The sequence below is a fragment of the Oncorhynchus clarkii genome, chromosome 30 (assembly GCF_045791955.1).
Source record: "Oncorhynchus clarkii lewisi isolate Uvic-CL-2024 chromosome 30, UVic_Ocla_1.0, whole genome shotgun sequence".
NCBI classification, from domain to species: Eukaryota; Metazoa; Chordata; class Actinopteri; order Salmoniformes; family Salmonidae; genus Oncorhynchus; species Oncorhynchus clarkii.
The window spans coordinates 30,512,354-30,656,532 of NC_092176.1; the positions used below are offsets into that span (position 1 = coordinate 30,512,354).

Here is a 144,179-nt window from a genome sequence, read left to right on the forward strand (position 1 = left end):
ACAGTATTAGTCAGTATCATATTGTGTTTGACTGGTAGTGTACTTTAACCATGCCACAGTATTAGTCAGTATCACATTGTGTTTGACTGGTAGTGTAGTTTAACTATGCCACAGTATTAGTCAGTATCATATTGTGTTTGACTGGTAGTGTACTTTAACCATGCCACAGTATTAGTCAGTATCATATTGTGTTTGACTGGTAGTGTACTTTAACCATGCCACAGTATTAGTCAGTATCACATTGTGGTTCACAGTATTAGTCAGTATCCTTTTTCGTTTGTCTGTTGGTTTTGTCTTATTGTGGTTCACAGTATTAGTCAGTATCACATTGTGGTTCACAGTATTAGTCAGTATCACATTGTGGTTCACAGTATTAGTCAGTATCACATTGTGGTTCACAGTATTAGTCAGTATCACATTGTGGTTCACAGTATTAGTCAGTATCACATTGTGGTTCACAGTATTAGTCAGTATCACATTGTGGTTCACAGTATTAGTCAGTATCACATTGTGGTTCACAGTATTAGTCAGTATCACATTGTGGTTCACAGTATTAGTCAGTATCACATTGTGGTTCACAGTATTAGTCAGTATCACATTGTGGTTCACAGTATTAGTCAGTATCATATTGTGGTTCACAGTATTAGTCAGTATCACATTGTGGTTCACAGTATTAGTCAGTATCACATTGTGGTTCACAGTATTAGTCAGTGTCGCATTGTGGTTCACAGTATTAGTCAGTATCACATTGTGGTTCACAGTATTAGTCAGTATCGCATTGTGGTTCACAGTATTAGTCAGTATCACATTGTGGTTCACAGTATTAGTCAGTATCACATTGTGGTTCACAGTATTAGTCAGTATCACATTGTGGTTCACAGTATTAGTCAGTATCACATTGTGGTTCACAGTATTAGTCAGTATCACATTGTGGTTCACAGTATTAGTCAGTATCACATTGTGGTTCACAGTATTAGTCAGTATCACATTGTGGTTCACAGTATTAGTCAGTATCACATTGTGGTTCACAGTATTAGTCAGTATCACATTGTGGTTCACAGTATTAGTCAGTATCACATTGTGGTTCACAGTATTAGTCAGTATCACATTGTGGTTCACAGTATTAGTCAGTATCACATTGTGGTTCACAGTATTAGTCAGTATCACATTGTGGTTCACAGTATTAGTCAGTATCACATTGTGGTTCACAGTATTAGTCAGTATCACAGTGTGGTTCACAGTATTAGTCAGTATCACATTGTGGTTCACAGTATTAGTCAGTATAGAGGTGTGTGCTGTTTTGATGCCAAGGCTTAGTTCTCAGTGATCTGTTATGATGAAACACCGCTGGCCTTGATTAGATTGATCAGTTCCATGTAAACATTCTCTCACAAACCGCTTTGAACAAGGCCAGGAAACCACTATACCGTTGAATCTGTAGTCATGACGCAAGCTGTGGCTTATCTCTATGGTTACCTCACTTAACAGGTAACTTCAGGTTGTGAGTTGCGCCAACACAATAGAGAAAGGGAAAGGGAAGGGAGGTACCTAGTCAGTTGTCCAACTGAATGTTCTCAACTGAAATGTGTCTTCTGCATTTAACCCGACCCCTCTGAATCAGAGACTGTTGAACTGTCAGTGGATACTAAGGTGCTGCTGGACAGTATAAAGTTAGCCTGGAGTTGACTGGCTTTTTAACACACTGATAATGGATTAAATTCTTTGCAGAGCTCCTTTCTGGCCAGGACATCGGACAGAGAGTCCAAAGTGAAGAGAAGGGACTTGGTAGTAAACTGTTGATTGGTCTTGATTCATGACGCTTGTTGTTTCCTTGGTTACTTTCTGTATTAGTTTATAGTGGCTTCTATGATGGTTACCGATGTAGGATCTTTAATTGAGCCAGTTTGCTATTGCAGCAAAATAATCCTGCAGCAACAGGAAATGTGACATTGTATCAACACTTATTTGAACATGTGCATCCTTTCAGAGTCTCTACAGTAATGTAATGTGTTTATCGTGTGAAGTGTGTATAAAGCAGTGTATGTTCTGTGTCCTAGGCGGTGCTGGGTCCCCTCATCGCCAGTATGTGTGTGTTGTGTGAAGTGTGTATAAAGCAGTGTGTGTTCTGTGTCCCAGGCGGTGCTGGGTCCCCTCATCGCCAGTATGTGTGTATTGTGTGAAGTGTGTATAAAGCAGTGTGTGTTCTGTGTCCCAGGCGGTGCTGGGTCCCCTCATCGCCAGTATGTGCGTATTGTGTGAAGTGTGTATAAAGCAGTGTGTGTTCTGTGTCCCAGGCGGTGCTGGTTCCCCTCATCACCAGTATGTGTGTATTGTGTGAAGTGTGTATAAAGCAGTGTGTGTTCTGTGTCCCAGGCGGTGCTGGGTCCCCTCATCGCCAGTATGTGTGTATTGTGTGAAGTGTGTATAAAGCAGTGTGTGTTCTGTGTCCTAGGCGGTGCTGGGTCCCCTCATCGCCAGTATGTGTGTATTGTGTGAAGTGTGTATAAAGCAGTGTGTGTTCTGTGTCCCAGGCGGTGCTGGGTCCCCTCATCGCCATCGCCCTGAAGATCTCTGACATCCACGAGAGGACAGGACACCGCGGCCCCACTGTCATCACCTGAGCTCTGCTCCACTGCACACACACACACACACACACGCACGCACGCACGCACACACACACACACACACACATACCACCTGAGTGCTCCCCCCACAAACACGCACACACACACACACACACACACACACACACACACACACACCACCTGAGTGTTCCCCCCACAAACACACACAAACATCTATGGCCAAGTCCCTAAGGCCACACCGTCCTGCTTGTTGCCACACCTGGGGCCAATAGTAAGCAAGAGCTACATGTATTCTCTCTCTCTCTCTCTCTCTCTCTCTCTCTCTCTCTCTCTCTCTCTCTCTCTCTCTCTCCCTCTCTCTCTCTCTCTCTCTCTCTCTCTCTCTCTCTCTCTCTCTCTCCCTCTCTCTCTCTCTCTCTCCCTCTCTCTCTCCCTCTCTCCCTCTCTCCCTCTCTCTCTCTCTCTCTCTCTCTCTCTCTCTCTCTCTCTCTCCCTCTCTCTCTCTCTCTCTCTCTCTCTCTCTCTCTCTCTCTCTCTCTCTCTCTCTCTCTCTCTCTCTCTGTCTCTCTCTCCCTCTCTCTCTCTCTCTCTCTCTCTCTCTCTCTCTCTCTCTCTCTCTCTCTCTCTCTCTCTCTCTCTCTCTCTCTCTCTCTCTCTCTCTCTCTCTCTCTCTCTCCCTCTCTCTCTCTCCCTCTCTCTCTCTCTCTCTCTCTCTCTCTCTCTCTCTGTCTCTCTCTCCCTCTCTCTCTCCCTCTCTCCCTCTCTCCCTCTCTCTCTCTCTCTCTCCCTCTCTCTCTCCCTCTCTCCCTCTCTCTCTCTCTCTCTCTCTCTCTCTCTCTCTCTCTCTCTCTCTCTCCCTCTCTCTCTCTCTCTCTCTCTCTCTCTCTCCCTCTCTCTCTCTCTCTCTCTCTCTCTCTCTCTCTCTCTCTCTCTCTCTCTCTCTCTCAAAATGTAAGATATTATGTAGTCTGCAAAGAAAAGAAGCAAACTGTTTCTTTCAGCTGTTGATAAACAACATTTGTTCATATAAGGTTTCTGTTATGAAAGTTGTATTTTCTGGATGTGTGTGTGTGTGTGTGTGTGTGTGTGTGTGTGTGTGTGTGTGTGTGTGTGTGTGTGTGTGTGTGTGTGTGTGTGTGTGTGTGTGTGTGTGTGTGTGATCATTATAAAGTTGACAGACTGAATTAAAAGGGAGAAGTCCATTTTTCATACACCATACATGCCCCGAATACAACAGATGTAGACCTTACCGTGAAATGCTTACTTACAAGCCCTTAACCAACAATGCAGTTCAATAAATATATATATTTTTAAGTAACACAATAAAAGAACAATATCGAGGCTATAACCAGGGGTACCGGTACAGAGTTAATGTGCTGGGCTACAGGTGAGTCGAGGTGGTATCTGTTAACAACTTCATGTTCCAAAGGGGCTACCACCACGTTTAGTTGTTCTGCTCTTCATTAGACAGACTGTTTTTGCCATAGATGTATTTCATTTGTTTTAGTTTTTTATCCAAATAAATGTGTATCTTTTGTGTGTAATGTCTTTTTACTGAGTCCCTTCTGTTACTGGGAATATTAGTAGGTAGTGTTATTCACCTCCATTTAGTATCCTTCTCATCCTGCTGAGCCGAACTGTACTGTGTTATGCAGCTTCTTAGTCGCTGGAACCTTGATGCTGGAAAGGATGTGAAGAGAAAATATCTGAGCCATCAGTATGGTTCGGGTAGACAGGATAGTGTGAAAAGGGTTGTCCAAAGACAGACTGGCTTGTGGCTACAATATGGTTATTTTCCTTCATCTTTAGTGGGCTTAGGACTGTTCATGTGTGTTCCAACTGTCATATGGAATTGTGTAATACATGTGTATTGTGTGTATCCTTACTTGTGTCTAGAGAAATATCCACCCACCTGTATCACTTTCAGACTTATTTATTCAGGTTTAATTTATTCAGATTATGACATGTGTTCTCCTGACCCAGACCAGATCAGCTGTATTTACAACTGTGTGACCTTCAAATTATAATGTTCTATCTGCAAAAATAGTATTCTTAAATAATTGGCTTTAAAGGTGCTAATTCTCATTGGTCTGAATAACGTAACATGAATCTAGGTATTTAGAGTGCTTTAAAGGTAGAGAACATTGAACAGAACAAGGCTGATGGCAATAACTGCATTAGAACAAGGCTGATGTCAATAACTGCATTAGAACAAGGCTGATATCAATAACTGCATTAGAACAAGGCTGATGTCAATAACTGCATTAGAACAAGGCTGATGTCAATAACTGCATTAGAACAAGGCTGATGTCAATAACTACATTAGAACAAGGCTGATGTCAATAACTGCATTAGAACAAGGCTGATGTCAATAACTGCATTAGAACAAGGCTGATGTCAATAACTACATTAGAATAAGGCTGATGTCAATAACTGCATTAGAACAAGGCTGATGTCAATAACTACATTAGAACAAGGCTGATGTCAATAACTACATTAGAACAAGGTGATGTCAATAACTCTTTCTCTGTAACCATTCTGGATTCCTGCTCTGTAACCATTCTGGATTCCTGCTCTGTAACCGTTCTGGATTCCTGCTCTGTAACCGTTCTGGATTCCTGCTCTGTAACCATTCTGGATTCCTGCTCTGTATCCATCCTGGATTCTTGCTCTGTAAACATTCTGGATTCCTGCTCTGTAACCATTCTGGATTCCTGTTGTGTAACCATTCTGGGTTCCTACTCTGTAACCATTCTGGATTCCTTCTCTGTAACCATTCTGGATTCCTTCTCTGTAACCATTCTGGATTCCTGCTCTGTAACCATTCTGGATTCCTGCTCTGTATCCATTCTGCATTTTTGCTCTAACCATTCTGGATTCCTGCTCTGTAACCATTCTGGATTCCTGTTGTGTAACCATTCTGGGTTCCTGCTCTGTAACCATTCTGGATTCCTGCTCTGTGACCATTCTGGATTCCTGCTCTGTAACCGTTCTGAATTCCTGCTCTGTAACCATTCTGAATTCCTGCTCTGTAACCATTCTGGATTCCTTCTCTGTAACCATTCTGGATTCCTGCTCTGTAACCATTCTGGATTCCTGCTCTGTAACCATTCTGGATTCCTTCTCTGTAACCATTCTGGATTCCTGCTCTGTAACCATTCTGGATTCCTTCTCTGTAACCATTCTGGATTCCTGCTCTGTAACCATTCTGGATTCCTGCTCTGTAACCATTCTGGATTCTTGTTGTGTAACCATTCTGGATTCCTGCTCTGTATCCGTTCTGGATTCCTGCTCTGTAACCATTCTGGATTCCTGCTCTGTAACCATTCTGGATTCCTGCTCTGTACAAGACTGTCATAACCAACATCAGTAGTTATCTACCTCAGGCTACATCTTTATATGGTTAGTGTATTGGCTTCCTCATGCCCTGTTCAAATGCTCCTTGTTTGTGACAAGGTCAATTGTGAAGTTATTGTGGTGAATATCTTGAGTGTGTGTGTGCCATACAGTCTCAGAAAAAAAGACTAGACTTTGATTGCATAATGGCTTTTATTGCAGTCGTAAAATGTGAGTACATGACATTGTTTCCTTTCGGATACAGACAGACGTAAGATTGTAAAAGGCTGATTCCCTTTCATGAACTCTGGACACTTTATCTGTCTGTGGCCAGGTACCTAACTTAGCAGGGTTAAAAGACACTGGTGGCCAGTAAACAGCAGCCATTACGCTTTGAGCTCAGGAATTAGACCAACCTTAACCCCAGATGTGTGTATGTGTTCACAACAGTGTGTTCAACAACCTTTATGTTACCAAGTGGCCTGAGGATGACTGAAGGAGTCTCATTACAACAACAACAACGACAATGTTGGAATAAGTTGCAAAGGTTTAAATGAGCCGACTAGAGGCTGGGTGTGTTGCAGTGGAGAGCAGAGGGTCTGAATGAGCCGACTAGAGGCTGCGTGTGTTGCAGTGGAGAGCAGAGGGTCTGAATGAGCCGACTAGAGGCTGGGTGTGTTGCAGAGGGTTTGAATGAGCCGACTAGAGGCTGCGTGTGTTGCAGTGGAGAGCAGAGGGTTTGAATGAGCCGACTAGAGGCTGCGTGTGTTGCAGTGGAGGGCAGAGGGTTTGAATGAGCCGACTAGAGGCTGCGTGTGTGTGTGTTTATCAAGTTACGTAATCTGAGCCTTAAATCTTCAGCCCCTCTTTTATTGATGAGTTTGATTGTTGTGAAAAGTACATGAATGTGGAAAAAGTTTCAACTGGGCAGATGTAACAGATTCACAGAGAATCACAGTCGGCGTTCCAATTCATCCCTAAGGTGATCAGTGGGGTTGAGGTTAGGGCTCTGTGGAGGCCAGTCAAGTTCCGCCACAACGAACCTCGACAAACCATTTCTGTATGGACCTCGTTTGTGCACGGGGGCATTGTCATACTGAAACAGGAAAGGGCCTTACCCAAACTGTTGCCACAAAGATGGAAGCACAGAATCGTCTAGAATGTCATTGTATGCTAGGAACCCTGAAAACAGCCCCAGACCATTATTCCTCCTCCACCAAACTTTACAGTTGGCACTGTGCTTCGGGGCAGGTAGCGTTCTCCTGGCATCCACCAAACCCAGATTCGTCCGTTGGACTACCAGACGGTTAAGTGTGATTCATCACTCCAGAGAACGCGTTTCCACTGCTCCAGAGTCCAAAGGCGGCGAGCTTTACACCACTCCAGCCGTCGCTTGGCATTGCGCATGGTGATCTTAGGCTGTTACGGATGATGCGAATTCTCGCAGCTTTTCGCAACTTTTTAAAAAAAATCGCGCAACATTTCAAAGTCCTGCTACTCATGCCAGGAATATAGTATATGCATATGATAAGTATGTGTATAGAAAACACTCTGAAGTTTCTAAAACTGGTTAAATCATGTCTGTGGCTATAACAGAACGTGTTCAGGAGTAAAAATCCCAGGGAAAACTGTTCACCAAAAACACAAAAAAAATATTCATCCGCCAGTCTTTGAATTGTCTAAGGCGATAGAAAATAGATGAGGTTCCGTTTACAACACATACAGCTTCCACACGATGTTGCCAGTACTGGCATTTCATTGCAAGTTTATCCTTGGTGGGATGACGTATAGGCACTTCCTGTCTTGGGGTGCACCCAGGAAATTATGAAAGTTAAAAAAATGGACGATGATTTCAAGACTTGCTGCTATCGAATACAGATCGCCCTGTGATCAATTTGATAGATTATTAACGTTTATTAATACCTAAAGTTGGTTTACAAAAGTAGTTTGAAGTGATTTGTAAAAGTTTATAGGCAACTTTTTTAATTTTAAAAAGTGACGTTGCGTCTTGTAAAGGTGAATTTTCCTTGGATCAGACGGCCTTCATAAATGGACATTTTGGGCATACTTTGACGGATTTAATCGGGAAAAAGACCCAATTGTGATGTTTATGGGACATATAGGAGTGCCAACAAAGAAGCTCGTCAAATGTAATGAATGTTTTATATTTTATTTCTGCGTTTTGTTTAGCGCCGGCTACCGCTAAATCTTTTGTTTAGGTCTCGTTCAGGTATTTCGGGGGGTGCATGCTATCAGATAATAGCTTCTCATGCTTTCGCCGAAAAGCATTTTACAAATCTGACATGTTGGCTAGATTCACAACGAGTGTAGCTTTAATTGAGTACCTTGCATGTGTGTTTTAATGAAAGTTTGAGTTTTATCGAGTTCTACAGGTGGCGCTCTGAAATTTCCGCTGATTTTGGTTCCTGTACAGGAACAACAATACGTAAGAGGCTAGCAGGGAAGACATTTGAGCAGCTGACTTGTTGGAAAGGTGACATCCTATCCACCTGTCAGAAACGAGTGTGGCTGAAATAGCCAAATCCACTAACATGAAGGGGTGTCCACATACTTTTGTATATATAGTGTTCCAATACTGCACTCAGAGTCACATCCAACAACGAGCAAAAACAAGCAGGTCTTTGTTTTTTAAAGTGCATCAGATTTATAGAGACATCCATACCTAGACTGTCATCCTTCACTAGCATTCTGTAGACATTTGTCTTGATCAACCTGTAGCTCACTGTACGACCTGTTGCTATTGGTTACTACCGTTCAGCCACATGTGAAACAGCAAAGATGTTTTCAGTCACATAGTATCTCAGGTCTCAGCAAAAGCTCAAGACAGTCTCATTCCTAGCTATCACTCCCACCTGTCTCCGTTCTCCAGAAAACCATGATGCCAGGAGCAGCAGGCTTTGCTGCCATACCTCTCTCTGAGCAGAAAGGGCCATGTAGTTTACATCTCCTGAAAGATCAGAGGTCAAAGGTCAGGAAGGGAGACACTCGTTTTAAACAGTACACAAAGGTGACGTCATCACCTTCCAGAGTCCACCACCTATCGACCGTCCAGCTCAGAACATGGAACTCTGTCCAAACCGGAATGTTCTGGTTGCTGTGGAAGCCCCTGTGGCTCACTGTGCAGCTGCATGGCCATCTCAGAGTAAGCAGGTGGTTCTTCATGGTTGAAGGTGTCGTCTGGGGCCTCAGAGATGTCCTGGGTGTACAGAGGGGGGGCCAGATTGAACCTCAGGCCGTCTTCAGAGAGCCCCGGCACAGAGTAAGCTGCAGCTGCAGTAGCAGAGGTGTGGTTGTGCTGAGACTCCTCATATGAAGGAAGGTGGAAGCTGGGTCTGGAGAGAACAACAGACACATTCCAGGTGTGTTGTTGAAAGGAATGAGGCGTACAGTACATTATACAACAAATATCATATGTAAGTGTTAAGAAACCCTATTATGAGTTCAGTTTATAAACATTTTGACAGCTATCCGGCAATGCACTAACCCATAGTCTTGTGTACATAATAGGAATATATAGATGCAATGCACCTGACTGTTGATAATTCAATGTACTACCACTGCACCAGTCTCTGTAAAAGTCTCAAATTAATTATTCAATAAATGGAAAATATGAATGATATACAATGAGAAAAAATATAAACACATCATGTAAAGTGTTGGTCCAATGTTTCATGAGCTGAAATAAAAGATCCAAGGTATTGTTCTGAGGCACATTGTGAGGCCACTTTTTTTTTAGGTATCTGTTTCCCAACAGATGCATATCTTTATTCCCAGTTGTGAAATCCATAGATTAGGGACTAATTAATGTGTTTCAATTGACTGATTTCCTCATATGAACTGTTACTCGGTACAAACTTTGAAATTGTTGCATGTTGCATTTCTATCTTTTTTGTTGAGTATATAAGTAATTCAAGCATTAATTGAATCTGTCCCCAGGTGAGTGAGAGAGCAGAGGCTTACCTGTCAACGGTGTAGACATGGATGTGTGCAGCGATGTGGTGGCTCCTGCTCCTCTGCCTCTTCCTCTTCATGCCATGGCAGATGGTCCAGAAGACCCCGCTGAGGAGGCAACTCAAGCCAAAGGCAATGAGGACGTAGGCCAGGATGTAACACAGGGAGCTGTTGTAGACATTGTGGAGGGACATCAGGTAGGCCCCCACACAGATGAGGACAAAGCCCAGGGCAGGCAGCAACATACGGGCCAGGGAACACAGGTGCTTCCTTGTATCCATGATAACTGCCTTCTCTCCCTTTCTTAAGGTGATTTCTTTTTCTCTCTCTCTGCAGGTGGAAGGAGAGGTGATGGGAACTGAAGGTTGGTTGGCAGGTTTAGTAGATGGTAGGGTGCTATCAGTACACCTACAGAAGCAGAATGGTGCAGAAGAAACCAAGCGTTTCCTGTCGTTCTACTACAGTATGCCTGCTAGAAGGAGGAAGGTTCTGTTGTCACGTTGTCCCACTATGGTGATGCAGGTACATTGTGGTTCCTTCTCTCTTTATGCTGTAAGACAAAGGGGAAGGGGTGGAGACTTAAGGAGATGACTGTGTAAAATCAGGATGACTCAGTTTACAGTCTGTTTACCGGGTATTTATGAGGTTACATGGTAAAAGTGATTATGTCTGACTTAGTGAATAGAGAAATACCTAATGAAACAGCACGGTAACATTTTTAAGCAATATTTATTTACAAAAATAAAACTATTTAAAAAAAATATTGCGAAAATTACAGACTAATGTATTTGGATGAATAATAATAAAATATCAGATACAAATTATTTTGCTGTCAAATATGGTATTATGTGATTTCTTTCTAAAGATATTAAAAAAAGTTATATTGTCCAGATACAATTGTTGTTATTTTGGCTCTGTACTCCAGCACTTTGGAATTTAAATGATACAATGACTATGAGGTTAAAGTGCAGACTGTCAGCTTTAATTTGAGGGTATTTTCATCCATACTGAGTGAACCGTTTTGAAATTACACCACTTCTTGTACATACAGTTGAAGTCAGAAGTTTACATACACCTTAGCCAAATACATTTAAACGCAGTTTCACAATTCCTGACTTTTAATCCTAGTAAAAATTCCCTGTCTTATGTCAGTTAGGATCACCACTTTATTTTAAGTGTCAGAATTTGAAAAGTCAGAATAATAGTAGAGAAAATGATTTATTTCAGCTTTTATTTATTTCATCACATTCCCAGTGGGTCTGTAAAGGTTTTCCTCCTCTTCCTCTGAAGAGGTGTTGCAAGGATCGGACCAAGATGCAGCATGGTAAGTGTCCATGGTTGTTTATTTAAAAACATAAACTGAACACTCAATGAATACAAAACAATAAACGTGAACAACACCGAAACAGTACCGTGTGGCGAACAAACACAGACACGGAAACAATCACCCACAAAACAACAGTGAAACCCAGGCTACCTAAGTATGATTCTCAATCAGAGACAACTAATGACACCTTTCTCTGATTGAGAACCATACTTGGCTGAACACAGAAAACCAACCTAGAAACACTAAACATAGAATGCCCACCCAACTCACGTCCTGACCAACTAAAACAAACAAATAACAAACTTTTGTTATTGACCAAATACTTATTTTCCACCATAATTTGCAAATAAATTCAGTAAAAATCCTACAATGTGATTTTCTGGATTTTTTTCTCATTTTGTCTGTCATAGTTGAAGTGTACCTATGATGAAAATTACAGGCCTCTCTCATCTTTTTAAGTGGGAGAACTTGCACAATTGGTGGCTGACTAAATACTTTTTTGCCCCACTGTATCCACCTAATTTTCCCTCATAATAATGCCATCTATTTTGTGAAATGCACCAGTCCCTCCTGCAGCAAAGCACTCCCACAACATGATGCTGCCACCCCCATGCTTCACGGTTGGGATGGTGTTCTTCGGCTTGCAAGCATCCCCCTTTTTCCTCCAAACATAACGATGGTCATTATGGCCAAACCGTTCTATTTTTGTTTCATCAGACCAGAGGACATTTCTCCAAAAGGTACTTTATCCCCATGTCCAGTTGCAAACCGTAGTCTGGCTTTTTATGGCAGTTTTGGAGCAGTGGGTTCTTCCTTGCTGAGCGGCCTTTCAGGTTATGTCGATATAGGACTCATTTTACTGTGGATATAGATACTTTTGTACCGGTTTCCTCCAGCATCTTCACAAGGTCCTTTGCTGTTGTTATGGGATTGATTTGCACTTTTCGCACCAAAGTACATTAATCTCTAGAAGACAGAATGCATCTCTTTCCTGACCGGTATGACGGCTGCGTGGTCCCATGGTGTTTATACTTGCATACTATTGTTTGTACAGATGAACGTGGTACCTTCAGGCATTTGCTCCCAAGGATGTACCACACTTGTGAAGGTCTACACTTTTTTTTCTGATGTCTTGGCTGATTTATTTAGATTTTCTCATGATATCAAGCAAAGAGGCACTGAATTTGAAGGTTGGCCTTGAAATACATCCACAGGTACACCTCCAATTGACTCAAATGATGTCAATTAGCCTATCAGAAGCTTCTAAGGCCATGACATCATTTTCTGGAATTTTCCAAGCTGTCAGCTTAGTGTATGTAAACTTCTGACCCACTGGAATTGTGATACAGTGAATTATAAGTGAAATAATCTGTCTGTTAACAATTGTTTGAAAAATTACTTGCGTCATGCTCAACGTAGATGTCCTCACTGACTTGCCAAAACTATAGTTTGTTAACAAGAAATTTGTGGAGTGGTTGAAAAACAAGTTTTAATGACTCCAAGTGTATGTAAACTTATGACTTCAACTGTAGTCCCCCATTTTGTGGGCCCAAAAGTATTCATTTATATGTGTATTAAGGTGGTCGAAAGTTTCTTATTTGGTCCCATATTCCTAGAACACAATGACTACATCTAGCTTGTGATTCTACAAACTTGGAGGCATTTGCTGTTTGCCCAATAGAATTGAATGGTAAATTATGTATTGTGTCATTTTGGAGTCACTTATTGTAGATAAGAATAGAATGTTATATTATAAACATTTATATGTTAATGTGAAGGCTACTATGATTACAGATAATCCTGAATTAATCAGGAATAATGATGAGTGAAAAAGTTGAAGGCACAAATATCATACCCCCAAAACATGCTAACCTCTCACCATGCAGTGACTGTAATGAACACAAGGGGAGACAGAGAGCTGGTTTCAAGCGCACGGTGCAACAGGTGTTTATTGCAAAGGACCACAAGAGGAGGCAGGTAGCTGGGTCCAGGGGTAGGCAGTAGGTCATACACAGGGGTCCAAAAGGGCAACAGCACAGACAGGGAAAGGCTAGTAACATAGTCCGGAAGATCAGGTAGATAACAGGAAATCCAATATGCTAAAGTACAAGGCAGGGAATAGGCAAAAACTATCATACACGGGATAAGTAAATTATGGGGAAACGCAAAGCTCTGAGCGGCACGTGTCCCAAAACAAACAATGCCTTACAGTGATGGGGTGCAAAGAACTGGACTAAATAGTGTGTGATAATGACATACAGGTGTGTGAACAGGTGATTAGAATTCAGGTGATTGTGATCTGGAAAGTGAGCTGCGTTCAGGGGATCTATGTGTTTGAGAGTGTGAGCTGGAAGCAGAGGTTACAGTAACAATAACAGGGCTGGTTAGCATTTGGGGGGTGGGGGGGTATGATATTTATTCCTCTGTAATTGTATCATTTCAAATCCAAAGTGCTGGAGTACAGAGTCAAAACAAGAAAACATGTATCAGTGTCCCAATGTTTTTGGAGCTCACTGTAATTCCCATGTAGGTAGATAAACTCAGAGATTGCTCAGAATTCTGAATGTGATGGATCATGCACTATCCCTGATACACGAGCTGGATCATGTACTTCACTGGAACTAAAACAGGGTGGGAACGGAGATAAGTGCATCATATCATACCTTGTACCGCTGCACATTGATCTGGTACTGGTTGGTACGGTGACATACGACACCTCCTGGCGACCATGTTGGAAGACCACCACATCAACTCTTCTGACAACAACAGTTGAAAAGCTACCCCAAGCTACATGATAACAGTGCCTAAAACTACTTGATTCATCACCATGGTACATTTCTGTGCCATATTTGGCTGATCAAACAAGGCAGGAAAGACAACGGAATTTTTGAGTTTTAATGTCACATGAATAAGTACAGTGAAATGCTTTTCTGGCTAACTCTAAACGCAACAATGCAATAATCAAAAGCAAAGTATTACTAGGAAAAGGCACAAGAGAAATATGAAAAATGAAATACACAATAAAGTATGTAAGTAAGCATACAATATACAGGAATTATTTACAAAGTCCAATACCATATTTACATGTGCAGGGACACTGGAGTGATGGAGGTAGATATGTACAGTATAGGGGTAAGGTGATTAGGCAACAGGATATAAGATAAACAGAGTAGCAGCAGCTTGTATGTGAGTATAAATGTATGTGAGTGAGCAAAGTGAGCAGATGATGGAGTACCAGTCAAAAGTTTGGACACACCGGTGCACTACCGGTCAAAAACAACTACTCATTCAAGGGTTTTTCTTTATTTTAGCTATTTTCTACATTGTGGAATAATAGTGAAGACATCAAAACTATGAAATAACACATGGAATCACATAGTAACCAAAAAATTGTTAAACAAATCAAAATATATGTTATATTTGAGATTCTTCAAAGTAGCCACCCTTTGCCTTGATGACAGCTTCAAAGAGTTCCCACATATGCTGAGCACTTGTTGGCTGCTTTTCTTTCACACTGTGGTCCATCTCATCCGAAACCATCTCAATTGGGTTAAGGTTGGGTGATTGTGGAGGCCAGGTCATCTGATGCAGCACTCCATCACTCTCATTGGTCAAATAGCCCTTACAAAGCCTGGAGGTGTGTTTTAGGTCATCAACCTGTTGAAAAACAAATTATAGTCCCACTAAGCGCAAACCAGATTGGATGGTGTATCGCTGCAGAGTTCTGTGGTAGCCATGCTGTTTAAGTGTACCTTGAATTTGAATAAATCACAGTTTCACCAGCAAAGCACCCCCACACCATCACACCTCATACTCCATGCTTCATGGTGGCAACCACACTTGCGCAGATCATCTGTTTACCTACTCTGTGTCTCACAAAGCAAGTCTCTTCTTCTTATTGGTGTCCTTCAGTAGTGGTTTCTTTGCAGTAATTCAACCATGAAGGCCTGATTCATGCAGTCTCCTCTGAACAGTTGATGTTGAGATGTGTATGTTACTTGAACTCTGTGAAGCATTTATTTGGGCTGCAATTTCTGAGGCTGGTGACTCTAATGAACGTATCCTCTGCAGCAGAGGTAACTCTGGGTCTTCCTTTTCTGTGGCGGTCCTCATGAGAGCCAGTTTCATAAAAGCGCTTGATTGTTTTTGCGACTGCGCTTGAAGAAACTTTCAAACTTGAAATGTTCCGTATTGACTGACCTTCATGTCTTAAAGTAATGATGGACTGTTGTTTCTCTTTGCTTATTTGAGCTGTTCTTGCCATAATATGGACTTGGTCTTTTACCAAATAGGGTTATCTTCTGTATGCCACCCCTACCTTGTCACAACACAACTAATTGGCTCAAACGCTTTAAGAAGGAAAGAAATTCCACAAATGAACTTTTAAGAAGGCACACCTGTTAATTGAAATGCATTCCAGGTGACTACCTCATGAAGCTGCTTGAGAGAATGCCAAGAGTGCAAAGCAGTCATCAAGGGAAAGGGTGGCTACTTTAAAGAATCTCAAATATAAAATATATTTTGATTTGTTTAACACTTTTTTGGTTACTCCATGTGTGTTATTTCATAGTTTTGATGTTTCAATTATTATTCTACAATGGAGAAAATAGTAAAAAATAAAGAAAAACCCTTCAATGAGAAGGTGTTGTCATGTCTGCTCCTGCTCTTCACCCCCTGGCGCCAGGCTTCCCTGCATCACGCACTCCTGCCTACCCTCGTCACACGCATCAGCGATATTGGACTCACCTGGACTCACTCATCACCTGTTATTACCTCCCCTATATTTGTCAGTTCCCTTGTTCTGTTCCCCGCTTCTGCATTAATAGTTTTTTTGTTTGTGTTACCTGTTTGCTGACGCTGTTCCTGTCTCGTTCCATGTCCGTTCTTTATTAAATGTTTGACTCCCCGTACCGCCGTCGTCTCGTCATTCCATGTGACCGGAGTCCAAACTTTGACTGGTACTGTATGTATTTAATGTTTTACTCTGCATCGTTGGAAAGGGCTCGTAAGCAAGTGTTTCATGACAAAATGTGATTTAATGTGTTACTCAATAGTGTCATCAAAACATATTACTGAATCAGCCATTGAGGGTGTGTTCCAGCTATGTCACACTTCTGAACTGAATCAGCCATTGAGGGTGTGTTCCAGCTATGCCACACTTCTGAACTGAATCAGCCATTGAGGGTGTGTTCCAGCTATGTCACACATTGTGTGCAAAAGGCACGAGGTAGGCGAATAATTACAATATAGCAGATTAACACTGGCGTGATAAATGATCAGATGGTCATGTGCAGGTAGAGATACTGGTGTGCAAAAGAGCAGAAAAGTAAATAAATAACAGTATGGGGATGAGGTAGGTAAATTGGGTGGGCTATTTACCGATGGACTATGTACAGCTGCAGCGATCGGTTAGCTGCTCAGATAGCAGATGTTTAAAGTTGGAGAGAGAGATAAGTCTCCAACTTCAACGATTTTTGCAATTAGTTCATGGATTTATCGGTGGTGACCGTGTTACCTAGCCTCAGTGCAGTGGGCAGCTGGGAGGAGGTGCTCTTGTTCTCCATGGACTTCACAGTATCCCAGAACTTTTTGGAGTTAGAGCTACAGGGTGCTAATTTCTGCTTGAAAATGCTGGCCTTTGCTTTCCTGACTGACTGCGTGTATTGGTTCCTGACTTCCCTGAACAGTTGCATATCGCGGGGACTATTCGATGCTATTGCAATCCGCCACAGAATGTTTTTGTGCTGGTCGAGGGCAGTCAGGTCTGGAGTGAACCAGGGGCTATATCTGTTCTTTGTTCTGCATTTTTTGAACGGAGCATGCTTATCTAAGATGGTGAGGAAGTTACTTTTAAAGAATGACCAGGCATCCTCAACTGACAGGATGAGGTCAATATCCTTCCAGGATACCCGGGCAAGGTCGGTTAGAAAGGCCTGCTCGCAGAAGTGTTTTAGGGAGCGTTTGACAGTGATTAGGGGTGGTCGTTTGACTAGGGACCCGTAGCAGATACAGGCAATGAGGCAGTGATCACTGAGGTCCTGATTGAAGACAGCAGAGGTGTATTTGGAGGGCCAGTTGGTCAGGATAATGTCTATGAGGGTGCCCTTGTTTACAGATTTAGGGTTGTACCTGGTGGGTTCCTTGATGATTTGTGTGAGATCGAGGGCATCTAGCTTTGATTGTAGGACTGCCGGGGTGTTAAGCATATCCCAGTTTAGGTCACCTAACAGAACAAACTCTGAAGCTAGATGGGGGGGCGATCAATTCACAAATAGTGTCCAGGGCACAGCTGGGAGCTGAGGGTGAAGATGAAGATCAGAAGTAGTGGTCCAGGGATTACGGCAGGAATCCGGTGTTGTTGTGGAGAGACAGTCCGATATTGGTAGACAAGCGATATTGGTAGACAGGCGAGTATTATCCAGGCTAAAAACAGGGCTGGTATCTGTGCAGAAGGTAAAAGCCGCTAACAATGACTAAATAGCTTGTAGCCAATTAGCTGGTTAGCTTCTGGAGATTCTTGAATGTGTTCTAAATTGAAAATAATAGCGATTCCGTATCACATTGGGTGAGGCAGGATACCGGAAGGTATAATCGAATATAAAATCGAGAAGAGATTAAAAATACATTTAAATATATATATATATATATATATATATATATATATATATATATATATATATATATACAAAAGTACACGAGGACAAAACAAACACGTCTTCACTGCTACGCCATCTTGAATAATGAATTAATATGTTGAAGGCACCTGAAGTGTAGGCTTGGTAGAACTTTACTCAATGATTATAATAAGATAACGTGTGACAGGACAGTATAAAATGGGGCATCAATTGAATATTCTGCACTCAGATAAAAAAAAATGCTACAAGACCTAAAATGATTCTTCGGCAGTCCCCATAGGAGAATCTTCTTTTGCTTCCAGTTAGAACCATTTTGGGTTCCATGTAGAACCACAGAGGGTTATATATGGAACGCAAAAGGGCTCTACGTGGAACCAAAAATGGTTATCCTATTGGGACAGCCGAAGAACCCTTTTGGAACCGTTTTGTTCTGAGTGTAGCAATGAATGTAAGGTGTGGAGACTGATAGATAAGGCTAATGAGGGCATTATAAAAGAAACAGTAAACTGGAAATACACTGTTGGATATTACTGGACCTGCTGGAAGAAAATGGCATGATTACGGAATAAAATTCAATGACCTATGTTTGTTGCTGATTAGAACAGCAAAGCCCTGAGGCCTAGTATTCAACAAGCAATGTTGTCCTGTACCTCAAATGCTGTAGTCTCAACCAGAGACATATCAACCACGGTTTAGCTCTAAACTAATAAACATCGATAGGCTGCAGTCTATCGTTTTGACTTCAGCCTATCGGTTGAAGAGACAGTTTTGACCTGTAGCTAGTCATTAGTGGTCAATAAAAATAACTGATAATGAGGGTCTTTATCAGTGGAGCAGACTGTTTATAATGAGCTGTTCTAAACGCTAAATGACTGTTTGAGACAGTAGCATGAAGATTCTCCCAACTTGTGTTTTGCACAAACTGACAGAAATACGCAATACAGTTACACTACTCTGGCCTGTTCCCTAGTTTGACTAAACGTAGCCTCAACTCTAACCTGAACCCTAACCCTGTTCCCTGGTTTGACTAAATGTAGCCTCAACTCTAACCTGAACCCTAACCCTGTTCCCTGGTTTGACTAAACGTAGCCTCAACTCTAACCTGAACCCTAACCCTGTTCCCTGGTTTGACTAAACGTAGCTTCAACTCTAACCTGAAGCCTAACCCTGTTCCCTGGTTTGACTAAATGTAGCCTCAACTCTAACCTGAACCCTAACCCTGTTCCCTGGTTTGACTAAACGTAGCCTCAACTCTAACCTGAACCCTAACCCTGTTCCCTGGTTTGACTAAACGTAGCCTCAACTCTAACCTGAACCCTAACCCTGTTTCTTGGTTTGACTAACCCTGTTCCCTGTTTGACTAATCCTAACCCTGGTTTGACTAAATGTAGCATCAACTCTAACCCTAACCCTGTTCACTGGTTTGACTAAATGTAGCCAAAACCCTAGCCGTAACCTTAACCCTATGTCCACACCCCGGTTCAACCTTTACCCTAGCCATATCTCGAACCCCTCCAAATAGAGCTCCCCTACCTCCAAATCAATTCAACCCCTGATTACAACCAGGATGAAAATTACAACAACTTAAACAAACATCCAGACACACAATCACTACACAACATTGGTGTGAGCTCAGCGCCAGTCTTCAGAAGATGTTGGGCTGATTATTGAGTTATAATTATAGATGTATGGAGATCCATCAGGCAGCCAGTCCAATTAGTGTTGGGGACAGGGACAGAGCTGAAGGACTGTTCATTAATCAGCTGGACCATGATGATGACCTGCCCTTCCTCCATCCCTCCCAATGTCATTAATACACATGCCAGTCACTCATGCACACAGCCATATATATATATATATATATATATATATATATATATATATATATATAATTATACTAATCTGTTATGCTGTCATACACATCATAACATGGCACGACAACACCAGAGACACAGAGGCACGGCACAGAGACACATAGACACAGCACAAAGACACATAGACACGGAGACACAGCATAGAGACTGTTGTGGGAACACAGACAGACCAGACATATCCAGTGCTAGACAGTACTGTAGTACAGTATACATGGATGTCACGTAGAGGCAGTCACATACTGTACACACAACGTACACACACACACACACACACACACACACACACACATACATACACACACACACACACACACACACACACACACACACAATGAGTGGAGAAGAGCCTACGTCAGGTTCTTGCAACACCTGTAGAGATCAGTAGGGGGCAATATCTGACAACCTTGTGACTTCTATTGCAAGGCCCGTTTGGTCAGGGGGGTGTGCAATATATATGTGTGATCAACTAGAACCATTGTGCACTAGAATATTCCAAAAATGACATGAGCCAGAATCAAGCATTCATGGTCCGCTGGAAGCAGTGGAAGCAGTGTCACGATTGTGTTGCATCCATACAAAAGTAGCCTACTGTCTCTTATCAACTAAATTACAAGCAAACCAAAAGATGATCTTCATAACTTTCAATGTAATGACACCTTAAGTTCTATGGGACAAATCAGAACCATTCGAGAGCATGTGGTGGACGCTGTCAATCTGGTTTTAATAGCTTGCTAATGTCCAACACGGAATTGTGGTTCAGTTTACAGCCCCCCTGGGTTCCAGCTTCCAGATAATGTCTGTCAGAAACTATGCACTTGGTTTACAGCCATGTGATTCTTTATTATTATGGAGAAATGTCTTATCACTCAACCATGAACATGGGAGGCGAGGATGATGTCATTATGCAACTGATTTAAGGTCATGTACGTGATGGGTCTATCTGGCTTATATGATTAGGATGGTCATAATGCTTCTTGACAGTTTGTGTGGCAGATTTGTAGTATAGGTGAATATTCATTCAACAATAAGATATCAACACTGGATACATTTGCATTATCCCTGTCACAAGCAACTTGAAATAATGTCGCGGTCATGTCACACTCTCAAACACTGAGGCGCTGTGTCCACACAATGCACTTTTTCTATTAGGCTACCCCTCATGTGCCTGTGGAGAGGTTGTGTTTGCCAGATGTGTCATATGTATAGGTGCATATGGGGAATATTGTATACATACAGTACAATGTGTGTGTGTGTGAAGACAGGAGTGTGAAGGGTGTGTAGGGTGTTGAATGAGGAGCATGGTGTTGTGTGTTGATGTTGAATGGGAACCATGTTGTTGTGTAGGGTGTTGAATGGGTACCAGGTTGTTGTGTGTAGGGTGTTGAATGGGGACCATGGTTGTTGTGTGTAAGGTGTTAAATGGGGACCATGGTGTAGGGTGTTGAATGGGGACCAGGTTGTTGTGTGTAGGGTGTAGAATGGGGACCAGGTTGTTGTGTGTAAGGTGTTAAATGGGGACCAGGTTGTTGTGTGTAGGGTGTTGAATGGGGACTAGGTTGTTGTGTGTAGGGTGTTGAATGGGGACCAGGTTGTTGTGTGTGTAGGGTGTTAAATAGGGACCAGGTTGTGTGTAGGGTGTTGAATGGGGACCAGGTTGTTGTGTGTAGGGTGTTAAATAGGGACCAGGTTGTTGTGTGTAGGGTGTTAAATAGGGACCAGGTTGTTGTGTGTAGGGTGTTGAATGGGGACCTGGTTGTTGTGTGTAGGGTGTTAAATATGGACCAGGTTGTTGTGTGTAGGGTGTTGAATGGGGACCTGGTTTACAAGCATTTCGCTACACTTGCATTAACATCTGCTAACCATGTGTATGTGACCAATACAATTAGATTTGATGTTGATTGGGGACAAGGTTGTTGTGTGAGTGTGTGTGATGAATGGGGACAATGTTGTGTGTGTGTGTGTGTGTGTGTGTGTGTGTGTTGGGTGTTGAATGGGGACCAGGTTGTTGTGTGTTTGTAGGGTGTTGAATGGGGACCAGTTTGTTGTGTGTGTGTGTGTGTTTAGGGTGTGTGTAGGGTGTTGAATTGGTACCATGTTGTGTGTGGGGTGTTGAATGTAGAGAACCAGGTTGTTGTGTGTAGGGTGTTGAATGTGGAGGACCAGGTTGTTGTGTGTAGGGTGCTGAATGGGGACCAGTTTGTTGTGTGTAGGGTGTTGAATGGGGACCAGGTTGTTGTGTGTTGATGTTGAATGGGGACCATGGTATTGTGTGTTGGGTGTTGAATGGGGGCCATGGTGTTGTGTGTAGGGTGTTGAATGGGGACCATGGTATTGTGTGTAGGGTGTTGAATGGGGACCATGGAGTTGTGTGTAGGGTGTTGAATGGGGACCATGGTATTGTGTGTAGGGTGTTGAATGGGGACCATGTTTTTTTGTGTAGGGTGTTGAATGGGGACCATGGTTTTTTTGTGTAGGGTGTTGAATGGGCACCATGGTGTTGTGTGTAGGGTGTTGAATGGGGACCATGGTGTTGTGTGTAGGGTGTTGAATGGGCACCATGGTGTTGTGTGTAGGGTGTTGAATGGGCACCATGGTGTTGTGTGTAGGGTGTTGAATGGGGACCATGGTATTGTGTGTAGGGTGTTGAATGGGGACCATGGTGTTGTGTGTAGGGTGTTGAATGGGGACCATGGTGTTGTGTGTAGGGTGTTGAATGGGGACCATGGTGTTGTGTGTAGGGTGTTGAATGGGGACCATGGTGTTGTGTGTAGGGTGTTGAATGGGGACCATGGTATTGTGGAACGTTGCTTCCCCCTCTAGTAGTGGAGGATATCCAGGCTTTTAGTTATCTAGACCAGGTATTCCTAAACTGAGTTATGAGCAATGCCTTCGGGGGTATGGCAAATAAAATTGTCATTCACATTTAAAAAATATATATTGTTATATTTTTTTACAACAAAAAATCTCCACATTTTCAAACAGTCCATTTATATAATCCAACGGGGCTATACATTTGGGTGAGGTTTTTTTCTTGCCTGAGTAGCCTCATTTCACTGCCAACAATAAAATTAAACCATCTAGTGTCAAATACAGGTAGCCTAGTCAAATAATTAACATCCAATCACATGAACCATTACTCTCTCGCGGGAAATCCACTTACATATGTAGCCAAACGTAGCTGCTGCTCATTCCCTTTACTCACAAAATGATAAATGGGTTTTAAAAAGTAAGGCCATAGAGACACATACCATCTCTACTGGTAGTACTGTACTACACCTGCACTTGTCGACGACACAAGTTGTTCTGCTTCCACGAGCACATCCAATGCTTGCATCAGTAATTCTACATTTGTTGTTAGTCCAGCTAGCATCGACACTGACAGTTGTGAATCTGATGCAGCCGAAGAGCTGCACCCTTACCTGGGAAAGCACTGAACAACAGACAGGGACGTTGGACCATCGAAGAGGTGCAAATATGATGAGAACTATATTGATTTGGTGTTTATTTACAGTATATTGGGAATAGTGCCTTTCCTCAGCCACAGTGTGTTGTAGTACTTTTGCACATATCTCACAACTCAGTGAAACCTTCACTCTTGCGCAGACATTTAGAAACAAAACATGACAATTTGAAAAATAAGCCACATTAGTTTTTTTTTAGGGAGAACCACTGATCTAGACGCTCCCTGTTAGGTGGAGGCAGGAGCAGTAGAGAATCAATGTGGAGATCGATGGAATCCCAGAGAGTCCTAATAGTCCTGCTACTACTCTCCAGCTGGTCCATACACAAACATGCACACATACACACACACACACCGACACACATACACACTCAGCAGGGGGCTCAGCAGACAGATGTCACACACTGGGTTCTCTATTGACACTTTTCATGACACCCTGCAACATTCTATACCACAGTGGTTTACATTAACATGTGCATTTGTAAGGGTAGGTTATTAAAGTCTAACTGTTTGTCGCCAATGCTTTAAGTCTGTTGCTTCTTACTCAGCTACGTATCTCAAAAAAGTATCCTTGGATGTTCTCTGATCAGTCATACATACCATTGAGGTGAAGAGATGTATAGTTACTACACCTGGGCTGCTTCCTAAATGGCACCCTATTCCCTGTACAGTGCACTATTTAGAGAATATGGTGCCATCTGAGAGACAGACCTGGCAAGGGCTGAGTCTGAAGCTAAGGCTGAGGCTGGGGGGTGGCTGGGGCTGAGGCTGAAGCTAAGGCTGAGGCTGGGGGATGGCTGGGGCTGAGGCTGGGGGATGGCTGAGGCTTGTGCTGAAGGGATGGCTGAGGCTGGAGTGATGGCTGGAGCTGAGGCTGGGGCTAGGGGGATGGCTGAGGCGGATGGCTGAGGCTGGGGCTGGGGGGATGGCTGAGGCGGATGGCTCAGGCTGGGGCTGGGGGGATGGCTGAGGCGGATGGCTCAGGCGGATGGCTGAGGCTGGGGCTGGGGGGATGGCTGAGGCAGATGGCTTAGGCTGAGGGGGATGGCTGAGGCTGAGGGGGATGGCTATGGCTGAGAGGGATGGCTGAGACTGATGGCCGAGGCGGATGGCTGAGGCGGATGGCTTAGGCTGAGGGGGATGGCTGAGGCTGAGGCTGGGGCTAGAGGGGGTGGCTTAGGCTAGGGCTGGGGAAGGTAATAATCATATTGTATAACTCAGGTTAATGAACACAGGACCAGTTGATCAACCATAAAGAATGATAGGGAGTCACTAGGAACCAGCTCATGAATTTGATCTACTTTGGCAGGACTCCATGTAGCATAAATCTGTAGTGACTCAAGTTCAGGCTGAGAGACAGTGAGAGCGAGTGAGTGAGTGATTTTCTCAGTTGATGAGTACATGCCATCATAGAATTGGAATTTAGACAGAGAATTAGGATTAAATCTAGTGCATTTGGCTAGGTATTATCAGTATTTCCACTAGGATAAAAACAGTACACTTTATTCCTCTACAGGGTAACACACACACGGAAGCACACACACACACACACACACATGTAACTCCATTGTTCTCCTATTGAGTGGCTATTCTCTCTTCCCCTCTCTCTCTGTTCATCGGTATGCAGGCAGGGTCTTGCTGTAGCAGTGAGGGCAGTGGGGGCAGACTTGGCTGTTCTGTACCCTCTACATGTCTGCTAAATGACAGTAATTCTTTTCCTGGGCTGCAGACGACTCGTGCATGTTTTATTCCCACCTCCACCATCTGCCTGGCCACAGAACACTGTAGTGAATTCAAAAACAGACCAGTTCTCCTGTCCACATCTCTCCCTATTGGGATTCTCTATCCCCCCAGTCATTCACTGAGGGGGCCCAGTCTTTATTACCAGTAACACTGGGATGTATGGAGAAATAGACAGATGATGAGATATCTCACTGTGGTCCATTGCGATAGCTAAAAATGGCTCACTCATGGCTCACTCACACGTGATGCGGAGAACGTTCTGGCACTAAATGGCTGTCGTGCATCCTCCAGGTGGGTGCTACACATCACCAATGTAAAGCACTTTCAGGTCTGGGTTCTTGCACAAAATGGCTGCTGTTTGTGATGCTTCACCAGACCAGGATTCTATCTAACACATCAATGGTGGGCGGGTGAGTTATTCACCCTCCTCACACAATGCAAGTCCATGTCAAAGCAAAAGGAAAGGTTCTGGATAAATACCATACATTAAAACTAGGGGATATTGGGTGGCATCTCTTTTCCAGCCATCCAAAGACAGGCTGTGCAGGCTTTTGTTCTAGCCCAGCCATAACAAACCAGATTCAACTAGTCAACGAATCATCAAGCCCTTGATTAGCTGAATTTCCCCAGGACCAGGCATGATTGAAGGTCATTGTTCTTCTGTGAATGGTTTTACTGTATTGCCCAGTGTTTCCTTTGGGTTTTGTGTGTGAAGCGGGGACAGTCGAGCCCATACACCGCAACATGCAGGGCAGCCAGAACTGACATTTCAATAGTCAAAGAAAGGTCATTGAGGGGATTGAAATCAATATGATCTGAAATATAATACCATCAATTCAATAGTTTTAAGTTTGGATCGTTGAGTTGCATGAACACACACACACACACATACCTCTGCAACTCATCCTTGTTATTGCTCTCTAACACTCATTCATCAGTGGAGGTGTCAGGGACACCATGGCAACAGTATAATGGGGTTACCCTAATCCAATCCCAGGGGCAAGTGCGGCCCTGACGGAGAATGGTTCTGGGCCTGAGTCCTATTCAAGTCAAGACTAATGTGTCAGAGAGCACAGACACTGGAGAAAGCCGACGCTGTCTTGATTGCTCTGTTTACTCTGCCCCTCTCGCCTCTATTCAATGCCCCACCTTATGTTCTCCTCCTCTCTCCTCTATTCAATACCCCACTTTATGTTCTCCTCCTCTCTCCTCTATTCAATATCCCACTTTATGTTGTCCTGCTCTCTCTCCTCTATTAAATACCCCACTTTATGTTCTCCTCCTCTCTCTCCTCTATTCAATACCCCACTTTATGTTCTCCTGCTCTCTCGCCTCTATTCAATACCCCACTTTATGTTATCCTGCTCTCTCTCCTCTATTAAATACCCCACTTTATGTTCTCCTCCTCTCTCTCCTCTATTCAATACCCCACTTTATGTTCTCTTCCTCTCTCCTCTATTCAATACCCCACTTTATGTTCTCCTCCTCTCTCCTCTATTCAATACCCCACTTTATGTTCTCCTCCTCTCTCCTCTATTCAATACCCCACTTTATGTTCTCCTCCTCTCTCCTCTATTCAATACCCCACTTTATGTTCTCCTCCTCTCTCCTCTATGAAATACCCCACTTTATGTTCTCCTCCTCTCTCTCCTCTATTCAATACCCCACTTTATGTTCTCCTCCTCTCTCCTCTATCCAATACCCCACTTTATGTTCTCCTCCGCTCTCTCCTCTATTATATACCCCACTTTATGTTCTCCTCCTCTCTCTCCTCTATTCAATACCCCACTTTATGTTCTCCTGCTCTCTCGCCTCTATTCAATACCCCACTTTATGTTCTCCTCCTCTATTCAAACCCACTTTGTTCTCGTCCTCTATTCAATTCCCCACTTTATGTTCTCCTCCTCTCTCCTCTATTCAATACCCCACTTTATGTTCTCCTCCTCTCTCCTCTATTCAATACCCCACTTTATGTTCTCCTCCTCTATTCAATACCCCACTTGATGTTCTCCTGCTCTCTGCTCTATTCAATACCCCACTTTATGTTCTCCTCCTCTCTCGCCTCTATTCAATACCCCACTTTATGTTCTCCTCCTCTCTCTCCTCTATTCAATACCCCACTTTATGTTCTCCTGCTCTCTCCTCTATTCAATACCCCACTTTATGTTCTCCTCCTCTCTCTCCTCTATTCAATACCCCACTTTATGTTCTCCTGCTCTCTCCTCTATTCAATACCCCACTTTATGTTATCCTCCTCTCTCTCCTCTATTCAATACCCCACTTTATGTTATCCTCCTCTCTCTCCTCTATTCAATACCCCACTTTATGTTCTCCTGCTCTCTCCTCTATTCAATACCCCACTTTATGTTCTCCTGCTCTCTCCTCTATTCAATACCCCACTTTATGTTCTCCTGCTCTCTCTCCTCTATTCAATACCCCACTTTATCTTCTCCTGCTCTCTCGCCTCTATTCAATACCCCACTTTATGTTCTCCTGCTCTCTCCTCTATTCAATACCCCACTTTATGTTCTCCTGCTCTCTCTCCTCTATTCAATACCCCACTTTATGTTCTCCTCCTCTCTCTCCTCTATTAAATACCCCACTTTATGTTCTCCTGCTCTCTCGCCTCTATTCAATACCCCACTTTATGTTCTCCTCCTCTCTCTCCTCTATTCAATACCCCACTTTATGTTCTCCTCCTCTCTCTCCTCTATTCAATACCCCACTTTATGTTCTCCTGCTCTCTCCTCTATTCAATACCCCACTTTATGTTCTCCTCCTCTCTCTCCTCTATTCAATACCCCACTTTATGTTCTCCTCCTCTATTCAAACCCACTTTGTTCTCGTCCTCTATTCAATACCCCACTTTATGTTCTCCTCCTCTCTCCTCTATTCAATACCCCACTTTATGTTCTCCTCCTCTCTCTCCTCTATTCAATACCCCACTTTATGTTCTCCTCCTCTCGCCTCTATTCAATACCCCACTTTATGTTCTCCTCCTCTCTCCTCTATTCAATACCCCACTTTATGTTCTCCTGCTCTCTCTCCTCTATTCAATACCCCACTTTATGTTCTCCTCCTCTCTCCTCTATTCAATACCCCACTTTATGTTCTCCTCCTCTCTCTCCTCTATTCAATACCCCACTTTATGTTCTCCTCCTCTCGCCTCTATTCAATACCCCACTTTATGTTCTCCTCCTCTCTCCTCTATTCAATACCCCACTTTATGTTCTCCTCCTCTCTCCTCTATTCAATACCCCACTTTATGTTCTCCTCCTCTCTCTCCTCTATTCAATACCCCACTTTATGTTCTCCTGCTCTCTCCTCTATTCAATACCCCACTTTATGTTCTCCTCCTCTCTCTCCTCTATTCAATACCCCACTTTATGTTCTCCTCCTCTCTCCTCTATTCAATACCCCACTTTATGTTCTCCTCCTCTCTCCTCTATTCAATACCCCACTTTATGTTCTCCTCCTCTCTCCTCTATTCAATACCCCACTTTATGTTCTCCTCCTCTCTCCTCTATTCAATACCCCACTTTATGTTCTCCTCCTCTCTCTCCTCTATTCAATACCCCACTTTATGTTCTCCTCCTCTCTCTCCTCTATTCAATACCCCACTTTATGTTCTCCTGCTCTCTCGCCTCTATTCAATACCCCACTTTATGTTCTCCTCCTCTATTCAAACCCACTTTGTTCTCCTCCTCTATTCAATACCCCACTTTATGTTCTCCTCCTCTCTCCTCTATTCAATGCCCCACTTTATGTTCTCCTCCTCTCTCCTCTATTCAATACCCCACTTTATGTTCTCCTCCTCTATTCAATACCCCACTTGATGTTCTCCTGCTCTCTGCTCTATTCAATACCCCACTTTATGTTCTCCTCCTCTCTCGCCTCTATTCAATACCCCACTTTATGTTCTCCTCCTCTCTCTCCTCTATTCAATACCCAACTTTATGTTCTCCTGCTCTCTCCTCTATTCAATACCCCACTTTATGTTCTCCTCCTCTCTCTCCTCTATTCAATACCCCACTTTATGTTCTCCTCCTCTCTCTCCTCTATTCAATACCCCACTTTATGTTCTCCTGCTCTCTCCTCTATTCAATACCCCACTTTATGTTCTCCTGCTCTCTCTCCTCTATTCAATACCCCACTTTATGTTCTCCTCCTCTCTCTGCTCTATTCAATACCCCACTTTATGTTCTCCTGCTCTCTCTCCTCTATTCAATACCCCACTTTATGTTCTCCTGCTCTCTCCTCTATTCAATACCCCACCTTATGTTCTCCTCCTCTCTCCTCTATTCAATACCCCACTTTATGTTCTCCTGCTCTCTCCTCTATTCAATACCCCACTTTATGTTATCCTGCTCTCTCCTCTATTCAATACCCCACTTTATGTTGTCCTGCTCTCTCCTCTATTCAATACCCCACTTTATCTTCTCCTGCTCTCTCGCCTCTATTCAATACCCCACTTTATGTTCTCCTGCTCTCTCCTCTATTCAATACCCCACTTTATGTTCTCCTGCTCTCTCTCCTCTATTCAATACCCCACTTTATGTTCTCCTCCTCTATTCAATACCCCACTTTATGTTCTCTTCCTCTCTCTCCTCTATTAAATACCCCACTTTATGTTCTCCTGCTCTCTCGCCTCTATTCAATACCCCACTTTATGTTCTCCTCCTCTCTCTCCTCTATTCAATACCCCACTTTATGTTCTCTTCCTCTCTCCTCTATTCAATACCCCACTTTATGTTCTCCTCCTCTCTCCTCTATTCAATACCCCACTTTATGTTCTCCTCCTCTCTCCTCTATTCAATACCCCACTTTATGTTCTCCTCCTCTCTCCTCTATTCAATACCCCACTTTATGTTCTCCTCCTCTCTCCTCTATGAAATACCCCACTTTATGTTCTCCTCCTCTCTCTCCTCTATTCAATACCCCACTTTATGTTCTCCTCCTCTCTCCTCTATCCAATACCCCACTTTATGTTCTCCTCCGCTCTCTCCTCTATTATATACCCCACTTTATGTTCTCCTCCTCTCTCTCCTCTATTCAATACCCCACTTTATGTTCTCCTGCTCTCTCGCCTCTATTCAATACCCCACTTTATGTTCTCCTCCTCTATTCAAACCCACTTTGTTCTCGTCCTCTATTCAATACCCCACTTTATGTTCTCCTCCTCTCTCCTCTATTCAATACCCCACTTTATGTTCTCCTCCTCTCTCCTCTATTCAATACCCCACTTTATGTTCTCCTCCTCTATTCAATACCCCACTTGATGTTCTCCTGCTCTCTGCTCTATTCAATACCCCACTTTATGTTCTCCTCCTCTCTCGCCTCTATTCAATACCCCACTTTATGTTCTCCTCCTCTCTCTCCTCTATTCAATACCCCACTTTATGTTCTCCTGCTCTCTCCTCTATTCAATACCCCACTTTATGTTCTCCTCCTCTCTCTCCTCTATTCAATACCCCACTTTATGTTCTCCTGCTCTCTCCTCTATTCAATACCCCACTTTATGTTATCCTCCTCTCTCTCCTCTATTCAATACCCCACTTTATGTTATCCTCCTCTCTCTCCTCTATTCAATACCCCACTTTATGTTCTCCTGCTCTCTCCTCTATTCAATACCCCACTTTATGTTCTCCTGCTCTCTCCTCTATTCAATACCCCACTTTATGTTCTCCTGCTCTCTCTCCTCTATTCAATACCCCACTTTATCTTCTCCTGCTCTCTCGCCTCTATTCAATACCCCACTTTATGTTCTCCTGCTCTCTCCTCTATTCAATACCCCACTTTATGTTCTCCTGCTCTCTCTCCTCTATTCAATACCCCACTTTATGTTCTCCTCCTCTCTCTCCTCTATTAAATACCCCACTTTATGTTCTCCTGCTCTCTCGCCTCTATTCAATACCCCACTTTATGTTCTCCTCCTCTCTCTCCTCTATTCAATACCCCACTTTATGTTCTCCTCCTCTCTCTCCTCTATTCAATACCCCACTTTATGTTCTCCTGCTCTCTCCTCTATTCAATACCCCACTTTATGTTCTCCTCCTCTCTCTCCTCTATTCAATACCCCACTTTATGTTCTCCTCCTCTATTCAAACCCACTTTGTTCTCGTCCTCTATTCAATACCCCACTTTATGTTCTCCTCCTCTCTCCTCTATTCAATACCCCACTTTATGTTCTCCTCCTCTCTCTCCTCTATTCAATACCCCACTTTATGTTCTCCTCCTCTCGCCTCTATTCAATACCCCACTTTATGTTCTCCTCCTCTCTCCTCTATTCAATACCCCACTTTATGTTCTCCTGCTCTCTCTCCTCTATTCAATACCCCACTTTATGTTCTCCTCCTCTCTCCTCTATTCAATACCCCACTTTATGTTCTCCTCCTCTCTCTCCTCTATTCAATACCCCACTTTATGTTCTCCTCCTCTCGCCTCTATTCAATACCCCACTTTATGTTCTCCTCCTCTCTCCTCTATTCAATACCCCACTTTATGTTCTCCTCCTCTCTCCTCTATTCAATACCCCACTTTATGTTCTCCTCCTCTCTCTCCTCTATTCAATACCCCACTTTATGTTCTCCTGCTCTCTCCTCTATTCAATACCCCACTTTATGTTCTCCTCCTCTCTCTCCTCTATTCAATACCCCACTTTATGTTCTCCTCCTCTCTCCTCTATTCAATACCCCACTTTATGTTCTCCTCCTCTCTCCTCTATTCAATACCCCACTTTATGTTCTCCTCCTCTCTCCTCTATTCAATACCCCACTTTATGTTCTCCTCCTCTCTCCTCTATTCAATACCCCACTTTATGTTCTCCTCCTCTCTCTCCTCTATTCAATACCCCACTTTATGTTCTCCTCCTCTCTCTCCTCTATTCAATACCCCACTTTATGTTCTCCTGCTCTCTCGCCTCTATTCAATACCCCACTTTATGTTCTCCTCCTCTATTCAAACCCACTTTGTTCTCCTCCTCTATTCAATACCCCACTTTATGTTCTCCTCCTCTCTCCTCTATTCAATGCCCCACTTTATGTTCTCCTCCTCTCTCCTCTATTCAATACCCCACTTTATGTTCTCCTCCTCTATTCAATACCCCACTTGATGTTCTCCTGCTCTCTGCTCTATTCAATACCCCACTTTATGTTCTCCTCCTCTCTCGCCTCTATTCAATACCCCACTTTATGTTCTCCTCCTCTCTCTCCTCTATTCAATACCCAACTTTATGTTCTCCTGCTCTCTCCTCTATTCAATACCCCACTTTATGTTCTCCTCCTCTCTCTCCTCTATTCAATACCCCACTTTATGTTCTCCTCCTCTCTCTCCTCTATTCAATACCCCACTTTATGTTCTCCTGCTCTCTCCTCTATTCAATACCCCACTTTATGTTCTCCTGCTCTCTCTCCTCTATTCAATACCCCACTTTATGTTCTCCTCCTCTCTCTGCTCTATTCAATACCCCACTTTATGTTCTCCTGCTCTCTCTCCTCTATTCAATACCCCACTTTATGTTCTCCTGCTCTCTCCTCTATTCAATACCCCACCTTATGTTCTCCTCCTCTCTCCTCTATTCAATACCCCACTTTATGTTCTCCTGCTCTCTCCTCTATTCAATACCCCACTTTATGTTATCCTGCTCTCTCCTCTATTCAATACCCCACTTTATGTTGTCCTGCTCTCTCCTCTATTCAATACCCCACTTTATCTTCTCCTGCTCTCTCGCCTCTATTCAATACCCCACTTTATGTTCTCCTGCTCTCTCCTCTATTCAATACCCCACTTTATGTTCTCCTGCTCTCTCTCCTCTATTCAATACCCCACTTTATGTTCTCCTCCTCTATTCAATACCCCACTTTATGTTCTCTTCCTCTCTCTCCTCTATTAAATACCCCACTTTATGTTCTCCTGCTCTCTCGCCTCTATTCAATACCCCACTTTATGTTCTCCTCCTCTCTCCTCTATTCAATACCCCACTTTATGTTCTCCTGCTCTCTCTCCTCTATTCAATACCCCACTTTATGTTCTCCTGCTCTCTCCTCTATTCAATACCCCACTTTATGTTCTCCTCCTCTATTCAATACCCCACTTTATGTTATCCTGCTCTCTCCTCTATTCAATACCCCACTTTATGTTCTCTTCCTCTCTCTCCTCTATTAAATACCCCACTTTATGTTCTCCTGCTCTCTCGCCTCTATTCAATACCCCACTTTATGTTCTCCTCCTCTCTCGTCTATTCAATACCCCACTTTATGTTCTCCTGCTCTCTCTCCTCTATTCAATACCCCACTTTATGTTCTCCTGCTCTCTCCTCTATTCAATACCCCACTTTATGTTCTCCTCCTCTATTCAATACCCCACTTTATGTTATCCTGCTCTCTCCTCTATTCAATACCCCACTTTATGTTCTCCTCCTCTCTCTCCTCTATTAAATACCCCACTTTATGTTATCCTGCTCTCTCCTCTATTCAATACCCCACTTTATGTTCTCCTCCTCTCTCTCCTCTATTAAATACCCCACGTTATGTTCTCCTGCTCTCTCGCCTCTATTCAATACCCCAGTTTATGTTCTCCTCCTCTCTCTCCTCTATTCAATACCCCACATTATGTTCTCCTGCTCTCTCGCCTCTATTCAATACCCCACTTTATGTTCTCCTCCTCTCTCTCCTCTATTAAATACCCCACTTTATGTTCTCCTCCTCTCTCTCCTCTATTCAATACCCCACTTTATGTTCTCCTGCTCTCTCCTCTATTCAATACCCCACTTTATGTTCTCCTGCTCTCTCGCCTCTATTCAATACCCCACTTTATGTTCTCCTCCTCTCTCTCCTCTATTCAATACCCCACTTTATGTTCTCCTGCTCTCGCCTCTATTCAATACCCCACTTTATGTTCTCCTGCTCTCTCTCCTCTATTCAATACCCCACTTTATGTTCTCCTGCTCTCTCGCCTCTATTCAATACCCCACTTTATGTTCTCCTGCTCTCTCTCCTCTATTCAATACCCCACTTTATGTTCTCCTCCTCTCTCCTCTATTCAATACCCCACTTTATGTTCTCCTCCTCTCTCTCCTCTATTAAATACCCCACTTTATCTCCTCCTGCTATCTCTCCTCTATTAAATACCCCACTTTATCTTCTCCTGCTCTCTCTCCTCTATTCAATACCACACTTTATGTTCTCCTGCTCTATTAAATACCCCACTTTATGTTCTCCTCCTCTCTCTCCTCTATTCAATACCCCACTTTATGTTCTCCTCCTCTCTCTCCTCTATTAAATACCCCACTTTATCTCCTCCTGCTATCTCTCCTCTATTAAATACCCCACTTTATGTTCTCCTCCTCTCTCTCCTCTATTCAATACCTCACTTTATGTTCTCCTCCTCTCTCTCCTCTATTAAATACCCCACTTTATCTCCTCCTGCTATCTCTCCTCTATTAAATACCCCACTTTATCTTCTCCTGCTCTCTCTCCTCTATTCAATACCCCACTTTATGTTCTCCTCCTCTATTCAATACCCCACTTTATGTTCTCCTCCTCTATTCAATACCCCACTTTATGTTCTCCTCCTCTATTCAATACCCCACTTTATCTTATCCTGCTCTCTCTCCTCTATTCAATACCCCACTTTATGTTCTCCTCCTCTATTCTCTCCTTTCTTCCCCCTTCCTTCTCTCATTCTACTTGTCCTTTTCTTTCCCCTTCCCTCTCTCATTCTACTTGTCCTTTCTTCCCCCTTCCCTCTCTCATTCTACTTGTCTTTTCTTTCCCCTTCCCTCTCTCATTCTACTTGTCCTTTTCTTTTCCCTTCCCCCTCTCATTCTACTTGTCCTTTTCTCCCCCCTTCCCTCTCTCATTCTACTTGTCCTTTTCTCCCCCTTCCCTCTCTCATTCTACTTGTCCTTTTCTCCCCCTTCCCTCTCTCATTCTACTTGTCCTTTTCTTTCCCCTTCCCCCTCTCTTTCTACTTGTCCTTTTCTCCCCCCTTCCCTCTCTCATTCTACTTGTCCTTTTCATCCCCCTTCCCTCTCTCATTCTACTTGTCCTTTTCTTTCCCCTTCCCTCTCTCATTCTACTTGTCCTTATCTTTCCCCTTCCCTCTCTCATTCTACTTGTCCTTTTCTCCCCCCTTCCCTCTCTCATTCTACTTGTCCTTTTCCTTCCATCTCCCACCTAGAATTGAATTAGTACGTTTGGATATCTTCTTGTAGAAGACCTGGCCCAGTAAACCTGGAACTGGCATCGGGCGCACTCACACACGTACACTGGCACAAGCTTGCATCGACACACTCATTCACACAAACACATGGTCACCTTATCTCTCAGTGAAAATAAAAGGAGAGGAGAAGAGGATAGGGAAGTTTAAAAATAGGGATGAGTGATAGAGAATCAATGAGAATTAAAGGGAGGAGTAGAAGAAGTGAAATGTAGTATCTACATATAGGGTTTGTTCATAAATTCACTCTGGAGTGCCAGAGAGCGCTCAGAATGCGCTCTGGGCCTTCATAAATTCAGAGCATTGTTCATATATTCAGAGATTTTGCTCTCGGGGCATTCAGAGAGCACACTGGATGCTCTGGCCAAGGAGTAGGGTTGATCAAAGCGTTCTGACCTCACAACGGCAGTCAAGCACCCAAGCTAACTGGCTAAAGTTGGCTAGCTTGCTATCTAGCTACTTCCAGACTCAAATGAGAGAACAAATGAGAGTTACATTCGTATGCTGTGGCTAAATGAAACATTATTCTTTTGTTTCCTCACAGTCAATAAATGTCCATTAATTGAATGACAGGCTGAAAGTACAGGAAATATTCAGCCACCATTAAAAAACATGTTCCCTCATTAAAAGCCTTCTTCAGGGTGCCTGGTCCAATCACAACCCTTCATACTGAGTGAGTGACTTCCAGAGGGACACAGTGGCAGCTTGTTAAGGGGAACAGTTTTTAACAGTGGGGGGAAATGGTGTGTAACTCCTGTCACTGGTTCTGCATAAAAGAGAAGCAAGGGACTAGCCTGGGGCCATCTGCATTTGCGGGTGGGGGAAGGGAATGGGGTAGTGATGAAATTTGCATCCCTTTGACTCCATATCTCTGTACAGCAGAGCAAGAGAAGACAGTGACTGGTAGGGAGGCACAGCATGTCAGCGGTATAGGATATCCAAATTTGGGTTGGTACATAGTGTGAAAAGCGTGTGAACCATGCAAGTTCTAAATTCTTTACTATGTGTCATATCTGTAGAACAGCAACAGACCCATGCATTTCATACAAATACCTATAGTATTCAATCAACTAATTCATTTTATTTACATAGCTAACACTTTTCACATCTTCATTTGCCACAAAGTACTGAGCAGCGTAGGCCAGCACGCTCAAAAGAGCTAGCAACAGGTGACAGTTAAGTCCTACCGGTGGTAATGTCCCTACCACCTAACACCAGTAGTTTTGTCTTTACACAGAAATGCAAAGATGTTCAGTCCCCAGATGATATAGCACAAGGAAATATTGTTAATGACCATGGTTTGTTATTCTGTAGTCTTCATGACTATTCTACATTGTGCGGGAATCTTGCTGACTGAAAATATATGCTCTTGTTTATTTCTCACTCTATCCCTCTCTTTCCTTCCTGTGTTTATGTTAATTGGACACAGAAAGCCTGCTGCAGAGGAGAGAAGGCTGGCTAACCGCAGAGCCGATCTCAGTTTCTTATTTAGTCCTGTTGTCACACATGGAATGTGCTCTTTCCATGACATTGACTGACCAGGTGAAAGCTACGATCCCTTATTGATACCACTTGATAAACCCACTTCAAATCAGTGTAGATGAAGCGGAGGAGACAGGTTAAAGAAGGATTTTTAAGCCTTGAGACAACATTTTTAATTGCCTTTTATTTCACCTTTATTCAACAAGGTAGGCCAGTTGAGAACAAGTTCTCATTTACAACTGTGACCTGGCCAAGATAAAGCAAAGCAGTGCGACACAAACAACAACATAACACATGTAATAAACAAGCGTACAGTCAATAATACAATAGAAAAAAAAGAAAGTCTATATACAGTGTACAAATGGTGTGAGGAGGTAGGCAAAAAATAGGCCATAGTATCGAAGTAATTACAATTTAGCAGATTAACACTGGAGTGATAAATGAGCAGATGATGACGTGCAAGTAGAGATACTGGTGTGCAAAATAGCAAAAAAGTAAATAAAAACAATGATGGGATGAGGTAGGTAGATTGGGTGGGCTATTTACAGATGGACAATGTACAGCTGCAGCGATCGGTTAGCTGCTCAGATAGCTGATGTTTAAAGTTAGTGAGGGAAATATAAGTCTCCAGCTTCAGCGATTTTTGCAATTCGTTCCAGTCACTGGCAGCAGAGAACTGGAAAGAAAGGCGGCCAAATGAGGTGTTGGCTTTGGGGGTGACCAGTGAAATATACCTGCTGGAGCGGTGCTACGGGGGGGTGTTGTTATCTTGACCAGTGAGCTGAGATAAGGTGGGGCTTTACCTAGCAGAGACTTGTAGATGACCTGGAGCCAGTGGGTCTGGCGACGAATATGTAGCGAGGGCCATCCGACTAGAGCATACAGGCCGCAGTGGTGGGTGGTATAAGGGGCTTTGGTAACAAAACGGATGGCACTATGATAGACTGCATCCAGTTTGCTGAGTAGAGTATTGGAAGCTATTTTATCGATGACATCGCCAAGGTCGAGGATCGGTAGGATAGTCAGTTTTACGAGGGTAAGTTTGGCGGCGTGAGTGAAGGAGGCTTTGTTACGAAATAGAAAGCCAATTCCAGATTTGATTTTGGATTGGAGATGTTTAATATGAGTCTGGAAGGAGAGTTTTACAGTCTAGCCAGACCTCTAGGTATTTGTAGTTGTCCACATATTCTAAGTCTGAACCGTCCAGGGTGTTGATGCTAGTCGGGCGGGCGGGTGCGGGCAGCGAACGGTTGAAAAGTTGAAAAGCATGCGTTTGGTTTTACTCGCGTTTAAGAGCAGCTGGAGGCCACAGAAGGAGAGTTGTATGGCATTGAAGCTCGTTTGGAGGTTAGTTAACACAGTGTCCAAAGAAGAGCCAGATGTATACAGAATGGTGTCGTCTGCGTAGAGTTGGATCAGGGAATCCCCCCAGCAAGAGCGACATCATTGATATATACAGAGAAAAGAGTCGGCCCGAGAATTGAACCCTGTGGTACCCCCATAGAGACTGCCAGAGTTCCGGACAACAGGCACACTGAACTCTGTCTGCAAAGTAGTTGGTGAACCATGCGAGGCAGTCATTTGAGAAACAAAGGCTATTGAGTCTGCCGATAAGAATACGGTGATTGAGTCGAATGCCTTGGCCAGGTCGATGAAGACTGCTTGAGCATGGCTGAGGTGCACCCGTGACCAGCTCGGAAACCGGATTGCACAGCGGAGAAGGTACGATAGGATTCGAAATGGTCGGTGATCTGTTTATTAACTTGGCTTTCGAAGACTTTAGAGAGGCAGGGCAGGATGGATATAGGTCTGCAACAGTTTGGGTCTAGAGTGTCACCCCCTTTGTAGAGGGGGATGACCGCGGCAGCTTTCCAATTTTTAGGGATCTTGGACGATACGAAAGAGAGGTTGAACAGACTGGTAATAGGGGTTGCAACAATGACGGCGGAAAGTTTTAGAAAGAGAGGGTCCAGATTGTCTAGCCCAGCTGATTTGTATGGGTCCAGGTTTTGCAGCTCTTTCAGAACATCTGCTATCTGGATTTGGGTGAAGCTGGGGAGTCTCGGGCAAGTAGCTGCGAGGGGGCGGAGCTGTTGGCCGGGGTTGGGGTAGCCAGAAGGAAAGCATGGCCAGCCATAGAGAAAAGATTATTGAAATTTTGATTATCATGGATTTATCGGTGGTGACCGTGTTACCTAGCCTCAGTGCAGTGGGCAGCTGGGAGGAGGTGCTCTTGTTCTCCATGGACTTTAGTGTCCCAAACGTTTTGGAGTTAGAGCTACAGGATGCACATTTCTGCTTGAAAAGGATAGCCTTTGCTTTCCTGACTGACTGCATGTATTGGTTCCTGACTTCCCTGAACAGTTGCATATCGCGGGGACTATTCGATGCTATTGCAGTCCGCCACAGGATGTTTTTGTGCTGGTCAAGGGCAGTCAGGTCTGGAGTGAACCAAGGGCTATATCTGTTCTTAGTTCTACATTTTTTGAAAGGGGCATGTTTATTTAAGATGGTGAGGAAATTACTTTTAAAGAATAACCAGGCATCCTCGACTGACGGGATGAGGTCAATATACTTCCTGGATACCCGGGCCAGGTCAATTAGAAAGGTGTCACAACTCTGACCGAAGGTGGCTCCCCTTCCCGTTCGGGTGGGGCTCGGCGGTCGTCATCACCGGCCTACTAGCTGCCACTGATTCTTTTCTCCCCCTCCTTATGTGTTTATTGAGTACACCTGTTTTGAGTTGGGTATAATTAGTGAGGCTTTATTAGTCAGCCGGCCCGCCTGGTTCTTTGTGCGGGATTGATTATTGTAACCCTGGTGTTTGCATTAGATGTACATGTTTGTGTATTTAGTGCTAGACTGTTTTCGTTTCCCTGTGTCTGGGGCATTTGGTTTGAGCACCCGTAAGTGTGCGTAAGACCGTAGTTCACCGTGTGTGTATTAAAGTAGCACTTTATTGAACTCTGCTTTCCTGCGCCTGATTTCACCCTCACGACACCCAGGACCTTACAAAAGGCCTGCTCACAAGTGTTTTAGGGAGCGTTTGACAGTGATGAGGGGTGGTCGTTTGACCGTGGACCCATAGCGGATACAGGCAATGAGGCAGTGATCGCTGAGATCCTGATTGAAAACAGCAGAGGTGTATTTGGAGGGCAAGTTGGTCAGGATAATAATGTCTATGAGGGTGGCCATGTTTACAGATTTAGGTTTGTACCTGGTGGGTTCCTTGATAATTTGTGTGAGATTGAGGACATCTAGCTTAGATTGTAGGACTGCCAGGGTGTTAATCATATCCCAGTTTAGGTCACCTAACAGAACAAACTCTGAAGATGGATGAGGGGTAATCAATTCACATATGGTGTCCAGGGCACAGCTGGGAGCTGAGGGGGGTCGATAACAGGCGGCAACAGTGAGAGACTTATTTCTGGAGAGATACATTTTTACAATTAGAAGTTCGAACTCTTTGGGCATAGACCTGGAAAGTATGACAGAACTTTGCAGGCTATCTCTGCAATAGATTGCAACTCCTCCCCCGTTGGCAGTTCTATCTTGACGGAAAATGTTGTAGTTGGGTATGGAAATCTCCAAATTTTTGGTGGCATTCCTAAACTAGGATTCATACACAGCAAGGACATCAGGGTTGGTGGAGTGTTCTAAAGCAGAGAGTAAAACAAATTTAGGGAGGAGGCTTATGATGTTAACATGAAACCAAGGCTTTTTCGTTTACAGAAGTCAACTAATGAGAGTGCCTGGGGACACGAGGGGCCTGGGTTAACCTCCACATCACCCGAGGAACAGAGGGTACGGCTAAAGGCTATCGAAACTGGTCGTCTAGTGCATTGGGGACAGAGAATAAAAGGTGCAGATTTCTGGGCGTGGTAGAATATATTCAGGGCATAATATGCAGACAGGGGTATGGTGTGGTGCGGGTACAGTGGGGGTAAGCCCAGGCACTGAGTGACGATAAGAGAGGTTGCATCTCTGGACGTGCTGGTTATACTGGGTGAGACAGATAAACAAAAAAATTAACAAAATGGAGCACAGTGATAAATGAACAGTCCAGCAGGCATCAGCTATGTAGCCAAGTGATCATATGGTCCAGTGAACAGCAATAGATAGAGCAGGGACACCCTAGAGAACTATTTACATTTGAATGCTTAACAGGACAGGAAAATTATCAAATTCACTCACTTATCAACAGAACATCCCTGGTCATCCCTACTGACTCTGATCTGGCGGACTCACTTATTAACACAAATGCTTTGTTTGTAAAGATGTTGGAGTGTTCCCCTGGCTATCCGTATATAAAAGTAAACAAGATAATGTTGCCGTCTGGTTGGCTTAATATAAGGAATTTGAAATGATTTATACTTTTACTTTTGATACTTAAGTATATTTAAAACCAAATCGTTTTAGACTTTTACTCAAGTAATATTTTACTGGGTGACTTTCACTTTTACTTGAGTCATTTTCTATTAAGGTATCTTTACTTTTACTCAAGTATGACAATTGGGTACTTTTTCCACCACTGGGTAGGAGGGTCCAGGCGCACCAGTTTGTGTCAAGAACTGCAACACTGCTGGATTTTTCACGCTCAACAGTTCCCGTGTGTATCTAGAGTGGTCCGACACCAAAAGGACATCCACCACCCAAAGGACACAACTTTGGGAAGCATTGGATTCAACACGGGCCAGCATCTCTGTGGAAAGCTTTCAACACCTTGTAGAGTCCTTGGCCTGACGATTTGAGGCTGTTCTGAGGGCAAATGGAGTGCAACTCAATATTAGGAAGGTGTTGTTCATGTTTGGTATACTCCGTGTCTTTTCCACTGTGTTATTTATCCTGCCTTTGGCCAATCACCATACTACTCAGTGTATTATTCACTGTGTTATTTATCATGCCTTTGGCCAATCACCATACCCTGAATACATGTACAAAGTCTGACTTCTCTTACCTACACTATTACAAAAAAATGGTTCCTAATGGGTTCTTCGGCTGTCCCCATAGAAAACCCTTTTTGGTTCCATATAGAACCCTCTGTGGAAAGGGTTCTACATGGAACCAAAAGGGATTTACCTAGAACCAAAAGGGTTCTTCAAAGGGTTCTCCTATGGGGACAGCCGAAGAACACTTTTAGATATCTAGATATTCTAGATATCACCTCTGCAACTCAGCGTATGTATCACATTGTTTGAAAACACACGTTGTTTGAGAAAGAACACATTTTCTAATGAAAATCCATCTAGTCAATAACTGAACACAGCGTAACTTCTATACATTTTTTTTTTTTTTTTAAACATTCTTTACTGTGGTCCTTTACTGTGAACAGTAGGACTGGTAGGGCCAAGTGGCAGAAAGGCATTGAGAAGAGTGTTTTTACTCTATTTATACTTTTCCATATAACACGATTTCCTCTTGTCAAAATGATCATCCTGGGGATGTTGAAACTGCACTTGGTTGCCCTGTTACTATGCATAACCATTCTGACTAGCTCTAATGGAACAGATTTGACCTTTGTGACCCAATGATTGTGAAAGTATAAAAATAAATGCTACGTGTAACACTGTTCTATCAAGTTTATAGGCCTCTAAATGTTATCCTGGCTTTTTAAAAGGTTTATTTGTCAAATGAATAAAAAGATGAGGCTGTTGTGTTTCCATGGGGTATAACTTATGGACAACTTTCTCAGTGTGTCAGGCGCTTTAACTCTCTGTCCTGGAGGACATATTCATTTGGTACCCTTAAATAAAGTCCTTTATATAAAGCTGGAGTTAAATAATGAGAGCTGCTCCCGCCCTGAAGTCCCCCCTTCGGCTTGAAATTAACTTCTCGCTTTTATTAATGTCCCCTTATCGCTCATCGCGCTCACTGACCCGTCTCGCCCCTTCCCACTCAACCAGAGAGAGCGCTCTAGCAAGTGGTCGCTCTCTGCAAATGTAATTGAGGGCAATTTTCAAATTAAATTTTCAAAACCCTCCTCGATCTCCGTGAGGCAGGTGGCGGGAGGGGAGTGGAGAGTGGGGAGCGGATGTCTTGATCGGGTTTTGTGGGCAGGTACCCCGGGTCGAAGAGGTGGAATGATGAACGAGGGGCATTAATCTCCATGACAGGGAGAGGAGTTAGCGCCAGTGATAGCACGGCTAACGGCTTTAATTAGCATTTAATCAGACGCCCCGGGGCCGTTGGAGGGGAGAGGAGAAGATCAAACTGTAACAGCCATAGAAGAGGAGAAAGAAGACAGTCCCACTGGTGACCAAACTGCTGGCAGCACTGCTCGCTAGCATATCACGAAGAGGCCTATGATCTCTCCTCATGTATGGTGGTTTAGATTAGTACAATGGCTAGGTAACTATTATCTTGTGCCATAAAGATCCAGACCTAATATAAAGGTTTATCAAATTTAAACAGCCAGAGAAGAGGAGGAGATCCCACTGGTGATCAGAACACTACGCACTGCTGCGGAGTAGCCCTAGTGAGCATGCACACTTGCTTTTCATAGGTTGTTGTATGCTGTCCTTGGGTAGGTTCCTGGTTTAAATCTGGCTCAAAGGACCATAAAAAACTGATGCCACCTTGAAACCATCGACACCTCTTTCGGAGTCCCCCGATTAACAGGTCTTCATATATACAGTCATTGTACAAGGGGCCACTCATTTCCAGAGAGGATAGACTCAAAGACATGCACCTTTTCCCATTCTAATGTAGTATCCTTGATTTCACCCTGACACTTGTGACAAGATGCATTAGGTATGTCTGTCTCTGCAAAATGTTTCTAGTGTAGAACTAACGGTTCTCCCCACTAGACATGTTGGATTAGGGTGATATCTGAAAGTGATTTGGCGGATGAGTGAGTGAGTGAGTGAGAGACGTGTGAGTTGATCTGTTCAGGCTGCCATACTGTAGGGACGTCATTAACACCTGTTACTGAACAGGGTCCTATGCTATGGTCAGTACCACATACACACATGGACATAGGCACAGACACAAGAGCACAGCTAACTGACAAGCCATTTTCTCTCAACGCCGTCAATGTTACATGCATCAAGACAACACAACAAATGGACAGGTCTAACTTCTCTTTGATTGATGTTTGTAAAGTGTACACTGGGAGTCGGGAAGCACGTTCAGGGAGTGAATCATTTAACAAACTAACATGGACAAAACAAAAAACACGAGCAATGCACAGACATGAAACACTGAAAAGGAAACAATGCCTGGGGACAGACCTAAAGGGAGTGACATATATAGGGAAGGTAATCAAGGAGTTGGTGGAGTCCAGGTGAGTCTGCTTAGGCGATGGTGCGTGTAACGATGGTGACAGGTGTGCGTAATAATGAGCAGCCTGGTGACCTAGAGCGCCAGGGAGAGAGTATACGTGACAATGTTATTTTCATCAGGAATATATACATTCTGAGTATCCATGTGCACTGCCAACAAATTAACCTAATTACAGTACCAACACACACACACACACACACACACACACACACACAGAGTAGGCCTACATTCGGAAAGTATTCAACTTTTCCACATTGTTACGTTACAACTTTATTCTAAAATCGATTCAATCTACACACAATACCCCATAATGACAAAGCGCAAACAGGTTTTTAGAAATGTACCTTATTTACTTACATAAGTATTCAGACCCTTTGCTATGAGACTCGAAATTGAGTTCAGGTGCATCCTGTTTCCATTGATCATCCTTGAGATGTTTCTACAACTTGATTGGAGTCCATCTGTGTTAAATTCAAATGATAGGACATGATTTGGAAAGGTCCCACAGTTGACAGTACATATCAGAGCAAAAACCAAGCCATGAGTTTGAAGGAATTGTCCGTAGAGCTCCGAGACAGGATGGTGTCGAGACACAGATCTGGGGAAGGGTACCAAAACATTTCTGCAGCATTGAAGGTCCCCAAAAACACAGTGGCCTCCATCATTCTTAAATGGAAGAAGTTTGGAACCACCAAGACTCTTCCTAGAGCTGGCCGCCCGGCCAAACTGAGCAATCAAGGGAGAAGGGCCTTGGTCAGGGAGGTGACCAAGAACCCGATGGTCACTCTGACAGAGCTCCAGAGTTCCTCTGTGGAGATGGGAGAACCTTCCAGAAGGACAACCATCTCTGCAGCAATCAGACCTTTAATCAGACCTTTATGGTAGTGGCCAGACAGAAGCCATTCCTCAGTAAAAGGCACATGACAGCCCGCTTGGAGTTTGCCAAAAAAGGTACCTAAAAGGACTCTCAGACCATGAGAAACAAAATTCTCTGGTCTGATGAAACTAAGATTGCACTCTTTGACCTGAATGCCAAGCGTCACATCTGGAGGAAACCAGGCACCGCTCATCACCTGGCCAATACCATCCCAAGCATGGTGGTGGCAGCATCATTAATTGGGGGTGTTTTTCAGCGGCGGGGACTGGGAGACTAGTCAGGATCAAGGGAAAGGGGAACGGAGCAGAGTACAGAGAGATCCCTGATTAAAACTTGCTCCAGAGCACTCAGGACCTCAGACTGGGGTGAAGGTTCACCTTCCAACAGGACAACGACGCTAAACACACAGCCAAGACACCGAAGGAGTGGCATCGGCCAAAGTCTCTGAATGTCCTTGAGTGGCCCAGCCAGAGCCCAGACATGAACCTTATCAAACATCTCTGTAGAGATCTGAAAATAGTTGTGCAGCGACGCTCCCCATCCAACCTAATAGAACTTGAGAGGATCTGCAGAGAATTGTAGTAACTCCCCAAATACAGGTGTGCCAAGCTTGCAGCATCATACCCAAGAAGACTCAAGGCTGTAATCGCTACTAAAGGTGCTTCAACAACACTGAGTAAAAGGTCTGAATACTTAAACTGTTTTTGCTTTGTCATTATTGATGAGGGGAAAAATGACTTAAACCATTTTAGAATAAGGCTGTATCGTACCAATGTGGAAAAAGTGAAGCGGTCTGAATACTTTCCGAATGCACTGGTTACACACACACACACACACACACACACACACACACACACACACACACACACACACACACACACACACACACACACACACACACACACACACACACACACACACACACACACACACACACACACACACACACACAGCTTGTGCTGCTGTGTTGCTGTACCCACCTTTGTGTGTTTGCGCCTTATTACTGTTCACACACAGACAGTTTCAGTGATTGTGTCAATATTTAATGAGTGACGGGAGTCTGGGGACCCCACGGCTGTCAGGAGTCTGTCTGGAAGTACCACCTGTTCCCAAATCCCCAAACACACACACACTAACTAATAAACCTGTGGGGAATTGGGGATGCTGTGGCAACATTGTCAATGCTACATACAGTACCTGTAAACAGGTGTGTGGTATAGACTGGTCCAAATTTGATTCACAAACTATGGATGTCATTGAATACTATTGTGATAGAGTTGAAAACTGCATACAGAACAACTGGATCCAGTGAGTGATTCTTAGTGATTTTCCTGATTGAGCTGCACTCGCTGGTCTGTTTCTATGCCGACCATCCTTTCGAGCAACCTTGTGTATCAGAATGAGATGTACTGTAACCACACGAATACAAAACCAAGGAGGCCAAAATGTACCTTTAAAAAAACTAACTTTAATTAAAACAAACAAAAAAAAGATTATAAAACAGTGAATTTAGTTACATAAATAAATTGATATCGGCGAATCAAATCTTAATTTCATAAGCATGTATACATGAATCATTATAATAAATAAAGTGTGAAAACAGAAGATTCCATTTCCTACACGAACAGAAGAAAAAAAATCAGCTAGAGAGAAAGAGGAAATCCATTCATTAGAGGACGAGACACACAGGACATATTTTTCCACCAAACACACGAGGAAATGCTTTGTTAAAAGCACAGTGTTTACAGAGCCATTCAGTTACTAATTAAGGACACTAAAGCTGGGACCAAGGTGGCTTGGCTTTCACTTCTTGGAACGTGTTTGGTTGTTAGAACTCCTGTTCGGTTACTTCAAAACAAGGCAAGAGAGAAGTTAATTCTTTAAAGAACAAAAGAGAAAGCACTTCAACAAAAAACAGAAAAATAAAGAAACAAGACAAGTTATTAGTACAATAACCGGACCTCGTACAGGAAGACACACACACTGGTCTGGTCTGTGGCGTGTTCAGAGGCAAGCGAACATTTCAGCGGAGCACAACTCTTGTCCTGAAGGGTGACAGCCCTGCTGGTTTTAATAGATCAGTTAGTATCACTGACTGACCTAGCTTTCACACCACTGATTAGCCAGATTTAACTCTAAAGTCTGGGATTACCAGATAAGGAAGAGAATTAGCAGACCCCGTGGCCTTCGAGGACCAGAGTTATACACAACTGGATGTTGGTCATTTCTCAACAGCTGATCAATGTTATGATGCCACGTAATGAAAAATCAATGCTCGTGTTATCATATGACATTTCAATGGAATACTGTACATCAGTCAAATACATAAATCTGTTTCTTTGTGAAAAGTAACCCTTGAGAGAACAAGATAATATTTTCACTGTGCTCCAATACCTTGAATAGACACCAAATCAAACTGTTGATAGCAGTTCAATAATCTGAACCAATGTCTTAGTACTGACACTACCCTTGTGAGCCTACAGTAACCCTCCATTAGCAAGGCCAATGTGATGTGTTCTGTGGTAAAAAAATGTAATTGAAAGAAAAAACACTAAGAGAAAAAGAGCAAGCTACAGCAGCTTCAAGTATTTCACATTACATAGAATACTCTGTATAAATTAGTTAACATTTACTTTTGAATCCTCCATATTCAGACTTACACTATTGTAGATATACACAGTACAATACATGCTTGCTCGTATCATTGTTTCCTGTACTCATTCCTTCTTCCTTTTTCCTGTTAGTTTTAGAGAAATCCCTGAGAACGTCTTTTGACAGTTGCTGAAGGTTATACACATAGAATAGGCCTATTAAAACTGTATTATAATGGAATTCTAATTATCCTATGGTTCCACATGCACAGAAGTTTTTGACACTGGCCCATTCTGGAGCTACACTCACCGATTCTACAGATGTGGGATCCTAATTTGAGCCTGTTTGCTACAGCAGGAAGATAATCCTGCAGCAACAGGAAATTTGAACTATGTATAAAATAAATTTACATTTTTGTAGGGGTTGATACATTTTTCATAAGGGAAAATCAAGTCAGAAATTGTGGAAAAGTGGAAATTAAACCACTTTAAACCTCAAAATACAAGTAAAACATTTCCTGTATTGCAGGTGATCCAATTAAGATCCTACATCTGTACAACTAGAACCCTGGTAACTTTGGCACTGTAATTAGTTACCCAGCCTGTATTCTTGTGAACACAGAAACAGCCAGGTTAGTTTTGTGAATACATAAATAGTCAGGTAACCTGGCTAGTCTTGTGAAGGTTAGTCTTGTGAATACAGAAACAGTCAGGTAACCCGGCTAGTCTTGTGAAGGTTAGTCTTGTGAATACATAAACAGTCAGGTAACCCGGCTAGTATTGTGAAGGTTAGTCTTGTGAATACAGAAACAGTCAGGTAACCCGGCTAGTCTTGTGAAGGTTAGTCTTGTGAATACAGAAACAGTCAGGTAACCCGGCTAGTCTCCAGCAACTGTTCATCCTAAGAGTTGAACCAGTAACTAACCCACAATTACAGGTTTGTTGGTTTTAAGTACATTGTGCACTGTAAAAATATATATATATATCCTGTTGTTTTTACGGTAACTTACTGGCAGCCAGTTAGTTAACTGTAAGTTACTGTAAAAAAGGTTACCATAAATTCCAAAGAAACTTTTGTTTAACGGTACATTACTCTAAACTTTACTGTAAACATGATTTGTTGTTACAGTGTAGGATATTTCTGGCATAATACATCAAATGCTGGTACTCTTGATAATACTCCATATCCTCATCTTATGGCCCATGTGCCATTACTGTAGTCCTGCATTGTTGTCCTTAATCTAACACAGATAGTTATGATTACTGCATCTGAAACAACACCAGTCTGTTAAGACTATTTTTCCAAAACTAGAATCTAACTAATACCTATGACACAGAGAAAATACAAGTGGCGAGTCAACAGAAATACTAAATGGTGGTTTCTCATGGAGCCGAGCTGTGCAGTGCTTCCAATAGTCAGGTCTGTGTGGTTTTAAAGCCATAGTGTCTCTTTGAGGCTGCCAATGTGTTTTTATACAAGCGCTTTCGCACAAGGGACTTTAAGCCACTTGACATATACTCAGTATAAAACCAAGATATAAAACAGGGGGATGCTAATAATAATAAACGTTTCTGTTATCTGCTTTTTCCTCTCGCGCACACATGGAAAAACACACGCAACATTCACAATGTGACATTTCCTCTTCTGAAAATAAAACACACATAGTACTGTACACAGTAATAATAATAATGGTAATAATGTTTATAACAATAACAGCAAGAATGATAATACTGTGTGGCTCTGGAAATAGTTTTTTCCTTCTTCTTTTGCTTTGTCCTCCAACTCTTTACTTGTCCATGTTTAAGTCTAAAGAAGTTCAAAAGGCAGACTCAAGTTATTATAAAAGTACTAGTAGCCGACCCTGGTCAGCCGAACCTCTCCCTCGGGGCCGACCCTGGTCAGCCTAACCTCTCCCTCGGGGCCGACCCTGGTCAGCCGAACCTCCCCCTCGGGGCCGACCCTGGTCAGCCGAACCTCCCCCTCGGGGCCGACCCTGGTCAGCCGAACCTCCCCCTCGGGGCCGACCCTGGTCAGCCGAACCTGTCCCTAGGGGCCGACCCTGGTCAGCCTAACCTCTCCCTCGGGGCCGACCCTGGTCAGCCGAACCTCCCCCTCGGGGCCGACCCTGGTCAGCCGAACCTCCCCCTCGGGGCCGACCCTGGTCAGCCGAACCTCCCCCTCGGGGCCGACCCTGGTCAGCCGAACCTCCCCCTCGGGGCAGACCCTGGTCAGCCGAACCTCCCCCTCGGGGCAGACCCTGGTCAGCCGAACCTCTCCCACGGGGCCGACCCTGGTCAGCCGAACCTGTCCCTCGGGCCGACCCTGGCCAGCCGAACCTGTCCCTAGGGGCCGACCCTGGTCAGCCGAACCTGTCCCTAGGGGCCGACCCTGGTCAGCCGAACCTATCCCTAGGGGCCGACCCTGGTCAGCCGAACCTCTCCCTCACCAGCATCATGAGTTTCTTCTTTCCCTTATAGATCTGTTTGAGGTTGTCTATGAACTGTGTGAACTGGATGTGTCCATCTTGGGCCATGAGGAACGTCTCCCGGGTCTTCCCCAGGAACTCTATGAACTCGCTGTAGTGGCGTGGGCTGATGTGCGTGAGGCGAGAGTGCGTGGTGTTGATGTAGGCCCCGATGGTAGCGTCCAGCAGCTGCCTGAGAGGAGCTTTGTCCAGTGACATCAGCTTCCCAGAGTTCCTACGGCTGTGCAGTGCGGACACCAGCCCCGGCGTGGTCAGTGTGCACCGCCGCAAAATATCTGACAGCACCGTGGCACACTTCACACTCTTCACCACCAGGGGGATGACGGCGGCCAGCTCGTTCTTTCCCAGCGAGTGACTCAGAGCGCAGGCCCACAGCACGTCGTTGATGGCTGGGTGGGTATCCTGGTTGTAGCTGAGGTTTAGATGAGCCATGGCTAGCGTGGCTAGCTTGTACGCCCTCATAGGGTACCCCCTGTGCTCCATGTACCTGGCTATTGTGAACAGCTGTGTGTAGCTCATCCCCGTGGCGGCCGCGTCCAGAACGATCTGGTAGGCCGTCTCGAAGGCTATGTGGTCCTTCTCGCAGAGCGTGAGGGCGGAGAGGGCACAGTTCTGGGGGTCCTTCATGGCACACTGCAGGGCCAGGGTCCGGGCGGAGGAGGCCAGGTTCTCCTGCTGGTGACAGTCCAGGTGCAGCCGGACGATGGTGGTGTTGGACATGACAGTGGTGGCCACGATGCTGGTGGCCTCGGTCGGGGTGAAGAGGGTGAACCAACTCTGCATGATGCTGTCCAACGCATACACCCCTGACACACACACACACACACACACACACACACACACACACACACACACACACAAGAACGAGAAGTCAGCAGAGTAATTTGAATAACAATATTTATTTTGAAGCCCTCATACTGAACTAAATATATACTTAACTAAATATGAACTAAATACAGTGAGCTCCAGAAGTATTGGGACAGTGACACATTTTGTGTTGTTTTGGCTCGGTACTCCAGCACTTTGGATTTAAAATAATAAAAAGGGGGTTCTACTAAACTAATGGACGGAATTGTTTTAAGATGGCCATAGCGAGGATCATTTAGCTATTTGATATTGAAATGTAAAACCCCTTAAGGGGTTTATTTGATGAAACATTGAATTTGGCATCACTGCTATTAACAGATTCACTACATGGAACAAGATAGTCCCCCAAAAAAATCTAAAGGAAGTTTGTTCTGAAGTGACTGTCCTATATCTGAGTGTCTAAAGAAAGTTTGTTCTGAAGTGACTGTCCTATATCTGAGTGAGATACAGTATAAGAAAGATCAGGAAACATTTTACACTTAAATGTATATCTACTATATATATATATATATATATATATATATATAAATGTATATCTACTATATATATATATATATATATATAGTTTCAACTGTTCTGCCTTATTATTATTTGACCATGCTGGTCATTTATGAACATTTGAACATCTTGGCCATGTTCTGTTATAATCTTCATCCGGCACAGCCAGAAGAGGACTGGCCACCCCACATAGCCTGGTTCCTCTCTAGGTTTCTTCCTAGGTTTTGGCCTTTCTAGGGAGTTTTTCCTAGCCACCGTGCTTCTACACCTGCATTGCTTGCTGTTTGGGGTTTTAGGCTGGGTTTCTGTACAGCATTTTGAGATATCAGCTGATGTACGAAGGGCTATATAAATACATTTGATTTGATTTGATTTTTTTAAACATTTAACCCCTTATTTTAGGCACTAAACTAGATCCATATACACATCATTTTTTACAACTGGTACCGGGGACCTTTAGATGAGTCTTGTGAGCTTGTAGAGCAAAACAACCAACATGTACGTGTTCTTGAGAGACTCACCTTCCCTCCGAGGGGTCATATTAGTGTGTACTCAAACACTACAGACATAAGTTGGCAGATTGTGTGTACCGACTTCAGACCAGTCCCAAGACGCTTGTGGGGGGTCGTAGAGCAAAACACCAAGTTCGCGAGAGTCTCATCTTTGTTTGTAGGCCAAACCGTTTGGATACTACAGACATTGTCGTGAGAAGACAGATTTTCAGGAAGTCTCATGGTCTGACGAACACCGCTCTAGCTCTGCTACCTTTCACCACAGATGTCTCATGGTCTGACGAACACCGCTCTAGCTCTGCCACCTTTCACCACAGATGTCTCATGGTCTGACAAACACCGCTCTAGCTCTGCCACCTTTCACCACAGATGTCTCATGGTCTGACGAACACCGCTCTAGCTCTGCCACCTTTCACCACAGATGTCTCATGGTCTGACGAACACCGCTCTAGCTCTGCCACCTTTCACCACAGATGTCTCATGGTCTGACAAACACCGCTCTAGCTCTGCCACCTTTCACCACAGATGTCTCATGGTCTGACGAACACCGCTCTAGCTCTGCCACCTTTCACCACAGATGTGTAAGGGCGATATTGGCGGATGCAGTAGATTGAGCCCATGCAAAATAGCAGATATCTCTAGCTTAAACAGGTGTTCATGAGGATTTTTGTATTATGTTAATTCAATTTCCGCGGGGCCGAGGAAATTGTCAGCTTTAATTTGGGGGTATTTTTATCCATATTGGGTGAACCGTTTAGAAATTAAAGCACTTTTTGTACATAGTCCCCCCATTTTAGGGGATCAAAACTAAATGGGACAATTTCACTTGGGTATTAAAAAAAGTATCATATTTGGTGCCATATTCATAGCACACAATTGTGAGTCTACAAATTTGTCAGATGCATTTGCGGTTTGTTTTGGTTGTGTTTCAGATAATGTTTTACGCCCAATAGAAATTAATGGTAAATAATGTATTGTGTCATTTTGGAGTCACTTTTATTGTAAATAAGAATAGAACATGTTTCTGAACACTTCTACATTCATGTGGATGTTACCATGATTACGGATAATCCTGAATTAATTGTGAATAATGATGAGGGAGAAAGTTAGAGGCACAAATATCATACCCCCAATAATGCTAACCTCTCACCATTACAATAACAGGGGAGGTTAGCATTTTTGGGGGGGTATGATATTTATGCCTCTAACTTTTTGTACATTCGTTTAGTAGAACCCCCCTTGTATTATTTCACATCCAAAGTGCTGGCGTAGAGAGCCAAAACAATCCAACATGTGTCACTGTCCTGATAATTCTGGAGCTCACGGTTTGTGGTATATCATAGGAAGGGAAACGTTGTACACTTACCTACTTCAGTGGCACAGGTAACTAACCACCGTACCATCTCCCTCCTCCTCCAGTTCAACGTAGACAGGGTTATCCTCATCACCTGTGAATGAGAGACAGTTAGGGATGGTAGAGAGGTGTGTGTGTGTGTGTGTGTGTGTGTACCTGCAGCCCCAGCTCCAGTGAGACTTTGAGCAGTGTGATGTCTGGCAAGCTGTCCATCAGAGTAGCGATCTTGAAGGCATCCTGGCCCAGTTTAAAGATGTGAGATGAGGAATGGATGTTCTTCTGGATGGACTCTAGTACAGTCTCCAGCTTACGACTATCACCTGGACCAACAGAACAACCACATACAGTACAATGACAAAGGGACCAAAATGAATGAATGAATGTATGTATGTATGTGTGTGTATAAGTGTATATGTGTGTGTGTGTACCTTTGGCTGCAGTGAGCATGGTGGAGGCCAGTTCACACTGCTGGGACTCTATGTGGGTGAGTGTGAACCAGCGAGGGTAACGGTTAGGGACCACAGACACCATGTGATGGGGTCGCGACAGGTCACCTGACGAGGCTGTGGACTCCAACACAGGCAACCTGAGGAGCACAGAAAAACCATAATGCTAATTTGGATCACAAACACACAAACACAAGCACGTGCACAAAGTATAATCAGCAAGATTGTGTCAGTGTTCTGGAGTACATTAAAGGTGTTGGCATACTGCAATTGACTTCCAACCAAGAATGACTTCCAACCAGAACTGAAGCAACAGTAGCATCATGACTGTTTTCTTGACTTGAATTACTGGTAATTAAGAACATAGGCCTGCTATACCTGCTGGCCAAAATATATCACAATATTTTTCTTATTTTTGATGGCATTTTCTGTTTCTGAATAATAAAAGTCTAAATATGTTATGAGTAGTGCATGACCCTAGGATGGCAGTAAATTAATTATAAGTTGTTTTAATGTCCTTCTCTATTCTTTTTTTTTTTTTTTTCTATTCTTTTATACTCAACCAAACTGACAGTTAAGTAGTCCAATTTGTAGAACTTTTCATTTACTTAGCACTTTATACAAATACCGTTATAGACAGTATTGTAAAGATCCATACCGGTATGTGGATCCATACCAGTGTACATTAAAATACGCTTTATAGGTCTTACTCATCTGCAGACAGACAGACATTGAAGTATACAATATTCTTGTCTTTATGTGTGCTACTGTGGGCAGCTCATCTCAGTTTCAAACCTCATCTTCCAACCCAGTTGCAAAGGTCTCTCTTGCTGCCTTGGAAAGAGAAGAGAACCTGGGCAGATCTCAACCAATCACAAAGCTAATTGAGTCCATGGGGAAATGAGCGGATTCACCTTCCAGCCCTCTATGCCTGGACACACATCAAACCCATACGCACACACCCACCCACCCACCCCCATCCACCCCCATCCACCCTCACCCACCCCCACACATAAAAGCAACGTTACAAGACTATGCTAAATGGCAGTTTGATTTCAGAGAAAAGGGCCAGAGACACTATTGCTACGTGAGGAATACCTCCAAGTCTGGTTCTAATGTTGATTATTAGCTGAAGTGTGTCAGGCCCAGACAAGGTAAACGCCTGGCCAACAGTCTGACTAGATAAAGGTGAGAGAAAGCAAGACGAGACTTGGTGTGAAATGGAGACGTGCCGATGCGAAAGCGACAAGGGGTCCGTTACAAACACATCTAAAGATCTGCTAAAACACTGGGGGATTCTGGACCATTGTGGGGTGGAACTAAGCAAAATGTCTCTCCCTAAAGATGGAACCCTCGTCAACATTACCACCGTTGTGTGCCTTACAGAGACCCACTGGTGGGGACTGATTGTGGAGATTTTATAAGCCAAGCTTGGAAAGTACTTCATGTTTGAGTCAAAATCTGAACTGTCTGGGCTATTGGCCATCATATTTGCCACCAATTCTCCTTAAAGGACACATCACTATAAAAAGCACACTATACTCCTCTGTAAACTGGTCATCTCTGTATACCTGTCGCAAGAACCACTGGTTGATGCTTATTTATAAAACCCTTTTAGGCTTCATTCCCCCCCATCTGAGATATCTACTGCAGCCCTCAACCTCTACATACAACACCAGTCACATTCTGTTAAAGGTCCCCAAAGCACACACATCCCTGGGTCGCTCGTCTTTTCAGTTCGCTGAAGCTAGCGACTGGAACGAGCTGCAACAAGCACTCAAACTGGACAGTTTTATCTCAATCTCTTCATTCAAAGACTCAGTCATGGACACTCTTACTGACAGTTGTGGCTGCTTTGTGTGATGTATTGTTGTCTCTACCTTCTTGCCCTCTGTGCTGTTGTCTGTGCCCAACAATGTTAGTACCCTGTTTTGTGCTGCTACCATGTTGTTATTGTGTTGCTACCATGCTGTGTTGCTGCCTTGCTATGTTGTTGTCTCTTGTTGTGATGTGTGTTTTGTCCTATATTTATATTGTATTTATTTATTTAGATATTAAATAAGAATTTGTTCTTAACTGACTTGCCAAGTTAAATAAAGGTTCAATAAAAATGGTTTAAATATTGTTGTTCAATGCAATGACACAGAAGCGGCATCATCTATTCCACATAAAAACGAATCCATTGCTAGTGTAAAGTACGTCACACTGCTCACTTCCTCCCATACCTAGAGCAAACTCGGGACCTCTGCCTTGTTAGCACACGTGACCGCCCTCCTGATGCGTTTTACCAGTCGGCGTCCGGTGAAAAGCTAGCTATTCACTGGCACAAGAATGAAGACACTTAGCCTTGACTTGAATCCATTTAACAGTAAGCCATAACACACTATCAGTCCCAAGCGACTGATGAGGGCAGCTGTGGTGTCAGATTGGTCCTGTGGCACTATAGCGCCCTGTCACAGCAGGGTGGGATGCTTTGATAGAGAGAGAGAGGGGGAGAGGAACATATATTGTCCCGAAGCCACTCCTGCGTTGTCTTGGCTGTGTGCTTAGGGTCGTTGTCCTGTTGGAATGTGAACCTTCACCCCAGTCTGAGGTCCTGAGCACTCTGGAGCAGGTTTTCATCAAGGATCTCTCTGTACTTTGCCCCGTTCATCTTTCCCTCGATCTTGACTAGTCTCCAAGTCCCTGCCGCTGAAAAATACCCCAACAGCATGATGCTGCCACCACCATGCTTCACCGTAGGGATGGTGCCTGGTTTCCATCTCTGAAAGCGGGCTGTCATGTGCCTTTTACTGAGGAGTGGCTTCCGTCTGGCCTGATTGGTGGAGTGCTGCAGAGATGGTTGTCCTTCTGCAAGGTTCTCCCACCTCCATAGGAGGAACTCTGCTGCTCTGTCAGTGACCATAGGGTTCTTGGTAACCTCCCTGACCAAGGTCCTTCTCCCCCGATTGCTCAGTTTGGCCAGGCGGACAGCTCTAGGAAGAGTCTTGGTGGTTCCAAACTTCTTCCATTTAAGAATGGAGGCCACTGTGTTCTTGGCGACCTTCATTGCTGCAAACATTCTTTGTTACCTTTCCCCATATCTGTGCCGACAATCCTGTCTCAGAGCTCTACGGACAAATCCTTCGACCTCATGCCTTGGTTTTTGCTCTGACATGTACTGTCAACTGTGGGACCTTATGTAGACAGGTGTGGGCCTTTCCAAATCATGTCCAATCACTTGAATTTACCACAGGTGGACTCCAATAAAGTTGTAGAAACATCTCAAGGATGATCAGTGGAAACAGGATGCACCTGAATTCAATATCGAGTCTCATAGCAAAGGGTCTGAATACTTATGTAAATAAGGTTTCTGTTTTTACATTTGCAACAATAAAAAAAAAACTGTTTTTGCTTTGTCATTATGGGGTATTGTGATGTCATTATGGGGTATTGTGATGTCATTATGGGGTATTGTGATGTCATTATGGGATATTGTGTGTAGGTAGATTGATGAGGAAAAACATGTATTTAATCTATTTTAGAATAAGGCTGTAACGTAACAACATGTGGAAAAAGGGAAGAGGTCAGAATACTTTCCGAATGCAAAATAGATAGAAGTGAAAAAAGAGCAACTATATATCCAGTTCTTTCATAGTCTGGTCCTGGTTTCTGGTGAACATCAGTGAGACTACTGAACTCTTTACCTCCTGGTTTTCACCCTCAGACAAAGTAAACACTTCACAAACGTCATTTCACTTCCCCAATCTATCCATCACAGGAGCCGCTGGAAGCCTCTTCTCAAGACATCTTCCTGATATACAAAAGCTCCCCAAGCCACGCAGACTAGCAGTGGAGGCTACATGGAACAGTAATTTCACACTAGCTGGATACCAATCTTCATAAATTCAGGTGATATTCCAACGCCCCTGCACTAGTGAAATCAGCAGGGTGTGTGTTCAGTACATACACACTACTTCCTTGAGCTGAATAGAACTCCTTAGCACTAAGCAGTGGTTTGAATAAGGAGAGGCTGTGTAAGTCTATCATAGTGTTCTAATGGGTTGATAAAAGCCAGTCCTTTTACCTGGCCTCTATATTTAACCAGCAGCCCCTGTCCCGTGGGAGTGGGAAGGTATACGCTGCTATCATATTAAACCAGCACCACATTGAACACATTTATTATGTGACAGACAGACAGACACCCAGGTCCCTGGAGTAGCTAGACGTGGCCACAATATTCTACCTCACCCTCGCCTTCCACAGGGCTGGGTGGGGAGAGAGGCGGGTTGGGAGGGCGGGAGGCGAGGCCTGACTAAGGTATAGTTTGGGCACTACTCAAGCCAAAGTTTTTCGGCTTGCATATTTCAGTGCCCAATGATACGTGACTCTCATTCGTAGCTCTCATTCATTGACAATCATTAAGCGTCGCCAGTGTTAGCAGTGTTCACAAAGCATCTCAATGAGAAGCCAATGGCAGAGAGGTTTTGGTGTTAGCCATGTAGCTGTCCTGACACTGTTGACCAGGTGTGTGAGAGCCATCTCATAACACAGTCATTAAAATCTCGTTAACATCATTCATATTCACTGATCCAGCTCCCCCTTCCAAAACAATATCAAAACAGAGCCACTCCGCAACTAATAATAAAAGAGAGCCTCACCGCATGGCTCTGAGTGCAATCTTGTACGCCAGTTCAGCGTCGTGAGGTAGGAGAGAGGTGAAGAGGTAGCGGGTGAAGGTGTGCATGGGAACACTCTCTCTGTGGACAATCTCTCCGTGGCCGCTGTACGGCCCACCTGGAGGTACAAGGAGAGAAGAAGAACACGAGACAGAAGACACGTGGTTCAGACAGGAAGTCAGGTTGAAACAGTTCGCTGATGGAACAAAGACAGAAATATCAGTTGCAAAAACAGGAAATGCATTTAATTTAACGTTGGTGGAGTTAAGGAGAATGTGTTAATTGCTAAATTGTAATTACTTCGCCACAACGGCCTATTTATTGCCTTACCTCCCCAATCTTACCTCTTTTGCACAAACTGTATATATATATTTTTTTCCTATTGACTGTGTTTGTTTATCCCATGTGTAACTCTGTGTTGTTGTTTGTGTCGCACTGCTTTGCTTTATCTTGGTCAGATCGCAGTTGTAAATGAGAAATTGTTCTCAACTGGCCTACCTGGTTAAATAAAGGTGAAATATATATACAGTATATCACAAAAGTGAGTACACCCCTAACATTTTTGTAAATATTTGAGTATATCTTTTCATGTGACAACACTGAAGAAATGACACTTTGCTACAATGTAAAGTAGTGAGTGTACAGCTTGTATCACAGTGTAAATTTGCTGTCCCCTCAAAATAACTCAACACACAGCCATTAATGTCTAAACCTCTGGCAACAAAAGTGAGAACACCCCTAAGTGAAAATGTCCAAATTGGGACCAATTAGCCATTTTCCCTTCCCGGTGTCATGTGACTCGTTAGTGTTACAAGGTCTCAGGTGTGAATGGGGAGCAGGTGTGTTAAATTTGGTGTCATCGCTCTCACACTCCCTCATACTGACTGGTCACTGGAAGTTCAACATGGCACCTCATGGCAAAGAACTCTCTGAGGATCTGAAAAAAAGAATTGTTGCTCTACATAAAGATGGCCTGGGCTATAAGAAGATTGCCAATACCCTGAAACTGAGCTGCAGCACAGTGGAGAAGACCATAGAGCGGTTTAACTGGACAGGTTCCAATCAGAACAGGCCTCGCCATGGTCGACCAAAGAAGTTGAGTGCACGTGCTCAGCGTCATATCCAGAGGTTGTCTTTGGGAAATAGACGTATGAGTGCTGCCAGCATTGCTGCAGAGGTTGAAGGGGTGGGGGGTCAGCCTGTCAGTGCTCAGACCAAACGCCGTACACTGCATCAAATTGGTCTGCATGGCTGTCGTCTCAGAAGGAAGCCTCTTCTAAAGATGATGCACAAGAAAGCCCGCAAACAGTTTGCTGAAGACAAGCAGACTAAGGACATGGATTACTGGAACCATGTCCTGTGGTCTGATGAGACCAAGAAACTTATTTGGTTCAGATGGTGTCAAGTGTGTGTGGCGGCAACCACGTGAAGAGTACAAAGACATGCGTGTCTTGCCTACAGTCAAGCATGGTGGTGGGAGTGTCATGGTCTGGAGCTGCATGAGTGCTGCCGACACAGGGGAGCTACAGTTCATTGAGGGGACCATGAATGCCAACATGTGCTGTGACATACTGAAGCAGAGCATGATCCCCTCCCTTCGGAGACTGGGCCGCAGGGCAGTATTCCAACATGATAACGACCCCAAACACACCTCCAAAACGACCACTGCCTTGCTAAAGAAGCTGAGGGTAAAGGTGATGAACTGGCCAAGCATGTCTCCAGACCTAAACCCTATTGAGCATCTGTGGGGCATCCTCAAACGGAAGGTGGAGGAGTGCAAGGTCTCTAACATCCACCAGCTCCGTGATGTCGCCATGGAGGAGTGGAAGAGGACTCCAGTGGCAACCTGTGAAGCTCTGGTGAACTCCATGCCCAAGAGGGTTAAGGCAGTGCTGGAAAATGATGGTGGCCACACAAAATATTGACACTTTGGTCCCAATTTGGACATTTTCACTTAGGGGTGTACTCACTTTTGTTGCCAGCGGTTTAGACATTAATGGCTGTGTGTTGAGTTATTTTGAGGGGACAGCAAATTTACACTGTGATACAAGCTGTACACTCACTACTTTACATTGTAGCAAAGTGTCATTTCTTCAGTGTTGTCACATGAAAAGATATACTCAAATATTTACAAAATGTGAGGGGTGTACTCACTTTTGTGATATACTGTATATACACTGCTAAAAAAATAAAGGGAACACTTAAACAACACAATGTAACTCCAAGTCAATCACACTTCTGTGAAATCAAACTGTCCACTTAGGAAGCAACACTGATTGACAATACATTTCACATGCTGTTGTGCAAATGGAATAGACAACAGGTGGAAATTATAGGCAATTAGCAAGACACCCCCAATAAAGGAGTAGTTCTGCAGGTGGGGACCACAGACCACTTCTCAGTTCCTATGCTTCCTGGCTGATGTTTTGGTCACTTTTTAATGCTGGCGGTGCTTTCACTCTAGTGGTAGCATGAGACAGAGTCTACAACCCACACAAGTGGCTCAGGTAGTGCAGCTCATCCAGGATGGCACATCAATGTGAGCTGTGGCAAGAAGGTTTGCTGTGTCTGTCAGCGTAGTGTCCAAAGCATGGAGGCGATACCAGGAGACAGACCAGTACATCAGGAGACGTGGAGGAGGCCGTAGGAGGGCAACAACCCAGCAGCAGGACTTCTACCTCCGCCTTTTTGCAAGGAGGAGCAGGAGGAGCACTGCCAGAGCCCTGCAAAATGACCTCCAGCAGGCCACAAATGTGCATGTGTCTGCTCAAACAGTCAGAAACCGACTCCATGAGGGTGGTATGAGGGCCCGACGTCCACAGGTTGTGCTTACAGCCCAACACCGTGCAGGATGTTTGGCATTTGCCAGAGAACACCAAGATTGGCAAATTCGCCACTGGCGCCCTGTACTCTTCACAGATGAAAGCAGGTTCACACTGCGCACATGTGACAGACGTGACAGAGTCTGGAGACGCCGTAGAGAACGTTCTGCTGCCTGCAACATCCTCCAGCATGACCAGTTTGGCGGTGGGTCAGTCATGGTGTGGGGTGGCATTTCTTTCAGAGGTAGCCTGACTGCCATTAGGTACAGAGATGAGATCCTCAGACCCCTTGTGAGACCATATGCTGGTGCGGTTGGCCCTGGGTTCCTCCTAATGCAAGACAATGCTAGACCTCATGTGGCTGGAGTGTGTCAGCAGTTCCTGCAAGAGGAAGGCATTGATGCTATGGACTGGCCCGCCCATTCCCCAGACCTGAATCCAATTGAGCACATCTGGGACATCATGTCTCGCTCCATCCACAGACTGTCCAGGAGTTGGCGGATGCTTTAGTCCAGGTCTGGGAGGAGATCCCTCAAGAGACCATCCTCCACCTCATCAGGAGCATGCCCAGGCGTTGTAGGGAGGTCATACAGGCACGTGGAGGCCACACACACTACTGAGCCTCATCTTGACTTGTTTTAAGGACATTACATCAAAGTTGGATCAGCCTGTAGTGTGGTTTTCCACTTTAATTTTGAGTGTGACTCCAAATCCAGACCTCCATGGGTTGATACATTTGATTTCCATTGATCATTTTTGTGTGATTTTGTTGTCAGCACCTTCAACCATGTAAAGAAAAAAGTATTTAATAAGAATATTTCATTCATTCAGATCTAGGATGTATATATATTTTAAATGTGTTTAAAAAGAATGGAGAATGATTGCGTACAGTATACTTGTGTGTGTTTTTAAGTAGCTAGACGTTAGCTTTCATTGTTTCCTCCTCCTAGTCCAGACGAGAAAGGGTCACGTATCACAAAGCGCTCTCCATGACGTGTTGAATGGGAGACTAGGCCTCCCTCCCCTTGCCTCCGCTGGGTTATTTTACACTGAACAGGCCCCCCAACCACAACACACCCACTAGTCTCTCTTAGGCTTTACAACCTGGGACTCAATTACCAACTAGGCCAAAGGTAGTTGGTTGTCCTAGGCAGAGGCAGAAGTTAGGGTGGGACTGGCAGTTTGAGTGCTGGGTCTCCGAGATGGCCACCATCTCTCCCACAACCAAACCCCAGCAGTCACATTCTGTCCCAGTACAAGATTATAGTATAATCTGTCTGTGTCAACACAATGTCCCCGGTGTTACTTTGTGAGGCGAGGGAAGGAGAAACTATGGAGAGAGGAGAGAGACTTGGAGAGAGACTTGGAGAGAGGAGAGAGACTTGGAGAGAGGGAAGGATAAGCTATGGAGAGACTAGGAGAGAAGAGAGGAGAGAGACTAGGACTGGAGAGAGGGAAGGAGAAACTATGGAGAGACTAGGAGAGAAGGGAGGAGAGAGAGACTAGGACTGGAGAGAGAGAGGGAAGGAGAAACTATGGAGAGAGGAGAGACTATGAGAGAGGAAAGGAGAGAATAGGAGAGAGGAAATGACAGACTAGGAGAGAGAGGAAGGAAAGAGAAAAAGCCCTTTCTGCTTTCACAGCTACAGTAACACACATATCCAACGCAACCCTATGGAAGATTATTGTACACTTTAACCAATAGTGTGTCCTCACTCTCTAACAGGAAGACGGCTTGCTTGCGGAAGATCTTGACCAGCATGTCATCCAGCTCCACTTCCTGCAGCTTGGCTAATAGCTGCTCTTCGTTGCGACACACCTTCTCCTGGGCATACAGCCCGTCAGGCATCACCCTCTGCTGGCCTAAGCCAATCAGAGCAGTCTCCACAGCCAGCGCCACGTACGATTCCCCCTCGCCTAGCAAACGCTGCACTGGAAAACGCTGAAGCTCCGCACGACTCACCACGCTGGAACAGTCTGAGAGAGAAGAGAAAGAGAAAAACAAGAGAAAGAGGGGAGAGAGAGGTCAATGTTCAATAGTCAGTTTATCTGTTCTTTGAGGTTTGGAGGTTCCCTCCTATTCCACACCACTGAGGGTCACGCTGTCCCAAATAGAACCCTATTCCACACCACTGAGGGTCAGGCCGTCCCAAATAGAACCCTATTCCACACCACTGAGGGTCAGGCCGTCCCAAATAGAACCCTATTTCACACCACTGAGGGTCACGCTGTCCCAAATAGAACCCTATTCCACACCACTGAGGGTCAGGCCGTCCCAAATAGAACCCTATTCCACACCACTGAGGGTCAGGCTGTCCCAAATAGAACCCTATTCCACACCACTGAGGGTCAGGCTGTCCCAAATAGAACCCTATTCCACACCACTGAGGGTCAGGCTGTCCCAAATAGAACCATATTCCACACCACTGAGGGTCAGGCTGTCCCAAATAGAACCCTATTCCACACCACTGTGGGTCAGGCTGTCCCAAATAGAACCCTATTCCACACCACTGAGGGTCAGGCTGTCCCAAATAGAACCATATTCCATATATAGTACACTACCTTTGACCACAGTATTTGGGACAGGCCCGAGATCTCCAGATACTTTTTTTCCATATCACTGGGCCAAGCTTAGGGTATGCCTTGACTATGTTTGACTAGGAGAGGAGAAAAGAGAAAGACAAGAGGAATGTGAGCGAATGGTGAGGGGTGAGAGGTGGAGGAAAGGGACCATCTGAGTGAGGGAGATGAGAAGAAAAGATTCAAAGAAAAGTAGAGAGAGAGACAGAAGACTAGATGAATATGTTTAGTACCTGAAAGGTCAAGGCATGTGTTGGCCCCCTCCTCTGCCCCCCGTCCCGTCTCAGTGAGGGTGCTGAACAGGGTGCCGATGGGATCCAGAGGGTGACCCACCCAGCCCTCCATGTTGGTTATGGAGGTGATACCTTTATGGAGCAGCTCTGTCACGAACAGGACAACATGTAAACTACCGCTCACAACCCTTTTAGGCTGCAGCAATGTCCCAATTAACAACACTGTGTGCCTCAACTATTTATTGTAAAAACGTTTTCAGCAGGTATAAGTCCCATTAAATTGGTGGACAACGCTTTAGTACTTAATGGGGGTATAGAACGGTGGTATAATATTCATATTTGGTCACTTAAGGGCAGTCTGACCTTTCTTATGTCTGCGGAAATGCTCCAGCTGCCTCTGCTGCTGCCGCCGTAGTGTATTCACCACGGCAATGGCCAATCGCAGCGCTTCACGGGGGTAACCATGGGAACGCAGGGCGTCCACCCGAGCACACGCCGTCGGAACGTGTTCTGAGAGCGAAAGAGACAGATGCTGCGTGTCTTGATCACATTCTAAGGCTTTTGGCTTGTGACCACTCATATTGGCAAAGGGCAACAGACACACACACACAGACGCACCGTCCACACAGACAGTCACAACGTCTAACCACACACAGTCACAACGTCCACACACACACAGTCACAACGTCCACACACACACACCGTCACAACGTCCACACACACCGTCACAACGTCCACACACACCGTCACAACGTCCACACACACCGTCACAACGTCCACACACACCGTCACAACGTCCACACACACACACACAGTCACAACATCCACACACACACCGTCACAACGTCTACACACACACAGTCACAACGTCTAACCACACACAGTCACAACGTCCACACACACACAGTCACAACGTCCACACACACACAGTCACAACGTCCACACACACACAGTCACAACGTCCACACACACACAGTCACAACGTCCACACACACACAGTCACAACGTCCACACACACACAGTCACAACATCCACACACACACAGTCACAACGTCCACACACACACAGTCACAACGTCCACACACACCGTCACAACGTCCACACACACACAGAGAAATACCGTCCACACACACACAGAGAAACACCGTCCACACACACACAGAGAAACACCGTCCCCACACACACACACACAGAGAGAAACACCGTCCACACACACACACAGAGAGAAACACCGTCCACAAACACACACACACCGTCCACACACACAGAAAAACCGTCCACACACGCAACCTTCCATACACACACACAACCACACCCTGATAGTCCACACACACACACCCCGACAATCCACACACACACCGACAGTCCACACACACACCGACAGTCCAAACACACACCGAAAGTCCACACACACCGACAGTCCACACACACACACCGACAGTCCACACACACACACCGACAGTCCACACACACACACCGACAGTCCACACACACACCAACAGTCCACCCCCCCCTACCGTCCACCCACACAGACACACCGACAGTCCACACACACACCGACAGTCCACCCCCCCCTACCGTCCACCCACATCATCCCGATACACACACCCCAAAAAACACACACACACACACACACAAACACACACACACACACACACCGTGCCACATGGGCCATCCGCGTGTGTCGAAGAGCGAGCCGTCCTGGTTGTCGTGGTAACAATAGTTGGCGTAGAGGCCACTGGCGATAATGTGCTGCAGGTGACGGTCCTGCCAATGGAGGTCACATGCCTCGATGGCCCGCGTGAACACCGTCCTGTGGGGACGCAACTCTGACAGGAGAGAAACTGGCATTAGATTGAGGGGAGGGAGGGAGAGAGAAACTAGCATTAGATTGAAAGGAGGGAGAGAGAGAAACTAGCATTAGATTGAAGGGAGGGAGGGAGAAACTAGCATTAGATTGAGGGGAGGGAGAGAGAGAGAAACTAGCATTAGATTGAGGGGAGGAAGGGAGAGAGAAACTAGCATTAGATTGAGGGAGAGAGAAACTAGCATTAGATTGAGGGGAGGAAGGGAGAGAGAAACTAGCATTAGATTGAGGGGAGGGAGGGAGGGAGAGAGAAACTAGCATTAGATTGAGGGGAGGGAGGAAGAGAGAAACTAGCATTAGATTGAGGGGAGGGAGGGAGAGAGAAACTAGCATTAGATTGAGGGGAGGGAGGGAGACAGAAACTATAATTAGATTGAGGGGAGGGGGGAGGGAGAAACTAGCATTAGATTGAGTGGAGGGAGGGAGAGAGAAACTAGCAATAGATTGAGGGGAGGGAGAGAGAAACTAGCATTAGATTGGAGGGAGGGAGGGAGGGAGGAACTAGCATTAGATTGAGGGGAGGGAGGGAGAGAGAAACTAGCATTGGATTGAGGGGAAGGAGGGAGAGAGAAACTAGGGGAGGGAGGGAGAGACATAAACTAGCATTAGATTGAGGGGAGGGAGAGAGAGAATAACTAGCATTAGATTGAGGGGAGGAAGAGAGAGAAACTAGCATTAGATTGAGGGGAGCGAGGGAGAAAGAGAAACTAGCATTAGATTGAGGGGAGCGAGGGAGAGAGAAACTAGCATTAGATTGAGGGGAGGGAGGGAGAGAGAGAGAAACTAGCATTAGATTGAGGGGAGGGAGGGAGAGAGGGAGGGAGGAACTAGCATTAGATTGAGGGGAGGGAGAGAGAGAGAAACTAGCATTAGATTGAGGGGAGGGAGGGAGGGAGAGAGTAACTAGCATTAGATTGAGGGGAGGGAGGGAGGGAGAGAGTAACTAGCATTAGATTGAGGGGAGGGAGGGAGAGAGTAACTAGCATTAGATTGAGGGGAGGGAGGGAGAGAGAGAAATGAGCATTAGATTTAGGGGGGGAGGGAGAGAGAGAAACTAGCATTAGATTGAGGGGAGGGAGGGAGAGAGAGAAACGAGCATTAGATTGAGGGGAGGGAGGGAGAGAAACTAGCATTAGATTGAGGGGAGGGAGGGAGGGAGGGAGAGAGAAACTAGCATTAGATTGAGGGGAAGGAGGGAGAGAGTAACTAGCGTTAGATTGAGGGGAGGGAGAGAGAGAAAGTAGCATTAGATTGAGGGGAGGGAGAGAGTAACTAGCATTAGATTGAGGGGAGGGAAGGAGAGAGAAGCTAGAATTAGATTGAGGGGAGAGAGAAACTAGCATTAGATTGAGGGGAGGGAGAGAGTAACTAGCATTAGATTGAGGGGGGGGGGGGAGAGAGAATCTAGCATTAGATTGAGGGGAGGGAGAGAGTAACTAGCATTAGATTGAGGGGAGGGAAGGAGAGAGAAGCTAGCATTAGATTGACAGGAGGGAGGGAGAGAGAAAGTAGAATTAGATTGAGGGGAGGGAGGGAGAGAGAAACTAGCATTAGATTGAGGGGAGGGAGGGAGAGAGAGAAACTAGCATTAGCTTGAGGGGAGGGAGGGAGGGAGAAACTAGCATTAGCTTGAGGGGAGGGAGAGAGAGAAACTAGCATTAGATTGAGGGGAGGGAGGAAGAGAGAAACTAGCATTAGATTGAGGGGAGGGAGGGAGAGAGAAACTAGCATTAGATTGGAGGGAGGGAGGGAGGGAGGGAGGAACTAGCATTAGATTGAGGGGAGGGAGGGAGAGAGAAACTAGCATTAGATTGAAGGGAGGGAGGGAGGCAGGGAGGGAGGGAGAAACTAGCATTAGAATGAGGGGAGGGAGGGAGAGAGAGAAACTAGCATTAGATTGAGGGGAGGGAGGGAGAGAGAAACTAGCATTAGATTGAGGGGAAGGAGGGAGAGAGAAACTAGCATTAGATTGAAGGGAGGGAGGGAGGCAGGGAGGGAGGGAGAAACTAGCATTAGAATGAGGGGAGGGAGGGAGAGAGAGAAACTAGCATTAGATTGAGGGGAGGGAGAGAGAGAAACTAGCATTAGATTGAAGGGAAGGAGGGAGAGAGAGTAACTAGCATTAGATTGAGGGGAGGGAGAGAGAGAAACGAGCATTAGATTGAGGGGAGGGAGGGAGAGAGAGAAACTAGCATTCGAATGAGGGGAGCGAGAGAGAGAAACTAGCATTAGATTGAGGGGAGGGAGGGAGAGAGAAACTAGCATTAGCTTGAGGGGAGGGAGGGAGAGAGAGAGAAATTAGCATTAGCTTGAGGGGAGGGAGGGAGAGAGAGAGAAACTAGCATTAGCTTGAGGGGAGGGAGGGAGAGAAGAGAGAGAAACTAGCATTAGCTTGAGGGGAGGGAGGGAGAGAGAGATAAACTAGCATTAGCTTGAGGGGAGGGAGGGAGAGAGAAACTAGCATTAGCTTGAGGGGAGGGAGGGAAAGAGAAACTAGCATTAGATTGAGTGGAGGGAGGGAGAGGGAAACTAGCAATAGATTGAGGGTAGGGAGAGAGAAACTAGCATTAGATGGGAGGGAGGGAGGGAGGGAGGGAGGGAGGGAGGGAGGGAGGGAGGGAGGGAGGGAGGGAGGGAGGGAGGGAGGGAGAGAGGGAGGGAGAGAGAGAGAAACTAGCATTAGATTGAGGGGAGGGAGAGAGAGAAACGAGCATTAGATTGAGGGGAGGGAGGGAGAGAGAGAAACTAGCATTCGAATGAGGGGAGCAAGAGAGAGAAACTAGCATTAGATTGAGGGGAGGGAGGGAGAGAGAAACTAGCATTAGATTGAGGGGAGGGAGGGAGAGAGAAAATAGCATTAGATTGAGGGGAGGGAGGGAGAGAGAAAGTAGAATTAGATTGAGGGGAGGGAGGGAGAGAGAGATAAACTAGCATTAGCTTGAGGGGAGGGAGGGAGAGAGAAAGAAACTAGCATTAGCTTGAGGGGAGGGAGGGAGAGAGAGAGAAACTAGCATTAGCTTGAGGGGAGGGAGAGAGAAACTAGCATTAGATTGAGGGGAGGGAGGGAGAGAGAAAGTAGAATTAGATTGAGGGGAGGGAGGGAGAGAGAGAGAAACTAGCATTAGCTTGAGGGGAGGGAGGGAGAGAGAGAGAAACTAGCATTAGCTTGAGGGGAGGGAGGGAGAGAGAGAAACTAGCATTAGCTTGAGGGGAGGGAGGGAGAGAGAAACTATCATTAGCTTGAGGGTAGGGAGGGAGAGAGAAACTAGCATTAGATTGAGGGGAGGGAGGGAGGGAGGGAGGGAGGGAGGGAGGGAGGGAAACTAGCTTTAGAATGAGGGGAGGGAGGGAGAGAGAAACTTGCATTCGATTGAGGGGAGGGAGGGAGAGAGAAACTTGCATTCGATTGAGGGGAGGGAGGGAGAGAGAAAGTAGCATTAGATTGAGGGGAGGGAGAGAGAGAGTTCAAACATTAGCTGCAGGCTAACAACAGAGAGAGTGAGAAACACAGGGGAGGGGGAGAGAACGAAAGAGAAAGAGACCTGTCTCGCACCTTGGTTGCCATGGGCACCCTGAGGCAGGGAGTGGGTGAGGTTGGGCAGATCGTTGCCATGGTTACCGTCCTCCCAGGGACACACGTCCACGCTGTTCCACCTCCTCAGCTGTTTTAGCCACCAACACTTCTGCTCCGTCTTACAGTGGGGGTTTAGCACGATGCACATCCACAGAGCACCTGTACACACACACACACACACACAACAAATGTGTCCAGTGTTGTTATTTAGCGACACTAAAGAAATGGGTTTTAAAGTTCATCCAACTTTTCAAAGTCTAGGGTTTAGAAAGTTATCCAATCAATTCTTTCACTCCAAACAATTTGAAGGTAGTCGCATACTTAGTAGATGCAGTCTTGAACTGACACACAATACAACTGTTCACGTACTGTCACAGACACACATCAATACTAGCTAGGTAAACAGAAACAAACTAAAGACTAAAAGTGAAGAAGTCTCAGAGGATATCACAACACATTCAGGGATATATAGGACGATGGTGTCACAAAGACAAACCAAAAACACATGCACGTGTACACACACACAGCTATTACAACTACAATTGGACATTAGGCAACGATTGATGGACGAAAGGGGGAGAAAAATGTTGAGAAACACAGAGGGACAAGGAGAGAGCGAGAGAGAGAAAAAAGAAATGGAGATGAAGTAGAGAAGGAATGAAGGAAGGCTTTGTGTCTGGAGGAGACGAGTAACGGCCCCGAGGTGGAGGGAAAAACAAAAGAAGAAAGCAGCCGAGAGGCAGCATTTGCCACACATCAAGCAGTCAGAGAAGGACTCTGGGAGAGACTGATGTCTGGACTTCAAAGCATCGTTACACTTCCAAAAACACAAACTAAAGCAGCCAAACTTCCACAATGCGGGTGTGTGTTCATGTGTCTGACGAAGCCATCCCTAAAAAGCAGAGAACAAGGCCAGAAGCAAAAAAGAGACAACTAGACAAAACAACAAAGGCTGGAGATAAAACAGCAGTCATTGTCATGGTAACAGACCAGTGGGATTCTGAGTTCTGACTGTCCGTCTAGTGATTAGGAGTAAACAACCAGTAATCCATTCAAAGACCGACGCTTAGTCTCTGCGCCGGTCCTCATTCACACATGAGCAGGAGAGCAGAACCAACATAACACAGGCTACACATGTGTGATCTGTACTAACGCGAGTACTTCCTATCCACAGTAGTATGGTGGATAGCATGTGTCGGTGACAGTGGCATAGATTCATAATAAAAACAACAGCAGGCAAGGAAGAGCGTTTGTTGTACAGTACATAAAATTTGCCTCCAGGACAGCCTGAATTCTTCAGGGTATTCTACAAGTTGTTGGAAACATCAAGCTGACGCAACGGCATCACGCAGTTGCTGCAGATTGGACGACGGAACATTCATGCTGCGAACAGCCTGTTCCATCGCATCCCAAAGATATTGGGTTGAGGTCTGGGGACTGACCAGGCCACTCAAGTAAACTGAACTCGACGTCATGTTCCAGGCAACGTTCCCCCCCCTCAATTATCCAGTGTTGGTGATCGGATCAAATCAAATCAAATTTATTTATATAGCCCTTCGTACATCAGCTGATATCTCAAAGTGCTGTACAGAAACCCAGCCTAAAACCCCAAACAGCAAGCAATGCAGGTGTAGAAGCACGGTGGCTAGGAAAAACTACCTAGAAAGTCCAAAACCTAGGAAGAAACCTAGAGAGGAACCAGGCTATGTGGGGTGGCCAGTCCTCTTCTGGCTGTGCCGGGTGGAGATTATAACAGAACATGGCCAAGATGTTCAAATGTTCATAAATGACCAGCATGGTCGAATAATAATAAGGCAGAACAGTTGAAACGGGAGCAGCAGCACGGTCAGGTGGACTGGGGACAGCAAGGAGTCATCATGTCAGGTAGTCCTGGGGCATAGTCCTAGGGCTCAGGTCAGTTGAAACTGGAGCAGCAGCATGGCCAGGTGGACTGGGGACAGCAAGGAGTCATCATGTCAGGTAGTCCTGGGGCATGGTCCTAGGGCTCAGGTCCATCCTGAGACAAGGCTGAGTATAGCCCACAAAGATCTCCGCCATGGCACAACCCAAGGGGGGGCGCCAACCCAGACAGGACGACCACATCAGTGAATCAACCCACTCAGGTGACGCACCCCTTTCAGGGACGGCATGAGAGAGCCCCAGTAAGCCAGTGACTCAGCCCCTGTAATAGGGCTAGAGGCAAAGAATCTCAGTGGAAAGAGGGGAACCGGCCAGGCAGAGACAGCAAGGGCGGTTCGTTGCTCCAGAGCCTTTCCGTTCACCTTCCCACTCCTGGGCCAGACTACACTCAATCATATGACCCACTGAAGAGATGAGTCTTCAGTAAAGACTTAAAGGTTGAGACCGAGTTTGCGTCTCTGACATGGGTAGGCAGACCGTTCCATAAAAATTGAGCTCTATAGGAGAAAGCCCTGCCTCCAGCTGTTTGCTTAGAAATTCTAGGGACAATTAGGAGGCCTGCGTCTTGTGACCGTAGCGTACGTGTAGGTATGTACGGCAGGACCAAATCAGAGAGATAGGTAGGAGCAAGCCCATGTAATGCTTTGTAGGTTAGCAGTAAAACCTTGAAATCAGCCCTTGCTTTGACAGGAAGCCAGTGTAGAGAGGCTAGCACTGGAGTAATATGATACATTTTTTGGTTCTAGTCAGGATTCTAGCAGCCGTATTTAGCACTACCTGAAGTTTATTTAGTGCTTTATCCGGGTAGCCGGAAAGTAGAGCATTGCAGTAGTCTAACCTAGAAGTGGCAAAAGCATGGATTAATTTTTCTGCATCATTTTTGGACAGAAAGTTTCTGATTTTTGCAAGATGGAAAAAAGCTGTCCTTGAAATGGTCTTGATATGTTCTTCAAAAGAGAGATCAGGGTCCAGAGTAACGCCGAGGTCCTTCACAGTTTTATTTGAGACGACTGTACAACCATTAAGATTAATTGTCAGATTCAACAGAAGATCTCTTTGTTTCTTGGGACCTAGAATAAGCATCTCTGTTTTGTCCAAGTTTAAAAGTAGAAAGTTTGCAGCCATCCACTTCCTTATGTCTGAAACACATGCTTCTAGCAAAGGCAATTTTGGGGCATCACCATGTTTCATTGAAATGCACAGCTGTGTGTCATCCGCATAGCAGTGAAAGTTAACATTATGTTTTCGAATGACATCCCCAAGAGGTAAAATATATAGTGAAAACAATAGTGGTCCCAAAACGGAACCTTGAGGAACACCGAAATTTACAGTTGATTTGTCAGAGGACAAACCATTCACAGAGACAAACTGATATCTTTCCGACAGATAAGATCTAAACCAGGCCAGAACTTGTCCGTGTAGACCAATTTGGGTTTCCAATCTCTCCAAAATAATGTGGTGATCGATGGTATCAAAAGCAGCACTAAGGTCTAGGAGCACGAGGACAGATGCAGAGCCTCGGTCCGATGCCATTAAAATGTAATTTACCACCTTCACAAGTGCCGTCTCAGTGCTATAATGGGGTCTAAAACCAGACTGAAGCATTTCGTATACATTGTTTGTCTTCAGGAAGGCAGTAAGTTGCTGCACAACAGCCTTTTCTAAAATTTTTGAGAGGAATGGAAGATTCGATATAGGCCAATAGTTTTTTATATTTTCTGGGTCAAGGTTTGGCTTTTTCAAGAGAGGCTTTATTACTGCCACTTTTAGTGAGTTTGGTACACATCCGGTGGATAGAGAGCTGTTTATTATGTTCAACATAGGAGGGCCAAGCACAGGAATCAGGTCTTTCAGTAGTTTAGTTGGAATAGGGTCCAGCTTGAAGGTTTAGAGGCCATGATGATTTTCATCATTGTGTCAAGAGATATAGTACTAAAACACTTGAGCCTCTCTCTTGATCCTAGGTCCTGGCAGAGTTGTGCAGACTCAGGACAACTGAGCTTTGAAGGAATACGCAGATTTAAAGAGGAGTCCGTAATTTGCTTTCTAATAATCATAATCTTTTCCTCAAAGAAGTTCATGAATTTATCACTGCTAAAGTGAAAGTCATCCTCTCTTGGGGAATGCTGCTTTTTAGTTAGCTTTGCGACAGTATCAAAAAGGAATTTCGGATTGTTCTTATTTTCCTCAATTAAGTTAGAAAAATAGGATGATCGAGCAGCAGTAAGGGCTCTTCGGTACTGCACGGTACTGTCTTTCCAAGCTAGTCGGAAGACTTCCAGTTTGGTGTGGCGCCATTTCCGTTCCAGTTTTCTGGAAGCTTGCTTCAGAGCTCGGGTATTTTCTGTGTACCAGGGAGCAAGTTTCTTATGAGAAATGTTTTTAGTTTTTAGGGGTGCAACTGCATCTGAGGTATTGCGCAAAGTTAAATTGAGTTCCTCAGTTAGGTGGTTAACTGATTTTTGTCCTCTGGCGTCCTTGGGTAGACAGAGGGAATCTGGAAGGACATCAAGGAATCTTTGTGTTGTCTGTGAATTTATAGCACGACTTTTGATGTTCCTTGGTTGGGGTCTGAGCAGATTATTTGTTGCAATTGCAAACGTAATAAAATGGTGGTCCGATAGTCCAGGATTATGAGGAAAAACATTAAGATCCACAACATTTATTCCATGGGACAAAACTAGGTCCAGCGTATGACTGTGACAGTGAGTGGGTCCAGAGACATGTTGGACAAAACCCACTGAGTCGATGATGGCTCCAAAAGCCTTTTGGAGTGGGTCTGTGGACTTTTCCATGTGAATATTAAAGTCACCAAAAATTAGAATATTATCTGCTATGACTACAAGGTCCGATAGGAATTCAGGGAACTCAGTGAGGAACGCTGTATATGGCCCAGGAGGCCTGTAAACAGTAGCTATAAAAAGTGATTGAGTAGGCTGCATAGATTTCATGACTAGAAGCTCAAAAGACGAAAACGTCATTTTTTTTTGTAAATTGAAATTTGCTATCGTAAATGTTAGCAACACCTCCGCCTTTGCGGGATGCACGGGGGATATGGTCACTAGTGTAGCCAGGAGGTGAGGCCTCATTTAACACAGTAAATTCATCAGGCTTAAGCCATGTTTCAGTCAGGCCAATCACATCAAGATTATGATCAGTGATTAGTTCATTGACTATAATTGCCTTTGAAGTAAGGGATCTAACATTAAGTAGCCCTATTTTGAGATGTGAGGTATCATGATCTCTTTCAATAATGACAGGAATGGAGGTGGTCTTTATCCTAGTGAGATTACTAAGGCGAACACCGCCATGTTTAGTTTTGCCCAACCTAGGTCGAGCCACAGACACGGTCTCAATGGTGATAGCTGAGCTGACTACACTGACTGTGCTAGTGGCAGACTCCACTATGCTGGCAGGCTGGCTAACAGCCTGCTGCCTGGCCTGCACCCTATTTCATTGTGGAGCTAGAGGAGTTAGAGCCCTGTCTTTGTTGGTAGATAAGATGAGAGCACCCCTCCAGCTAGGATGGAGTCCGTCACTCCTCAGCAGGTCAGGCTTGGTCCTGTTTGTGGGTGAGTCCCAGAAAGAGGGCCAATTATCTACAAATTCTATCTTTTGGGAGGGGCAGAAAACAGTTTTCAACCAGCAATTCAGTTGTGAGACTCTGCTGTAGAGCTCATCACTTAATGGGGAAAACCGGTTGAAAGTTTCTGTCGGCTGAATGAGCGACACCGGTTGAGCGTTCCTACAGCATTTCCTTCCAGAAACCGTGAGAAAGTTGTCCGGCTGCGGGGACTGTGCCAGGGGATTTATACTACTATCTGTACCTACTGGTGGCACAGACGCTGTTTCATCCTTTCCTACACTGAAATTACCCTTGCCTAACGATTGCGTCTGAAGCTGGGCTTGTAGCACAGCTATCCTCGCCGTAAGGCATCGTGTTAATGTTACTACTTAGCTTCGGCTGTTGGAGGTCCTGACGAATCGTGTCCAGATAAAGCGTCCGGAGTGAAAAAGTTGGGGGAAAAAAACTAAAATATAAATGGTAGTTAAAAAGTAAAAACCGTAAAGTTGTCAGGTAGCAAAATAGGTTGGCAACAAAACGCACAGCAACTCGAAAACAAGTCTGCAAGTTGTGAATGCCCACTGGAGATGCTTCTTCCTGTTTTAGCTGATAGGAGTGGAACCCGTCAGCTGCAATAGCCCATCCGTGACAAGGACCGATATGTTGTGTGTGTTCTGAGATGCCATTCTGCACACCACTGTTGTACTGCGCCATTATTTGCCTGTTAGCTTGCACGATTCTTGTCATCATCTTCAACCTCTCATCAAAAAGCTGTTTTGTCCACAGGACTGCCGCTGACTGGATGTTTTTTGTTTGTTGCACCATTCTCTGTAAACACTAGACACTGTGCGTGAAAAGCCCAGGAGGCTGGACATTTCTGAGATACTGGAACAGGTGCGCCTGGCACCAACGATCATACCACTCTCAAAGTCACTTAGGTCACTCGTTTTGCCCAATCTAACATTCAATCAAACAGTAACTGAATGCTTCGATATCCGTCTGCCTGCTTTATATAGAAAGCTAAGGCCATGTGGCTCACTGTCCGATCCATTTTCGTAAATGGGGTTGTGTACCTAATAAACTGTCCGGTGAGTATGTGTGTACTCACCGGCCAGGAAACACCCGTGCTTAGGTCTTTTCAACGCAGGTCTGGCCAATCACGTGGACTGGGATATGTTCCGGATAGCCTGAGACAACATTGATGTATACGCTGACTCGGTGAGCGAGTTTATTAGCAAGTGCATCGGTGATGTTGTAACCACGGTGACTATTAAAACCTTCCCTAACTAGAAACCGTGGCAGCATTCGCGCAAAACAAAGCACAAACCGCTACTTTTAATCATGGCAAGGCGACCGGAAACATGACCGAATACAAACAGTGTAGCTATTCCCTCCGCAAGGCAATCAAACAAGCTAAGCGTCAGAATAAAGACAAAGTAGAGTCGCAATTCAACGGCTCAAACAAGAGACACATGTGGCAGGGTCTACAGTCAATCATGGATTACAAAAGTAAACCAGCCCCGTCGCGGACATCAACGTCTTGCTTCCAGACAAATTAAACAACTTCTTTGCTCGCTTTGAGGACAATACAGTGCCACTGACACAGCCCGCGACCAAAACCTGTGGGCTCTCCTTCACCGCAGCCAACGTGAGTAAAACCCTGCCGGCCCAGACGGCATCCCTAGCTGCGTCCTCAGAGCATGCGCGAACCAGCTGGCTGGTGTGTTTACGGACATATTCTGCAGTCTGCTGTGCCCACATGCTTTAAGAGGGCCACCATTGTTCCTGTACCCAAGAAAGCTAAAGTAACTGAGATAAACGACTATCATTAGCATTCACTTCCGTCATCATGAAGTTCTTTGAGACTAGTCAAGGATCATATCACCTCCACCCTACCAGACACCCTAGACCCACTGCAATTTGCTTACCGCCCCAATAGGCCCACAGACGACGCAATCACAATCACATTGCACACTGCCCTATCCCATCTGGACAAGAGGACGTATTGTATGTAAGAATGCTGTTCATCGACTACAGCTCAGCATTTAACACCATAGTACCCTCCAAACTCATCATTAAACTTGAGACCCTGGGTCTCGACCCCATCGTGTGCAACTGGGTCCTGGACTTCCTGACGTGCAACTAGATGCACAAGCATTTCGCTACACTCGCATTAACATCTGCTAACCATGTGTACGTGAACAATAACATTTGATTTGAATGAACTAAATCTGAATTAATTCTGCTGCCCATTGGTGTGTGTGCTCACCTAGTTCATCCCAGAGCTGTCTGTACTTGTCGGTCATGGTGGTGCCCTGCTGTCTCCACAGTGCCAGGCGAGGGTCGGCCATGAACTGTTCTGTGATCAGTGTTAACATCCTGGCACCGTTGGAGTCACGCATACGAAGCATCTCCCTCACCTATGGGACAAGGAGGACAGCATCCGTGTGTGTAAAGGAATCAGAGAGCTTAAAGCAGGCAGATATTAAAACCAGGGGGGGGCAAGGGTGTTAATGGTCAGCCAGTCTTTACATTACGGTCAAGACATTAGCGCTAGGGTTTAGGCTGTGTCCCTAATGGCACCCTATCCCTATGTAATGCACTACTTCTGACCAGAGTCCATAACATATTCATTATGTAATGCACTACTTCTGACCAGAGTCCATAACATATTCATTATGTAATGCACTACTTCTGACCAGAGTCCATAACATATTCATTATGTAATGCACTACTTCTGACCAGAGTCCATAACATATTCATTATGTAATGCACTACTTCTGACCAGAGTCCATAACATATTCATTATGTAATGCACTACTTCTGACCAGATGGGTCCAGATTGAAAGTAGAGAATTGAGTTTCAGGCTAAATATTTGACATTAAGTTAAATCTACACTAGAAGAGCATATGACAATGCAGAAGTTGACACAGCATTTAGTCTTCTCTACACAAGAGGAGTGTAAGTGTACATCAAGGACTAAAAACAATGTCAAACCTCAACAATGGCACTGTTTAATGTACATGCCAACTGCCATGGTAATGGGCCTTCAGACTAACAGAGGCTTTGATTTGAACAGAAACAACTTGGCTGTGGAAATTCCCTGGTAGAAATGCATGCAGCATTTTGATGTTAATGAGTTTGTATATGAAAGGAGTTGTGTTTCAGCTAGTAATACTAGTCGTTTTAAAGTTGTACATAGAGAAGCTGTGAGGAGGAGAGTACTCTGTACCAGACTGAAAATATTCAGTGTCTAAAGGAGGAGGGGGGGGGGGGGGTTACCTTACTGAACAGCAGGTTGAGTTGTTTCCCAGAGCCGTGGTATCCTCCCTGAGAGAGGAAGAGTTTCACCTGCTCCTGGACCTGCTCCTCATCCAAGTGCCAACAGTTCTCATCATCTACACTGGCTCCTGCCGTGGGATCCGGGGCCCCTGCACACAGAGATACGACACGATTTATTAATTGAATAAATAACTCTAAAATAATATATCTACTTCAGGCAACTTGTGGAGCTGGGGAAACCTGAGAGAGGAGTCATATTCCTCTGTATATTATTTATATTGTCTTTCTCTCTGCCTTGTTGGGAAGGGCCTGTGAGTAACCATTTCACCGTCTACATCGCTTGTTCACCAAGCATGTGACAAATACAATCTGATTATATCCCTCCCTCGACCTCTCCCTCCTTTCTAAGGTAAATAAAACCCAGGTCTATAGTGTTGATTAGAGGTGGACAGAGTGTTTCGTTTGCAGGCAGCATCAGACTAATGAGCAGCATTGAGCTGCCTTTACCTTTAGCTCACAATCAATGTCCTCAGTGGGGCCTACGTGCACACACACACACACACACACACCGTGGACCTGGTTGATCTCGGAGTTAGTTGACAGTATCTCATCAGCCAGTTTCTGTGCGGTGGGCAACACCTCCGTATGATGCACTGATATCAGGTACTGGACAAACTTCTGCAGCTGATCTCGGCTCATCTGGAACAGCGTCTCTGAGATGGGCAGGTGCAGTTTGACCTGATCGGGCTTCCGTACGCGGTACAGGGCCAGCGCTACAACGTGGGCGCAGTAGAAGATGTCCTTGTTGCCGCAGCTACAGGTTACTGCGGTGATCTTACAGCGGTCGAAGCTGACGCTCACGCTGCAGATTATCTCAGGCTGAGAGGACGTGGCCGGGTCTGTTACCGTGCCACTCAGATGAAACCCTGGGAAGGAAACAAAAAGAGTGAGTTTTAACAAGCCTTTATTGTACAAGCCTTCAACGTGGCATCAACTATAAAATAAAGGTGAAGGAGGGAGAGAAAGAGAACAGAGGAGAGAGGGAGGATTGAGAGGGTGAGAAAGAGGGAGGATATAGAGGGAGAGAGGATACAGAGGGAGAGAAAAAGGAGAGGGAGGACACAGAGGGAGAGAAAGAGGGAGGAAGAGAAAGAGGAGAGGGAGGATATAGAGGGAGAGAAAGAGGGAGGGAGGATATAGAGGGAGAGAAAGAGGGAGGGAGGATATAGAGGGAGAGAAAGAGGGAGGGAGGATATAGAGTGAGAGGGAGGATATAGAGGGAGAGAAAGAGGGAAAGAGGAAAGAGGGAGAATATAGAGGAAGGGAGGATATGGAGGGAGAGAAAGAGGAGAGAGGGAGGATATAGAGGGAGAGAGGATAGAGGGAGAGAAAAAGGAGGGAGGATATAGAGGGAGGATATAGGGGAGCGAAAGAGGAAGAAAGGAGGGAGAGAGGATAGAGGGAGAGAAAGAGGAGAGGGAGGATAGAGGGATAGAAAGGGGAGAGAGGGAGGATATAGAGGGAGAGACGATACAGAGGGAGAGAAAGAAGAGAGGGAGGATACAGAGGGAGAGAAAGAGGGAGGGGGAGGATAGAGGGAGAGACAGAGGAGAGAGGGAGGAAATAGAGGGAGAGACAGAGGAGAGAGGGAGGAAATAGAGGGAGAGACGGAGGAAATAGAGGGAGAGACAGAGGAGAGAGGGAGGAAATAGAGGGAGAGAGAGGAGAGAGGGAGGAAATAGAGGGAGAGAGAGGAGAGAGGGAGGATATACATGTTTTACCCCTTTATGTAATCTTTATTTAACTAGGCAAGTCAGTTAAGAACACATTCTTATTTTCAATGACGGCCTAGGAACGGTGGTTTAACTGCCTCGTTCAGGGGTAGAAAGACAGATATTCACATTGTCAGCTCGGGGGATCCAATCTTGCAAACTTACAGTTAACTAGTCCAACGCAATAACGACCTGCCTCTCTCTCATTGCACTCCACAGGGAGACTGCCTGTTACGCAAATGCGGTAAGCCAAGGTAAGTTGCTAGCTAGCATTAAAGTTATCTTGTAAAAAACAATCAATCATAATCACTAGTTAACTACACATGGTTGATGATATTACTAGATATTATCTAGCATGTCCTGTGTTGCATATAATCTGACTGAGCATACAAGCATACAAGTATCTAAGTATCTGACTGAGCGGTGGTAGGCAGAAGCAGGTGTGTAGACATTCATTCAAACAGCACTTTATTGCGTTTTGCCAGCAGCTCTTCGTTGTGCGTCAAGCATTGCGCTGTTTATGACTTCAAACCTATCAACTCCCGAGATGAGGCTGGTGTAACCAAAGTGAAATGGCTGGCTAGTTAGCACGCTAATAGCGTTTCAAACTTCACTCGCTCTGAGCCTTGGGGTGGTTGTTTCCCTTGCTCTGCATGGGTAACGCTTCGATGTGGTGGCTGTTGTCGTTGTGTTGCTGGTTCGAGCCCAGGGAGGAGCGAGGAGAGGGACGGAAGCTATACTGTTACACTGGCAATACTAAAAGTGCCTATAAGAACATCCAATAGTCAAAGGTTAATGAAATACAAATGGTATAGAGGGAAATGGTCCTATAATAACTACAACCTAAAACTTCTTACTTGGGAATATTGAAGACTCATGTTAAAAGGAACCACCAGCTTTCATATGTTCTCATGTTCTGAGCAAGGAACTGAAACGTTAGCTTTCTTACATGGCACATATTGCACTTTTACTTTCTTCTCCAACACTTTGTTTTTGCATTATTTAAACCAAATTGAACATGTTTCATTATCTGCTTGAGGCTAAATTGATTTTATTGATGTATTATATTAAGTTAAAATAAGTGTTCATACAGTATTGTTGTAATTGTCATTATTACAAATACATTTTTATTTATTATTATTATAAAAATAAATTAATTTAAAAACGGTCGATTAAATCGGTATTGGCTTTTTTGGTCCTCCAATAATCGGTATCGGTGTTGAAAAATCATAAAATCGGTCGACCTCTAGAGGACATAGAAGCCCAAACCTCTAAAACCTTTAAACAACATACACAAAAACATCAGGCATGGGAGATGTATATTAAATCAAACAATTCATTACAAAGCCATGTCCTCTCAATAAAGGCATACCATGTGTAATGGTAGACCTTCATAAACCTTATGAAAGAGGTGCAAAGATATATTCCATATATAACATCAAATTATGACCACATTGAATAAAGAGCAAAGTCCTGTGGCACGGAATCAAATCAACGGAAACAGAGACTGCTGGTTGGGTCAGCAATGATAGCAAGACAGATACTGTGTGTTAAGAGTGAATAATAGAGCTGGCTCATTTTAATAGTGTTTGATCTCCTGAGCTCTGCATTTCCAGAGGCGGGGGGGTTACTATGCATCTATGAATATGCATGAGAAGGGCGGGGCTGCAAGTGCCAGTCTAGAACACACACTGATGAGCATATGAAAGAGACCCAGCCAGCGTGAGATCATGCATTTATTAATATTGGGGAGGGGCCAGGGAGACAGAGTGTGTTATTAATTAATTTATGCACTGAGGAGAGAGTTAGAGAGATAAAGATGAAAACGTATCGGGGCCAAGTGGAGACATGCATGTATAAATCCACTTATCAAAGATCTGAGAGTGCTGTGATTTCAGGCGTGTATTAACAGGGATATCTAAGCTGCCACAGCTACTCCACATGGGGCCTGTGTGTGTGTGTGTGTGTGTGTGTGTGTGTGTGTGTGTGTGTGTGTGTGTGTGTGTGTGTGTGTGTGTGTGTGTGTGTCAAAAACAGGTTCAGTGTGTGTTCTCCAGCCTTTCCCAGTCCAACGAGTTGAATAACAGAACATCAGAAACATGCGGCTCAAAGACAACTTGGTAACTCTGATACACCCCTTTGGAAATGTAACACCTACTGTAATTTATCTTTAGCAGACCAGAAATCCACAACAGGCTGAATAGGAATAAAAAGTCAAACAAAAAGTTAAGAAGAATACAAAACGTATGCCAATCTCTTACAAGCAGATAAATTCCATAACATAACAAACACCAAGGTCTATCCCATTAAGACTGCTGCCGGGGCCCTTTAGTGGGTCCTCCCTCCTTTTCCTTCCCTTTCTCCATCCATCTTAGTTATCGCCCTCTCTGTTTGACAGATGGGTCAGTAATGACCTTTCTTCTTTCTCTCCTGTACATCGGTTTGGCCACCACAAACTAGTCCCACGTGAAAAATGCACTTTTAATTTAGCTAATTGCTGAGCACAGGAATATAACTATTTACACACCCTTCTCTCCCTCTTCTTCCCGTCTGCTGGTTGGTATGAAATCTTCAGTATCTCATGTGCTAGCTATTAGACTGTGTTCCCCTCCCTGCCCCCCTCAGCCCCCTCCCAAAGTGCAGCTAAGGGCTGCTGTGTGTTGGAGAGGCCAGGGCAGACATTTTTAGAACAAGGCCTGTGTGAGGTTGCCCTAGAAACACCCTCATGACCACTCTGGTGAAATCACACTTGGCTTCGAGAGAGAAACATAGAGCGTGAAAGCGAGAAAAACGCAAGAAGTAGAGAGTGTGTATGTGTGTAAATGCACAAGGGCCCCCAGACCACCCATACACTTGGGGGCCCACATCAAAGGACTAGCCCAGATACTCCCTCTGCGCTTTGGAAACTGCATGAGTGGTGATAAGCCAGCAAGCTCTCTTGACCAGCTACAAGCCCTCCTTCCTCACATTCAACAACATGGGGCCCCCAAAATACCAAACCCCTGCTCTCATTTCAGGGAGAAGGAGAGGCCACAGCCCCTCCAAAATTAACCCATGCAGACCCACAGGAGCAAGAATGTAGCCTTTATATATGGGGTCTTATAATAAAATTGGGTTGAGCATTCCCACATTAAGAGACCTAGTCGAGGCTGGAAGGCTGCTTGCCTAAGCACAAAAGCTCTCAGTGTGCAACCATCCACTAGGATAAATTAGATTGGGGAAATATATGTGTGATGCTCAATCAAATTAAGATTCCAAGTCGATGGAGAAAATTCAGCCACAGGGGCGGTTGGCTCATTAACATTATTTGCAGAATTGGTTAGAGTGAATGTCACTTTAAATCTAATATGACACAGTCGTGTGTGTGTGTGTGTGTGTGTGTGTCTTTTTCCTCAATTGGATTTGCTCAACTCCTGTGTCCTCTCTCCTCCGTCTTCTCTGGCCTCCTTTAAAAAAAAAGGTCAAAGGTAATCGACGAGAGGAGAGGGAAAGTGGTAGAAAATATGCTTGTATGAAATGAGACTCTCCTTCCCAATCGCGCGGCATCATGCCAATGATGTTTACAGGGTGGAATCCAAAGTATAAAAGATGATAACTATTTTGCTAGTAGTTGTGTATCGTAAGTGGTGTATCGTTTAAACGTTTGCATGCTTTTCTCCGAAGAAAACAATAGCTGGTTCAAATGGGGTGTGGCAGATTTCAAAACTCTTCCGCAAAAATTTCAGAAAGGATACACTTGTGCTTCCTCACCCAAAGGAGGCTATCGAGGAGGGGAGGACCGTCTGTTGCCTACTAATGAATTCTCCTCAACCACTTAGAGACAGAGGAGAGAAGACAGAACAGAGAGGACGGAGGAGAGACGGCAGATTTGTCCAAATAAGAAAAGGCCTGTGTGTGAAAGAAAGAAAGATGTAGGCCTATATAGACAAGGATAGAGAGAAGACAAGAGAAGCGAGGCTTTAGCTTTGACATTTAATCACATTACCACATGAGCAACAGACAGACAGGGAACAGCTCAATCCAGGTCTGTACCAAAGCAAGCCAGAGCCCAGGTCCATTTCAGCTCAGTAGAAGACCGCAGTAGAAGGGGAATGGATCCTATGTTAGTCAGAGGAATCCTCCAGTATACCTAAAAAAGCACAGAGCTCGTTTGGAATTCCATATGGTCTGAATCAGAGGACCTGAGAGGAGATCTGACCAGCATGTGAAGAATGGTGCTCTACTGCAGGAGAGGAGAGAAGGTGGGGTGGAACCAGAGACGGGATGAATATCCCTATGGGCCCTGGTCAAAAGTAGTGCACTAGATAGGGAACAGGGCGATATTTGGGATGGACAATTGGAGGTCTAGGGGGAAACTAAGAACCCTTTGAAAAGTGAGTGAGCAATCTGTTCAGCCCTTAGGCCTATATTAGTGATGTCATTATCTAAAACAACCTCCGAAGGGCTGGCTGTATAACTCCAGAGGAAATCTGAGAAGGAAAGATTCAGAGGTTTTAGTGTGTGTACACCTCAGTCTTACTGGGAGTGGAGGGGCTTATGTGTATTCCAGTGGTGGCTGCTGAGGGGAGGACGGCACATAATAATGGCCAGAACGGCACAAATGGAATGGCATGCATTTGATGTATTTGATACTCTTCCACTGATTCCCCTCCAGTCATTACCACGAGCCCCAATGAAGGTGCCACCAACCTGTGGTGTATTCCCATGTGAGAGAGAGCCAGAGAATGAGAGTGGTCCTATAAGGATGCCCTCATACAGAGACCATAAACACTGATCAATACATTTACACAAGGGACGCTGCTTTAGGAGTGCTGTAGTGTGTGCGTGTGTGGTCTAGGTGAGGGTCAAGCTGAAATAGCACAGCTGAGCACCAAGGGTGGCCATGTTTGTGCTATGACCTCTCTGAAACATCAAAGGCCTCGTCCTCCACAGGAGCAGTCACACCAACCAGAGCCAGCTGTAGCCTAGAAAATTAACCTTTTTCTGATTTTTTACATTCTATGAATTTCAATTCCATTCTACATGTGAATTTGACAGCAAATGTGCATATTGATCATCAGGAGGGTGTGTGTGTGTGTGTGTGTGTGTGTGTGTGTGTGTGTGTGTGTGTGTGTGTGTGTGTGGAGGTGTCATCCTGCGGCTACTTAAATGACAGTCGACTCTGGTCTAGCCGGGTGAAGCAGGCACGCGATCCATCAGGAATGACTTGCAATTTCCAAACTATCACTTACAAAATGGAGTCTAATTTTGTTGGATTGGACAGTCAGACCCAGTCTGTTTTACTGGCCTGTTGAGTGATTCTGGAGCTTGGCAGAGGACGGCTGTCTGACTAGCCGTGAGACATTCAACTGAATTATTTGGACAGCAGGGTTTTAGCAAGCCTCTTTGAAACCACATGCCTGCTTTGGACGCTCGGTCTATACATCCGTCACAACCATGTGAAGAGTTATGGGGGAATTAGAGATGTATGGAAATTAGCATGTGTAATTACCAAGAAAAGTCCCTCAAGAGAGTCTCTTGGCTGAAGATGAACGCAAGTGGTTGGTGTTTGTGTGTGTGTGTGTGTAAGTGTGTCTGAAGATGAATGTACTGAGGATCCATTGAAAAGCCATTGTCAGCTCTTTAAAGCAGGCTAAGTGTGTTTGTAAGGACAAGCCTCTACATCAGGAGGGGGATTACAGACAGTGACACATGAGGCTAGACCTAAACAGCTACAATGTCACGAGACTGGTACAAATCCAAACACAAAAGAAACACATGAAAAACATGGTTGGGTTTTGATGACGATGGCCAAGGGAAATCTGAATGTGCTTCTCACACACCTTCGAACAGAGAATCAGAGGGGAAGTAAAGAGAGAGTGTGTGTGTTAGGGGCGACTAGTCAGGAAGTAACCTTCCCTTTGCCCCTCCCATTCCGTTGGAAAAATCATCTGACAGGCTAGACTCCCCCAAGCACGCACACACAAAAAAATTCTCTAAACCCTATCAAGGATAGTAAAACCAAACACACACACCTACCTGACTACTAAAGTATGCTTCCTACTCCCACAAACACAGCCCCTCTTTCTTTCTCCCTCCCCCCAACAGTCACTCAGTGCTGCCTAGCCCTAAACTGACCTGCTGTGTGTGTGCTGACGTCACACACCAGACAAGAGGCACCACTCCAGACACACACATATAACGGCCTTAGACGAGGGGGAAGCAGCATTCCAACACTGTGTTCACAAACACACAGGAAGCACTCAGCTGTAGCAAAGGGTGAGGGATGGTGGGATTTCCTCTGAGCTCTTCCCCTTTCTGCTCCAGCCAGCCACAGTTTGTGTAAAGCACCCCTGCCAGTTCGGACTTAACCCCTCCCTTCCTGGAGTCACCCAGGTAATTTACCAGCATCTAGAGTGTTCTAATTCTGATTTACCAACGCCACAACCCCCACGCCGCACACACACAAGCAGCCCACAGTCCAAGATAACGATGGCTAAAAGCACACACACACATTTAACAACTAGCAAAAAATATATATTTGACCTTTATTTAACTAGGCACGTCAGTTAAGAACAAATTCTTATTTTCAAATGATGGCCTAGGAACAGTGGGTTAACTGCCTTGTTCAGGGGCAGAACAACAGATTTTTACCTTGTCAGCTCGGGATTCAATCTTGCAACCTTTCGCTTACTAGTCCAACGCTCTAACCACTAGGCTACCTGCCGCCCCAATTCAGAATGCATGGGTGAGAGAAGGAGTGGGGATACCTTGGAACACACAAGCATGGCACCCCCTCGTCCTGTCACGCAGAGAGAAAAATGAAACAGATAATGGCAGCTTGGAAGACAACCCCACGAACCGCAATATCTTTGTTTGGCATTTTGCATTCACTGTAGTAGTGCGTTTCCTGCTTACTGTCCTGAGAGCCCATATCAATAAGACTACACCTCTCAAACTCCCACGCTACTCAAACATTACTCCTATCATCTCTTGGTTTGCAGTCACAGAATGAATATCCATTTATGAATGACATGGTTTCAAGTGGTAGCCTATACACAATTCCTAATTCAAAAGACAAAGAAGGCTGCAGAGAGCTCAGAAGCACAACGTCCCATACACTAATTCCATCACTGCTCCAGGAGCTGATTATCTCCCATACGAATCACAAAGGCATGTGACCGCACATACGGTGGGAGACACGCGTATCACTACGCCGTCTTACCTTTACATTTAGGCGACTTCACATAGACCTACACTGAGCCCGGTTGCTCAAATGACTCCCTATTCAGTGCACTACTTTCGACCAAAGCCACTGGGGAATATGTTCAGGATAGGGTGTTATTTGAGCTCGTCTTTGTCCTTCCTGAACCTGCCTTTGTCTAGCTATGTATCCCAGAGTGGGCCGTGCGGCGCTGAACCTGTACCATGTCAGAGGTAATACATCAGACATGACATCTTCTACCCCCAAACAGAGATGACAAGTGTCATTCTTCACACTAACCACACCGGACAAAGCCAGGAACAGGAGGAAAGATGGAATGGAGGAGGGGATGGGGGGGTGCTCACGTTTAATATCACTTGACACGCGTCATCTAGCATCTCTCAGCCCTCCGCTGAGGCTGTGTAAAAGCCTCAGCCGTCATACACACACATCAAACAAAGACCAAAACAAACATCTCACGAGCCCAGCGTTGCTATCGACAGATACTGAGGAGGAGAAGAGAGAGAAATACAGTTCTATTCACCTGCCTGTAAATACTGTGGTCGAAACTCCTGCCTGTAGGCAATTCCTGTAAATACTGTGGTCGAAACTCCTGCCTGTAGGCAATTCCTGTAAATACTGTGGTCGAAACTCCTGCCTGTAGGCAATTCCTGTAAATACTGTGGTCGAAACTCCTGCCTGTAGACAATTCCTGTAAATCCTGTGGTCGAAACTCCTGCCTGTAGGCAATTCCTGTAAATACTGTGGTCGAAACTCCTGCCTGTAGGCAATTCCTGTAAATACTGTGGTCGAAACTCCTGCCTGTAGGCAATTCCTGTAAATACTGTGGTCGAAACTCCTGCCTGTAGGCAATTCCTGTACATATTGACATTGAGGTTAAGGATATTCTCTCATGGGCAGGCTATCAATGGATAGCTAACATTGTCTCTTAACGCTGTGCGCATCTGACATTATATAGTACCACTTTTCTTATCTCACACAAACACATGGAGGCAAAGAGTGGGCCTACTGAATGCGTCGATGACTTGCCTAAGAGCGGTTACTAGAATAGGGAACTGAGTCCTCCGAATAGGTCTGTGGATACTTTAGGTTTCGTCTCTCCAGCTAAACGCAGACAGCTGATCTTATCAAAACCCTTTCAGAACCCTATTCCGGTGAAATGGCTCTCATTGCATGTAAATAACTACCCTTTATTGATGGATGATTGAGAGAAATTGCCCACTACTAGAGAGAAGGGAATATTTCCCCTAGAGCTCTTTGTTGACATGGGAGTAGCCATGATAATGCTGGCTGGTTGTCTAAGTGATCCCCCACAGGGAGTGGTATTTGACCATCACCAGGTAGGCAGCCACAACACACCGTCTGGCAGGTCAGCCCACCAATGATTCACAAGTCTAGCTGGTGTCTATTCTATTCAATTCCATTATATTACATTAGACAACACAAGGCTATGTTATTGAATGCTTGAATCAACACCATCTGTAAATATGCTACCTCTGACTAATCATATTAATGAAATGTTTCATCTGTTGTGTGTTTGGAGATCGTCATTAGTTCCATTTGAGATGATACAGTGGATACACAGGGCAGGGATTGGGTGGGGTTGAGAGATCCCCCTCCCAGCTGATCAAGATGGCATCCATCCTTGAATTAGGTCAATGAGTTTGTCAAAATGAGAGAGCGAGCGAGATCTCTGGACTAATGGGGTTATGGGAGCAGAACCAAGCAGCTGGTTTAAGCAGAGTTCATCATATTCATCACATTGGTTAGACAGCTAATTACAGATACAGGCCAATACAATACACTTACATGTGGAAACACACACACACTAAGGCTGGGCGATATGGCCTAAAAATCATGGGGGTTCAAAATATGCATCTCGATTTTTGGGCCATATATCTAAAAGGAGCTTTGTTGTACATCTAACTTTAGAGTCTAAGCTGGGGGGGGGGGGGGGGGGGTCTGCTCAGCTAGCATATAGAAGCATTTATACTGCCTTCAGAATATATTCACACCCTGAATTTGAAATTGATTCAATTGATATGTTTTGGCCACTGGCCTACACACAATACCCCATAATGTCAAAGTGGAAGTATGTTTCTAGATTTTTTTTTACTAATGATTTAAAAATGCATCAATAGGTATTCAACCCCTTTGTTATGGCAAGCCTAAATTTGCTTAACTGTGTGCAATAATAGTGTTTAACATGATTTTTTAATGACTACCTCATCTCTGTACCCAAAACATACAATTATCTGTAATGTCCCCCAGTTGCGTAGTGAATTTCAAACACAGATTAAACCACAAAGACCAGGGATGTTTCTCAATGCATTGCAAAGGGCACCTCTTATTGGTAGATAAACAAAAGCAGACAATGAATATCCCTTTAAGCATGGTGAAGTTATTAATTACACTTTGGATGGTGCATCAACACACCCAGTCACTACAAAGATACAGGCGTCCTTCCAACTCAGATTTCACCATGAGGCCAATGGTGACTTTAAAACAGTTAAAATTCAACAGCTGTGATAGGAGAAAACTGAGGATGGATCAACCACATTGTAGTTACTCCACAATACTAACCTAAATGACAGAGTGAAAAGGAAGCCTGTACATAATAAAATATTCCAAAACATGCATCCTGTTTGCAAAATGGGACTAAAGTAATACTGAAAAAAATATGGCAAAGCAATTTTTGTCCTGAATACAAAGTGTTATGTTTGGGGCAAATACAACACATTACTGAGTATCGCTCTCCATATTTGAAAGCATAGTCGTGGCTGCATCAAGTTATGGGAATGCTTGTAATCATTAAGCACTGGTGAGTTTTTCAGGATAAAAAAATAAAACAGAATAGTGCTAACCACTGTCAAAATCCTAGAGGAAAACATTGTTCAGTCGGCTTTTCACCAGACACTGGGAGATTAATTCACCTTTCAGCAGGACAATGTACTAAAAACACAGGAAGTTTATTTTAAAGTGTCTGTCCTATTTCTGAGAGATATAAGATCAGGATTTATTTTTTTAAATGGACACATATTTGACCCCTTTTAGGCACTACTTCCATATTTAACAGGTACCAGACTACCTTCAGGCGAGTCTTGTGGGTGTCCTAGAGCAAAACAAGCAAAATGTACATTCCATATAGGGGCCATAGTTTGTAGGTCAAACCGTACATACATTTTCGTGAGAAGAGCGATTTTTTCTGACACACTACTGTAGCTCTGCCACCTTTCATCGCAGATGCAGAAGGCCAAAGTCTTGCTTAATTAAAGCTACCCCCTACTTTTTTCAATTCCCGCCTGAAGACATACCCAAATCTAACTGCCTGTAGCTCAGGCACAGAACCAAGGATATGCATATTCTTGGTACCATTTGAAAGAAAACACTCTGAAGTTTGTGTAAATGTGAATTGAATGTAGGAGAATATAACACAATAGATATGGTTTAGATAATACAATGGAAAAAAAACATATGTTTATTTTTATTGTTGTATCATCAGCTTTAAAATGAACAAGATAAAACAAACATTCATATAGGATGATGGGGACAATTTCAGTGAAAAACATAAGAGGGCAACAGTACTTGTGCAACGTTTCAGAATGATAACTTCCAAAATGAGTGTGCTACATGACATTTATCATGAAGTCACCCAGGTGTCCCACACAAGTAGCCCAAATGTACCCAAGTGGCCAAATTGGTGAAGTTATACATTTTGAATGGAACAACTATATACAAAATACCAAAATGGTATTCTAACACACCCCCCCCCCAAAAAAAAAATGAGAAAAAAAACATGGGAAAAAAAAAATATACATTTACAAAATAACACTTTCAATATTTGGAAGACCCTCAGTCCTCTACACAATATTATGCTGCTGATGCCAGGTGCCATAGCACATCCATGCCTGCAGAAATACATTTGGGCAGATGAACACCACTTGTGGCAGGAGCTGGATGAACCAGCTTCAGTGGGGGATGGACACCTTGGCACTGGGGGCTCCCATTCGGAGTCAGTGTCACTGAAAGAAAATGTTCAGTTAGAATAGTTTCACATATGAGCCCTGTATCAACAGGTATAATAAACAGATATATAGAGTACAGGGAACACAAGGTTGAATATATTATTATAGACCTGCTAGATCTACTGTCTCATTTATATTATGACATTTCAGCTAGATCTACTGTTTCTATTATATTATGACAGACCAGCTAGATCTACTGTCTTTATTATATTACAACAGACCAGCTGTATCTACTGTCTCCATTTCACTTTGGCCATTGTTGTGGGCCTGCCCTCCCCTCAACAGCCTCAAATAGACTATTTCATTTCACATATAATATTTTAATATTATTAATTTCAAACAACGGCATTAGCATGAGAAGAACTTACCAGTCCAAAACGATGTCCTCTCTGTTCAAAAAATATTCCTCCATTTGGGAATCGCTAAATGAATCGCCCTCAATCAATTTCTTCTAAAATTGTGGGTACATCTGTATATCTAGACTTAGATTTAGCTTTCCCTGACTTAGTCGCCATACTGATTGATATACAAACAGCTGAAAATGCGCTTTACCAAAACAATGCTGTGCGCAACATGCGTGGCTCCTTCCGGTATGACTCGTCAATGGCGAATTAACCTCTTTACGCCGGAGTTTACTACATGGGTTGGTCTTCCAACACATAAACATTACATATTGCCGTTTACCTCAGCTCATTGGCTATCTACCCAGCTAGATTTCAAGACGATCAGTGGTCATTGGGTTAAAATACAGTCAAATCAACGAAACAGCGGGCAAATCATTGGTGCACAATGATGTCATTACTTGTCAAATCGGGTTTCTTTCAGTCAATACGTCCTGCGAAATGACCCATCAGGTTTGCTTGTGTTACAAACAAACCAGTTGATTGCAATGAAACCAAACATGACTGGAAAAGTCACATTTTGTGTGTGTATTTACCTCGAATGTGTCGTCGAAAATGGAATGAGACGGAATTCACGACACAAGCGGTTCACAAAATGTTGTGTTAGGCTATAAAAATGTATTTTATCAAACAAAAGACCATTCATTGTGTAACATGGGCATTGGGATTGCAAACAGAGGAAGATCGTCAAAAGTAAACCATTTATTTTATTGCAGTTTGTGATTTTGTTACGCCTGTCCTGGTTGAAATAGTTTTTTTTTTTATGGGGCTCTATCCTCAGATAATCGCATTGTATTCTTTCGCAGTAAATCCTTTTTTAAATCTGACAACGCAGTTGGATTAGCAAGATTCTAGGCTTTCGAAACATGTGAGACACTTGTATTTTCATTCATGTTTAATATGACTATTTATGTAGCGATCACCGTATGTTGTCGAATTTCATCCCGCTACCTACCGGGTTCGGTGCGCAGAGGTTAAACAGATAGATTTTCTATGTTTTTTTTTTAAATTATGCAATTAGATTTCCGTGGGGCTGTGGAAATGGACTCAAGAGGGCGTAAAAGGTCAAATACACAGCATTTCAAACAGTCAGCAATAATATAATGAATTCAGAGTTCGTGAAATTATACTGAGGCTGAATATAAACCTTCCACAACCTGCTTTTTTGCAATTCACACTAATCTGGCTTTCAAGTCGGTCTATAAAAATGCCCTTTGCTACAAATTTAACCAGAACCATGCATAATACACATTCACTATTGACAAACCTCTTATAGCAGGCATTATTGAAAATGAACACAGGCCTTTTAAACAATCTCTCAAGCACCACATGCTAGTGAGTAGCCAGCTATGTTTTTATATTTCAAGTTTAGCCAACTTGGATCTGCTAGCTAACATAGTAGAACAGTTGAACTGTTACGAACACACCCTTCTGTCCATCTCCAACTTTTAACAGCATGTTCAATTTGTTCAGATGTTGAAATCAAGTGGCTTACCTTACTTCTCAGAATGAGAACGAGTTGCCAATTCCTTTTAATAAATTGTGTTTTATGATTATTGCACATTTATAAAACACAAACTAGAAAGCTAGTATAACATTCTTTGGCTAAAATCTTGCAGCGGTATGTGCACACGACAAACTGAACATTTCTTTTCCAGAATCAATTCCAGATCAATGACTTGACAAATCTAGATACCGCCCAAGTTTAACAGGCCTTCCCTCATACCCGGATTTAAGGTATTACCAGCATAGCACACAAGGGGCTGCTAAACACACCAGAAAAGCACATCTTTTACCAGAATGCTAAAAGAATTAGCACAAAGTAATAGCGAAATCACATCAACAATGTTAGCTAATTGCTTACTTTTTTATTTTATTTAACCAGGTAGGCTAGTTGAAAACAAGTTCTCATTTGCAACTGCGACCTGGCCAAGATAAAGCAAAGCAGTTTGACACATACAACAAAAGAGAGTTACACATGAAACAAACAAACGTACAGTCAATAATACAGTAGAAAAAGTCTATATACAGTATGTGCAAAGGAGCTAGGATAAGGGACGTAAGGCACTGGTGACCAGTGAGCTGAGTTAGGGCGGGGCTTTACCTAGCAGAGACTTGTAGATGACCTGGAGCCAGGGGGTTTGGCGATGAGTATGAAGCGAGGGCCAGCCAACGACAGCATACAGGTCGCAGTGGTAGGTGTTGTATGGGGCTTTGGTGAGAAAACGGATGGCACTGAGATAGACTGCATCCAATTTGTTGCATAGACTGTGGGAGGCTATTTTGTAAATGACATCGCCAAAGTCGAGGATCGGTAGGATGTCAGTTTTATGGGGGTATGTTTGGCAGCATGAGTGAAGGATGCTTTGTTGCGAAGCCGATTCCAGATTCAATTTTGGATTGGAGATGCTTAATGTGCGTCTGGAAGGAGAGTTTACAGTCTAACCAGACACCTAGGTATCTGTAGTTGTCCACATATTCTAAATCAGAACCGTCCGGAGTAGTGATGCTGGACAGGCGGGCAAGGTGCAGGCAGCAATCGATTGAAGAGCATGCATTTAGTTTTACTTGCATTTAAGAGCAGTTGGAGGCCACGGAAGGAGAGGTTTGTTAACACAGTGTCCAATGGTGTCAGAATGGTGTTGTCTGCGTGGAGGTGAATCAGAGACTCACCAGCAGCAAGAGCAACATCATTAAAGTATACAGAGAAAAGAGTCAGCCCAAGAATTGAACCCTGTGGCACCCCTATAGAGACTGCCAGAAGACAACAGGCTCTTCGATTTGACACACTGAACTCTATCAGAGAAGTAGTTGGTAAACCAGGCGAGGCAGTCATTTGAGTATCCAAGGCTGTTGAGTCTGCCGATAAGAATGTGGTGATTGACAGAGTCGAAAGCCTTGGCTAGGTCGATGAATACGGCTGCACAGTACAGTCTCTTATCAATGGTGGTTATGATATCATTTAGGACCTTGAGCGTGGCTGAGGTGCAACCATGACCAGCTCTGAAACCAGATTGCATAGCGTAGAAGGTACGGTGGGATTCAAAATGGTCGGTGATCTGTTTGTTAACTTGGCTTTCGAAGACCTTAGAAAGGCAGGGTAGGATAGATATAGGTCTGTAGCAGTTTGGGTCTAGGATGTCTCCCCCTTTGAATAGGGGGATGACCGCAACAGCTTTCCAGTCTTTGGGAATCTCAGACGATACAAAGGAGAGGTTGAACAGGCTAGTGATAGGGGTTGCAACAATTTTGGCAGATCATTTTAGAAAGAGGGTCCAAATTGTCTAGCCCGGCCGATTTGTAGGGGTCCAGATTTTGCAGCTCTTTCAGCACATCAGCTATCTGGATTTGGGTGAAGGAGAAATGGGGAGGCTTGGGCGAGTTGCTGTAAGGAGTGGAGGGCTGTTGATCGGGGTAGGGGTAGCCAGGTGGAAAGCATGGCCAGCCATTGAAAAATGCTTATTGAAATTCTCAATTAATTGTGGATTTATCAGTGGTGACAGTGTTTCCTAGCCTCAGTGCAGTGGGCAGCTGGGAAGAGGTGCTCTTATTCACTGTGGACTTTACAGTGTCCCAGAACTTTTTGGAGTTTGTTCTACAGGATGCAAATTTCTGCTTGAAAAGGCTAGCCTTAGCTTTCCTAACTACCTGTGTACATTGGTTCCTAACTTCCCTGAAAAGTTGCATATCGCGGGGACTATTCGATGCTAATGCAGAACGCCACAGGATGTTTTGTGCTGGTCAAGGGCAGTCAGGTCTGGAGAGAACCAAGGTCTATATCTGTTCCTGGTTCTACATTTTCTGAATGGGGCATGCTTATTTAAGATGGTGAGGAAGGCACTTTTAAAGAATATCCGGGCATCCTCTACTGACGGGATGAGGTCAATATCCTTCCAGGATACCCAAGCCAGGTCGAATAGAAGGGCCTGCTCGCTGAAGTGTTTTAGGGAGTGTTTGACAGTGATGAGGGGTGGTCGTTTGACCGCAGACCCATTATAGACACAGGCAATGAGGCAGTGATCGCTGAGATCTTGGTTGAAAACAGCAGAGGTGTATTTGGAGGGCAAGTTGGTAAGGATGATATCGATGAGGGTGCCCGTGTTTACGGATTTAGGGTTGTACCATTGTGGTTTCATTGATAATTTGTGTGAGATTGAGGGCATCAAGCTTAGATTGTAGGATGGCCGGGGTGTTAAGCATGTCCCAGTTCAGGTCACCTAACAGCACGAGCTCTGAAGATAGATGTGGTGCAATCAATTCACATATGGTGTCCAGGGCACAGCTGGGGGCAGAGGGTGGTCTATAGCAAGCGGCAACGGTGAGCGACTTCTTTCTGGGAAGGTGGATTTTTAAAAGTAGAAGCTCAAATTGTTTGGGTACAGACCTGGATAGTAAGACAGAACTCTGCAGGCTCTCTCTGCAGTAGACTGCAACACCGCCCCCTTTGGCAGTTCTATCTTGTTGGAAAATGTTATAGTTAAGGATGGAAATTTCAGGGTTTTTGGTAGTCTTCCTAAGCCAGGATTCAGACACGGCTAGGACATCCGGGTTGGCAGAGTGTGCTAAAGCAGTGAATAAAACAAACTTAGGGAGGAAGCTTCTAATGGTATCATGCATGAAACCAAGGCTTTTATGGTTACATAAGTCAACAAATGAGAGCACCTGGGAAGTAGGAGTGGAGCTAGGCACTGCAGGGTCTGGGTTAACCTCTACATCACCAGAAGAACAGAGGAGTAGGATAAGGGTACGGCTAAAGGCTAAAAGAACTGGTCGTCTAGTACGTTCGGAACAGAGAGTAAAAGGAGCAGGTTTCTGGGCACAATAGAATAGATTCAAGGCATAATGTACAGACAAAGGTATGGTAGGATGTGAGTACATTGGAAGTAAACCTAGGCATTGAGTAATGAGAGATATATTTTCTCTAGAGACGTTTAAACCAGGTGATGTCACCGCATATGTGGGAGGTGGAACTAAATGGTTGGTTAAGGCATATTAAGCAGGGCTAGAGGCTCTACAGTGAAATAAGACAATAATCACTAGCAGGACAGTAATGGACAAGGCATATTGATATTAGGGAGAGGCATGCGTAGCCGGGTGATCATAGGGGTCCAGTGAGTGTTTGGGCTGGCTGGAGACACGGCGATTCAGACAGCTAGCAGGCTAGCAGAAGGGCCTTAGAAGGACGTCTCAATGTAGGAAAGTGTTTTAGCCTCTGCGTGCGGTGACGTCAATAGACCAGTCGTGATGGATTAGTAGGGTTCCGAGTAGCAGAGGGGTCCACAAGTCCAATTGGAAAAATAGGTATAGAGGCCCAAGGAATTGGCCGATGGATCTATTCAGCTAACAGTCCAATATGCTCTAGACAGCTAGCTGGCCACGGCTAGCAGCTAGCAGGCCGTGGCTAGCAGATTCAGGGGACAATGTGATGTAGGGGCCAGTTGAGTACCCTCCTCGAGCAGATTAGGTTGTAATCCAGTCGTGAAGGATTGGCGGGGTTCCATGCCCCGTACCGGCAGTAGAAGGGGTACAGGTATTGTAGCCCAGGAGTGGCTGATGGGCCTCTTCAGCTAGCCGGGAGAATGGGCCTAGCATGGGCTAGCTTCAGGCTAATTGGTGCTTGCTTCGGGACAGACGTTAGCCAGGAGTAGTCACTCGGGTGGCAGCTAGCTAGCTGCGATGATCCAGGTGAAAAGGTCCAGAACTTGCGGTAGGAATCTGGGGGTATGGAGCTAAAATGAACAAACTAATTGCAGAAACAGGCAAATCCAGCTCGTAAAGTTATACAAGCGTAGTTAGTAGCTACGAATGTCATTTTCGGTGTGTGTGGACATATACAAGCGAAAGTGAACAAGAGAAATTGTGCAAATGAACAAAGTTGTGATAGATGCTTTTCTGAAGGAAGAGCAGCATGTGTACATGGAGCAGACGGGAGAAGGAAGAGCAGCATGTGTACATAATGAGACAGGTGAAATGTTCTGGGGAACTACGATAAGCTTCATCATTTAAAATAATGTTACAGGTGAAATGTTCTGGGGAACTACGGTAAGCTTCATCATCTAAAATAATGTGACAGGTGAAATGTTCTGGGGAACTACGGTAAGCTTCATCATTTAAAATAATGTGACAGGTGAAATGAAGAATGTGATCTTTATCTCCTGAGGTATTGCACAAGTTGCCTGCAGGTAATAACTTAAAAAAGGTAACAAAAAATATTTACATTTATTGAAAAACTGCAAATATATAGTTGACGGTATTGAAAAACCATCCAGTGGCTATTTCCAAATACCCTGGTAAACGCTATATACGGTATACCACCAAAGCCTATTCATTGATACTCCTGTTTTAGTTGTGTCTGCTCTGTGTGCAGTTTGAGGAGTATCTTTAGAAAGGTTAACTTGTCCTCTACAGTTAAATAATGTCTCTGTATTTCTGTCTCCATATGACCCATTCTGTTGGACCACACCTGAAACAGCGAGTTGAATCCACTTGTCGGAGAGGCACGACTCCCCCCATTGTTAGGGTGGAGACATGAGGATCTCGTCATTATATATAGATGTGTAGTGGAAATGGGAAGGTGCACAGAGCACAGAAGGAGACGAGACCAAAAAGACAACATTAGAACAAGCAGACAAACGCAAAAAACATTTAAATAAAAACTTGATTCTGTGATAGACATTTGGACATTCGCACAAAAAAATCTCTCCTTTCCCTTCCCGCCCTTTCCTCCTCCCCCCTTTCTGTTTGGTTGTTTTCGTCATCACTTTGTGTGTGTGTGGGGGGGGGACAGGCATTTTGAAGAATCCATACATCAGGTAGGAGGTTGTTCTGCGTCGTAGTTAATAAACGGCAGAGCAGTGAAGGCTACGAAGTCCGACAAGTTTGATTGGTTGTCATTGTCAGCGCCGTCAGTGCCTGGTTTGAAATGTTCAAAGGAAAGTGGGACTCCAAAAGTTTTCCAAAAACAAATGTTGTACTGAGAATGAATATCTAATTATCAGTGTTACTGTACAAGAACTAGGGTTACAACAGTAGGGTATATTACCGGTAACTTTCGAAGTTTACCAGTAAACTACCAGAATTTTGGTACCTTTCAAGGATTTTATCACAAGAAATCGAGTGGCCTTTTTGGGTTCTTCAGATTATCACAGGTGTCTAATTATCTCTGGCCCTCTGTTATATATTTACATGTGATGATGCCACACAATCAAATAAGATGGGTTTAAAATACAAAATTGAACGACAAAGCTGTAAAACATTCTCCTAAATATAAACCATAAACCTAATGAATACCATTGGTGCTTAATATGAGGGGTTCAGCTTGAAATGTCCTTCCTATTTTTTTTGTAAAGTTTTTTTTACTTTGTTCTAAATGTTTTAGCACAAAACTGGTGGCTGTTGTGAAAAAAGTAAAGAGTTGAATAAGTTGCAAGAGGTAATTGAAAATAATGACATTTTCAATATCTAACTCCCTAATCTTACGACATTTGCACACACTGTATATAGATTTTTACTATTGTTATTGACTGTACATTTGTTTATCACATGTGTAACTCTGTTGTTTGTGTCACACTGCTTTGCTTTATCTTGGCCAGGTCGCAGTTGTAAATGAGAACTTGTTCTCAACTGGCTTACCTTGTTAAATGAAATAAATAAAAATATGCTACACAGCCATGTGTTTTATGTATTTGATACCATTCCACTCATTCTGCTCCAGCCATTACAATGAGCCAGTCATCCTCAATTAAGGTGCCACTAACTTCCTGTGTCACAGCTATGGGTGTCTCTGAACCTTCCTTCATGTGTCAGTAATACGGTTTGATGTGTCCTGCTGCCGTTGACGAGTCTTACAGTGGGCTGTCAAACACACAGAGAAACACCGACAGGTGTCTTACGTGGTACACGTCTCCCACTGATGTGCCTCCCACTGAGGCCTGGATGGGCCTCGTCACAGCATCCTCCAGTCTGACAGACAGCGATGGGGAATAAAGGCACTCCCCCTCCTGGGCAACCATCAAACTCAAGCCCCTGGTCTGGCTTGCCTCGGGAAGTGACAAGGCCCACTATTCCTGGCCATTGTGTTTCCCTACCTCCCCCACCGTCAATCGTATTTCACATGTTTCATTCCCAAAGAGTGAGTGTGTGTGTGTGTGTGTGTGCGCGCGCATGCGTTTCCAAACCTCCCCTGCTGTCAATCATATGTCACATCATATGTATTATTCTCTCTGTGTGTTAGTGTGTGGGGTCAGGGTGGGGGGGAGACAGGTAGAACAGGCTGTGTGTGGGTCAGGGTGGGGGGGAGACAGGCAGAACAGGCTGTGTGTGGGGTCAGGGTGGAGGGGGGAAGACAGGCAGATCAGGCTGTGTGTGGGGTTAGGGTGGGGGGGGACAGGCAGAACAGGCTGTGTGTGGGGTTAGGGTGGGGGGAGACAGGCAGAACAGGCTGTGTGTGGGGTCAGGGGAGACAGGCAGAACAGGCTGTGTGTGGGGGAGACAGGCAGAACAGGCTGTGTGTGGGGTTAGGGTGGGGGGAGACAGGCAGAACAGGCTGTGTGTGGGGTCAGGGTGGGGGGGGGAGACAGGCAGAACAGGCTGTGTGTGGGGGAGACAGGCAGAACAGGCTGTGTGTGGGGTTAGGGTGGGGGGAGATAGGCAGAACAGGCTGTGTGTGGGGTCAGGGTGGGGGGACGGTTGTCTATATTAGTTATGGTGTTGAGAGGCAGCACTGCATAAAGCATGATTTACCATGCTGTTCATACAGCTGAGTGACAATTACAGAACGCAATCAATCTGGGTCCAACCCTGCTTCTCTAGTAAGTCCCAGCCACAATGGCCCATAGGGCAGGAGCCCATCTCCTGTTTATGTAGGCTAGTGTGAGGCAGATTGTACAAGTGCACACCCTGGACAGGATGATAGTCTGGGTCTTACCCCCAATCCATCTCCTTCATGTTGAGTCCCAAGCAGAGGCATCGCTTTTTAAATCTTCGGTACGACTTGACCCGGGATCGAATCCCAGCCCCAACCTTCCAATCGAGCCTCCCTGCCTCAATGTTAACACAACAGTTAGTGGGTGAAAAAAGAACACAGTCTGGGACTAAGCCCAAACACACTACCACCATGCAGACAGGTGTCTTCTACCTGCTCTTACTGAGATGGGGGGGAAGAGACTTGTAAAACAGGTAGGAAGACCAGAGTGGCTTTGGGTGAAGCTAACTGTCCATCAGTAACGCCAAACCATCCCATATGAGTCAATCAGGGGTTTAGACTAAAGAAGCAGCCCACTAGACACTAGAGTGAGAGGGGTTGTGTTATTTCAGACCTTTACACTACACTACACCAAACTTGTGTTATGGAGATAAGCCTCTGTAGGGGCCCCTTTAAAAAAAATGTTTTAAGGAACTCACTCCAGCTTTCACTTACTCTTGAACGTTGGAATAGTAGAAAGCACAAGGTGCATTTTCAAAATGAGGAAGTGCATCATCAGTTTTCCTCATGTCAGCCATTGCCTACCCGAGAGAGCTATCTAGAACCTATCTAGAACTTGTCAGAAATGTCCAGATCAACTGGCCCAGCAAAAAACATTGATAGGTTTTTTAGCCTATACATTTTGTTGTAATGTCTGAGTCAAGTATAGAATTGCAAGAAAATGAGCTTCAAAACTGCAAAACTGTTCTCTGCACCCCATGACAAAATGTGTAAAATTGCAGGAAATAAGCTTTAAACCTGCTAAATTCTCTCCACCAACAAGAGGGGTGTGAACAGTTTGTGTCATGAACAGTGCTTGTGCCCATAGAAATAGACATGGGGCGTGAGATGTTCCCCAATGCGGGAAGGTGGGCCTGAGTGAAAACGATTGGGAACCCTTGCTCTATAGGGCTGGAGCAGGACAGGGTCTGGGAGCCAGGCAACGGGAGGCTGAAGTTGAGCCAGGGCTAGAGATAGCAGTCAGCCAGAGAGAGAGACCGGGCTGGGCTATGGCAGGGGCAAAGCAAGGGAGAGGTAGTGTGTGTGTGTGTGTGTGTGTGTGTGTGAGTGTGGGCGGGCAATTCCAGAATAACAGAATTGTGCTAACTATACTCTACAGGCGTTTATGCGTTTATGCTGCAGGGGTTTATGTGTCGGGGGGCTAGGGTCAGTTTGTTATATCTGGAGTACTTCTCCTGTCCTATTCGGTGTCCTGTGTGAATTTAAGTATGCTCTCTCTAATTCTCTCCTTCTCTCTCTCTCTCTCTCGGAGGACCTGAGCCCTAGGACCATGCCTCAGGACTACCTGGCACGATGACTACTTGCTGTTCCCAGTCCACCTGGCCGTGCTGCTGCTCCAGTTTCAACTGTTCTGCCTGTGATTATTATTCTTATTATTTGACCATGCTGGTCATTTATGAATATTTGAACATCTTGGCCATGTTCTGTTATAATCTCCACCCGGCACAGCTAGAAGAGGACTGGCCACCCCTCATAGCCTGGTTCCTCTAGGTTTCTTCCTAGGTTTTGGCCTTTCTAGGGAGTTTTGCCTGGCCATCGTGCTTCTACACCTGCATTGCTTGCTGTTTGGGGTTGTAGGCAGGGTTTCTGTACAGCACTTTGAGATATCAGCTGATGTACGAAGGGCTTTATAAATACATTTGATTTGTTAGTGGAAGGGGGGACAGTAGTACTGAACATAACAGTATGTTAGTGGAAGGGAGGACAGTAGTACTGAACATAACAGTATGTTAGTGGAAGGGAGGACAGTAGTACTGAACATAACAGTATGTTAGTGGAAGGGAGGACAGTAGTACTGAACATAACAGTATGTTAGTTGAAGGGAGGACAGTAGCAGGAGACACTATGAGCTGAACATAACAGTATGACTGTGGAAGGGAGGACAGTAGCAGGAGACCCAACTGTTAGTGAATACTATGATTTCCCTTTGTAGCGAAGTCAATTGCAGAAATTCAGTTAACGTTTTTTCAAAATTCTGTTACCAATAACAGAAGAGTTTTAATCAATAATTAATAAACAAAGAAACGCAGGTGTAGGCAACTACATTCTGATTTATGTCAGAGCAGATGGTCGACCATAATTATAATAATTTGTACACTGCAAATTGAACCCCTAAAAAATGAAAGGCTAAAAATAGATTGTATTTAAAAATAACAATAATTTCATAGCTTGATTACTTTGAGACACAATCACATGATGAAAAAAACACTTGAAAATGGTGTGTGTGTGTGTGTGTGTGTGTGTAAATTATTACTAAAAACACTTGTGGGATAATTTTGGCCCACCTGTCGCCTGTTGCAGATCCCTACCATAACTAATTAATAGGTGTACCGTTACTTGTTACTTCTGTGAACGTTCATTACATCCGTCCTCTTGAAGGAGAGAAATCAGAAAATAACTTCAAGATGTGGGTTTTGGGAATGGAATTGACACAATACAATGTTTCTTAAACTTATAGAAGGCAAATATTTTCTCCAAAATTAAATAAAAGTGTTGATATTTGTTGGCAGGGGTCTTGCTTTATTGTGTTCTGATGTATTTCTAATACCTAAGACTTTTTCTGGTAGATGTTTTGAGACTGTCACGGTCCGGGGTCCCCAGCCCGGGGCCTCCAGCGGCGGTCCCCAGCCCGGGGCCTCCAGCGACGGTCCCCAGCCCGGGGTCTCCAGTCCGGGGTATCCAGCGACGGTCCCCAGTCCGGGGTCCCCAGTCCGGGGTCTCCAGCGGCGGCCCCCAGTCCGGGGTCCCCAGCGGCGGTCCCCAGTCCGGGGTCTCCAGCGGCGGTCCCCAGTCCGGGGTCTCCAGCGGCGGTCCCCAGTCCGGGGTCTCCAGCGACGGTCCCCAGTCCGGGGTCTCCAGAACATCCGGCGATGATCCACGTTTTTCTCGTCTAGGTGTTTATATGTCTATGGTTGCCTAGATTTATTGAGAACCAGAGGGAGCTGTTTATCGTTGTCTCTGATTGGGGACCATATTTAGGTAGCCATATTCCTTGGATAGAATAACAACCCACAAACTATGTTTAGTTGCCTGTTCTGCACTAGCCAGATTAGCTTCACGGTTCGTTTTGTCCAGTATTCGTTCTTTCATTAAACAAGTATGTACGCTTACCACGCTGCGCCTTGGTCTCCTCATTATGACGACCGTGACAGAGACCCATTTTCCATCCGTTTGACAAGAAATTAAAGCCTTTGTTCATTCCAATTTTTCAGGATGGATTTTTTTTTTAAAAATATGTCTTAATATATTTATTTGTATCTTTCTTTTGACACCCAGTTTGACATGCACCTACGAACTTCACGTTGGTGCTCATTGGTCTTTTTACATGGAAATTATCATATACTGCATGAGTACGTGCAGCGTGCATGCATGTGTGTGTGAGGGAGCTAGAGTGTGGTTGAGGGGTGAAAGTGGGGGCCAGAGAGAACCAGAGCTATAGAGCCAAACGCTCAGCTGAGGCAGGACTATGGCTGGAGCCAAGGCAAGGGGCCAGGAGAGGAGGGAGGGGGCTGGGAACGAGAGGGGGCTGGGAACGGGAGGAGGCTGGGGCAGAACCAGGGGCCCCAAGCCAGTTGTGGCTCTGCAGCAGTAAAGCTATTCATTAGGCCTGTAGTCATGACACACTGAGCTCCCAAACAGGTGGAGAGAGAGAGAGTTGAAAGGGTGTGTAATTAAGGCAGAGCAGCACATATACTGGCCTTGTTTCTAGAAAAGTGTTGAGATGAGATTTGAAGACGAGGAGAGTGGTTGAGGTTTTGCCACAGGACAAGCTGCTGCTGGGAGAAAATCACTTTCCAGGCTATTATACATCCATTCAGATGAGCAAGTCACTGTGATAAAAGCATTTGTCTGTGTGTTCAATTGAGTCAGCAGTTCTGAGCCGCTGCAGGTGGACAGTCATAACTACACACTGCATATCAATGAGCTACAGGTGGACAGTCATAACTACACACTGCATATCAATGAGCTGCAGGTGGACAGTCATAACTACACACTGCATATCAATGAGCTGCAGGTGGACAGTCGTAACTACACACTGCATATCAATGAGCTGCAGGTGGACAGTCGTAACTACACACTGCATATCAATGAGCTGCAGGTGGACAGTCGTAACTACACACTGCATATCAATGAGCTGCAGGTGGACAGTCGTAACTACACACTGCATATCAATGAGCTGCAGGTGGACAGTCGTAACTACACACTGCATATCAATGAGCTGCAGGTGGACAGTCGTAACTACACACTGCATATCAATGAGCTGCAGGTGGACAGTAGTAACTACACACAGCATATCAATGAGATAATAGGCTATAGTGAGGGAAATAGTGCATGAGGGAAGGACACACACACCCCTCCCCTTGATTGGCATATGCACACAGACCCTCTTCCTTCTCCTTCACAAACTAACCCCTCCTCCCCTTCACAAACTAACACCTCCATCTCTCCTTCAGAAACTAACCCCTCCACCTCTCCTTCACAAACTAACCCCTCCACCTCTCCTTCACAAACTAACCCCTCCACCTCTCCTTCACAAACTAACCCCTCCACCTCTCCTTCACAAACTAGCCCCTCCACCTCTCCTTCACAAACTAGCCCCTCCATCTCCCCTTCAAACTAACCCCTCCACCTCTCCTTCACAAACTAACCCCTTCCTCATTCCAACTCTCCTCCCACTCCATCTCCACCCCCCCCCCCCTCCTTCCTCCACAAATAAACCCCTGGTCTCCCCGCCTCTATCCCCATCGCTCCCCTGGTCCTCTTCTCTCCCCCTCTCTCTCTCTATGTGGGGGTTGATGGCGGAGGGAGGGTGCGGAATATAGATCATTGGGAGATGGATAGTGGACCAAGAGCTCCGCTCGATCCTGCAGGTCCCAGACCAGAGATTAACTAAATATTAACTGACACAAACACAGGGGACAGACACAGCTGCTGCTACTGCCTGTAGGACTATGGAGAATGCTTTTATCCACCATATTCACTGGAGAGAGAGACGCACACATGCAAACGCAACACACACCGGCAGACACACACAATACACACAGAGACATGTTAACTGCAAAGTGCACACACACACACACACACCAGGGGCAAGCTGGTAATCACAGACTCTCCTCCCCCTCCCGGCCAGGACGAATGGAGCGAATGAAAAAAGGAATAAATCTTTATTAGGAGACGTGTCCCTACTCTATCGATCGCTCCCTCCCTCCCTCCCTCCCTCCCCTCTCTCTCTCTCTCTTTGCTTTCTTTTGTTTTTATAGGCGTGTCTGCCATCCATCCAGTCCAATAGACTCTGACTGTAAGTCAGAGAGAAGGCCATTACCCATCACTCCCTGGATTACACGTGTCTCAGTACAGAGCCCTGCGGAGGCTGGGAGGAGGGCCTGACTGGGAGGAGGGCCTGACTGGGTTCTGCTTGGAGGAGGGCCTGACTGGGTTCTGCTGGGAGGAGGGCCTGACTAGGTTCTGCTGGGAGGAGGGCCTGACTGGGTTCTGCTGGGAGGAGGGCCTGACTGGGTTCTGCTGCTTAGGGGAACATCCAGGCCAGAATGGGCCACATCAGACAGACACAGCCCACATCTAGATACATGCATCAATTATGCTAATCAAGCACTCCAAATGGTAGCCTGTAACAAATATGGCCACTGGTGTCCCCCACTCCCCACCACTGAATGTTGCTTTGGATAGGAATGGTGTGGTTCAGAGAGCAAAGAGCCCCAGGGCAGGTCTGGCTCATGGTACTAGAGCAGTGTTTCCTGTGGGAGCCTCACGGACACAGGAAGTAGAAAGGCCTACAGTGTATTTCCATTCTAGATGGATGAGCATAAATAAGATATGAGCTTCTATTAACATGCTTACTGGAGGGAAACTGGAAGACATGAGCTTCTATTTACATGCTTACTGGAGGGAAACTGGAAGACATGAGCTTCTATTAACAGATATTCCGCCAGTTAGGATGTGTTTATTAGAAAACAGTCATGTGCCTGTGGACAGTCCCTGGAACGGAATGACACAGCTGGGGACAGTCTGACCTTTGACCTAGTCCCCGAGGGGTCAAGTGATGAGGTCAGACTGAGGCCAGCTCCGTGGAGGAGGAGAGTGAGTGAACACCTCCACCCCTTGAGTGTGTGTGAGGGGTCATCGCCAGGTAAACTGTTAATTCTGAGGGGCCAAACAAAAACGAAATAACTTGCCTGGCGCCCTGAGGCTATGAGACAAGTGTGTGTGTGTGTGTGTGTGTGTGAGAATGGAAACAAGATAGGATGAGAATGAAGATTGACAGGAATGTCATCCACCCTCATCTTTAGAATGCCTAGACTCTATCCAGGCTGAAACACACACACAGCCATATTTACAATTTTGCCTACCTTTAACAACATATCAAATTATTTCAGATTTGCATAAAATTCTCCAAACACAACAGTAACCGTTGAGCCGTAAACAACCCAAACCAATTGTGGTTCAGATAGGGACAGGGAGAAACCTTCACACCACCCAGCCCTCCAGTGGCCCCGGTGGTCGCTCGCCATGTTTGTTTTTGGGCAGATAGAGATGTTTGTTCTCAAATAAGTAACGACAGCAGGTAAGATAACCATCAACCACTTTACTCCAGGCTTACAGACTGAGGCACGGATGGGGGCCCGAACGCAAACACACAGAAACGGGATCCAGGCAGGATGGGGGCCCGAACGCACACACACAGAAACGGGATCCAGGCAGGATGGGGGCCCGAACACACACACACACAGAAACGGGATCCAGGCAGGATGGGGGCCCGAACACACACACACACAGAAACGGGATCCAGGCAGGATGGGGGCCCGAACACACACACAGAAACGGGATCCAGGCAGGATGGGGGCCCGAACACACACACACACACAGAAACGGGATCCAGGCAGGATGGGGGCAGGGTCCAGCTTAGTGCTTATTTCAGCAGCAGCACGTTGGTGCAAAGAGGAATTAATTATCAAGAAAAAGATAGAGCCAAATGCTGAGTTTGGCATTCCTCTGCTGTTATTATTGCCAAATCGAGAGAAGAGAGGACTGGTAATAAAAGTAATGAAATGAAATTGAGAACATTTAAATGGGGTCTTGTCATTGGTGCTATAGCCATCTCTCTTTTCTCTTTGTTCCCTCCCTCTCTCCTCTGGTTTGAGACGAGAGCATATGAGCGCCATTCTGGGGAAGACCGGATTCTTGGAAATAGTCAGGACACAACCCAGCCACGGGCCTAGACTGGAGACAGGAAAACACCACAGGCTGGGGCTGAAGACTGAGGCTGGAGAATGGAACTGGAGAAGGGGGCTGTATGACTGGAGAAGGGGGCTGTATGACTGGTGGTTAGGGCTGGAAGATCCATAACAGTCGGGCCTGAGGCTATAGGGTGAGGAGCTGAGGGCTGGAACATGGAAGGTGGAGAGGGGAACAACAGCTGAGGTCTGGAAGGTGGGGATGGGAACAGGGGCTGAGGGCTGGAAAGAAATAATAAATAATAATAATAGCCATTTAGCAGATGCTTTTATTCGTAGCGACTTACAGTCATGTGTGCATACATTTTACTGGAAGTTGGGGAGGGGAATACGAGCTGGGAACTGGAAGCTGGAATACAGCTGAGGTATCTGTGAGCTTCTTCAGAACTAGGCTACACCCTTTGTGTATCCTCTGCCTATCTTTAAGCTCCCACCTCGGTTAATGTGTTTCCATGACAAAGCAGCTGAAACAAAGCCCATCTTGTATCCAGTCAGCCATATGAATGAAACTGAGTCGTAGGTTTTCCCTAAAACACTCCTTAGCCTTGGATGGTGCTCCCAAAGATGATGGATGAATGAAGATTGGAAACGGCCTGAGCGAACTAATGAAAATAAATAGTGCGTTCAGGTCTACTTAACTGTGTGTGTATCCCATAGACAACAATGCTATAGCAGCTGGGTCTGGTCTACTTAGTTCATTTACGATTATTGAACCAGAAAAAAGAAAATGAAAGAAGAAAAAAAACGGTGAGTGTGGTGTCTCGCTTCCTCTTCCGTCTCTGGTGTGCTCATGTTCCCTTTGGAAAGACAGTTGTTTACACTAACCCAGACCCGGCCATGTTTCTATGATGATAGGATCCCAGGGTCGGTCACATGGCAAGGGGAAAAGGGGGTCCCAGGGCCCAATCCAATCACAACAAGCTAACCAGGTTACTGGGTTAACAGAATGGTCTGGGTGTATAACGGTCATTAAAAATATTCATGCGAGTAGACCGCTGATTGGTCAGCTGATCCTCCTCAGCAAGATGGCATCAGATACAAGTTTGAGGTGGGGGTTTGTGGGTTGTCTCCAATGTATGCTTTGGCCACAAATATGAGTATAGGATGAGTCAACAACATTATTTGGGTATGAGTTAACAGAATATTTCACTGAACAGTTAGCATACTTTAAGAAGTGGCCATGAAGGAGATACATCTAAACAACCCTTAGGCCAGGTGGTTGTTTTAAAAGAAACTGTGCTCAGATAACTAACCTGAAAAAATAATGGAATCAACCATAAGGAAATAAAGGCTCCTCTACAACAGGAGAGTGTAGAGGCCTAGAGCTTTCTGCTTACATAGTGCCCAAATGGAGCCACAGAGAGACTCAAAGACAACATGGTCATGCAACATTTATGTTCCAGATCATAAATCATGCACTTCTGTGAACTAAATACCTTTCATTCAATCAATGGAGAACAAACTGGAGGAACTCGATCTTATCAACAGGACCTGAAGAACTGTAATATCCTGTTTCTCGGAGTCGTGGCTTTATGGTAGAGTAGCCAGACTGAAGCAACTCTTCAGTAAAAGGCACATGATAGCCCGCTTGGAGTTTTCCAAAAGGCACCTAAAGGACTCTCACACCATGAGAAACAAGATTCTCTGGTCTGATGAAACCAAGATGGAACTCTTTGGCCTGAATGCCAAGTGTCACATCTGGAGGAAACCTGGCACCATCCCTACGGTGAAGCATGGTGGTGGCAGCATCATGCTGTGGGGCTGTTTTTCAGCATCAGAGACTGGGAGACAAGTCAGGATCGAGGGAAAGATGAACGGCGCAAAGTACAGAGAGATCCTTGTTGAAAACCTGCTCCAGAGTGCTTAGGACCTCAGACTGGGGCGAAGGTTCACCTTCCAACAGGACAATGACCCTAAGCACACAGCCAAGACAATACAGGAGTGGCTTTGGGACAAGTCTCTGAATGTCCTTGAGTGGCCCCAGCCAGAGCCCGGACTTGAACCTGATCTAACGTTTCTGGAGAGACCTGAAAATAGCTGTGTCATGTTAAAATAGCGTCATGTTATGGGTATGCTTGTACTTGTTAAGGACTCAGGAGTTTCAGGATTAAAAAAAGTAACTGGAGCTAAGCACAAGCAAAATCCTAGAGGAAAACCTGGTTCAGTCTGCTTTTCACCAGACACTGGAAGCTGAATTCACCTTTCAGCAGGACAATACCTTAAAACACGCGGCCAAATCTCCCCTGGAGTTGCTTACCAAGAAGATGGTGAATGTTCCTGCGTGGCAGAGTCACAGTTTTGAATTAAATATTTGTGCAAAGATCTTAAGAGACTTACCCAGATAGACTCAGAGCTGTCATCGCTGCCAAAGGTTATTCTAACATGTATCGACTCTGGGGTGTGTATACTTACGAAAATTAGACGTTTCGTATTTTATTTATTCTATTTATTTATTTATTCTCTGTTTTCACTTTGTCTTTATGTGCATTGTGTGTAGACGGGCGAGGAAAAACTAAAACAATTTCATCCATTTTTGAATAAGACTGTAACCTTACAAAATGTGGAAAAAGTGAAGGGATCTACCTCCATTTCCTTGTACCCCTGAACATGGTACGTCCTCATTATAGCCAAGTTATCGTTACTCATTGTGTATGTAATTACTTTTATTATCACGTGTTGTTACTTTTCTATTACTTCTTTATTTTTCCTTCTCTCTGCATTGCTGGGAAAGGCCAGTAAGTAAACGTTTCACTGTTCGTAAACACCACATGTAGACTAAGCATGTGACGGATAAAAGGCTTTCATTTGACAATACCTGAAATGTCAAAGCAGGCCCCTGAAGACCTGAAGCAGAGAAGTGAGGTTGTGTGTTCTCAATACACACATGCTCAATGTCACTGTCTTAGTCACAGGCAGAGACATTTAAACCCATGAACACGTACGCCAATTCTCATCCTCTCATGCACATGTGAGTAGTAACCCTAAACCTAGCCGAACTCTGCTAGCCAAACCGACCTTCGCTTGAACAACGAGAAAACAGCAGTAATAGAAATCTGTCATTCATTTTGATATAGTCAAATAAAAATATGTGCCTGAAAACGAGTCATCTCGTTGAATGACAACAAAGACGTTATAGAAGAATGCCTACTGTTGACCAATCACCGATGAAGGGATGTAGACTTCAGATCCGAACTTCATCTTGCACAAAAATGTTGTGCCTGAACAGTCAAAATCAATCAATCAATCAATGGCTGTGTGGGGGGGGGGCAGAGTGACAGCTGATCCTATTGCACTGATGAATGCAGGTATATTAGGGCTCTAGTAAAGGGACTCAAACCTGGGTCCAGCGACTGCCACTGGATTTCTCTCTCTCAAGCAAGTGAAATAGATAAAACAAAAGTTTTTTTTTTTTACAGTAAACACTACACTCAAAATGCCAAAGGATAGAGACATTTCAAATGTCATATTATGGCTATATATATGTGTGTGTGTGTGTGTGTGTATATATATACACACACACACACACATATACATACAGTGTTGTAACAATGTGCAAATAGTTACTGAGTCTGTACATAGTCAATGCCATATAGCATTTTTGTTTTGTCATGATTTGGTTGGGTCTAATTGTGCTGCTGTCCTGGGGCTCATTCTCTCTCCATCTCTTCTACCCATTCTCTCCTTATACTGCATCCCCCATCCCTCCCCCTGGTCTATTCTTCAGACTCAGCATTGATGTACAGGGGGGTGATTAATGTCTTTGAGAAACAGATAAATAATCAGGAGACCAGGGGGCTGGTAGTTGGCCTTAGGCGAGTAAATATGGAGCATTTTATAGCTGTTCACCGGGGAGAGGGGGAGAGTACAGACTCATTCAACTAGATTAGCTTTTACACACAACAACCTCTGCCTTCTCACTCTGTTCATGTACTGTCTTTCATCAACACTCCAATAGTACACACACACACACACACACACACACACACACACACACACACACTTTGGACAAATCCTCCAGCGGTTGACAGCCCCCTCCCTCCCATGTCACCCTGCTTTTAAGCCGTTCCTCCTGTGGCAGCCTATCCCCTGGGAGAAGATTGCATCTTTTATTTATCACTTTATTTTACCTGTAAAAATTTGGGGGCGAAAATTGCAATCAGCACACCAGGCCCTCCTCCTGCTGAGGGTTCACCTGTCATCCTCCCTCTCCCTGCTAGCATGCAGAATGAGACAGACAACACACAAACTCCTCTTTCCATCCATCTCCCTCTTTTACACACACACACACACACACACACACACACACACACACACACACACACACACACACACACACACACACACACACACACACACACACACACACACAAATCTGAACCAACACTCATTTGCTAACATGGCAACATGGCAGGCAGCACACAAATAAGCACTAATGCTAAGGAATCTGGTAAACAGCTAGGAGCTGGTGGAGGGATACTGTTGTGCACAACATATGATCCAAGACCCAAAGAGCTGGAGAAATACAGATCCTTCTGAAGGGAGAGAACCAGGGGAGGAGGGACGGGGAAAGATCCTGCATATGTAATCAAGTTTGCAGATTGCATTAGAATCCAGATGAACTGGGGAGGGTAATGAAATTAAAATGCTGAAGCGTTTCCAAAGGTGGGGAGGCAGAGTGACAGCTGAGCCTATTGCACTGATGAATGCAGGAATATTATGGCTCTGGTAAAGGGAGGCAGGAGGGTTGAGGCCACAGCAGGCTAAATGCCTATATTTATTTAGACTCGATATCCTACAAATAATGCATTATGGAATAGGACGCATAACTGTGCGATATTGGCAATGGCATAGCCTACACTAGCTCGTGCCATCTCATAGCCTACTCATTTTCTCGTGCTTGGAAAAATCTCCCACGAAAGCTGAAAAGCAGTAGAAAAAAAAAAGCTTACATCTCACAAAAGGTGTTTGGCAAACAAAATAGAAGCGCTGTGGCTTTAAAGCGCTGTCCCTGCCAACCATTCTACATATATAAAATGTATCCAGTGGTGAAAAGATATAGGGGCTTTTGTTTGGTTACCCATTGGAGGTGGACAGAAAGCTGAAAAGACAAACGATCACGAAAATATGAACAAAGTGCTATGCGTTCAAATGGGAACGGCTCAGGGCAATTTTATATGCGCACTGGGCAAAAACAAAGGGAAAACTGTTCGTTACTCTGCCCCCTTCACTGGAAATGAAAGAATAGCATGGAATGAATGCGGGTAGATAATGTCAATTCTCTCTCCCACATGACAGATATACCAACGTGGGTTAGCTAACTGTTATTCCCCGGCAAGCATCATATTTCCCAGTAGCCTAGCGATAGATACTCACCGACTTGCAGTACGTTGTCCACCCAGCCGCCCTCCAGCAGAGTGACACCCCGTAGGAAAGGCAGCTGAGTCTCTTCATGATTTTCCCCGCTAGTTCCACTCTCTTCTCCTCCGGCGTTGAACGAAGAATACATGCAGATCTCCTTTTCGCTCCTCGGAAAGGACCAGTACACGATCCTTCTCTGGACGGGTTCTGGAATACGTTCGAACCGTTCCTCCACCCGTTGGAAGGGCCACTTCTCCGCGACTCTCCGCGCCGCTATGTCTAGCAGCGATTCGGGGTTGTGTGTTTTTCCCGATCCCCCTGGAGCGGACCCCGGACCGCCACACAGTACTCCTCCAGCCCGCTGCCCCTGTCTGCATGCCGGGTTGTAGCCGGGCCTGCAGCAGAGCCGCTTGGCCGGGGGCTGCTGGACTCGCTCCGCCATGATTGCACCGCTGTAACTTGCAGCACAGCCTCCCCGATCATATAAACGGGATACGGAAGAGAAAAGGGCACTCCAGCCGATTGTTTGCCGTACATGGAGAGACGACCCTTATTTGGAATAGTAGGCGGTTTCTTTTGGGTTCGGCGAAGTCCTTTGTGTTGTCAAATTAACCGAGATGGGTGGGATCCTTGGTCATCCTGGGCCGATTCCAGCGCACAAGTGTCGGTAAAAAAAAGGAGCTATAGGCGGAATTCCCAAACGTCGGCAAATCCTTTGTGAAGCCATTCCGGAGCGAGAAGGCGGAGCCCCAGTGTGTGGTGGTGGGGGGATACTAAAAGACGAAAATACTCTGAAGTTTGTTAGTGTTTGAGTTTAAAGGCGGGGTCTTATCCAAGTCTTATAGTTTCCCACAGGGGTTAAAGGGGCAAGAGTTGAAGCCGCATTTTTGGTATTGAAGAAGACATCTACAACCGTAGGCTCTCTCCTCTCAATAACATCACGAGTGACTGGGTTGTTTTCTTAGCAAGTTCAGAGGGCTCAACTGTCAGTGAGGGAGAGGGCGTGGGAGGAACGTAAGGATATGGACGGCTCGTCCATTCTCTAATCATTTTATCAATAAGGGCCTTATTCAATTAACAATGGCCTCTCTCTCTTTCTGTCCAATGAACAAAAGTAAATACCATTCTAGCATTCTAGCTCAAGGACGCACACGCACACACGTTTGACAAAAGTGCCTTCATTTTCTTTTCCTGTGTTGTAAATTAACTGGGGTACCTTTTTATGAATGCCCATATTTATAAAGGGTTTGTGAATAGATTAACGTTATAACTAGCCTATAGGCCTAGACTTTGGTATAGGCTGATAGAATAACATGCTATGTTGAAACAATAGGCTGGTTTAGAAATGGAACAATAAATACTTATATTTATCCAGTTCATAGCAGCCTTTTCATCCATCTCACAGCTCAAGCACCAACATGACTGAGTAAAAAAAATGTTATATTACTGATTAAATAAGGAATATTCTGTTAACAACTTACCAATACATATCATTTGTAAAGTCAATTAAGCTTAGGCCCAGAAAGGTTCACATTCCAAGTGGGCAAATCATAATTTGATCTAGTACAAACCTACATGCTGTGATTTTTATTTTATTTTCTATTTTACAAATTTGACATCACAAAAATACATGGAAACTCATGGACTCATTCACTGAACAGGAAATAAAAACCTTGCCCTCTAATAATGAGCATTATTAATCCCAACTAAAAGCAAACTCTCTGCTTGGTATTTGCATTTGCCTGTCTGGTTGTCCTGCATGCGTTTCAGGAGAACCCCCTCTCCTCCCCTGTGTGCAGAAGCCTTTGAACTGCAGGTGTGACCAACCCCGATTTGGTTTCAATACTTCCACACAGGAAGTTCAGACAGCCTGATGCTCCTTTGTTGTGAAGTTCAACTTTTTTATTTTCTCATTAAATATCAGAAAACTGGTGACCAAAACTTTTGGCCATCGATTCAAATGACATTTAACACTGCCTTCTACGGTTTAAACTCAAATAAACAAACACTGATGGATGCAGATAAAGTTACATAGGCCTGCGTTTTGAGCACTTTCCAACATTGGCCTACCCCAAACAATTGTCAAAACAGCATGGTCTCAAGATGGTTGCCTTCAAAGAAGCACACTTGTAACCAGTGTTGGGGAGTAATGAACTACATGTAGTTCCACCAGTAAGTTAACTACATTTTGCAGCAGCTTGGTGGTAGTTTAACTCATTTCAAATCTAGGTAGTGTTTTCAGTAGTTAAATGTTGTTGCCATTTAAAGGTGCAGCTAACTACTGGAATTGCACTACTTTTTTTCCAAAAAATAAAATATGGGGGAAGTAGGCAATCATTTCCTTTTGCATCACATTTCACGAATTCTAATTCTCATTGGAAATTTAGTTGTGTTTAATAGGCTAATTTACACATTATGTTAACATATGACCGCAAAATTATTTGTTCTTGCAATTTGTAGTCATTGACATTTCAGATTTACGCATGATAATTTTTCAGAAAGTCATTTGGAGGTAGTGAACTACTTTTTCAAAGTAACTTTACTTAAGTAAATTATATTTACCTTAAGGGTAGCTTAAATAAAAGTTGTTCCTTTTAACGTCGAAATAAACATGTCTCCAACCCCCTGATCACACAATCACAAACTGAAATATATGTGCGTCAGGGGAGGATGACTCATAATAATGTCTGGGATGGCGAGAATGAAATAGCATCGAACACATGGAAGCCAAGTGTTTGGTGTATTAGTTACCATTCCACTGATTCCACTCCAGCCATTACCACGAGCCCGTTCTCCCAAGTTAAGGTGCCACCAACCTCCTGTGGTGTGTGTACATTGTATAATCAATTAGTGAGAGAGAGCCTCAAATATCACATACAATTTGTATATCCACTCAATTGTTGACAATAGAGCCTCCCACAATGCAGGCGATGACTGCAGCATGAAGTTGGTTAACAGCAAATGCAGAAACTTGCAGTAAATTGCAGTCAAAACTTCAAGTCAAATCAAACTTTATTTGTCACATGTGGGGTCAATATAATAGTACAAAACAAATGGGGGGGTCAATGTAATATTCTGGTGGCCATTTGATTAGTTGTTCAGCAGTCTTATGGCTTGGGGGTAGAAGCTGTTAATGAGTCTTTTGGTCCTAGACTTGGCGCTCCTGTACCGCTTGCCGTGCGGTTGCAGAGAAAACAATCTATGACTTGGGTGACTGGAGTCTCTGACTATTTTATGGGCTTTCCTCTGACACCGCCTATTATATAGGTCTTGGACTGCAGGAAGCTTGGCCCCAGTGATGTACTGGGCCGTACGTACTACTCTCTGTAGCGCCTTGAGGTCAGATGCCGAGCAGTTGCCATACCAGGCGGTGATGCAACCATGCTCTTGATGGTGCAGCTGTAGGACATTTTGAGGATCTGAGGACCCATGCCAAATCTTTTCAGTCTCCTGAGGGGGAAAAGGTTTTGTCGTGCCCTCTTCACGACTGTCTTGGTGTGTTTGGACCATGATAGATCGTTGGTGATCTTCATGCAGTTGACATTTAGGTGCAAGTCAGACTATTTTTATTCCCACAATGCAACACACTTTGAAAGTCGGTGACTAACGATGGTCACCGACTTGACAAAAGTGATTCACTCGAAAGCACCCAATAGGCCGTGTTCGATAGCATCAAATCCATGATGTATTGTTGGTAAATGGTGACTGAATGAGCTACAAATAATAATGAGTAGCGTGATTTGAGTAGTAGACGGCACAATATATATTTATATATATATTTTAAAAATAAGGATAACCAGGGGCACACTCAGACGTAATTTACAAACAAAGCATTTGTGTTTAGTGAATCTGCCAGATCAGAGGCAGCAGGGATGACCAGGGATGATCTTTTGATAAATGTGTGAACTGGACCATTTTTCTGTCCTGCTAAGCATTTGTAATGTAACGAGTACTTTTTGGTGTCAGTGAAAATGTATGGAGTAAAAAGTAGATTATTTTCTTTAGGAATGCAGTGGAGTAAAAGTTGTCAAAAAATAGTAAAGTACAGATACCCCCCAAAACTACTTAAGTAGTATTTTACTACTTTTTTTCTTAAGTACTTTACACAACTCTCAGTCAATCAGCAGTCGCCTGTACTATCGGCTTCAACATCGAACAATACCAATTTTGGTACCTATAATACAATACACTTTGAAAGGTAGTGACCGACGATTCTAACCGACTTGACAAAAGTGATCAGCTCAATACCATCAAATCCATGATGCATTGTGGGTAAGTGGTGATTGACTGACTGATCTACAATGTCGAACAAGCCCACTTTTGGTCCAGTAGTGCAACACAATGAAAAACGACTTCACAAAAGGGATCTGCTCAAACGCACGCATGAACTTTCTTGAATTTGTCTAGAGTCTGAGGTCACTGGTATCCTTCTTTCACAATAAAACTACAATTCCATAGATGCCAGGCTGTACACGTCATAACCACTAGCAAGAACCAACTTCCTGGTGGTAGGGTGCCGGATCAGCGTGGGATAAAAACAAAAATCTCTGTTAAGTGAGTATGTTAACCTAATTATACCACTGTTATATAGCCTTGATTTAAATAATTGTCGCTGTGTTTACTGCGAAACTAGATCAAAGTTGCTAGGGCGATGAGGCTGTTTTACAATGCAAATAAGCTAGCTAGCTACCTAACGTTAGCTTAATTGATTACAGACGCTAACTGAGTTTGTTATGTAGCTAACGGTTAGTGGCTAAGCTAATGTTAGTTGTAAAGAGGCAATCTGTCTTTTGCTTCTCCAGTACTAAAGTAATGTGTATATTCAGTGCGTTGTGCATAGGCTATTTCATGCTCATGGAATAACTATTTTGGGCGTGGAACTATCTGTGGTTGAGACTTTAAAATTACAGAGGCAGTTTGACTGTTTTTCACTTGTATACCAGTACACGGTAGGTATATAATCTAGCATACAAGACATCCAATGTAAACATAACATTGGTTAGATTTGAAATTAAAAGATGTCACCAGATTCTGAAACTGTGTGTGGCTGTAGCAACAGAGCCTAGGCTACTTCCATTTGACATTTTTAAGTCATTTAGCAGAGGCTCTTATCCAGCGCAATTTACAATTAGTGCATTCATCTTAAGATAGGTGAGACCACATCATTCGTATAAAGTACATTTCCCCTCAACAATTTATCAAAGTCTGTGCAAGTAGGAAAAGATAAGTGTGTTTATTTTGGGGGGGAGTAGCAGCACCTGTTGGTGGTGAGTAAATTGTACCCAGTCAGCAGTTTAATGTTCAGCAGGGCAACCGTGTGTAGGCAGTGGCAATGTTTTGTTGCAAGCTTCTTATGTTTAAATAGTAAACCTTCTCCTCGTTCCCATGTTCCAGGATTGGAGTTGCTGTTGGTGATCAGGATGATTGACATGCGGGCGTGGGCGGAGTACCTGGTGGAATGGGCGGCCAAGGACCCGTACGGCTTTCTGACCACTGTCATCCTGGCACTTACACCCCTCTTCATCGCCAGTGCCCTGTTGTCGTGGAAACTGGCCAAGATGATTGAAGTGCGCGACCGCGAACAGAAGAAGAAGCAGAAACGTCAGGAGAATATCGCCAAGGCCAAGAGGACCAAGAAAGACTGAGCTGTGGAGGGAGAAAGAATAGCTACAGTACACAGCTATGCTCAACACTCTTCACTTGCAACACCGCTCCCCCTCGCCTCCTCAACCCAGTCCAGTGCAGGAAGGATTGTAGGCCCTACATGGTGGCCTTAGAGCTGAGAGGGAACTGTATAGACAGAGGAGGCTCATTTGATTGGGCTATCAGCGTGTAAACCCGGATTCTGATTATGGTGGTGTTGCAGTACTTAGCATTCCATTTGTAACAACTCCATTCCAATGATTTCATAAACTACTTTGATTGTTTCTCCATTTTAAATGACTTGTTAAATTTCTGAATCACTTGCATGTTTTTATTAAATGAAGTTCTAAATAAAATAGGCTTGTATTTCTTGCAAAACATAATTCCCCATAACCCTGCCTGTATGACACTTAATTGAAAACGGTTGAGTTCCGACCTGACTTGATGCGCAGGCATTGTACTGCATCAACCAATGGTTTTATGTCATCAACTGTTCAGTCGGGCATAGACTGCTATATCATAGCTGATAATTAAACACCTATCCAATCGTTTTGAGATCTGGCAGGAGTCTGGTATGGACTCGACCAAGATGTGTTCCAGGCAGTTGTCATGCATGGGCTTCATGTAGTTAAAAAAAATATTTGGTTAAAAGGTTTGTAGTGTCAGATGAGGTGTATATCATACATATGTAAAGACTTTTTTTTAAAGTGTCACACTGAAAATATTTATATGTATGCCATTTGGGCAAACACTTTATCCAAATCAACTTACAATAGTGTGTGCATACCTTTTTATATGGGTGGCCCCAGCGGGAATCAAACCCACCATTATGACATTGCAATTGCCATGATCTACCAACTGAAAAACACTACCACCTACTTGCCAGCACTTACATCACATCCCAGTTTGCTCAAGCCTGGTAGTTTAATTTACAATCCACAAAAAAATCATCAAATATACCTTGATTACCTACAACACAACTCATATACAAAGCCTTTATAGTTGGGGAGATCAGAAAATGTGTCTTCTACACCCCATGAATGCCACACACTATATCAAGTATTCCCTGATTCAACACAAGGTTTTTTATGTAAGAGAGCTCCCATTAGTATACATCATGTCCGTTGTATTCATTACTGCAAACCGTAATAAAACGTGTTGCGGTTGGAAACCACTTACGTCAAACTTGTTTGAAATGACCGGTTTCCATTGCCAAGCATTTTGCTAAGGTGTGCACTAATGAATATGATCCAGTCCACCTTCCAGCCCCAAGTTCCCTATACTAAAGGAGAGGGATTATGAAGATTCCTTCCTCTACCTTGCTGCTTTCAATTGACCAGTCTTTTCAGGTGGGTCACTGAACAATGGTGGCGAGGATGAAAGGTAACTTGTGAAGTTCTATTTCGTGTATATACTGTATTATGTGTGTACCATAGTGTGTGTTAGGTACCAGTATCATGGCAAGGAAATAAGGATGCAGACATTTCTTAATAAGGTAAACAGTTCACACAACAGCAGGTTTTTAAAAGACAGAGTTCAGACTGCTTCGGGTTTTATGTTTTACACTGGAAAATCCAGTATCGCAATACTGTTTTTTGTGTGTGTATATCTTGGCTGTGGGTGTCCAGGTGTCAGGCTGGAATATGTTAGCTGTTCTGACATGCTCCTCGCTGGTCTCTGGCTGGCTGACACTGAAGGCGGTGTGGCCCTCGGCTATGGTCTGAGTAGGCCAAGCCACCAGCCCCTCCTCGTACTCCTTAGGAAGCAGCTCTCTCTCTCCTCCACCTCCCTCGCCTTCTGTGTGCTCCCTGTAGTTCTGGTTCCTCACCAGCTACTGTGAAGGGCGCGCACACACACACACACACACATACACTTAATATCAGAGGTAAAACCAAGGCTTTTGAACACACTCTTTTTGAGGGGATAGTTAGGAGTCCTCTAACAACTCATCCATAAGAGCTCAACCCTGAACGTCACACATCAGCGGCAGCTAAAGCTACTATCCAGTCCATGGTGTTAGTTTTGCCTTGGCAGAGCCAGAGAGCCATGGCCATGGTCTGGACTTCTTGTTGTTGTGTGTTGGCAGCAGAACTAGCAGGCTGTGAAGGGAGAGGGGAGACCAGGGCCAAACAGCTCTGCTTTGGGGAACGAGGCGAGCATATGCAACCGCTTTTCCAGCCTGTTAATGACATGATTTAATCCAATCAATTTATGTCAACTTGGACAGGGACAAAATTAAGCGTTAAGGAAGGGGGGGGGGGGGGGGGGGGGCATAAAGTGCCAGGGGAGCGGTTTTGGCTACACCACTGTCCAGCTGTGGACGACTGCACTGGGCAGACAGTACACAGAAAATTGGAATAGAATGTTCTGGCAACACTGAGGTAGGAACGGCATTGGCCGTTGGCATGGAGTATACAGAGAGGGGCTGCCTGGGTATTAGCCTTGTAGAGGCTTTCCCATAGCCTCCATGTTTGAGAATAGGAAAGTTAGCAGGCTAACCCTTTGATCCTGTTCTGTGACGTAGGCATAGCCTTTGACGTCTAGCTATGAGCCCTGGTCTAAAGTAATGCACCACATAGGGAATAGGGTGCCATTTAGGACACCACCAAAATGAGAAGTGTGACTGTTGAGCCCATAGAGATAGATAGAGGGCTCATCTTTGTATCTGTGCCATTATAGCGTCTGTGACAGCATGGGCAGCGCCATTGAGGCAATCTCCCTTTTGAAGTAGTCAATTATCTTCTTCACGATTGGCTGATCCTTCTTGATGACCCGGTTGGACATGACTCCAACAGGGTCACCAGGAGGGATCAGACAATGAAGTTGAAAGTCCCACCCAGTTGACTACATTAAAATGGTGGAAGTCCTCAATGGTGCTACCCATGCTAACACAGCCTTTTAGCCATTAGAGGCCTCTATCATTCTCTATGATTTCCCCCCAAATTTCGTGGCTCTGTTGAAAATGGAGAAAAGGCTAAACAAAGTGTTTCTCCTAGACTCTTCCCTCCCCATACCCAGTCCCCAAGAGCTCCCACAAACACAGCAGGGGTACGCACTTCAATGGAGGGGGCTGCTTCCTTGCTTCCTGGAGAAGGGAACAGACAGACGAGAGTTAGAACACCCATACCACTGCACAAACAAAATGAACAGTTACCGGTCATTTACACTATAGAAGCAGCACTAGCTTGGCCACGCTAGTCTCGCCCTCATGTGGGTGCTACGTATCAACAGCCATTGTCAATCAATCCAGCAGGGGTTGAAAGCTATGGTCAGTCGCGTCGCAATATCGCAGAGGATTTGAATAAATGTCAGCTTTCCCTAATTTTAGTCTGGCCCTGTTCAGCTCCCTCGACCTTGCTCGCATCACTCAACAGTCCCCTTCCCACTCCGTTCTCTCGCTTTCCTACCATTGAAAGGGAATAGCTTCAGATGTTTCACCGTGCGATGCCCCTTCATAGTGTAAACGGTCCGTTACACGTGACATCCAATGTAACGGCATTGGATCACTTGTTTAACTGTGTAGTTAAAGTAACACAATATCTAACTAAGAGTAAGTGATCTGAACATAATTTTGCCTGTTTCCTTTCTTTAGAATTCCAGTGTGATACATGACACGATAACATCTAGAATATGGCATCTCTGTGATTTACCAGTCTAAGCAGAGAGGATACTGTAGTAATGTACACATTTAAACTACTATACAGCATAAAGTAGATCTCTTCTACTCTGATCCTTGGATTAACCTCTCCCTCTCCATCTATTGCTCCCTCCTTCTCCAAAGTAAGTCAGAGACAGAGAACTTTTCCTATCTAGTTGTCTGGAAAATGGACAGTTTTTGAGATTGTCAGATAGGGTGCCCTTGATACATTCATGAATACATTTCTGAATAAATAGGTGATTCATGTTTGTTCTAGTACAGTTTGTTGTTGCCTAGCACTATTGTGTAATCTGTACTACAGTGGTATTCCGAGCCCCAGATTCACAGGTCCCTTGACTTAGACTGTACCATGGAGACTAGCAGGCATCCATATAGCATACAGCTAAAGTGTCAGTACCCCATCCAGAGATGTCCCCACATTACCATCCCACTCTGAGGATATGCTGCCTTCCAGGTACTCAAACTCTGTAGCGTTAACCGCCACCACCACCCACTTGGCCCAGACTATCCACCCTGATAAAACAATGAGAGAGAGAAAGAGAGATCATTTTTAACACATCAATACAGGAAAATAGACATGTAATCAAGTGCATAAAAAACAACCCACACAGACAAACACAATTGAGATCTCACACACATGCATGCACGTACACGAAATGCACGCACGCACACACACACGAGGCGTGACAGTGTTCTGACAGGCCATGGATGATTAGCTCGTGGCCCTCAGGCCTGCTCCTCAGATCTCTCAGAGTGTGTCCAAATCTGGGCTAAGCCTTATGTAAATCAGCCCCCCTAAATGTAAATCAGCCCCCCTAACGCACCAATCACAGCCCCCCTAAATGTAAATCAGCCCCCCTAACCCACCAACCACAGCCCCCCCCCCGCCCCTCACTGACACCCTCATCTAATTGCAGCCCTCCGCTAACAATGCCCTCCAAATCAACGTCAAGCCGTATAGGAGACAAGATAGGTCAGATATCACAGGCAACAGAAGAGAGATGAGCTGAGAGGCATACTAAAACCCTCTGTCCCATTCTGTATTCTACAGCACTACTAGCAGGACCAGCACCAATTATTTGGGGGGGAAACTGCTGATTAAACAAGGCGAGCAGGCACAGTGACATCCAGATGAAGAGAGGGATAAAGGGATGAAGAGAAAATGATTGAGCAGTAAAGGTTCTCACAGCATTCCTTAATGATGTCTGTTTCACATTCCCAGAAGTGTGAGAGAAAGAGTAACGACCGTAGTTCGAATGAGACCAAGATACAGCGTGAGGTTGGTTACTCATATTCTTTAATGATAACCAGGAAAACCAAGAAAGAGAAAACCACCGAAACGTACAGCCTTGTAGGGCTCAACAGCAACAATACAAGAACAAGATCCCACAACATAGGTGGGGAAAAAGGCTACCTAAGTATGATTCCCAATCAGAGACAACGATAGACAGCTGCCTCTGATTGGGAACCACGCTCGGCCAAACGCAAAGAAATACAAAACATAGAATGCCCACCCAAATCACACCCTGACCAAACCAAATAGAGACATAAAAAGGCTCTCTAAGGTCAGGGCGTGACAGTGAGAGTAAGAGAGTGAGAGAGTTAGAGAATGAGAGAGAGTGAGTGAGAGTGAGAGTGAGAGTGAGAGTGAGAGTGAGAGTGAGAGTTAGAGTTAGAGTTAGAGTTAGAGTTAGAGAGAGGTTGGGTTCTACATTATGAATGTAGCGGCTAGAGAGAGATGATCTGTGGCGAATACAATGCACATTTGCTGTTGTGAAGGATGAATGGATGGACAAGCTTCAAGCAACATCAATCTGTCAACATTCCATCACCATTCCACTCCAGCCGAATCCATTAGTCTTCACAGAGCTGAAGACAGTGGACATTGACAAATGGCACCACTACACAGACACACACGCTACCCACGTGTGCGCTGTTGGTCCAGGGATAACAGATAGATTAGACGTGTGGATGGATGAGGCAGTAGAGGACTATGTCCAACATACATGGCCTCTTCTCTTCATCTCCTTTCCTTCGTTTGCACGGATCTTAAGACACAGGACAGGTGAATGCAATAAGATTCAGGCCAAGTAGGTGTATTTGTTTCACCTGTCACATTTTCCATCACATCAGTGCAGATCAAATCAAATCCAATTTTATTTGTCAAACACATGGTTGGCAGATGTTAATGCGAGTGTAGCGAAACGCTTGTGCTTCTAGTTCCGACAATGCAGAAATAACCAACGAGTAATCTAACCTAACAATTCCACAACTACTACCTTATACACACAGGTGTAAAGGGTTAAAGAATATGTACATAAAGATATATGAATGAGTGATGGTACAGAACGGCATAGGCAAGATGCAGTAGATGGTATCGAGTACAGTATATACATATGAGATGAGTAATGTAGGGTATGTAAACAAAGTGGCATAGTTTAAAGTGGCTAGTATTACATAAAGATGGCAAGATGCAGTAGATGATATAGAGTACAGTATATACAGTGGGGCAAAAAAGTATTTAGTCAGCCACCAACTTAAAAAGATGAGAGAGGCCTGTAATTTTAATCATAGGTACACTTCAACTATGACAGACAAAATGAGGAAGAAATATCCAGAAAATCACATTGTAGGATTTTTTATGAATTTATTTGCAAATTATGGTGGAAAATAAGTATTTGGTCAATAACAAAAGTTCATCTCAATACTTTGTTATATACCCTTTGTTGGCAATGACAGAGGTCAAACGTTTTCTGTAAGTCTTCACAAGGTTTTCACACACTGTTGCTGGTATTTTGGCCCATTCCTCCATGCAGATCTCCTCTAGAGCAGTGATGTTTTGGGGCTGTTGCTGGGCAACATGGACTTTCAACTCCCTCCAAAGATTTTCTATGGGGTTGAGATCTGGAGACTGGCTAGGCCACTCCAGGACCTTGAAATGCTTCTTACGAAGCCACTCCTTCGTTGCCCGGGCGGTGTGTTTGGGATCATTGTCATGCTGAAAGACCCAGCCACGTTTCATCTTCAATGCCCTTGCTGATGGAAGGAGGTTTTCACTCAAAATCTCACAATACAGGGCCCCATTCATTCTTTCCTTTACACGGATCAGTCGTCCTGGTCCCATTGCAGAAAAACAGCCCCAAAGCATGATGTTTCCAGCCCCATGCTTCACAGTAGGTATGGTGTTCTTCGGATGCAACTCAGCATTCTTTGTCCTCCAAACACGACGAGTTGAGTTTTTACTAAAAAGGTCTATTTTGGTTTCATCTGACCATATGACATTCTCTCAATCTTCTTCTGGATCATCCAAATGCTCTCTAACAAACTTCAGACGGGCCTGGACATGTACTGGCTTAAGCAGGGGGACACGTCTGGCACTGCAGGATTTGAGTCTCTGGCGGCGTAGTGTGTTACTGATGGTAGGCTTTGTTACTTTGGTCCCAGCTCTCTGCAGGTCATTCACTAGGTCCCCCCGTGTGGTTCTGGGATTTTTGCTCACCGTTCTTGTGATCATTTTGACCCCACGGGGTGAGATCTTGCGTGGAGCCCCAGATCGAGGGAGATTATCAGTGGTCTTGTATGTCTTCCATTTCCTAATAATTGCTCCCACAGTTGATTTCTTCAAACCAAGCTGCTTACCTATTGCAGATTCAGTCTTACCAGCCTGGTGCAGGTCTACAATTTTGTTTCTGGTGTCCTTTGACAGCTCTTTGGTCTTGGCCATAGTGAAGTTTGGAGTGTGACTGTTTGAGGTTGTGGACAGGTCTCTTTTATACTGATAACAAGTTCAAACAGGTGCCATTAATACAGGTAACGAGTGGAGAACAGAGGAGCCTCTAAAAGAAGAAGTTACAGGTCTGTGAGAGCCAGAAATCTTGCTTGTTTGTGGTGGACCAAATACTTATTTTCCACCATAATTTGCAAATAAATTCATAAAAAACTCCTACAATGTGATTTTCTGGATTTTCTTTCCTCATTTTGTCTGTCATAGTTGAAGTGTACCTATGATGACAATTACAGGTCTCTCTCATCTTTTTAAGTGGGAGAACTTGCACAATTGGTGGCTGACTAAATACTTTTTTTGCCCCAATGTACATATACATATGAGATGAGTAATGTAGGGTATGTAAACATTAAATTAAGTGGCATTGTTTAAAGTGGCTAGTGATACATTTTTTCCATCAATTTCCATCAATTCCCATTATTAAAGTGAGCTGGAGTTGAGTCAGTATGTTGGCAGCAGCCACTCAAGGTTAGTGGTGGCTGTTTAACAGTCTGATGGCCTTGAGATAGAAGCTGTTTTTCAGTCTCTCGGCCCTCGCTTTGATGCACCTGTACTGACCTCGCCTTCTGGATGATAGCGGGGTGAACAGGCAGTGGCTCGGGTGTTTGTTGTCCTTGATGATCTTTATGAAATTGGGTGGTGTAGGTGTCCTGGAGGGCAGGTAGTTTGCCCCCAGTGATGCGTTGTATAGACCTCACTACCCTCTGGGGAGCCTTACGGTTGTGGGCGTAGCAGTTGCCTTACCAGGCGGTGATACAGCCCGACAGGAGGCTCTCAATTGTGCAGCTGTAGAAGTTTGTGAGTGCTTTTGGTGACAAGCCAAATTTCTTCAGCCTCCTGAGGTTGAAGAGGCGCTGCTGCGCCTTCTTCACAACGCTGTCTGTGTGGGTGGACCAATTCAGTTTGTTCGTGATGTGTAAGCCAGAAGAGGACTGGCCACCCCACATAGCCTGGTTCCTCTCTAGGTTTCTTCCTAGGTTTTGGCCTTTCTAGGGAGTTTTTCCTAGCCACCGTGCTTCTACACCTGCATTGCTTGCTGTTTGGGGTTTTAGGCTGGGTTTCTGTACAGCACTTTGAGATATCAGCTGATGTACGAAGGGCTATATAAATAAATTTGATTTGATTTGATTTAAGCTGAGGAACTTAAAACTTACTACCCTCTCCACTACTGTCCAGTCGATGTGGATAGGGGGTGCTTCCTCTGCTGTTTCCTGAAGTCCACAATCATCTCCTTTGTTTTGTTGACGTTGAGAGTGAGGTTATTTTCCTGACACCACACTCCGAGGGCCCTCACCTCCTCCCTGTAGACCGTCTCGTCGTTGTTGGTAATCAAGCCTACCACTGTAGTGTCGTCCGCAAACTTGATGATTGAGTTGGAGGCGTGCATGGCCACGCAGTCGTGGGTGAACAGGGATTACAGGAGAGGGTTCAGAATGCACCCTTGTGGGGCCCCAGTGTTGAGGATCAGCGGGGGTGGAGATGTTGTTACCTACCCTCACCACCTGGGGGCAGCCCGTCAGGAAGTCCAGTACCCAGTTGCACAGGGCGGGGTCGAGACCCAGGGTCTCAAGTTTAATGAGTTTGGAGGGTACAATGGTGTTAAATGCTGAGCTGTAGTCGATGAACAGCATTCTCACATAGTTATTCCTCTTGTCCAGATGGGTTAGAGCAATGGGCAGTGTGCAGTGTGGTTGCGATTGCGTCGTCTGTGGACCTATTGGGGCAGTAAGCAAATTGGAGTGGGTCTAGGGTGTCAGGTAGGGTGGAGGTTATATGGTCCTTGACTTGTCTCTCAAAGCACTTCATGATGACGGAAGTGAGTGCACGGGGTGGTAGTCGTTTAGCTCAGTTACCTTAGCTTTCTTGGCAACAGGAACAATGGTGGCCCTCTTGAAGCATGTGGGAACAGCAGACTGGGATAAGGATTGATTGAATATGTCCGTAAACACACCAGGCAGCTGGTCTGCGCATGCTCTGTGGAAGCGGCTGGGGATGCCGTCTGGGCCTGCAGCCTTGCGAGGGTTAACACGTTTAAATGTTTTACTCATGTCGGCTGCAGTGAAGGAGAGTCCGCAGGTTAATCAGTGATTGACTGTAGACCCTGCCAAATACCTCTTGTGTCTGAGTCGTTGAATTGCAACTCTACTTTGTCTCCATACTGACACTTAGCTTGTTTGATTGCCTTGCGGAGGGAATAGCTACACTGTTTGTATTCGGTCATGTTTTCGGTCACCTTGCCCTGTTTAAAAGCAGTGGTTCACGCTTTCAGTTTTGCGTGAATGCTGCCAGTAATCCACAGTTTCTGGTTTGGGAATGTTTTAATCCTTGCTGTGGGTACGACATCGCCGATGCATTTTCTAATGAACTGGCTCACTGAATCAGTGTGAAGAAAAGGAGACGAGGAAAGGAAGAAGACGAGGAAAGGAAGGAGGAAGCCCATAACGCTAATGAGATACACCCATAATAATCAGGCTAAATAGCCTACCTCTCTTTAGTTCTTAGCTATAGTCAAGACTAATGGATCATTTTAAAGGCAGAAATAATCTCGTAGGGTAAGAGTTGAGACCCCTGGTCTAGACCCCTGGTGTACAGTAGTTACTAAGCTATATAGACCCACTGCAGGGTAGCCTACATAGTAGCTGGGCCTATCAATTGGTTCAGCCTATGAGAATAGAGGTTGTATAATTGTTCTATTTGTTTACATACATGTCTTTATCATTCAGCTTAGAGCAGCTTCATAGAAAAACCGCCACGACCTACAATTCAAACACAAGCCTGGCATCTCTAGGCAATACCAACAAATACATTAAAACAGGTAGTAAGCTAATTATAAACAGGTCTTATCCACATTTGCATTGGGTGTGTGTGGTGGAGGATATATTTATGGTGGAATTATCCTACAGTCCCTACAAGCGTTATATTTAGCTAGCGCTTAGCTAATAAGAATGAATAGAAGCAATCACTCCCTCTTTCTCTAACACATCTACCTCTCTCTCTCTCTCTCTCCAACACCCTCCCTCTAGCATGGCTTACATGTACATTTTACATTTTACTCATTTAGCAGACACTCTTATCCAGAGTGATTTACAGGAGCAATTAGGGTTAAGTACCTTGCTCAGTTTTCACCTAGTTGGCTCTGAGATTCAGTTACCGGGCCAATGCTCTTAACCGCTAGGCTACCTGCCGCCCTAGGCTTCCCTAGGGTCCCCTCGCCTTGCATTGCAGGCATGACTAAATCCTTCCACCATGGCTTTTATCCTTGGATTTGAATAACAAATATGTACATATATATTTATGAAACAGGCCCATTCCTCCCACCACACTGAAACCCGTGCCCACATGCACACACACACACACTCACACAGACATGCACACACATACGCACACACACGGGAGGTCCGTCCATCCGTCTGTACATCTGTCAGGGGTAAACCTCTCTCCGCTGTCTGTTTCAGGGTAAGATAAACACATTTTATTATGCACTCCATCCAATTACAGCTGCAACAGAACCCACAATCAAAACAGATCCTCCTAAATAACTATGGCTTGATTTGATTTAATAGGGTCGTCCCTTCTGAACATTGACCTTGTTGTAATACAAATACTCCTTCTAATAATACATAATACAGGCTATAATATAATAATGCACAACAATACTACCCAAACAGGCTCACAGAGGAGGAACAGTATAGGCTATACACACTGTTACATGTTCTTGTGCTTCACCAGAGAAGAGAGTTAACCCATCATCACATGAAAAATGGATCTACGCCAGTTTTAAGAAAGGAGCATTCTGAGACAATAACGTGAAAAATCCCCCACAGTATTTCTGTCAGCCATTTTCATCACAACCACCTCAGAGCGGAGCTCTCAGTCTCAACAAAGCATGCAGGCAGGCTACACACTGAGTATGCCTACCTTTAGTGAATAGACTATATACCTTAGCCCATGGGCTAGGCAACCCTGGTCCTGGAGTGCTGCAGGCACTTCATATTTTTGATTTAACCCGACCTGGTGAGTGGGGGAGGGGTGTGCGGTGCTCTTTCTCTCAGCGGGACCATATGACAGGCCTGCCTCACCCACCCTCACTAGGGGGGCACAGAGTCACCCATCACACGCACACGCACACACACGCACGCACGCACGCACGCACACACACACACACACACACACACACACACACACACACACACACACACACACACACACACACACACACACACACACACACACACACACAGAAGGCCCAGATTAACCTGCAGGATGGGAGGGAGGACACAGTGCTGCTCACCATGAAGGACGAACGCAACGCAGTGGAGAAGAGTGGAGAGGGGAAGGGGCCACGTACAGTCAGATGAAGTCCCTCCTCATGAATATTGATGAGCCATCTCACCTGTCTGAACGATTCATCTGCCAGGCTGCGATGAGTCCAGGGGGAGGAGGGAGGAGCAGAAGGGAGGGGGGAGGAGGGGAACGGATGTTTGAGGGGTTGCTGTGGCAGTAGGGAAGGCAGCCAGTCAGTGATTCTCCTCTGTTACGAGGGATGAGCTGTGTGTGTTCGTTGAACCCTGAACAGACCCTGTTAAACTCCATCACCTGCTTTAACACACCCCTACGCCTCCGCGTGAGTGCACACGCACGCGCACACACACACACCACACACGCAAACACACATACACACACGCACACACACACCACCCACAGTCCCAGAGAGGTTCTATTGACGGGGACCTTGCCCCTTAGTAATGCCAGCCATGGCACAAAACTGGGACAGTACTCTACAGGGCCGGCTCAAGCCTTTTGGGGCAAAATATTTAGTGGCCACCCCCGACGGCAGAGAGACATTTTTTAATTTTTAAAGTAAATTTCCTGCAAAAGGGTCAATGCAGATAGTTAAATAGTAAACCAAATAGCTACCCGGATGAACTATTACCAAGCGGTGATGGAGTCAGTCAAGATGCTCTCAATGGTACAGCTGTATAACTTTTTGAGGATCTTGCGGTCAAATGCCAAATAATTTCAGCATTTCAGAGTGGGAAGAGGCCATTAATGCCGTGCCCTCTACACGACTGCGTTGGTGTGTGTGGACCATGACAGATCCTTAGTGATGTGGACACAGAGGAACTCTCGACCCACTTCACTACAGCCCGTTTGATGTGAATGGGGGCATGCTCGGCCTTCCGTTTCCTGTAGTCAACTATCAGCTCCTTAGTCTTGCTGACGTTGGAGAGGTTATTGTCCTGACACAACACTGGCAGTTCTCTGACCTCCTCTCTTCAGGCTGTCTCATCGTTTTCGGTGATCAGGCCTACCACTGTTGTGTCTTCAGCAAACTTAATGATGGTGTTGGAGTTGTGCGTGGCCACGCAGTCGTGGGGGAACAGGGAGTAAAGGAGGGGACTAAGCACGCACCCGTTTTGAGGGTCAGCATGGTGGCTGTGTTGTTGACTACCACCTAGGAGTGGCCCATCAGGAAGTCCAGGATCCAGGTGCAGAGGTAGGTGTTCAGTCCCATGGTCCTTAGCTTAGTGATAAGCTTGGAGGGCACCATGGTGTTGAACATTGAGATGTAGTCAATGAAAAGCATTCTCACAGGTGTTCCTCTTGTCCAGGTGGGAGAGTGCAGTGCGGAGTGCAATAGAGATTGCGAACAGATCTGTGGACCTGTTGGGGTGGTATGCAAATTGGAGTGGGTCCAGGGTGTCTTGGATGACGGTGTTGATGTGAGCCATGACCCAACCTTTCAAAGCATTTCATGGCTACAGATGTGAGTGCTATGGGGCGATATTCATTTACCCTGGCATTCTTGGTACAGGGATTATGGTGGTCTGCTTGAAACATGTAGGTATTACAGACTCTGTCAGGGAGAGGATAAAAATGTCAGTGAAGACACTTGCCAGCTGGTCAGCACAAGCTCTGAGTACGTGTCCTGTTAATCCATCTGGCCCTGCGGCTTTGTGAATGTTAACCTGTTTAAAGGTCTTACTCACATCGACTATAGAGAGTGTGATCACACAGTTGTCTGGAACAGCTGGTGCTCTCATGCATGGTTCAGTGTTGCTTGCCTCGAAGCGAGCATAGAAGGCATTTAGCTTGTCTGGTAGGATCGCATCACTGGGCAGCTCACGGCTGGATTTCCATTTGTAATCCGTAATAGTTTGCAAGCCCTGACACATCTGACGAGCGTCAGAGCCGGCATAGTAGGATACGATCTTAGTCCTGTATTGATGCTTTGCCTGTTTGATAGCTGTTCAGAGGTCGTAGCGGGATTTCTTATAAGTGTCCCTATTAATTTCCCGTTCTTTGAAAGTGGCAACTCTAGCCTTTAGCTCAGTGCGGATGTTGCCTGTAATCCATGGCTTCTGTATGGGATATGTAAGTATGGTCATTTTTGGGACGACATCGTTGATGCACTTATTAATGAAGCTGGTGACTGATGTGGTAAACTCCTCAATGCCATCGAATGAATCCCACAACATATTCCAGTCTGTGCTAGCGAAACTGCCCTGTAGGTTAGCATCCGTTTCATTGGACTACTTCCTTATTGGACGCATCACTGGTACTTCCTGTTTGAGTTTTTGCTTGTAAGCAGGAATCAGGAGAAGAGTCTTGGTCAGATTTTCCAAATGGAGGACGAGAGAGAGCTTTGTATGCGATTCTGTGTGGGAGGTAAAGTTGATCTAGAGTTACTTACCCGAAGCTACTGTTCTGTCCTGTCAATGCATAGAAAAACAGTTAGATGTATATTATCCATGTCCTTGTTCAGCCACGACTCTGAGAAACAGGATATTTCAGTTCTTCAGGTCCTGTTGATAGGATAGTCATGAACGGAGCTTGTCCAGTTTGTTCTCCAGTGATTGTACGTTCGCCAATAGAACAGAGGATAGAGGCGATTTATCTACTCGCCGACGTAGTTTCGTCAGGGTGCCCGCATGTCGGCCTCTCTTGCACTGTCTCTTTCTCTTCCAAGTCTCTAAGATTAGGGCCTGATCCCAGGTAAGTAGTATGTCCTGCGCCGCAGACTAGAAGTAGAAATCTTCATCCACATTTTTGGTCAAATGAAACAGGAGAGAAATGGAGGAAACATGTTCAAAAAAATAGCTAAGATCAGTGTAAAAAACACAAAATTGCATAATTGTTTAGGAGCCGTAAAGTGGTAGCTATCCATTCCAGCGCCATTCTTTCCTGGGCATGTGCCCAGTCAGTATTGCGTGCCCGGTCAGTATTTCGGCCATGGTTACTACAAGTTTAGATAGCTGGCTAGACTAACTTACCAATCTAAAAATTGTTAGCTGACATGGCTAATTCAATGACTGTGTGAAAAACTGCTGATGCAAAACCAAATATCTGAATTGCATCTTGTGTATTCTACTATTCTAACAGTTATTTGAGACCTCAACTGAGTTCCCAATTATTATTATTTATTATTATTAACATCCATCCATCCATCCATCCATCCAGGCAGCACTCCAAATCTTGAATTTAAGACAAAAAAGTTGTCACCATATGTTACATATTTTATTGTATTTTTTTTTCTCCAGAAACCTTGACCAGGACCTTTCTCCTGACTTAGCTGTGTGCTGGCTGTAGAGTGAGTAGTCCTGTCCTGTCTAAACCCTCTGTATGGCAATGGACAGCTTCATGAAGACAGAGTGACCTGATAAGAAAAATAAATACTTGTGCCGCCCCACCTCACCCACCCAGCCTGCCAGCTAGTGTAGTATAGGTTACCCTACCCTCTAGTACCCTACCTTACCCCCACCTTCCCCTAAATATCCTCCCTGGAAAAAGTTGCTGCAAGGGGCAGTTGCCATGGTGACTGCTTTGCCCTGACAGGATGAGGTTTGATGGTTGTAACTAACAGTGAGTGATCAGGAAAACAAAGAAAAGCAAGGAAAAGAAGACATGGGTTTTAGAGGTAGGTCAGTTTCATGTCTGTGTTCATATTTGAACTCACAGTGTGAATGAACTACTGTGACCTCAGGCTGGTTTCACAAGGCTAGAAAATGTCAGAAAAGCACAAACACACAGACACTACTGCTTGCACACTCAACATTGGTGTATAAGTGCTTAAGACATGGTTTACAAGGAAGCACATACACATACTTTTCAGGCAGATAAATAGCCTATATTATGATGCAACCTTCACATGTAATCTGTAGCGGTGAGCTCCACTCCGAAGCAGCCTGTAGTGTCATTGTTCACCTAATAACACACTCTAAAGGGCAGTCGGTATCATTCACCCCTCAAACCACTGCATCTTACTGTTATGTTGTTGTGGAACATCGACTATGTTGTTGTGGAACATCGACTATACAGCAGGTAGTGAATCCAGTCTTGTATGGTTACTGACCTCTTTCTCTCTCTGAGCTGTATGTTGCTTCTCCCTCCCAGCACATGATGTCCATGAAGAGAGCTGTCCACCCCTTTCTATTCTCCTCCAACCATCACACCATTCAACTAAACCCTCTCTTTCTGCTTCCTTCACCTTCCCTCTATCTGTCAGCTTGCCCCCTCACTCTCTCTCTCTCTGTACTCATCCGTGTCCTCCAACCTCTCATTTCATCCTCTATCTGTCAGCATGCCCCCCTCTCTCTCTGTACTCATCCATGTCCTCCAACCTCTCATTTCATCCTCTATCTGTCAGTATCCCCCTTCTCTCTATTTCTCCCTCTCTTCCGCCACATTATCATTTCATCCTTTTTGTCAGTAATCCTCCCTCTCTCCCCCTACCGTCTCATTTCACCTTCTCTGTTAGAATTCCCTGTGTATCTCTCTCCCTCTATCTCTCTCCCTGTATCTCTCTCCCTGTATCTCTCTCCCTGTGTATCTCTCTCCCTCTATCTCACTCCCTGTATCTCTCTCCCTGTATCTCTCTCCCTGTATCTTTCTCCCTGTATCTCTCTCCCTGTATCTCTCTCCCTCTATCTCTCTCCCTGTATCTCACAGCCTGTCTGTTTTAAGAGAATACTGTGAATTCAATAAGCAGAGAAGGTTTGAGGAGGGGAGGAGGCTGTCTGTCTTTTCTGTCTGACCTATTCTGACAGACAGAAGTGTAAAGCCCTATCAGTCCAGAACTAATCTAACTGACAACAGAGTGAAGCCAGCCAGCTCCGTGCAGCACACAGCTCAACTGGAAAACATCATCTAAATAGCCTTATTTGTTTTCTCTCTCTCCACACTAAAAGTCTCTCCATCTTCAATCTCCTGTTGAAATAGTGGACTCCTGGGTTAGACTAGGAGGTCGTCTCTAGTGGTGAAGCAATAACCATTGAGGCCAGCCTACAGCGTAGCCTACGTAGCCTACATGCTACCACATCTACTGAGCCACACTCACACGGGCCTGGCTTATATAGCTCTTTTCTGTCGATCATGTCCTTTTGGGGCAGGACCAAAGGAGAGGGCAAACCAATGAGAGAAGCTTGTCAGAACTGGCTTCACAGGAAATACACAAGGTTCAGTAAAATATATGAACTCCAATTTACTTCCATGGTCATAATGTAGGCTTACTCCTAATGCATTTGTAATACAGCCAAGTTACTAACTCTGAGCCAGTTCCTATAAAAGAACACTTACGGCCTTGCGAATGTGTGTCCATATCACTGCTAGATGAAATGTAGTTTATGAAAGATCAATAAGGAAGGTTGGTCTGAATGCTCATTTAACTTCATCCAGTAAGGATAACATAACACTTTTGTTTCCTATTCTAAGGGCATAGTGGGTGTGAATAGAAACGTATCACTGTCAGCATAGCCTCCTGTTCCTTCTCCTCTTTCCTGTTTTTATTTTTATTATTTTTAGTTCACCTTTATTTAACCAGGTAGGCTAGTTGAGAACAAGTTACCATTTGCAACTGCAACCTGTCCAAGATAAAGCAAAGCAATTCGACACATACAACAACACAAGGTTACACATGGAATAAACAAAACATAGTCAATAATACAGTAGAACAAAATAAAACAAAAGTATATATATACAGTGAGTGCAAATGAGGTAAGATAAGGGAGTTAAGGCAATAAATAGGCCATGGTGGCAAAGTAATTACAATATAGCAATTAAACACTGGAATGGTAGATGTGCAGAAGATGAATGTGCAAGTAGAGATACTATGGTGCAAAGGAGCAAGATGTTTATGTACAGGTGTAGTAATCTGTGAGCTGCTCTGACAGCTGGTGCTTAAAGCTAGTGAGGGAGATATAAGTCTCCAGCTTCAGAGATGTTTGCAGTTCGTTCCAGTCATTGGCAGCAGAGAACTGGAAGGAAAGACGACCAAAGGAGGAATTGGCTTTGGGGGTGACCAGTGAGATATACCTGCTGGAGCTCGTGCTACGAGTGGGTGCTGCTATGGTGACCAGTGAGCTACGGCGGGGCTTTACCTAGCAGAGACATGTAGATAACCTGTAGTCAGTGGGTTTGGCAACGAGTATGAAGCGAGGGCCAACCAACGAGAGCGTACAGGTCGCAATGGTGGGTAGTGTATTCAGGCTTTGGTGACAAAACGGATGGCACTATGATAGACTGCATCCAGTTTGTTGAGTAGAGTGTTGGAGGCTATTTTATAGATGACATCACCGAAGTCGAGGATCGGTAGGATGGTCAGTTTTACGAGGGTATGTTTAGCAGCATGAGTGAAGGAGGCTTAGTTGCGATATAAGAAGCCAATTCTAGATTTAATTTTGGATTGGAGATGCTTAATGTGAGTCTGGAAGGAGAGTTTACAGTCTAACCAGACACCTAGGTATTTGTAGTTGTCCACGTATTCTAAGTCAGAGCCGTCCAGAGTAGTGACGCTGGATGGGCGAGCAGGTGCAGGCAGTGATCGGTTGAATAGCATGCATTTAGTTTTACTTGCGGAATGAGAGTTGTATGGCATTGAAGCTCGTCTGGAGGTTAGTTAACACAGTGTTCAACGAGGGGTCAGAAGTATACAGAATGGTGTCGTCTGCGTCGAGGTGTACCAGAGAATCACCAGCAGCAAGAGCAACATCCTTGATGTATACAGAGAAGAGAGTCGGCCCGAGGATTAAACCCTGTGGCACCCCCACAGAGACTGCCAGAGGTCCGGACAACAGGCCCTCCGATTTGACACACTGAACTCTATCAGAGAAGTAGTTGGTAAACCAGGCGAGGCAATCATTTGAGAAACCAAGGCTGTCGAGTCTGCCAATAAGAATGCCGTGATTGACAGAGTCGAAAGCCTTGGCCAGGTCGATGAATACGGCTCCACAGTAATGTCTCTTATCGATGGCGGTTATGATTTCGTTTAGGACCTTGAGCGTGGCTGAGGTGCACCCATGACCAGCTCTGAAATCAGATTGCATAGCGTAGAAGGTACGGTGGGATTCGAAATGGTCGGTGATCTGTTTGTTAACTTGGCTTTCGAAGACCTTATGGTGGGGGCTTTGGCGGGTTGCTGTGCAGGGTGCCGGTCAGTTGACTGGGGTAGGGGTAGCCAGGTGGAAAGCATGGCCAGCCGTAGAGAAATGCTTATTGAAATTCTCAATTATAGTGGATTTATCGATGGTGACAGTGTTTCCTAGCCACAGTGCAGTGGACAGCTGGGAGGAGGTGCTCTTATTCTCCATGGACTTTACAGTGTCCCAGAACCTTTTGGAGTTAGTGTTACAGAATGAAAATTTCTGTTTGAAAAAGCTAGCTTTAGCTTTCCTAACTGCCTGTGTATATTTCTTCCTAACTTCCCTGAAAAGTTGCATATCACGGGGGCTATTCGATACTAATGCAGAATGCCACAGAATGTTTTTGTGCTGGTCAAGGGCAGACAGGTCTGGAGTGAACCAAGGACTATATCTATTCCTAGTTCTACATTATTTGAATGGTGCATGCTAATTTAAGATGGTGAGGAAGGCACTTTTAAAGAATAGCCAGGCATCATCTACTGACGGGATGAGGTCAATGTCATTCCAGGATACCCCGGCTAGGTCAATTAGAAAGGCATGCTCACATACTGTAAGTGTTTTAGGGAGCGTTTGACAGTGATGAGGGGTGGTCGTTTGATCGCAGACCCATTACGGATGCAGGCAATGAGGCAGTGATCGCTGGGATCTTGATTGAAAGCAGCAGGGGTGTATTTGGAGGGCGAGTTAGTTAAGATGACCTCTATGAGGGTGCCCATGTTTACGGATTTGGAGTCGTATCTTGTAGGTTCATTGATCATTTGTGTGAGATTGAGGGCATCAAGCTTGGATTGTAGGATGGCTGGGGTGTTAAGCATGTCCCAGTTTAGGTCACCTAGTAGCACGAGCTCAGAAGATAGATGGGGGGAAATCAATTCACATATGGTATCGAGAGCACAGCTGGGGGCAGAGGGAGGTCTATAGCAAGCGGCAACAGTGAGAGACTTGTTTCTGGAAAGGTGAATTTTTATAAGTAGATGCTCGAATTGCTTGAGTACAGACTTGGATAGTAATACAGAACTCTGCAGGCTATCTTTGCAGTAGATTGCAACACCGCCCCCTTTGGCAGTTCTATCTTGGCGGAAAATGTTATAGTTAGGGATGGAGATTTCAAGGTTTTTGGTGGTTTTCCTAAGCCAGGATTCAGACATGACTAAGACATCTGGGTTGGCAGAGTGTGCTAAAGCAGTGAGTAAAACAAAGTTAGGGAGTATGTTAACATGCATGAAACCAAAGCTTTTATGGTTACAGAAGACAACAAATGAGAGCACCTGGGGAGTGGAGCTAGGCACTGTAGGACCTGGATTAACCTCTACATCACCAGAGGAACAGAGGAGAAGTAGGATAAGGGTACGGCTAAATGCTATGCGAACTGGCCGTCTAGCACATTCGGAACAGAGAGTAAAAGGAGCAGGTTTCTGGGCACAATAGCATAGATTCAAGGCATAATGTACAGACAAAGGTAAGGTAGGATGTGTGTACATTGGAGGTAAACCTGGGCATTGAGTAATGATGAGAGAGATATAGTCTCTAGAGACGTTTAAACCAGGTGTTGTCATCACATATGTAGGAGGTAGAACAACATGGTTGTTAGCCGTGTGTGGAATGTCATTCACTATTTACCTCATTACCTACACTACCGTTCAAAAGTTTCAGGTCACTTAGAAATGTTCTTGTTTTTGAAAGAAAAGCACATTTTTGGTCCATTAAAATAACATCAAATTGATAAGAAATTTATTGTAAATGACTATTGTAGCTGGAAATGGCTGATTTGTAATGGAATATCTACGTACAGAGGCCCATTATCAGCAACCATCACTCATGTGTTCCAATGGCACGTTGTGTTAGCTAATCCAAGTTTATAATTTTAAAAGACTAATTGATCATTAGAAAACCCTTTTGCAATTATGTTAGCACAGCTGAAAACTGTTGTCCTGATTAAAGAAGCAATAAAACTGGCCTTCTTTAGACTAGTTGAGTATCTGGAACATCAGCATTAGTGGGTTCGATTACAGGCTCAAAATCTGAAACTCGTCAGTCTATTCTTGTTCTGAGAAATTAAGGCTATTCCATGCTAGAAATTGCCAAGAAACTGAAGATCTCGTACAACGCTGTGTACTACTCCCTTCACAAAACAGAGCAAACTGGCTCGAACCAAAATAGAAAGAGGAGTGGAAGGCCCCGGTGCACAACTGAGCAAGAGGACAAGTACATTAGAGTGTCTAGTTTGAGAAACAGACGCCTCACAAGTCCTCAACTGGCAGCTTCATTAACTAGTATCCGCAATACACCAGTCTCAACGTCAACAGTGAAGAGGTGACTCCGGGATGCTGGCCTTCTAGGCAGAGCTCCTCTGTCCAGTGTCTGTGTTATTTTGCCCATCTTAATCTTCTTTTTTTATTGGCCAGTCTGAGATATGGCAGAGTCGCCTCTGTGGAGTATTTGGCTGCTCGAACAAGGCAGGAAAGACAACAGGGAAAAAAACATGTTTACATATTCCCCGCAATCATGAAACACCATTGGTGACACAAGACTCAAGAACTGTCAGAAAAGTGAAGAAACATTTTTGCCCGTCAAGACCTGAACCCAGGCAGCTGTCAAAACAGGGTTTGCTTTATAATTTAATCACTGGGAAATAAAGTCTGATCGATTTCGAGTTTAGTTTTGCAGTTATGCTAACCAGGTGTTAACAACAACACTAAATTAGCCAAAATGACCTCGATAACGTGTAGTCTTGCTATTAGCATGTGTCGCGTGAGTTTTTTCACCATTGAAATTCCCCTTTATAACAAAGGATTGTATGCCTCTATCATTGCATTACAGACTAATGTAAGCCTACTATTCCTAATATGATGAATAGATTGGATAGTGATCATTTAGGTTATTAATTAGTGTGCAGTAGCATAGGTTTCTAGGCTGTCAGATACATTTCTTTCCTTTGCAAAGAAGAAATGTGGCCTTTCATAAACATTTCATGCAATTCTACTACACTTTATATGACTGGAGACATTAGCAGAATCTTTTTTTAAAACGATGGTATTCTAGGCCTACTCTGACACTGACAACAGATCAACCAAAATGACCTCGTCTTGAATGAAACCATGTATTCTAGGGAAAAGGGTCCTAGCTAAAAGGGATATATAGCTTTTGTCAAATTAATGTAAAAAGTTATACTTTTGCATTTTAGCTAAACGTAACTTTTTTTCCAAACCTGCTAAATTATCCTAATCTGCTATGAAATGTCAAATATTACTTTCATTTGACAAAAGCTGGAACCATTCTAGCCATGACTGTGAAAAGGGGAGAAGCAAATTGTACAATATGATGATGTCCATATTGCCTGAAGGACATTATTATACAATAAAAGTCCAACACAATGATAATTTGATAACTTCATTCATGAGGGAAGATGTATGGACATTACAGCATAGGACAAAGGCCTCAATGAGATAACACATCAGGTTATCCAAGCCCAACAATAGATTCCATCTTTAACACTAAAACACCTGGAATGAATTTAAAACAACCCTGATAGTATAGGTGACCTGAAGAAGACACCCATGTCGACTGGATTCCCACTGTGAAAATGAGCAATTCTGTAGCAGCATCAGTTTCTACTTTGTCCTTTTCCAGATATGAAAGAAGAAATCCCTCAGTTATACGAGATGGTTGTCATAGGCTGTGCTTCGGACAATCTGTGTCATTTACGTAGAGAGCACCTTCACCTCGTCATCATGACAAAAGTGCCGCCTTAAACCAAAAGTGCCGCCTTAAACTATTAATATATGTCATGTAATTTTGTCACGTTTGTTAGAATAACTGGACCAAAGCACAGCGTGATCTGGGTTCCACATCTTTTTATTTCTAGGTGAAACTCACAGCAAAACAAAAACAATACATCTCAAAACGAAACATGATGCTAACAATAGTGCTAACAGGCAACTAACTACACATAGTCAAGATCCCACAAAGCACAAAGGGGAAATGGCTGCCTAAATATGATCCCCAATCAGAGACAACGACAAACAGCTGCCTCTGATTGGGAACTATACCAGGCCAACATAGAAATATAATTACCTAGATGACCCACCCTAGTCACACCCCGACCTAACCAACATAGAGAATAAAATGCTCTCTATGGTCAGGGCGTGACAAATTTAGGATGTGTAAAAGACAATTGTTGATATTGTAAACATTCTGTACTTTAATAATAGACTATTGTTGTATAGGTGAAATGAAAAGTATTTTGTAATCTTTGTTTTGCCTAGCCCCATTTAATAAAAATATTTATTATAGCACAACTATTGTATTTATTTTACAATTTAAACACATTTAGCATAGACAATGTAATTGTTGTGGTAGTTTTAGGCAAACCATCATCATTATCACAGCGGCACCTCCAAGTGCCACTCAGACCTTCTGGGGAAAAAAGTATCTGGCATTGAACTTGGTTGTAGTTGTATGTTTAAAGCTAAGGACCCCATCATCTCCTGCTTCAAGACATTTCACAACCTAGATCACAAGGGTTGGATTTGCACTAAACAATTTCATGTCAGCACAAGGCAGCACAAAATCCAGTATAATGATTAGCCTCATACATTGTCTACTGGTATCGTTTTTAAAATGAGAACATATAGCTGAACAATTCAAACAATGTGTGAGTTAAACTATTCTCTAACAGTAGCAAACATTACATTAGCAGCTCATTTGAGTTAGCTAGTTAATAATACATCATTTTGTATGCATATTTTGGGATGTATTTACAGTGTCTTCAGAATGTTTTCAGACCCCTTGACTTTTTCCACATTTTGTTAGGTTACATGGTGACAGGTTTCCCTCCAGATGTGATGCTTGGCATTCAGTGTTCAATCTTGGTTTCATCAGATCAGAGCATCTTGTTTCTCAAGGTCTGATAGTCTTTATGTGCCGTTTGGCAAATTCCAAGCGGGCTGTCATGTGCCTTTTACTGAGGAGTGGCATCCGTCTGGCCACTCTACCATAAAGGCCTGATTGGTGGAGTACTGCAGAGATGGTTGTCCTTCTGGAAGGTTCTCCCATCACCACAGAGGAACTCTGGAGCTATGTCAGAGTGACCATCGGGTTCTTGATCACCTCCCTGATCAACGCCCTTCTCCCCGATTGCTGTTTGGCCGGGTGGCCAGCTCTCGGAAGAGTCTTGAAGGTTCCAAACTTCTTCCATTTAACAATGATGGAGGCCCCTGTGTTCTTGGGGACCTTCAATGCGGCAGAAATGTTTTGGTTCCCTTGACCAGATCTGTGCCTCGACACAATCCTGTCTTGGCGCTGTACAGACAATTCCTTCGACCTCTTGGCTTGGTTTTTGCTCTGACATGCACTGTCAACTGTGGGACTTTATATAGACAGGTGTGTGCCTTTCCAAATCATGTCCAATCAATTGAATTTACCACAGGTGGACTCCAATCAAGTTGTAGAAACATCTCAAGGATGATCAATGGAAACAGGATGCACCTGAGCTCAATTTCGAGTTTCATAGCAGACGGTCTGAATACTTATATAATATAATATATAATAAGATCTCTTTTTTATTTTTAATGAATGTGCAAAAAATTCTTACAACCTGTTTTTGCTTTGTCATCATGGGGTATTGAGTAGATTGCTGAGGATTTTTATATTGTTGATCCATTTTAGAATAAGGCTGTAACTTAACAAATGTGGAAAAAGTAAAGGGGTCTGAATACTGACTTTATATGTCAACTTACCCTCGTTCTCTCACTTGCTGTTTTTCAGTAGAAGTTTTTGACAGCCATCCACCTCCCCACCATCACCAGCTATAATAACCTTAAGACTCGTCATTGGAACTCCTTTTCCCCAGCGTTTTTTTTGTATGCCAGCAGCACTGCGTAGAGCACCTGCCATCACATCATCTGCCTCTGAGGATCTTCCCTTGGAGACGAGGCCATTCCCCAAACTATTTAACAAAATGTCATATTCAATCTTTGTTGTTCATTCAGTTAAGCCTGTACTCAATTGAATTTGGCATGATGATGGGTATTGGAAAAACAAACTTAATTGAAAGCCCATGCATGGCAACGTTGCTAATCAATGAAGATTATGTCCCAAGCAGCTCTGGCCATAGGCCTCCATGATAAACTCAGTGCTGAAAAGAGGCCTACATCTTCCTTCATCTACCCCTAGGGACAGCTTGTGGTGGAGTAAACAGCCTCCCTCTGCTGTTACTTCTTCCATGCATACTGTATGTGCAGCCTGAATGAATGCTCTGATGACACACAGCCATCTGTTGTTGTGTTAAGTGTGCTGAGGCATGGAGTGTTGAGAATTCACTAGCTCTCTCTCTCGTTTGCACGCACACACAGTCGCACAACAACAACCAAAGAACATCACAACTGGAAGCATAAAACGCACACTTACTTCCTGGAACAGGGCCTCAGAATCACCTAATCACTCCTAGGGGCGCGGCTCTGTTGCATCTTGTAGTGTGTGTGATGTTTGGTGTGGCGTTCTTTTATGTTTTTAATCAGGCCTGGATGAGATCTTTAAGGTCAGGTCCCTCCGCAAGGCTCACAAAATAATTTTAGACCCAAGGTACCCGGACTTTGAACTACTCCCCTCTGGGCGCAGGTATAGGGCACCTCTCA

General features: G+C 44.6%; 4 protein-coding genes across 4 annotated transcripts in view; 2 read left to right on the top strand and 2 right to left on the bottom strand.

Annotated features, from left to right (window-relative positions):
* The window catches only part of LOC139389626 (phosphoglucomutase-like protein 5), a 47,800-nt gene extending 45,037 nt beyond the window's left edge, over positions 1-2,763 (top strand). The window contains exon 11 of the mRNA XM_071136483.1: positions 2,532-2,763. Within this exon, the coding sequence (XP_070992584.1) occupies positions 2,532-2,621 (90 nt within the window). The 3' untranslated portion in view covers positions 2,622-2,763. The remainder of the gene's footprint in view (positions 1-2,531) is intronic.
* Positions 2,764-8,979: 6,216 nt separating this feature from the next.
* LOC139389370 (transmembrane protein 252-like) lies at positions 8,980-10,174 on the bottom strand. The gene is made up of 2 exons (XM_071136084.1): positions 9,903-10,174; positions 8,980-9,274 (listed from the first exon to the last, which is right to left on the bottom strand). Exons 1-2 carry the CDS (start codon positions 10,172-10,174, stop codon positions 8,980-8,982), a joined length of 567 nt encoding a protein of 188 aa, XP_070992185.1.
* A 39,398-nt stretch (positions 10,175-49,572) lies between these two features.
* On the bottom strand, positions 49,573-113,680 carry LOC139389454 (zinc finger SWIM domain-containing protein 6-like). The gene is made up of 14 exons (XM_071136222.1): positions 113,058-113,680; positions 78,616-78,972; positions 78,047-78,195; positions 77,033-77,183; positions 69,258-69,437; positions 65,496-65,666; positions 64,201-64,347; positions 63,838-63,984; positions 62,741-63,001; positions 58,185-58,320; positions 53,527-53,684; positions 53,255-53,418; positions 53,111-53,192; positions 49,573-50,673 (listed from the first exon to the last, which is right to left on the bottom strand). The coding sequence occupies exons 1-14, from the start codon at positions 113,482-113,484 to the stop codon at positions 49,808-49,810; spliced, it is 3,396 nt and encodes a 1,131-aa protein (XP_070992323.1). The 5' UTR covers positions 113,485-113,680; the 3' UTR covers positions 49,573-49,807.
* A 3,839-nt stretch (positions 113,681-117,519) lies between these two features.
* Positions 117,520-119,041, top strand: LOC139389904 (small integral membrane protein 15-like). The gene is made up of 2 exons (XM_071136934.1): positions 117,520-117,596; positions 118,437-119,041. The coding sequence occupies exon 2, from the start codon at positions 118,463-118,465 to the stop codon at positions 118,685-118,687; it is 225 nt and encodes a 74-aa protein (XP_070993035.1). The 5' UTR covers positions 117,520-117,596; positions 118,437-118,462; the 3' UTR covers positions 118,688-119,041.
* Positions 119,042-144,179: the final 25,138 nt, after the last annotated feature.

Excerpts from the sequence above, each read along its gene's own strand:
- LOC139389454 (XM_071136222.1), bottom strand. The coding sequence starts at position 113,484 with ATGGCGGAGCGAGTCCAGCAGCCCCCGGCCAAGCGGCTCTGCTGCAGG. Across the intron at positions 63,985-64,200 it reads TTTCCGCAGACATAAGAAAG|AGCTGCTCCATAAAGGTATC; the intron begins GTCAGACTGCCC and ends TGTTCGTGACAG. Across the intron at positions 53,685-58,184 it reads ATTGCACTCAGAGCCATGCG|GTTGCCTGTGTTGGAGTCCA; the intron begins GTGAGGCTCTCT and ends TGTGCTCCTCAG.
- LOC139389904 (XM_071136934.1), top strand. The coding sequence starts at position 118,463 with ATGATTGACATGCGGGCGTGGGCGGAGTACCTGGTGGAATGGGCGGCC.
- LOC139389370 (XM_071136084.1), bottom strand. The coding sequence starts at position 10,174 with ATGGATACAAGGAAGCACCTGTGTTCCCTGGCCCGTATGTTGCTGCCT. Across the intron at positions 9,275-9,902 it reads CATGTCTACACCGTTGACAG|ACCCAGCTTCCACCTTCCTT; the intron begins GTAAGCCTCTGC and ends TGTTCTCTCCAG.